Source organism: Leptinotarsa decemlineata, unplaced genomic scaffold (assembly GCF_025532065.1).
Source record: "Leptinotarsa decemlineata unplaced genomic scaffold, Ldec_3_MD MMD2_tig00000218_RagTag_RagTag, whole genome shotgun sequence".
Lineage (NCBI taxonomy): Eukaryota > Metazoa > Arthropoda > Insecta > Coleoptera > Chrysomelidae > Leptinotarsa > Leptinotarsa decemlineata.
Window position 1 is genome coordinate 2,455,010 of NW_027412545.1, and position 113,904 is coordinate 2,568,913.

General features: G+C 32.4%; 3 protein-coding genes across 6 annotated transcripts; 2 read left to right on the top strand and 1 right to left on the bottom strand.

Moving 5' to 3' along the window:
* Positions 1-1,322: 1,322 nt before the first annotated feature.
* fliI (FLII actin remodeling protein) lies at positions 1,323-15,917 on the top strand. Of its 2 annotated transcripts, none has more exons than XM_074173254.1 (17): positions 1,323-1,493; positions 1,553-1,902; positions 3,769-4,145; positions 4,261-4,483; positions 4,539-4,780; positions 7,001-7,095; positions 7,153-7,220; positions 7,382-7,632; positions 7,690-7,871; positions 7,945-8,259; positions 12,904-13,076; positions 13,133-13,259; positions 13,312-13,588; positions 14,594-15,008; positions 15,062-15,371; positions 15,434-15,547; positions 15,606-15,917. In XM_074173254.1, the coding sequence occupies exons 1-17, from the start codon at positions 1,431-1,433 to the stop codon at positions 15,738-15,740; spliced, it is 3,717 nt and encodes a 1,238-aa protein (XP_074029355.1). In that variant the 5' UTR covers positions 1,323-1,430; the 3' UTR covers positions 15,741-15,917. The 2 variants fall into 2 exon arrangements, with proteins under 2 accessions (XP_074029355.1, XP_023016782.2); XM_023161014.2 differs by having other exon boundaries at positions 7,382-7,628; positions 7,686-7,871.
* Positions 15,918-21,557: 5,640 nt separating this feature from the next.
* Positions 21,558-63,507, top strand: Ttd14 (TRPL translocation defect 14). The gene is made up of 10 exons (XM_074173258.1): positions 21,558-21,809; positions 21,865-21,932; positions 22,635-22,672; positions 25,640-25,677; positions 45,254-45,382; positions 47,932-48,068; positions 49,075-49,408; positions 55,351-55,561; positions 61,826-62,007; positions 62,613-63,507. Exons 1-10 carry the CDS (start codon positions 21,758-21,760, stop codon positions 62,729-62,731), a joined length of 1,308 nt encoding a protein of 435 aa, XP_074029359.1. The 5' UTR covers positions 21,558-21,757; the 3' UTR covers positions 62,732-63,507.
* On the bottom strand, positions 55,599-111,987 carry dom (domino helicase). 3 transcript variants are annotated; one of them, XM_074173256.1, is made up of 22 exons: positions 111,747-111,987; positions 110,813-111,000; positions 103,362-105,149; positions 100,599-101,089; positions 100,357-100,543; positions 98,652-98,788; positions 98,413-98,599; positions 98,046-98,352; positions 95,224-95,415; positions 89,640-89,776; positions 86,870-87,016; positions 86,537-86,811; positions 86,110-86,482; positions 83,380-83,691; positions 82,512-82,850; positions 82,237-82,458; positions 77,506-77,541; positions 74,003-75,119; positions 70,928-71,497; positions 68,696-69,060; positions 67,625-67,903; positions 55,599-56,081 (listed from the first exon to the last, which is right to left on the bottom strand). In XM_074173256.1, exons 2-22 carry the CDS (start codon positions 110,987-110,989, stop codon positions 56,070-56,072), a joined length of 7,650 nt encoding a protein of 2,549 aa, XP_074029357.1. In that variant the 5' UTR covers positions 110,990-111,000; positions 111,747-111,987; the 3' UTR covers positions 55,599-56,069. The 3 variants fall into 3 exon arrangements, with proteins under 3 accessions (XP_074029357.1, XP_074029358.1, XP_074029356.1); XM_074173257.1 differs by lacking the exon at positions 55,599-56,081 and adding an exon at positions 66,923-67,001; XM_074173255.1 differs by lacking the exon at positions 55,599-56,081 and having other exon boundaries at positions 67,208-67,903; positions 111,747-111,986.
* Positions 111,988-113,904: the final 1,917 nt, after the last annotated feature.

Here is a 113,904-nt window from a genome sequence, read left to right on the forward strand (position 1 = left end):
TTCCGTTGGAGCCATGAAATTATCAACAATGGATATTCCAGATGTTTTTCGTTTTAGTGGGGAGCAGAATGAGAGTTTTCCGGTTTCCCGACCAAATTATGCCGTCTAGATAGGTAGCCTAGTGAGTTGACGTATTTGTTTTGCCCCACTCACTCAATCGACCGCTGTGTGAAACGGTGGTTTAAACCATAAAGCCATACGATCGATTTTTACTTCCTATCGTCCAACCTGTATTAGGAATCACACGTTAAAAGGTGAAATTTCTTTAGTATTCAGCTCGCACAAGTTACGACTTTTGAGAGTTGTCGTTAGTAGGGAGACGTCAGATGGTTAGCTGAAAAACAGATTTTAACAGATATTTGTAGAGAGAATGTTGTAGATTTTTTTTATTTATTTTTTTATTATTTTCTATAATTTTGTTATTATCATTATGAGTACTCTGTGTTGAATAAAATTTAAATTTGTCTTCGTTATTATGTCACTTTTGTGAAAATAAAAAGTCATTTGGAAAAGTTGATAAAAGTAAATGAAAATATCAGAAATGTCAGTTTCTACTAGAAAGCGATTAAGCTAATTCACGCCGGAAGTTCTAGAGTCATTGAACATTAAAAGTATTACTAGATTACGGAGGACTAACAATTGTAAACTAGTATTATTACTGTTTCAGAAGTTTTGACATTGAAGTTGAAATGCTTCAAGTTTGGCCATTGACAAAAATGTTTTGTATGTCATCATTGGGAATTTGTGCAGTGGTTTTTTTTTGATTCTGTTTCAAGTTCTGATTTGGGTCATTATTATAATTTGGTTTGGGACTGAGTGTCTGGTATTTACGAGAGCGAAAAATAAAAATGTGATAGGTTAGCTCCGAGATCAACGTTAGGATCTTGCAGATGTTTCAGTTGTCATATTAAAAAAAAAGGTTAAATTAAAAGTATTTTTGTATTTGTTGGAAAATTGTTATCGCTTAGTGAAATGTTCAACTCCTGTTTGTCGGCATACCTTCAGAAAATAATTCATGAGTCTTATAAACGTAATTTCGACTTCTTTAACGCTTGTCATTCTCTAGTAGTTGTAAAAAATTTTGTAAAAAATAGAAAACTATAAATTTCAGTGTTGTCGAAAAAAACGTTACGCTCATATATTAGAAGTTTTATGAATACAAATAATACAACAAATGTCAACAAATCTCCATTCGCTCGCTCGACTCTAGATTATCAAAACCGAACGTTTGCTGAGCGAAGCGAGCTACTCGTGCGCTCAAATTTGTTTTAAAGAAACATACGTATTGTTGATTTTATTGACTGATGACATATGAAATATATGACAGATTTATTTGTTTTCAGTTTCATTTATAAGTTCTCTAATAAATTAGTGGATATTTAATCATGTGTGATTTTTAGATGTGAACTAACTAAATATACAATTAAATAATGGCCAACACTGGAGTTTTACCCTTCGTCAGGGGGGTTGATTTTACTAGAAATGATTTTAGTGTAAGTTGGAATGAATGTGTAACCAAATATATGTATTGCTAATCATGAAAACTTTAAAGGGGGACAAATTTCCTGATGCAGTAGGTTCGATGACAGGCGTTCAGTGGCTGAAACTAGATCGAACAAACTTAGAAGAAATACCTAAAGAAATGGGAAATTTACTGAAGTTGGAACATCTATCTTTAACAAGAAACAATCTTGAAAAACTGTTTGGAGAGCTTACAGAACTGAATTGTCTTAGGACCTTGAATTTAAAACATAACAAAGTTAAAAGTTCAGGAATACCACCCCAACTGTTCCATTTAGAGGAATTGACTACTCTAGACTTGAGCCATAATAATTTGAAAGAAGTCCCAGAAGATTTGGATAAAGCAAAAACTTTATTAGTGTTGAATTTGAGCCATAACCAGTAAGGAAATCCATTTCAATTGAGTTGTACCATTTTTACAGCCTTTGATTTACATTTGAAAATAGATCATAAATTGACATGAGTGATGAAAAACAAGTAACTCTTAGGCAGCTTACACACTGATGCAACACAACTGACACGACAGACAATACGACTGGGACAAGGTCTCACCGCGATCAGTTGCATCGGTTTGTGTATGTATCATTGCTTTTTTATTTTGAAGCAAAATGAACGATGTATGGCAGGAATAATTAGGCCAAGTAGTTCTACGAAGGTTGTTGGTTTCATCCTACAAATAGATTTAAATTTAAGCGGGTCATAGAGTTCCCTTGCAGCTACAAACATTCTTCTTTTAGAATTTTCTAAAGAATACTGGTGCACCCAGAAACATCTTTTGTTTCTTTTACGAGAATACCAAGAAATGATAACATCCTTGTCTTCTGACTACTCCATTTCGATTCAAATGTACAACAATGTGAAAACATCGGTTTTATGTAATTAATTACAGGAGTCGGTCTTGTGAGTTGCTTTGCATCACTGTGTAAGCTGCCTTATGAATTGAAAAGGGAACATTTTTTGGAGAGATAAGTAAATAGAAAGTTGTTACAATATAAATCAATAGATTGTTCATACACTCAAAATTAAATTGTGGTGTATGACTGTTCCCATTGATATACAATGTAACAACTTTTTTTAAATAAGAGATAAAGTAATGGTTTGGTATATAACCAGTCACAAGTCAATGTTAATCAAAGTGGTTAGGTGGTTATAGGCAGTAATTTTTTTATTTCTCTTATTTTTCATCAAATTCAATGAAGACAAAAAACTTGTAATGATATAAATGTAACATAAATTGAATTTCATAAAAAGTGCTGGTAAATTTTTATGGTGATATTAATTTCACTCTAGTCATTCATAATGTAAAAGATTGTAGTATGACGTATCTGTCAATCGGAAACAGTGATGATTGACATATAATATTAAGAAGAATACCTATAATTACTTTGGTTTTAATTGAAAAAACTTCGAATTTTACCTCATGGAAATCTGTATAATGTCAATTCACTATTATTTGTGTTGTTACAACATTGCCAGCTACCTATGCATTTCTTGTTTTTAGTTGAAGTACTCATTGTCAGAGGATGGATAATATAACTTCCTGGGCACTAGATATAGGTCAATACCACCAAAAAATCATTGAAATTTAAAGTTTTTTTTTTTCAATTACAAATCAAGTAATTACCTGTTGCCAATCATGAAACTCCTGAAACAACAATTTTTAGATGAATATAGTCAATTCACATAAAACATGATGAGCCATCTCTGTTCCTTTGTTATATTGCCTGCAGTTTGTAAAGGGACAGGTGGTCCCTTTACAAAAGTTTTCTCATATGTGTTTTCATGTATGTCTTCTTAGTACCCTTTAGGTTTTTATTGACCCATTTTCTAATCTGGTCCTTTAAAACAGATTTGGGTGAAAAGAATTGGCTACTTTATCTTATAAGAATCTTGAATTAGCACAAAATTCATAATTTCTTGTTTATTTAAGAACATTACTAATATATATTTTTGTACTTCGTTCTCGAATGAGTGACTCTTATCAAAGTATTGCATTATTGACATGTTATTTTTGTACATTATTTCACTGGAAAGAAATTTGTTTTCATTAGAGCAGAACTGGTATTTTTTGTTGTGGATACACTACTATCGATAATTGTATTTCCATGTTTGGTTAAGGAATCAAGTATTTTGATAACAACTTATCCTTGCAGGTTTTGTGTGACAAAAACCTTTTTGGAAATTGATTTAAGTTTTTCACACTTTCTCAAGGTATATTTCTAAATTCAATGCTTTTTTTCATTTCAGCATAGAAGCCATTCCCAATTCTCTCTTCATCAACTTAACTGACCTTCTGTTTCTTGACTTGAGCCATAATAAACTTGAAACGCTGCCTCCTCAAACCAGACGACTAGCGAATTTACAAACATTAATTTTAAACGATAATCCATTAGGTCACTTTCAGTTGAGGCAACTGCCATCACTTTTGAATATTGAAACGTTACAAATGAGAAACACTCAGAGGAATCTAAATAATTTTCCAACCAATTTAGACAGTCTAATCAATCTTTGTGAAGTTGATTTGGCACAAAATGCCCTTCCAAAGGTACCAGAGGCATTGTATTGTTTGATTAATCTGAGAAGGCTGAATTTGAGTGAAAATGAAATCAGTGAACTATCATCAGGTAAGATAACTATGAAGATTCTTGAATTCAGTATTGCCTTGTTTATAGCTTATTTGAAAAGTAGACAGCAAGAGTATAATAGAATCATAATAGTTTCAATAAAAGTAATTTTCAGCTATGGAAGTGTGGCAGAAACTAGAAACTCTGAATTTATCTCATAATAACATTGCAAGTTTACCAGCAACCCTTTGCAAATTGGTTTCATTAAGGCGATTTTATGTTAATGATAATCAACTTGACTTTGAAGGGATTCCTTCTGGCATAGGAAAATTAGGAAACTTAGAAGTATTTTCTGCCGCCAACAATCACTTGGAAATGATTCCTGAAGGTCTTTGCAGGTATTCAAAACAACTTCTATGCATGTCTTATGATTTCATAAAAACCATTTTGTAGATGTGGATCTTTGAAAAAATTGAATTTAAGCTCTAACCGTCTGATAACTTTACCTGATGCAATACATCTTTTGACTGACTTAGTGACACTAGATTTGAGAAACAATCCAGAACTTGTTATGCCCCCAAAACCTGTTGAAACTACTAAAGGTTCTGGTGTAGAATTTTACAACATTGACTTTTCTTTGCAAAATCAACTGAGGCTTGCTGGTGCTAGTGTACCTACTCCTGCACCTGTACAAAGTGAGTACTTAGTGAATCTAATAAGTATCGATAACTTTTGAATGAATCATGCGCTCAATATAATTGCAAAAAATACAACTAAATGAATGTCGCTATACAACAATACAAAAAATACGCATTGAATACAATATCTAACATAACAAGTCAGCTTTCGAAAGTACAATGACAACAATCAGAAATATGTATGCATATGAAAATATATCACAGAATTCAATGCTCTTTTGAAACTTCTGTATAAATATAATATAGAAATCTTTTTTTTTGTTTGCTGCTCTTATTAACAGTGGTACAAAGAAATGAAGATAGTGATTAGTTTTGCAGTGTAGTTGAGAAAATGTATCTCTGATTAAGTCCAAACAATCATTTGTCGTTTGAACTGACCCGAACAATTTCATATCATCAATAAAAAAAGTTTAAATAAATTAAATCAACGGTACTAGATGACTTTCTTGATAATACATTGATTTTGAGACATAAATTAACTTTCAAGTATTGGGATCTATTATCAATATAAATTTTTAATCATTCTTACAGTTTTTTTCAAAATACAATCGCCTTGTAATTCACTGTATTAAATGCTTGTGAGAAATCATCTACTTGAGAACACATAGTGTGAGAGTAGTAGTAAATTGAAAGTTGTTGATATATCTCTAGCAAAGCAACGGTTTTAGGTGTGGAACTAATAATACCAATCAGGCAATAATTCTGAATGTTCTATTTATTGCCAGATTTGTGAATTGGTGCTTTGAAACTTGATTTCTAAATTGAGAAAATATTCATAATTCCAGAAAAGAGGAGAAAAGTGTTAATAATGGCTTTAGAAGTGTGAATCGACGGTTTTCCAGCAAAAAATTGTAATGTTTCATATAAACCAGGACTTTTATTAATGTCTAGCTTGGTTAGTATAGGGAAGAATTTCTAGCAATGAAGGCGCTATCAATCAATAAGCAGCTGATCGAAATAACTGAATGTGAAACATAGGTTATATTTATAGTTTTGGGATTTGCTGTGGTTTGAGTAGTTTAATTGTAAATTTGTGGGAGTAATGTTTTTTGGTGCGATTATTATTGGCATGAAAAACTGATGAATAATTGAAATGATGTACCTTCGCTAATATAATGCGCAATAAATCGCAACGATTTGTGAAAACAACTGACAGAACTTTGTTGATGTTTTATTATCTGATTTAGTGCCAATATTTCTGGTAGATGTCATATCTGGACGAAGAAATTCTCTAATATATCCAGACTGCAGTTGCTTATGTTTATGAGTTTAATAAATCTGGATCTATTTTAATTCAATTCTTGTTGCATATGAGATCTTTGTCTAGTTATCGTCTAACAACATGTAAAACATTTTTATTTGAGTTAGTCTGCATTTGTTATCTGTACTATACTTTCGTTGTTTTACTTCAATTACCACTTTAGTTATAACAACAATACACAAAACAGACAATTGATCCATATCGCTAGTCAAGATGAATTTGTTGACCAGCTGCCGGAATTAATACTGCTATGATGTTATTTTTGTCATCCCTAAGAGGACTGTTGAATGTGCTCATACTGAACATTTCATCTAACCGTGGATACACTTTGTGAACCTTGGTAAATTCGAAATTTATCTGAAGAAATTGCCAAAATTATTGTTATGATAATAATATTTCTTGGTGTATTATTTATTCCATATGAAATTGAATTGAATTATATATCTAGAGTAAGTGTTCTTAAATTGTTTTAAACTGATATATTTTACCAGTATTGCTTCATAGTGAATAATTTCTATAAGGTTTTAACCAATGTTTGGAAAAGAAACAACACAATTTTTATTCAACCAAGTGAATTTTTTACAGATTTGAGATACCACATTCTTGATTGACTATTCTTATAATTCATTATTTTTAGTTACTTGAGCAATGTAATTGCCTATGGGGCGGCCAAAACTTGTCAAGAGAAATGGACCAAAATCATTGCTTCTATTTTTTTTCAACATCATTTTGATTGTCGTCCGATTAGAGCAAATGTTATCTAATTGACCCTCATTCCAATCATCCTTATTCTCAATTAAACATTGGGTCACATTCATTGAATATTTTTGTAATGGAATCTTGAGATTTCTATTTCAACTTCTCATTTGGGTATTGTATTTCTTGTAAGATATTGAAAGTTATGTTATTTGTTATATAATATTTCATTTACCAAAAATGTATGCTTTTAATTTTAGATCCTAGCAAAGATCCAATAGCAAGAAAAATGCGATTAAGGAAGGGACGAAGAGATCATGAGGAAGCTGATCAAGATCAAGCAAAAATTTTGAAGGTTTTCAAAGTTTCTTCCCATTATTTAGGTTCATTCACAATATTTTTGATTTTTTAGGGGATGAAAGATATAGCAAAAGAAAAAAATAGAAGTATTCAAGAGGATGAAAAGGTAGAATCACTCAAGTAAGTTTTAATGTATTATAATTATTCAAAATCATTTGCATAATTTTTTACTTTTCATTGAGTTGATATTAAAGTGTTTTCTAATTTCTCATCCTTACGTGAGAAGGGTTCTTCGATTTTTTTCAGAAATTACCAATTTTAAAAAAGTTACTTATTTCTAGGCCTAAAAGGTGGGACGAAACTTTGGAAAAACCTCCTTTGGATTATTCAGAATTTTTTGAAGATGATGCAGGACAGGTTCCTGGTCTTACCATTTGGGAGATAGAAAACTTTTTGCCAAACCGTATAGACGAAGTTGCTCATGGAAAATTCTATGAGGGTGATTGTTATATAGTTCTCAAAACATTTTTGGATGAAAATCAGTCTCTCTCCTGGGAAATATTTTTTTGGATTGGTGAAAAAGCCTCAGTAGGTTCTGTATTCGTCTCTTAAGCATGGAGGTTATTCTAATTTTCATTATTTCAGTTAGATAAGAAAGCTTGCTCAGCAATACATGCTGTGAACTTGAGGAACTATTTAGGTGCACAATCCCGCACAACGAGAGAGGAACAAGGGGAAGAATCTGATGAATTTCTCGGCCTTTTCGATTCACACATTACATATATTGAAGGTGGAAGGACATGTAGTGGCTTCTTCACTGTTGAGGACATGGTATGTTTAATAAAATTAGTTTGAATATAAATATTTTGTACTGCCGAAAACATTGCACTAACATTTTTTGCAGAATTTTGAAACACGACTTTATAGAATCCACCTATCTGGTCCTTCAATTCACTTGGAACCTGTACCCGTTTCATCTGATTCATTGGATCCATGTTATGTGTTTCTCTTAGATGCTGGAATGAAAATTTTCTTATGGAATGGTAAGAAGGCCAAGAATACCCTAAAATCTAAATCTAGGTTGATGTGTGAAAAAATGAATAAAAATGAAAGAAAAAACAAGGCTGAAATTTTATCAGAAAATGCAGGTAATGAGAGTAAGGAGTTTTGGCAGCAATTAGGTCAACCAGATGGAATACCTCCTGAAGAACCACCACAGGTACTATAGTTCATTTTTGATAGCAGTGTAGTAATAAAAGCTCATTTTGTATGCGAAATCCTTACAGGATGATTCACGTAAATTCTCTTTATTTCTACTTATTTCCTATTGATAAGGAGTAATTCTGTCTCACACGATTTCATGGGTATGTCTATTGTTCCTATCGAGTAATTACCGCAAATGTTCTGTTACACACATGAATTTGGGAAATGGTGAAAAATATTGAGTATATTTGTGTCAAATTATAATATTTCTCAATATAAAGCAATCAAAAAGTAGCTTTTATATTTTAAAAATGAAAAATATACAAAAAATGCATTAAATATTATTGTATATTTGATTGACTATTCTTCTTGCTGCTGACAGTAGTTGCATGTTGCCAACATTTTGATATTGTTTGTCCTTCATTTAACCAATTCATTCAAATACTGTAGCTTTTCTTTGCTACACTTTTGGATACTCCGTAAATATGTTCTCCACACCACAAAATCATAGCATTCTAATAAAATAGATTTTCTGCTGTATTGTTTACATTGAAAATCCACTTTTAAAATTTTCCAAAATGTGCTCTCACTCATTTTGGTTGGATCTTGCTGTCCATCTGCACAAATTTTGTCCACTGTTGGTATTTTTCAGTATTCAATGACATAAATATATTATTTATGACATTTGCTTGCATTCTTTTATATTTTGAAATACTTCTTTTTCAAATGCCTAGCAAAGTTTCACAAAATCATCTACAATCCATTTGTTGTTTTCAGAACTTCACGTTTTGTTAATAAGGTGTAGATCTCAACCACTCACAAGTCAATAAATTTCCCATATTTATCAATCAAAATTGTCAGGTGTTATTGCAATTAGATTAGGGCGTTGTTAGGTACTTTTAAGGAAAGCCTTCTATTGTGATCATAAAAGGTCCATTATCCAACCCTTTCAGTTTGGTTGGTTCACAAAAGTTATTGTAAATTTAGTGTTGTCAGAGAAATAATATGTAGTGAGGGATGATCTCTTATATTTCACATATAGTCAGTGGGACTGGCTGAAGGAACAATTTGTTCAGGCCAGTCTCAACATCCTACTCTGTAGGTTAATAGACTGACACCTATCAGAAAACAACTACTCCCCTGGCTAATACCGGAAGGGCGTTGGATTATATCCGACAGGTGTCAGTGCAGGATTCTTTGCTGAAGTTATTCCTGCATATGCTGTTGGCGATACAACTGCCGCAATAGATTTTCAATTATTGAAACACACAGACCGGTTACGTGCTGTTTGGCCACTCGTCAGTGCAAGGTAGTGTCTATCAACATAAAGTCGATGATTTCCGATAATTGAAAATCGAATTCCCTAAGAGTATCATTCCTCGAACTAGGCTGAAGCGGACAACAAACAACAGGCTTGTCATCGCCCCATGTGTCCGTGAACGAGGTAACCAACCGCATATCCGAAATTTGCCGAATTCCTCGTATGAGGGAAAAACTGCTTGGAACAAAATTTTGAATATCATTAGTGGTTTGATAGATTTCTGTTTTCCTATTTAAAAAATACCCATTAATAAAAGAGCTGAAAAGCGAATTTGGTTTAACGAGGAACTTCTGCATTTAAAGCAACAATTAACTCTTATATCAGATTTAGCAACTTCTTACCCAATATATCATCAACCAAGAACAGAGTTACAGAAACGCTACTGCAATGCATTGTCAGATTCTAAGAAAAGATATAATGATGATTTGATAATAAAAGCAAATAATAAATCAAAAACTGTATGGAAAATTATTAATAATTTGAAAGGACGTTGTAAAAACAATATACCCATAAACATTCACGATGATAATGGTAAACAGATGACTTCCCCCTGAAATGGCTGAGCAGTTTAATCACTAGAGATCCATGTCAAAAAAATCGTTTTTCTTAAAGCAAGTTACACCTGTAGATGTTAAAATATTGATTGGTAATTTGAAATCTTCCAACTCAAGTGGATTTGATAAAATATCAAATAACCTACTAAAAAAATCGTATGCAGGCTTATGTGAACCATTGGCTTTTCTCATCGTTCTTTGTTATTCTGAAGGAATTTTCCCAGAATACTTGAAGTTAGCTGTGGTTCTGCCATTATACAAAAAAGGTGATTCTGATGACTTCTTCAATTATAGAGCCATCAGTTTAATGTCAAGTCTCTCTAAACTCATTGAAATGGACATCACTAATCAACTCTCATCATTCCTGTGGAGTCAGAGACTGTTATCCAGAAATCAACATGGATTCTGTAAAAGTATGAGCACAGAATCTGCTCTGTGTGATTTTCAAAAATGTCTTGTAGACAATCTTGATAAGGGAAAATATGCTCCGGGTCTTTTCATTGACTTTTCAAGAGCTTTCGACTTAGTCAATCATATGCTTTTATGTAGTAATTTAGAATCGTATGGAGTTAGGGGGATACCGCTAAAATTATTTGAATCATATTTAAATGGCAGAAGTCGGGTTGTTAGACTAAATATGGAGTTCTGAGTAGTTACCCTGAAATAAATCGGTAAGGATCTGTATTGGGACCTTTATTGTTCAATTTATTTGTAAATGATATAATCTGTCTAATGGAAATAAACCACGATATAAAAATAGTGTGTTATGCAGACGATACCAATTTACTAATTTTTGAAAAAAACATAGACATGCTACTGAGTAAAACTGAGAAGATTTATGAAGATATCATTCGTTGGTCTGAAAAGAATTGTCTGTTACTGAATCATAACAAAACAGTCACAGGATTTTTTGGGCGCTGCAAACAAAGATCACTTGTGTTATTCAAAAATACAGAAAAACAAATAACTTGTAGTGATGAGGTGAAACTTTTGGGAGTAATTTTCGACAAGTAGTTGCTACAGCATAAAATATGAAAGACCACTGCAGCAAAAATGTCTTGCTTACGCTGTACTTTGCACATTTTCACTCCCACATGAAGTATGGTATACTGAATTGGGGAAACAGTGCCGGTATGAATCGGATCTTCATTCTTCAAAAATACGCAATTTGAATTATGTAAAGTATTGATATGAGAACCAGTTGTAAGTAAGTACTTTATTTAACCACTTTATATACAGTTGCATATTTGTAGCAAGTCACAAAAGCTTGTTCATTGGATAAAAACTTTAAGTAGATATAAAACTGGACATATACCACAATAGAATATAAACAGAATATACATATAAGAGTAAATAATTTAAAGATAATGTCTCAGTGAGCATAAATCAAATTATTCCACCTTGTTTCACCTTTTCTTCATATTCGTCTAGTGTATAAAAGGAATTTTCAATTAAGAAAAGTTTGATAATTTTTTTGAAACAGAACATGTTGGCCTTTTTTAGATCATCTGGAAGGATATTATATAAGCTAAAATTTAAAGAATTATTTGCTGATTTGGTAAGTCTATATCTGGGTATTCTGATATTGTCTGCTCCTCTAGTATTATGTTGATGAATATCAGACTGTGTAACTAAGTTTGGTAGATTCTTATGGATCTCCACAAGAGTACTTAAAATTAATAGGCAAGGAAGAGTCATGATCTTCAACTTTTTGAACAGTGGTCGGACAGTCTATACTTGGCATTAGCCAAGATCCTTATAGCTTTTTTTGCTGTCGAAATACACTACATGCAGCAGATGAGCTACCCCAAAGCAATATTCCATAATTAAGGTAGGTTTCAAATAGAGAGAAGTAAGCGATTCTAAGAGTATTAGTGTTGGTAATAAGGCGAACTTGTCGTAAGTTGAAAAGTGAGCTGGACAGTTTCAAGTTCAACTGCTTAATATGATTTGACCAACTGAGTCTTTCATCCAAAATAAATCCTAGCAGTTTTACATTATTTTCCACTAGTAGAGATGTATTAGTGGTAACTATTAAGTTCTGTGATTTATCACCTTTAGGCTTTCCCCTTGGCACCTGCAGCTAAAGAGACCATGGAGCTGTAATCTTTATGTGAATATATCAGTGTTGTGTCATCAGCAAATAGAACACTTGCATATGGAGATAAGAATGGACTCAGGTCATTTATATATATGATGAACAACAGTGGGCCCAATACGGAACCCTGTGGAACACCAAATTTCACATCCCTAAAACTGGACAAACTGTTGTTATAAAATACTGCTTGAGATCGATTAGATAAATATGACGTCAAGAAGTGAGATAGCTACCCCTCTGATTCCATAATAATTTAGTTTCTCTACAAGTATATCATAGGAAACACAATCAAGGGCCCTAGACAAGTCACAGAGAGTAATACTCATATGGTGACCTTGTTCAAAACCCTCAATCAGCCTCGCGACAACCCTTGTAGCTGCACTAGTAGTTGAGCGATTTAAGCGAAAGCCAAATTGTGATTCATTAATGTACTTATTGTCCTCAAAGTATTTGGTCAATCTTTTTTTCATTATTATTTCAATTATTTTTGAAAAAATACACATAATTGAGATGGGTCGATAATTACCAGTTTGTGTTCTATATATATATATATATATATATATATATATATATATATATATATATATATATATATATATATATATTGGAAAAAAAATAACAAAAAAGTATTCAATTTATAAACCAACTTTTCTGCTGAAGATGTGGCAATCAATTGTATATTTTTAGGAGCATGTTGACCCAGATTTTGTACCTGTTCCTCCTAGACTTTATCAAATACAGTTAGGAATGGGGTATTTGGAACTTCCCCAAGTGGAAGTACCTCAAGGAAAACTAGTGAATACCCTATTAAATAGTAAAAATGTATATATACTAGACTGTTATTTGGATGTTTTTGTATGGTAAGCCTTCAACATAAACTTCAAACAATATGTTCTATTCAACAATTCCCTGACAGGATCGGTAAAAAGTCAACAAGATTAGTCAACGCTGCTGCTGTAAAATTATCTGAAGAATTATTCAATATGATCGATAGACCTGATTGTGCTAGGGTGTCACGTGTTCGAGAAGGAACAGAATCACAGGTTAGATATTTTCCCACGAAAATTTTCTCATTTCTGTAAGTTTCAATTTCAGATATTCAAATCCAAGTTCATTGGTTGGGATGAAGTGATAGCAGTTGATTTTACTAGAACAGCAGAATCGGTTCAGAAAACAGGAGCTGATTTAACTAAATGGGCAAAAGAACAAGAAACTAAGACAGATTTGACAGCCTTGTTCACACCAAGACAACCATCAATGTCTCTTAGTGAAGCTCAACAACTCATGGAAGAGTGGAACGAGGATTTAGAAGCCATGGAAGCTTTGGTATTGGAAGGAAAGAAGTTTGTTAGGTTACCTGAAGAAGAATTAGGCATGTACATCTCTTGCACATACTTTTTAAAATGTATACAATTTACTTGTCTCATTGTCATCAATGGTTGTATTTTTGTTGGTAAAGACACACCAGAACTCTTCTTGAGGCGCGATTTACTTACCAAGTTGGCATCAGAGGATGGACTATCTAAGTTGGAATTAGGAATTTAAGTCGCCTTCTTTATGTAGTGGAATGACTATTACCATTTTTTAACTCTAAGAAAACCATCCTGTTTCCAAACTTATATTTATTGCTTCTGCTAGAACATATGTGGCTTGACCTGTTAGGTTTTATAAAATGCTAAAGGGGATGTCATCAACCCCAACTCATTTCTTATTTCTTGAAAAATTTGCCTTGAATCTGACGAGTCTGTATTTTCTATAATGAAATTCTTATGAATATAATATTTTTTTAGGCATGTCTACATAGACACGTTTGAAGAAGCTATTGTATAGCGAAACGTGTATTGCGTTTTTGTAAAACTGTTCAGTGAAAATCTCACAATGGAGTTTTTCTTGAATTTGTAAATCTTGGTGAATTCGGAAATTTCACAAAAAAATTATCGAAATATCTTTCCAGTGTATTGATATTTCTTGCTGAAGAATTTATTCCACATAAAATCGAATTGATTCTTTAGAGTCGCTGTCTTTAAACTATGATATAATGTCAAACTGATATATTTTACCAGTATTGCTTCATAATGAATAATTTCTATTAAGTTTCAAACGTATCTTAGGTAAATGGTTAGGTTTATAATAATAGTTTTCACCAAAAAAAAATACAATTTTTATTTAACCATGTGGAAATACCAGTACAAATACTATTTTGAATATTTTTCCTAATGTGTATTTCCAAAAAAAAATTGATGGAATAAGAACTTCTGTCTTTGTTTTTGAGATCATATAAATTCTGATTTTGATGAAACCAGGCAAAAAACGCATTAGGAGTATATCTATGTATCACGTGGTGGTAATTTCAAATCCATTTTTTTATGTATTTCAGGTATTTTTCATTCAAAGGACTGTTATGTTTTCCTTTGTCGATATTGGGTTCCACAAGATGATGCAAGCAGTACTCCTCCTGAAGACGAAATGGATGATCTTCAATGGGTGTGTTATTTTTGGCAGGGCCGAGATGCATCCAACATGGGTTGGCTGACTTTCACTTTTACACTACAAAAAAAATTTAAGGCACTTTTCCAAGACAAATTAGAGGTTGTGAGAACTTATCAGCAACAAGAAAATATGAAATTCATGGCACATTTCAAGAGGAAATTTGTCATAAAACAGGGAAAACGAAATAAAAAAGCAGATAAAAATGCAGTAGAATTTTATCATTTGAGGTCAAATGGGAGTGCATTATATACAAGACTTGTTCAGATAAAACCGGATGCCACGTTTTTGAATTCTGCTTTCTGGTACTTTTGCAAGCTTCTGATGGAAAATAAGTTTTTAATGCTTTATGTTTTAGCTATATACTCAACGTTCCTTTTGAACAAGAAGATGATTCTGGAATTGTTTATGTTTGGATTGGTTCAAAGTCTGATCCAGAAGAGGCTAGAATTATTCAAGAAATAGCAGAAGAACTTTTCAACAGTCCTTGGGTAACTCTGCAAGTTTTATCAGAAGGCGAAGAACCGGATAACTTTTTCTGGTTGGGTTTGGGTGGCAAAAAGCCTTACGACAATGATGCCACTTACATGGAATATACCAGACTTTTCAGATGTTCAAATGAAAAAGGATATTTCATTGTTTCAGAGAAGTGTTCAGATTTTTGTCAGGTAATATAACTGATAATTATAAAGATGTGATTGTACTCATTCAAATAGTTTTTCTTTTGCAGGATGATTTAGCTGATGATGATATCATGATTCTGGATAATGGAGATCAGGTATTTTTATGGCTGGGTGCCAACTGTAGTGAAGTTGAAATCAAATTAGCCTATAAATCAGCTCAGGTATATTGAATAGTTCTTGAGAAAAATGGATTATAATTTTCTGATTTTTGTTTATAAGGTGTACATTCAACATATGAGAGCTAAACAACCAGACAGGCCTCGAAAACTGTTTTTAACTTTGAAAAACAAGGAATCAAGAAGATTTACGAAATGTTTTCATGGTTGGGGAGAACATAAAAAGCCACCTGAATGAGGTCCAACAAAATTTCAATGAAAATGTTATTTATTTAAAGAGGAATTTGAACTAGGTTTGCCAATAATGCAGATTCATGCCGAGTTCAAAGTTTTTTTACAGTATTTATACCTCCTAGTTCATTTTCTTTTTGTACTTAGGTTTTATAAAAATAAAATTTTGGAAAGTTCTAAAGAATTATTTTTCTTAGTCTCTGAAAAAAAATACATAATTAGAAAAAGAGGAAAAAATTCTGTATGGAGTTTATTCATTAGGCAAATACACAGGCATTAGGCAAATATAAAAATAGCATACACCGTTAGTTTTTGTGTGCAACAAACTAAGTCCTGCAAGAATCATGTCGCCTGATCTCACAGAGATTTCCTGTCGTTTTCTGAAGAACAAACATAGACTGAAAACGGATTTTGGCACAGACACCTCAGAGAAGGATACCATATCTCAGATGACATTCTACACAGTTTTAGCAGCAATCATTCCTAGTTCGTTAGATGAGAGTTTTTTATTGAGATCTAGTATGTGATCCTCAACTCATCGATTAATATCCCAAGTAATTTGTTGCTCTCAATTACACTAACATTTGAAGTGAAGAGAATGTTATGAATGATACAATCGAAAGATGAAATTTTGGTCTTTGATTTATTAAATTAAATGCAAATCTATTATTTGCTTTTCACCAGTCTGTGATTTTGATGATATCTGAACAGATGGTTTAGTTGTATCACTTTAATGACAAAATGTAGTAGTAGCATCAGTGTACAAAGTAAATTTATCCTCTATGTCAACAAGTATCAAGTCGTTTTCATATGGGAGAAATAGGGTGGGGCCAAGTATGGAGCACATCTCAAAATTATGTGCATTGTCTACATTGTACCTACTTTATTTATCTGTAGGTCAACTTTGTTTCGTCAAGTAAATCCCATATTTGTTATTTTCATTTAATACATAAAATGCCAATGGATACAAACCCAGTGACATCCACGAAATAGTACATACAGATTCCAGCATACCTTTACAAATCAACAGTAGTTATAATTCTTATACTACAAGAATGATAAAAAATTCACAACTTCACAGCATACAATTAAGTTACCTTCAGTGTACACTTTAAATCACACTCATCACGTTCCATAGTACAATTACATAACGGTAGGCACTAGATTCTCAGACAGGTTAAGGCAAAACGTCAGTCATTTCTAAGAACTTAGTGCCTACTATTTTGGAATTATAGTATAGTTAAATGCATATTGAATATTTAAAATTATAAGAAGTAATAATTTTCTTGATTGAAAAATTCCTGGTGTTACTTTTGTCAAATGAGATTTCAAAGATGGATTGTTTCTTGAAAATCGAGTAGGTACATATATATTTGATAACCTAAGCAAATCCGTGAAACCGTTCAGTAATTTATACAAGAAAATAACATCAGACTGGCTCTCTACACATTTCAAAATATCTTGAAGTTTCCATATTTGCCATATGATGCTATATGCTTTTTTTGAGGTCTAAAAATCTTAAAAACGGCTTTAAATCACTTATTCTTTATATGATTCATATTGTGGACACAATTGACGCATATGTCACTCTGCTGTAGAAGGCAAAGTATGTTTTGCGAGCTTTGATAGAAGTTCATAGATGTTCTTAAGACAAAACCCAACGTATGGTTACTACAGATTCAATGTGGCGAGCAAAAATAATTTTTCTATCAAATACAATCTCAGGATCTTAGTTATTATCACATTTTTGAAAACTAATACAGTCAAATGTATAGTCACAAGTGAAGGTACTGACATTACAAGTCAAGGATATATAAAAACATTTTTCCAAATTGAGAAATATTTTGTTTTGTCTACAATACTCATTATAACCACTTGAATATATATGCAGTTCCTGAAATAATTTACTCGGAAAAATATTTTAAGTTAAAAAATTGCAAAATTTGAAACATTAACCATTATTATTCAAAAATATAATAAAAATAAGAAGTCCCGTGTAGGAACATTCAGGTACTCTTTAAATTACTAGATAAAGTTAAGATTTATAACTATTGACAGCAACTATTTGGGATCTATTGTGAAGGTATAAGCATTGTATAAGCATTACCCAAAAAGTAGATCACCGTGTGTACCGATGCCAGACAATTTTGCGATATAACTATCATGTGGACAGATAGTTTGTGTAGTTTACTGAATATGTTCAATTTCATATCAGTCTAATATTTTTTTACTGTATGTATTATGGAGGAGTATGTATTGTATTATTCCAATCATTTTGGAAAACTTTAAACCACACTAAACAGCCAGACATATTTGAGATGCAAATAATGATGTTTGGAGCTACCTGTTCTCTTTTTATTCCCACTGTTATGTTACAATTGCATGTTTTTTGTGATTCAAGTGAAAATGCATTTTCTTCGGTAGCATACCTGAGGATTGCATCATTAGACAAAATTGATGTTGCATTTATGATGGCAAAAATCAGGGTCGCACCACCAGTGACTAAAGTCTCTCCATCTCAAAGTTGGAACTGTTGGCTGTTGGCATATAAAAATCTGTTTTTCCGTTAATCAGATGTTGCACCCCTACGAACGACAACCCTTAGAAGTCGAAACTTGTGCGAGCTAAGGATTAATGAGGTCTTACCTTTTAACGTGTGATTCCTAACACGTTAATAGGTGGATGAAACGCTAAAATCATAGCAAGACAGTGGCATCAACTTTAGTTTCATTCTACCTGGAGCTCCTCATATGGAGGAAGCCTGGGAAAGATTGGTGGAAAGTGTGAAAAAATCTTTGGGAGTCATCGTCTATGGACAATCACTGGAGATCCTGACTACTACAAATCATTTTCTTAAGAGTGTGCATACACAGAAGATTTACCAGGAGATTTCGAATCAGGAGAATATTTGCGAACAGAGTGAAAAAAGTCACAAATGCATTTTGAAAAAGATGACTTGAAGAATATTTGCCTATATGTTGAACTTAAAATGGACAGGTGATCAAGAACCTATCAAATGTGGGAATTTTGTAATTATTGTAGATGAAACATCACTGAGAAATACATGGAAGATGGGAAGACTCAAAAGAGATATTTGGGCACAGGACATTTATAGGTGTCCAAGCTGTATAAACTTTCAATGGAACCCGAGGTGAAAGGATGAAAATGAAGAAATGCGTTGAAGAAAGGAATTCTTCAATGGTGGGAAAATGTGTCTTATAGTTTAAGTATCTTAAAATTCCTTTGTATATAAGTTTAATTGGTTTGTCATATATTTTTTAGTCAGTTGTTACCAAGGTATTTTTTATATTATAATATAGCTATAATAATATATGACAATTGATAATTGTCATCGATTCGAAATAGAAAAATTCATTGAATAAAAAACGTGCCTAATTAGGGTTTGTAAAAGCCTCCATAAGTGACAGTATGAATATAAAATAACTTTGACCCATGCTAAGAATTGCACATTGATTTTTACTTTGCGGATTTTGACTTCAGAGGGTTATTGTTTTTTTGACAGCTGATTACTGGGAAAATAACTTTTTTAACTCTGCCCTTAGATAGGCTCATGGCTGGGTTGTACTTTGAATTATTTGAGAGCTGTATGTATAATATTTCCTTTTATTGTTTGATAGGGCTTTTTTAACATTAGATTATAATACTATATGGACTATAAAAAAAATTGAGAAATGAAATTTATAACTCACTTTATATTTAGGCTTATAACTTTCTCAATGTATATGTTCTTCTTTTCCACTCAAAAATGATATTAACACTGAATAAAAACGCCCCAAAAATATTGCATATTAAATTTTCAAAAATTTCAATATGAACTGTGTTAAAAGTGCTTTAAATGATAACAGTCCACACAACTTGTCTAAGTCCATATGTAGACAAAAATTTGCGAATATTCTAAAAAATTGATTTAAAGATTGCATAGTTTATATGGGGTTAGACTGGAATATCCATAACGTAAAGTTAAAACTCAAACAAGATTTTATTCAATAAAAGCCACTAAAGAAAAATAAATAGAAATTATATACATATAAAGCACAAAATAATTTAGGAAGATCACATTCTTTCACTTAGATATTTTTTATTTTAGTCATCATCGTCATCATCATCTGAAGGTACAAACAAGTCGTTTTCCTCCAAGAAATTGGCAATATTTTTACTTATTGTCGCTCCAATGAGTAACCCAGGAACCACAGTTAAAATCAATTTTAAGATTCCAAAGGATGTTCGATGGGGCTCTTGCAGTATAGTTCCACGTTTAGTAGTTGTTTTATTTCTTATCATATTCTGATTAACGGTGGTTTTCATATTTTTTATTCTGTATATAAATCTAAGACTGTACATTTTAGAAATATACCATTTACTTTACAACTCCCTAAAAATAGGTCAGTGTAACAGAATATTACTAGTACTCGGTGTCAGTGTCTTCTTCTTTTCAATTCAATGGCCTCAACAAGAGAACTGACAAAAGTCATTTTGAAATGTTAAATGAGCCTTTTTCCTGAGAATAGTACAGAGTACAGCGAACGTGTCACGAGAGGCAGCACTAGTAGTAGGGACAAACATAAACTATTCACATGTAAAACAGTGTTATTTACGTAATATTAATTTATTATTCAAAAATATAAATCTGATGGAGAAAATTATTTTGTGCTAGTATAATGCCAACAAAGCATTGCTGTTTTGCGAATTGTACGTCGGATAATCGATATCAGATTTATAAAACCTCATATTAATGAGGTTAGATGTAAGAAATGGATACATGCTTCGAGGAGAGTGGATTGAACAGTGCAATAAATATTCATATGTATGCTCTAAACAGGAAATGAATAGTAAATTTTTCATGGTTGATTACCATTGATTAGAATAAGATATAACCTCAATCGTTCATTAAATCATGTTCATTTATTATATTTAATTGAATTTATTTTATTACCATCTATATTTGATTCATATTTCACTGGGAAATAAATCTGAAATTCATATTTTTTTAAATTTCTTTCACTACAGTTTGAATCTACCGCTACTCTTTTACTAGAGTCTGTATACTAACCTGTCTATTGATCTTTTATTTTCAGTTACTTTTAAATTACGGCATGCAACCCAACGTTTTAATGTTACAACATTGTTATCCTTCACATTTACAAATTTTAGTTTTGCTCCAGGAACATTTTCTTTTGTTAAAAACATTCTTTTTTAATTATACTTTACCATATGTTTATGTTTATGAGGATTAGGCAGTGTTTGTCCCTACCGAACTACTTGCGCTGCTAGTGAGTGATTTTCGTACTTTAGGAAAAGGTTCATTCCAGAGCTGACGCCAAAATATGTGACAAAAAAATAAAGCAGACGTGAGAAATGAGAATATGAGTGTCAAAAAGATACTCCCTTGAAAAATATGGTATGATTGATTTTATTATTGAAAAATTTTGTAAAATTTTTGATATAAAATATTTCTCTTTGTTATCCATTAGTTTTGCAGCTCTACCTGGCGGTAATGATGTCTTCGGATATTAGTATGCAAGAAAAGGGTTACTGAAAAACTTTCTTGTGCGAAGTAAAATTTTCGCAGACTTATAGAAAAAAAATATACATTCGAAAATAAAATTTGAGGTGATTCGAAAAGATATTTTGAATTATAATAATGAAACGAGAATTTGTACCAAAGAAAAGGAAATGTTTCATGAACAAAACATGCTATTTTACCGTATCAGGGATGCAACTATGTGGTTCTGTAGTTCTGTTCCGTGTTGGTTTTGTGTTCTGAAGTTGGTAATCTGTATGTGTGTGATTTAGAATTTAGGAATTTCGCATTTGGCATTCCGTCGGCAGCCGCGTGCGGTTGATAAATGTCACGAAATGTTTGAAATGGAGTATTTCGAAAATAAACCTTTATAATGTGCTACGGTAATTTCTGCCAGTGCAATCTGTTTTAATTTTGGTTCCTTTGTATTAATCTTGTGTTCATTCATCATTCGCTTAAGGAAAAAGTCTAAAACAATTAAAATGGAAAAAAATAATGATGACTATATAGTCTACAAAGTGGTACTCACTGGAGGTGAGTGTTTACATTGTGTTCCTATGTATTTAATCCTACAGTTCACTCTTTTCAGGACCCTGCGGTGGAAAGACTACCGGTCAAACAAGATTGTGCACATTTTTTGAGAATTTGGGGTGGAAAGTAAGTCTCTAAAGGAATAGTCTTTACATAGCTCTTGAAATTATCATTAACACTGGATTGGTGATTCTTCTACAATGATTTCTTTCTAAATCATTTTTGCAAACACCTCAAAGAGGTTCTTATATATAGCACTAAGTCCTATAAAAGATAATTATAATCTAAATAAACTTGCAATTGCCTAAAATTGATAATTCAATTATCAGCTAGAATGTACAATTTAGCTCTCCAAAACAATTTATTTATGTAAAAAAACTTCAACTACATCTAAACTTTACCTGAACAAATGACACTCGATTGTTTTTTTGCTTTATGGAAAAGAGAGTTCAGATGTATTCTCAAGTTATCATTTGAAGTGAAAATACAAGTCATTAAATCACAGTGTCTGTTATGATATAAAAGGTAAATAAAATGTCTAGTTGGTGTCTCCTATCAATTAACCTTTGTATGTTTGAAAGACTAGTATTTGATATCTAGTATTTTCACAAACATTTTTATTCCTCTATTGAGGAGGCTATGGTGTTAGCAAAACGCCTTTAGAAATAAAAACTTTTGTGAAAATTGTGTAAATTTAAGGTAATTGTTCGTTTCAATGTAGTCTGAGACATAGTGAAGACTTTGAATATCCCTTAAATATTTTTTAAAGTAATACATTCCCATTTAACTTAAGTTCATACAATTTTTTCAACAGAGTTCTTGTTGCAGGTGTTTCGTGTACCAGAAGCTGCTTCGGTTCTTCTTGGGTATGTATTCATTCATTTGTACGAGTAGTTATAAAAAAATTTTGTTCATAATAATTTTTGGCAAAAAAACTTCAATATTCGCCTGTTCCATGCAACTCAGTTAAATAAATATAAGTATTCATCAAAATAACTATCATCCGTTCATAAATGAAAGAACAATTATATGTCAGAACATTAAAATAACAATATGTAAATGAGAAAACAACATGATGTCATATAAAATGAATATACATATCTGAAGAGTAAAACATTTTCTTCCAAGTATTTATGAAAAGTATTCCTGAAGCACTTCAATAACATTGAAGCTCCTTGTTTTTTCATATTTACAGAGATGTGTATTGTGTAAAGAAGACAGTTTTACTGGAAAAATAACTGGTTTACATGAAGTCCTCGGATGAGTTCCTGTGGTTTTTTTGCCTAACAATTATTTTATGAATATAACCTGAATATTCTAAAAATATCATGCCATATGTTGATAAGGACTGAACAAATCCATTCAGTCCAATTTCAATATTTCCAAAGTACTGTTCTCTGTAGCTGTATAATCTGAAGCATACAATTCTTTGTATATGTACAAGAACAACAATGTATTTCCACGTGTCATCTTATTGTCTGTGTAATGCCAAGAAATTTATTAGAATTTACTTGTTCAATGCTTTTGTTGAAGATTTTGATCGAATAACTGATATCATTGTTCGTATTCTGCTTTATAAAAAAGTTTCTGATGCGTTTTAACAATAGTCTATTATAAAGACACCATATCTATCAAGTATGAAGCAATTCAATTGTTTGCCACACCTTCGATTCCAATTTAACAGAATTTGTCTAGTAAGAGTTTTATCAATCCCAGCAAATCTTACTTTAATGGCATTGTATAAGCGATTCCATGTTTGCTGACAATGAACTTTTTGCTGGCATGCCTTTAATGGCTATTATATCCATCATGGTATCAGCTGGTAAAGTAGTTTTCCAGCATTCAATCACTATAATAGGCTTATTCTCTAAACTTGTAGAAATTATCCTGAAAAATGAAACAGGGAAATATTTTGAAGAAAACTGTGTTCTTTGGATTTTGTAAGGGTAAATCTGCATCACTAGCTGTAATGAATGTTGTGAGAGAGATAGTGGAAGATTTTAAGTAAGCAAGCACACTGCTGTTACACTGTGCAACCTCAGCAAGACCTTTGATTGTGTCTATCACATTCTTTTTGAAAAACCATTATTGGTGAATCATCAAGTAAAACTATTTTTCTTTGTTTCATTCTAAAATAAACTCTGGAGGGGAAACTCTGTTTACTTTATAAGCATTTTAGGCAGCTGAAGAAAGCTTTTAAAATGTTGATTGATACATCTTCTAGAGAACATTGCAAAACTCTATTAATGTACCTGCCAACGTTCATTTTTGGATTTAAAAAATCCACAGATCTAAAAAATTAGGTATTTTAATTCAAAAATTGCAGGCAAGCCTGCTATTTTTAGATTGTGGAGAAGTCATATTTAATTGAACAATCTTGTAATAGAACGTTTTCAGAAATAGAATGAATATAAAATTAATAATTTTCAAATGGGACTTATTTTATAAAAATGAATAAATAACATCACACAAATAGGTTCTCAAATAGCTAAATAAATATATTTTTTATGGAACAAAACGAAAATATCACATAAATAATAGTGAAAAATGTAAATTAACATTTTTATAGATAATATAACAAAAAAACATGTGAAATTAGACTAAAATTAATTTCGAAAATGGATGTACTTGTAATGATGAAATCATGTTTGAAAGTTTTTTCCTTCTTCTCTGTTTCTGGCATATATGTTAATACAGTGTTTTCAATTATATATCTGAGTTGCATCCTGGGGTGCACTTTCTTTCGAACACCAGCTCAAATAAAATATCACAATCAAATAATATGATATTTAATTTAGGTAGGACGGTAGCCGGTCGGGTTGACGTGGGTGCTTTGCTCCACTCACTCTATTGACCGCTGTGTGAATCAGTGGTTCGAGCCGCGAGGCCGGACGATTGATTTTCACCTGCTATCGTCCAACCCGTGTTAGGAATCACACGTTAAAAGGTAAGACCTCGTTATTCCTTAGCTCGCACATGTTTCAACTTTTAAGAGTCGTCGTTCCTAGGGGGCGACAGCTGGTTAACGGAAAAACATATTTTTTTTTTTAAAGAATTGCAACTGATAATGATAGGTACTCCTCATATATGATAGAACAACAATTAGAAGGTCGTACAAAAGCCTAGTGTTTTTCTACATTTTGAAAAATAGTAATTTTTTGTCAGTTATTCAATTGAAGTTTTTTTCTTGCCCTGAAGACGCCACTTGGAAGCTTATAAAACCGAAAAAAAAAATTCACTTTACACGTGAAACATGGAGCTAAGTAAGTTTACAAATTAAAACACATTCATTCTATTTCCAATTAAAGCAAATACACAGACTTAGGAAAATGACACAGACTTCTTCAGACTTACTACTACGCACATCCCAATCGAATAATTTTTGGGTAAGATGAACCTATTAAAAACGTGTTCATTTCACTATTTCCAATTAAATACAATACTTCACAGATTCTTACAATTTGCCTCAATTAAATTTTGGACTTTTGTTTAAACTCTAATGTAGAACTGTAAAGACACCATTCGTAAGGCTCGCTTGAACAACCAAGTTGCAACAGATGATCTTACAATCACCAGCTAAATAGCAGAATCCTGAATATCTGTTTAAAAATCTGTTTAAAATCTGTTTTTCCGTTAATCAGCTGTCCGTTAATCAGAGTTGTCGTTCGTGTTGTCACACGAACGACAACTCTGAGAAGTTGAGAAACTTGTGCGAGCTAACAACTAACGAGGTCTTACCTTTTAACGTGTTATTTCTAATATAAACAATAACTTAAAAAAACAAACAAACTAATTTTTTTTGACAAACTAATTATTGCCGTAATTTTTTTCAGTGGTGGAGTCAAGTTTGCTGATTTGGGAGAAGATGAAGGTAATATTTTTTTAACATCTATATAAGTAATCAATAGGATTTTACAGTTATTATATTTATATTTAAGTGTATCTGATGTCGAAAATCATTTTTTCAAGAACAAAATTTATTCTTTCAGGGACTACATTATATTTTGGTTAAATAAAATATTTGTTTCCATGTATTCAGGTTCAATCCATATTTTTATAAAAAATATCTTTTACTTCATAAACAAATTATTTGTACACATTATATATCATGCTCCATTGTTTTTTTATCATAGCTTCCTTAAAATTAAGTGTAATATAAAAATGTATGTTACTTAATAACAACAATTACTTTAATAACAACACTTCCCAAATACAAATCATGAAATTATAAAACAACAACAAAAATTACTTTTAAATTAATTATATAATTTTCCATGGAATCTAAAACTATTATTTGAGTTTATTGTGATTTCTTTAGTAGAACAATATTCATGATAGGTACTTCATTCACCTCAACTTTATCAATTATTATTTAATTAATATATGCATATTATCTCTCTCGTAGTTTCCTGATTTTTTAAATATAATTTGTATGGATTGCCGTAATATATACAGTGAACCCGAATATAGATTTAGAGAAAGAGAGGTGGAAAATTATGAAAGATACATAGAAAATCTACTTTTGTCTACATTATATTTTACTCTTTGAATTCTGCTAACTTGGTCAATATCTGTTTTTTTTATCTGAGAACATGAAATTTCGAACACCACTGATTTATGCCTCCAAAGAAAAGGATCTCTATAGATTCTCAAGAATGGTGAAAGAGTACATGCATGCATGAACTCGCACCAGTATTTTGTAGACTCTTCAACCTGTCTTATAAGGAAGGGGTCTTTCCTCCTTGTTGGAAGATTGCTTGCGTTCAGCCTATTCCCAAAAAGGGCAAGAAAAATCTTCCAAATAAGTATAAACCAGTCACTTTGCTGTCAGTGATTTCAAAAATCATGGAGAAAGCCGTAAACCACCATATCCTTGAATATTTGGAAGGCTTTGACATCTTGGGCGATCATCAATATGGCTTTTTGGAACAAAGATCAACAGGCGACCTTCTGTCTTATGTCACCCATATTTGGCATAACGCTGTTGCGCTTGACATTTGCAAGGCCTTTGACCATATGTGGCATAAGGGTAGCTGGCCAAATTTCGATGCTATGGCTTGTCGGATCATTTTTGTGCATGTCTCTCCAGCTTCCTGAAAGAATGTTTCCTGCAAGTGGCAGTCAATGAATATATTTCGAATACTTTTACCATCAACGCTGGTGTTCCCCAGGGATCCATATTGCCTCCCACCCTCTTTTTATTGTACATCAACGACTTATTGTAAAAAAAACAAGAATCCAATATATTGCTTTGCTGACGACAGCACACTTGTTTCGTCATTCCATTTGGATTCCAGAACATCGGCTGCGGATGCAAATCTTCACCGGCAGCAAGATGTTGCATATCTTAATGAGGATCTAGAAGTGATTTCGAATTGGGGTGAGAGTAACCAGGTTCAATTCAATGCCACAAAAACCCAGGCATCGGTTTTCTCCAAAAAGATAAATGTCTTCGAACTGGATATAATAATGTGAGGACAGACAATTCCGCTTTCTGCTTCGATGGGCTTGTTGGTAGTTGAAATGGCACAATGATGTCGCTGGAATTGCGAAGGCTGCTTCTCAAAAGCTTGGAACACTGTTCTGAATCAGAAAACTGTACACACTTCAGCAACTTTGGATGCTTTATAAAGCTCAGATCAGACCTTTGGAGTATTGTTCTCATGTATGGAGCTCCGCCCCTAAGCATACCCTGAAGCTGCTGGATTCTATCCAGAAAATAGCCATTCGCCTGATTTGAGACGCAAACATCACTTGCTACCTTAATAGTCTGGAACTTCGAAGAAACGTTAGAAATTTGTTCCATAGATACTCTCACGGGAAGTGTTCGAGTGACTTGGCACATTTGAATCCACCAAGAGAAATACATATCAGAAATACCACTCACAAGAAGTCACCTCACTGAAGAACTCTTTGCTGCTAGTACCAGCACAATCTCCAGATCCAGTCATCAGATTTGTCTGGGAAAAACAAAGTTACTACTACAAATATCCTTGTCATCCCAAAGGTACTCTACTTCTTTGGAGTAGTGGCAGGGACACGGGAGGAGTTGTATCTGCTCAACGTAAAACGATGCATCCCAAATTCCCCGTTCCAAGGTTATAGTTCTCCTTGACAACAGGGAGTGTCTGAATAATAAAATGGAGCCTGTGAAGTGGGTGAAGTCGGAGACTGTGAGGTTTATCATGGCTTGACAGTAAGTTGTTTTCAACTTGTTAGACTAATGCATCTGCGTGATGGTATAGAAGATGTTCCTGACACCAAGTGAAGGACCTGAGCCTTACACATTTGCTGTCGGTATGTTCAGCATATGCGGTCATAGCCTATATCTATCGACATTTGCTTCATTACCACCTTTGGCACTCTTACGGTATTGACCAGATACCGGTGTTGTCTATTGTGAAGAATGAGAAATGCCGAATTCATTGGTAATATTTATTCGTGTAATTTTTTTTGACCATCAAAGTATAGTTTTCAACTCTGGTTAAGATGAATATCGCCCGAAACCAGTAGGAAAAACGGATAAAAAATTGAGATTTTACTCTTCAAACCTAATTATTATTGGAAGTTTTGGTGGAATGATGATTGATGAGGCAGAAATATGGACCGGAAAAATTCAGAAGGCTGCACAAGACACATGACATTAGTACCCAATGACCATTTACCTCGCAGTATGGGTTAGTTGTCATTGATTCTGGCGAGCCTACCGAAGTATAGGGGCTTCGGGAAAAGGGACTAACCGGCGCAATCTTTTCAGTAAAAAAAGGTAACGTAACCGGTTATTGAATATTTAGTATCCACGGCTTCTGCAAAATCCGCATGCGAATACGCTTTTAACCATTTGTCGCTCCCATTGTATAGAATCCCGCAACTTTTGGTTTCCTTAGGTATCTGAAGATACTTTTGATATCTGCGAACTCTGCTTACCGAGAATAATATACGCATCTGGACGAGGACATCCTATAGCTTCTCTATACGGAATATTTTTCTTATATTCTTTTTATTTCTCATTATGGAGATTCAGATGAAGCCATTTTTAAACTCAAATTGTTGAAGTTCCATGTCCAGTGTAGCTGATATAGGCCAGAAGTATTCTTAGGTCAATTCACACAGAACGGACGTGGCGAATGCGTGGCGGATACAATGCACACATAGGGGCGGGACAGTGGCGAAAATGGACGTCAGTAACTTGTTGGTTTTGTGGAGTACAACATGGCTTTTTCAAACAGTGATGAAGATTATGAAAATATGTTGGATTTGGTGTATTTAATCAGCAATTTTCTGCCAGGTCTGGTCTTGGGCACTCCTATTACAACTTCTTCGCAAAATTGTGTGTTGGAGTCAACATCATTCCGCATTTTCAAGGATGAACAGGGAGAAACACGTGACGAGGAACGGGCGTGCCTCTTCTTGTACGCCACGAGAGAGCGACCGCCCGCGCCACGTCATTTCTGTGAACGTTGCGTTGGACCAATTGTTTACATAGGAGAGACGCGAAAAGGACAAAGATCCGCACCACGTCTCCGCCAGACATCCGTTCTGTGTGAATTGGGCTTTATGAAAATATCTACATCGAACGACTGGTGAAAAAGTTTCAAATAAATCAATGCCAGCTACTTGAGAGTCTCCTTTAGCACACATTCTCGTCATTTATATAGGTAATGATCAGTTACCTAGAATCTCGAATGAGTGCATCAATTCTGTACCTATCAGAATGTTTTCCCCTTCATTGGCTTTGGTAATTCCCCAGTGACGTCATACGTACTTCAGTTCGGTCAATAGACTGTAAAAATAGGCGATGCTGTGATTTGGGGTTTTGGTGTTCAGCTAAGAATTTTTAGTATTCCTCATTTGGGAATTTGCATTTGCATATCATCCGGCGATGTCACTGCTGCTTAGTTTGATAACGTTCCGTTGGAATTCCCGTTTTAAATGTGCTTTCAACAAAATCATGTCGTGATTGTATCTAATTTCATTAGTTTTATTGATTTTCCAATTATTATTTACGGCGTAGTAGTGCTCGTAAGAAATAATAGGATTGTATTTCAAGACGTTAATCATGTTAGTGGATCCAGTATACGTAGCTCTTGAAAAATTAAATTGATATTCCGTGTTTAGATTTAACAATTTTTGTTGTTCGATAAAACTCGTGATATTCCCATTATTTGATCATCTCTGTTCTTTCTCAAGATATCAGTCTATTTTGTAGATCAATGTCAATTAAGATAATTTGAATGGTGATTTAAATAATGTAACTGTAATGTGTACATCGTTACGTTTTATCGCCAAAGAATATATTTTTATACACGAAGTATATCTCGATTGATCGCTATTAAAAATTTGCTACAAACCTTGGGCGAGATGTTATGTATTCGGAGCTACTTTTTTAATGTTAAAAAGTATGTTGGTCAAACTTGCAGAACTGTTTTAAGGAAGACACGAACATATATTCGATTCGATAGACCAGCCTATTATCTACTATTCAAGAATGGTTAGACCTTAAAATAAATTTAAATATCTACATAATTTCCCGAACTCAATCGACGAAAAAAAAATTCAAGTAGAAGAAAACTGTTGTTTTCGACTTATGAACTTTTGAGTGTTTCTATGAAAATTTTTAACCTAACGGTCTTAATAAAATTTCACCTTTGTTGAGAGGTAACTTCTTCGGTAAGTTTTTATTGCATACTCCTTATGAATTGTTCTTTCATTCAGATATTGAAAAAATTTACGTATTAAAATTTTCAGTTGAAAATGATTAAAAAAATGACAATAGTTCGTAGCTTATTTGAAAACTTTGCGGAACCTTAAACTTTGATAATAATATAAAACCTGTGGGGTGTACTGTCATCGGCGCAGCGTTTGAAGCCACGGTGGTTGACATTTTCGAAGATAGTTATTTGACTGTAAAATATTATTATTTCTCCTTACTGTTTTTTGTGGTATATTACCTTCCACAATCTGAAAAATTAACAAAGCTAGATCAATAGAGAATCTGCTGAAGTGTAATGAAGGGCAAATTCAAAAGTTTACCACGAAAAAGTATACTTAGCTTTCTTTAGGGGTCGACGTTTCGTAAAACAATTTTCATTCGTTCTCAGAACCTGAAATTCACTTTAAAACATCCGCCTCAAATTGTGAATTAATTCTTTTGACATACGTCAAATATTGTTGTGGATTATTGCTGTTTAGATTTCCTCCAGTGGTTAGTTGTGTTTTTTTATATTTATTTTTATCAAAAATAATTAACTATACGTGATTATTCGTATTAATTACTGCCAAGATACAAAAGATACAGTTCAATTATTTGTTTTGACATTTTTTGTGGTTGTTTTCCCAATTGATTTTGATCTTTGGTATACAAAATATCGTTATTTTGATTTTTTCCTAATTTTTCATAATTCAGTTTTTCATACAACAAGAAAACTTTGAAAACCTTATGGATATAAAATTAAGTATGACGGTTGTCTGTGACAAAATATCTGAACTCGTACCTATTGATTTCAGGCTTCATTTGATTCTACACGTTTTATTCAATTCTTGAGCATTAAATAAAAATTTCTCCACGAATAATCAACTGACAAAATAATTATAATTGAAAATTTTACAGGGTCATACTTCACTTTGAGGAGGATGGAAATAACGGAATTCATTTTCATTTCATAAAAAGAATTGACGTACTTAGTATTATAATTCGAAATTGGCACTAAACTCAGAAAATTTCGGTTCCATTTGATCCCAGTTTTCTCAGTCTCGAAACGTCTGTATCTCGTCTATTTTACTGATTCTCAAAACAATGCGATGACCGCAGCAGCTAACAAAATTAATTTTTGTGGTGTTATAACTTTGCACACGTGACGGTTAAAATTATCCTTGATGCAAGCGAATACATATGCAATGGCAGATTGTTCAAATCGTTGGTCAGCGAAAATGCTGATTACTGAATAACACAAAGGTAAATAAAAGTCGTACGAGGATAAAGTTGCAACTTGGAACGAATTATATTCCGTTACCTTTACCTTATTACAGAAATATAAGTCAACACTTTGATAAATCTGTCGTTATGCGGTAACATGATAATATGAAAATAGCCCACCTCATGAACGTATCACTTATGTTTGCAAATTTTGCCATAACATTTGTTTAAACATTTGTGAAATTAAGTATGTAATTGATGTAGATAAACAAATTATAAAATTTAAAGTTTGAATTTGTCATCTTTGTTTGAAAAATAGCTTTTTGACCGTATGTGCAATCTTGATGAAAACACCAAATTCAGTACATTTTTAGTTTCGAAAACTACTAAAGCACGCTACTAGTGTGAAAAATGTTTGTTTTTAATAAATTATGAGTATTCTAGCTAAAAAAATTCGTACAATAATGAACCTGCATTTATTCCAATCAGAAATAGAGAGAATATTTCATATTTTTCATTAGTTATTTGTTATAAACCGATCAACAAAATCGTTGTTTATGTTCTGTAAGTTTTCTTCAAAACATTCAAAAAACAATACCAAAATTCAACGAGTTTAACAATTTTCAAACATGTGTGTTATATGTCTATATGTGATATTGTTAACAAAATTTTTATTTACGAAATTATAAAACAACGATAAAAATAAAAACAAACAATAAAAATTAATTGGCGCTCCGTAGCGACTTGATTCCAGTGGCACATTTGCTTTTTCAGCTGCAAGAAAACCCGGAAAAACGGCAGTTGAAAACATTGACTTTTTATCCAAATATTTCATGGATTTTTCGGTAACACCCTTGTAGTGACATACTATGGCTATTCTAAATGAGAGGATGAAACGCTCAGAAGAAAACATATTCAAACTCATTCATACAATTAATTATATAATTTTCACTATAGAGGGTTTTATAAAAACCGCGACACGTGTTTCGCTATACAATAGCTTTCTCAAGCGTAAAGGGGAGGTCTGAGCAATGAAGCGTCGTCGCCGAGAATGCGGGCAGACGCGTGAGGGCAGACGTCGTTGATGGTTGTGTTAGTTTTGCCAATTCTTTATAGCTAACAATTCGATTCTCGAGGCTATTCATTACTTAGTGTAGTTGGCATATTTTTATAGTTATTGTATTTTTAAAGTAAAAATATAATTTACTAGCTGTTGCCCGCTCTTATAGCCGAAGCTACGGAACCTACAATCTTGAAATATGCAGGTAGGTTCTTTGTATAGCGTAAATAGGCACCAAGAAAGGGAATCAGGAATTTCCACCCCCAATGGGAAAAAATAGGTGTTCAAAGATTGTATTGGATTTCGTCAGTTTTGAAGTTGGAAACCTGAAGTTTTGGGTTGATAAAAAATATTGTAACTATTTCTTCAAAATGGTCTGTCACCAAACTTAATGTGACAAACCAAATTCTACTCGGGCGAAGCCGCGGGTAACAAGTAGTGAAGTATAATTTATAATATTGCATGCTTTCATGGAACATGATGAGAAGCAGTAGCATTGCAAAACTTTCAATTTCTGTGTTGTATCATTGTGCAACAGCAAATATTTTACTTTCTTTATCGGATTATGGATGTTTGTTAAGTGTCTCTCTGCTTTAAAATTGTGGGGAAACGTTTATTTTGGTGTGATTCAGATTGATAAAATGTTTTTTTTGTGAATGTTACAAGTTAGAACTTTCATTGTCTACAAAAATGTTATACTATAATTCCCAAATCCATTCCTAAATTCTCAGAAATTACTGAAGTTTTTGCCGTAATCTGTCTCTTGCAGTAGCCTACGGAAATGATACTAAAAAGATGGGGGAAAATGATAAAATATATAGAATCACCTTGACAATAATGTTTTCTTTTTGATGCAATAATGTTTCTGAAAATTTAGTGCCTACTATATGGAATTGTACTATAACAGATCAAAAACCTGTAGTAGAAAAAATAAAATGAAAACAGTAATCGAAATAAGTTTTGTGACCTTATCGAGGAGAGATTACATACTTGATGGAACATAATTATTTCGAAATAAAATTTCGAAACATTCGTCTCTTCCAACCTTCCTGCATAGTAGGATCTGTTATACGCTCGCCAGAAAAATACTATTTCCCCGGCTAATACCACTATGGACAAAATGTCTCGACCTAAGGTACTCTTGTTAAAGAAATAATAAAATCAAAATTTAGTTCACAGAGGTGCTGAGTAGATACAACTAAAGTGGCGCAGGTAAACAATATCAATTTGGCACTTGAATTTTCAATGTTGTTTACATTTGGGAATAAATTGATATTAGTGTGAATAATGTGAACATTTTTTTTACATTATTGTCCATAAATTAAATGTCTGAGGAGAGTATGAGCGACATATTTCGATTCTGGCACCATCTATCAACATGTGTACAGAGTTGGGTCAGTCTCATTTGTCGCGTCGATATTTTTTGACAGAACAAAAGCGAATCGGTTAAAACACCTGGGTTTCTATGCATCTTTCGAAAGACTTTATTCAAGTTGCTTCTCCTTAACCAGCAACAGAACCAAGTTGAAATCAATCGAGTAGATCACCTAGCATCGGTTTCGAAGTATTACCTCTCATTACCTAACCAAACATCAGTGTGTCTGGGACTGAACTGACCTCAAACCTAGCTTGACTGCATGTATGAAACCTTCGCCTGAGGAAAATGTTTATTAACTATTAACAGCGCCATATCATTCTATCAGACGAAAGTTTCATACAAGCAGTCCCAAAACACTCCTGTTTCAATCGGATCTATTCGCTTGATTTCAGCGTGGTCCTGCTGCTGGATGAACGAGAAAATTGCATAAATATCTGTCGGATAGAATTCAATTTCTTTCGTGTTATTAGCTTGTACATTAGTTGTTTTTCGCCAGGCATTTATCAGATCCTACTGTGTACGAACGTTGGCAGAAATAAATGTTTCAAGATTTCATTTCGAAATATTTATTTTTTATCCGTACCTATCTCTTTGATACAGTCATCAGACTAATTTTGATTTCGTTTAGGATCTTGACGATTTTTCTCTTGGTAGATTGATGCTGATTGGATTCGTCATTCAGATACTGTCTGTGTGAGTTAGCTTTCGGTATACAGATTCCCACTTGTCGGCCCTATTTACCATCACGTCTAGAAAAGGCAATTCATTGTGGCCTTCTATCTTCATTGTTAATATTATCGAATATTTCACTTGTTAAGGTGTTATGAAAAGTTTATCAGTTCTGTGTCTCCATGGTTCCATACCACGAAGGTGTTGTCAACGAGAATCTAAAACCTCTCTATGTATATGTTGGCTATACCTGGTGAAAGTGGCGATCTCATTGGCAGTGCCCTCTTTTGCACTAAACTATCGTTTCTCAGATTGCAGTTCCGGATACAGCTTCCTAAACTATATTCACCCAACAAACAAAGTAACCCATAGCATAATCACCACGCACATTTGCATCTATTGGATCAATTATAGAAGCCTCCTTACGCTGGCCAATCAGATTTAACTGCAATCGGCTGGCGGAATTCATTGTTACAGTGTCGGAGTTACGTTTTAACGCCTGTGTTGTGTACATATACGGTATTTCAAAGTTTAAAATTTTCAAAATGTTAAGTATTGATACGGCTGAAGAAACTGCTATTTGTGTTCCTACACTCCACCTTAAAAATGTTCCTATACCCAGCCGTATATTATTAAAAAATAATCGGTCGTTCCTTAGTGCTATGCATGATAAAGTTTTGTATCACTGTGTTACTTATAGATGGACAGAGTATAGTCATTCCATGAGTACTCCTATCAGTACCTACCTAGTTCTATCCTTCAGGTTTCTGTCTCTTTGGGTAGTTTTCTCTGTATGATTTGAAGTACTTTGTCAGGAACATTAGTACGCAAGTTTTTTACGGCAAAACTGATTCTTTGATCTCCTTTGTAACTTCATTACTTCTTCGAGGTACTGTATACAATTGTATTGTTTATCTACTCATTGTTATAAAATCTCCAAAAATGTTGGATTTTTTTGTACTGTTGTAATAATGGTATGATTTATCACATTGATGGAACTATCAGGGTTATTTGAAGGCGATTGACAATGTTTCTTGATGAATTTCATTAGTTCGGACTTTCATTGTCTGATATTAATAAAATGATTTGAAATCCCTGAAATAACTAATAATAATAAAAAAAGAAGAATTGAAAATGAAGAGCTGAAAATAACAATTATATTAAGCAAAAAACTAAAAAAAATGAAATAATAGTGACATAAAATACAAGTAAAAATAGAACAATTGAACAAAATAGAATTACCTAGTGGCATCGCTCAAGGCTCTGCTCTAGGTCCATTTTTCGGTTAATATACCTAATCCTTCTGGAGGAGCAAAATATAAAAAATCAATTTTATGCAGACGATACATAAGTATATCTTGATTCATTTTCCCCATTAGTATCTTATTCCATTTGTACCATTGCATACACTACCTAAACGTTAAGTTATCATTTAATCACAACTTTTTCTTAATACAACACCTTTTATACCATTAATTTTTTGATTGCTCCGAGTGCCTGATCCCAATATGTCACAAATGATATTTTTTTAATATTCTCACCCTTCGATCTAATCATGATCTTTCCAACAAACACTACCCAGAAAGACTAATAAAAACCAGTTGATGTCCTCCTAAGAAAAAACAACCCTCAGAAGTAAAACTTGTGCCAGCGCAGGATTAACGAGCTCCTACATTTTAATGTGCGATTCATAACAATACTGTAAAATAAATACAGGCAACAATTCTTTGACAATTTCATTAGTTCGTACTTCCATTGTCTTATATTATACAGGGCTATTCAAATTCGTTTCTGTACATGGGGATCTCGTAAACGATAAGAGATTTAATTGCGTATTTTTGAGACCTATTCGATGATGTAAAAAAATCGAATATAGCTCTTCTGGTTTTGGAGATATACAGGAAAAACCAAAAAATCCCAAATTATTTTTTGTCTATACCTTCTTTATTCGCAGACATATTGAAAATCTGTCCACATTTTGCCATTGGCACTTGATGTGTGCTATCAGAATATGTTCATGAATCTTTTATACAGGGTGTCATCTGACTTGGGCCACCCCCCATCTTTGAATTTTTAAATACGGACCTGTATTTTTTGTTGTAGTTTTTGAATCGTCGACGTTCCCTTCATACTGAGAAATTAAATTAAATTTTATATTTCGGGATGTTTCGGTAATATAATTGTAATGAAAATTGAAATGAATGGCGCATTAAATGTTCGAATTGGAGTCCCTCCATTTCGAGACAAATAATGGGCCAATAAGATGGCCTGCAGGATCACCAGATCTTGGACTATTTTCTATGGGGGACATTGAAAAATAGGATTTACGCTGGCAGAGAGATAGAAAATGTGGAAGACTCCAGATTGAGGATTTTGAATGATTTCGCAACAATACAGCATATAAGTGTATTAAGTTCAGAAATGTGTTGATTTCGGATGTTATTATTGCTATCATTTCTCTTTCTGCTTATAAAAACACATAATATATTTTTGATATAGATATATTACAAATAATCACAAAAGGTTTTCTTATTCGAAGTTCATTGTAGAGACCGCTCAGAGCAATGGAAAAAATATGAATAGGTACCTCAAAATGAAAAAAAAATCTCTAAAAACTTTACGGTACATAGGGAGACGTGAAAGCTGCTATTGTGTTTTTATTCAACTCTAGTCAACCAATTTCCAGGGTCGTAATTTAAAAGGGAATAATTCACCCAATTAGAATCAAATATAACCGAAACATCCGGAAATATAAAATAAAGTTTAATTTCTCAGTATAAAGTGAATGTCTACGATCCAAAAACTACAACAAAAAATACAGGTCCGTATTTAAAAATTCTAAGATGGGGGTGGCCCAAGTCAAATGACACCCTATATAAAAGATTCATGAACATATTCTGAGAGCACACATCAAGTGCCAATAGCAAAATGTGGACATATTTTCAATATGTCTGCGAGTAAAGAAGATATAGGCAAAAAAATAATTTGGAATTTTTTTGTTTTTCCTGTATATCTCCAGAACCAAAAGACCTATAATCGATTTCTTCACATCATTGAATAGGTCTCAAAAATACGCAACTTTGCCACAATTTAACCGAAACTCTATCTCTTATCGTTTACGAGATCCCCATGTACAGAAACGAATTTGAATAGCCCTGTATAAAATGATTTGAAATCCCTGAAAGAACTAATAATAATAAAAAAAAATTAAAATGAATAGCTGAAAATATCAAATATATCAAGCAAAAATCCTGAAACAGTTCACAACAATATAATGGAATTTCAACGAAATATAGCATTTTAGTAATCAAGTTTTCTAAAGTAATTTTTTCTAACCCAGAATTGAACTGGTTCATTTGAACATTCTAAAATTTTGTCTGTTTCGAATAAACATAAATCTTTTGTCAAAGAAAATAATTTCAACTATTATTACAGTGAACTTTAGCGTTATCATCTAAAAATAACGTGACTTTGACGCTTTGCCAGTGTATGCACGTAATGGTGATCCCTAGGTTTCGCGATCACGTTGCAGATGATTTTAGAACTGTTTATTCGTACAGGGTGAATTTCATATATTCGGTTATATCCGCATTGAAGTCAGAAAGTGAACATCGACTTGAATGGAACAAGATTAGAATGATTCATCCTGGGTGAACTAAAAAGATTACTTTTCCTACACGTGTATAAAGTTCTTCATTACGGTGACAATCACCAGAAAGGTCGATAAACAAATTAATATTATAAAAAAATAATGAAGGTATTGAACAGCTTTTGAATATCTTATTTTATGAATTCAAATCTCTTTTGCTAATCTCAAACGTATAACTGTTGAACCTTAACGAATGAAATAGTCGATATTGTGATATTCAGAGATCCATATTTTTAAGTCTCTGGTAATTGGATTCTAATGTGTATATCAGGTTGTCGCCTGTTGGGGTACAAATCAGCATACTTAAAGAAGCCCTAGAATTTCTCTGACACATACCATATACCTACAGAATGCATGTCAGCAAGGTTAAATACAGTATAATTTTGCATGGAAAATCATTATTTCAAACCTAAATCAAACCACCGCTATGTTAAATATAATTATGTCAAAGCTATTTTCCATGGTCTGCATATTTTTATGCCGACACTTCGACTGCGGTTAACATTATCAAAAGCGATAAGAATAAGAGTAGTATAGTCGAAGTAAACGATATTGTGCACATTTAAAGTTGGTGGCACTCTCAAAGACCAAAAAACCAATACATAGAAATGAACCGGCAGCGAACTAGTCCACGTGGACTGTAAAATTGGCGATTCGTATTGGTTAATTTTCACCAACCGAATTTTATGATTGGCTGAAGAATCATAAAATTAAATTTGAAGTCATGTCACGATGACTAATAGAAATCGGGGAATGCGGGAGTGGCTATCGCCGTCGTGTCATCAATGTTCAGTTCAGGAACTGATCGCGATTTGAGTGTTGAAATTCTATATTGGTGTAGTTATAATTACTTAAAATTTTTGTTATCTGTTTAAAATGTGGCGTCCTTGAACAAGTACTTACTAATAGTAATAACGAGTGTGATAACAACGCACACTTTTTCCAGTGTAGTGATTCCTATAGCGATAGTGAACAATGCGAAAAAGAGATTCGAGTGCATTTGAATATTGAAACATAGAGAGTATGTTTCAATGTATATAAGAATCTACATATCAAGTTTGGTTTCGAGGGAAAAAAACTATTACAAGCAACATCAGATTTGATCGAAATTCCTTTCTCAAGTGTACGTAGAATAGTCAAAAACAAACCTCATGAACGCAAGACGCGATGTGATACAGCTTTACCAAAACCTTTAGTGGTGCATCTAATAAAATCATTGAAAAACACAATATACGACTGTTACAAAAGCAATGAGATTCCTACAAATGAAATCATAAGGAAGAAATTGAATACTTCCGACCATAACGTGAGCTGCTCTAGGATTTATATTTAAAATAATAAACAAACGTCAAGCAGTTATGGAAAGCAGAAGAATAGTGGAATTGCGTAACAATTACTCAAAACAAATAACTAAATATAGACAAGAACAACGGCAAATTTTCTATTTGGACGAATCTTAGTGGTATTACACTAACGACACAGTTACGAAAGGTTGGACTGATGGTTCGAGAATGTGTACGCCCAACATGCCTGCTAACAAAGGATCGCGACTAATCTTTGTGCATTACGGAGGAAATAAAGGATGAGTTCCGAATTCTTTGAAATTATGTGGAAAAAACTTGAGGAGTGCAATGTTGACTATCATAAGAACATGTAAGCTAATATTTTCGAGTAATGGTTTGAAAACACATTGATCCCAAATTTGGGCGCGAATGGTGTAATAGTTCTTGACAACGCTTCCTATAATTCGCGACAGCTCATCAAAGAACTGAATAAAAATTCGAGTAAAGATGAAATACAAAGTTTTTTATGGATAACAGTTTGTATTTTGAAGATTACCATTCCAAAAACCAACTACTTGAAGTTTTACAGACAAAAACATTTGAAAAAGTGTATGCCCTTGAGAGTATCCACCAAACTGAGACTTCCCCCCTATTTTTGTGTTTTCAATCCCATCAAGTTGATTTGGGGAAAATCGAAACAAAGCAGCAGACGTCAAAATAATTTTCCAAAAGTAATTTTAGTTGACTATATGGAGATTGGACACTTCCATATTAATGGTGGAAATAAATTCATTATTGAATTAAATGACAGTGATAGATAATATGGAAGAGGAAGTATCAGAAGCTTTCGAAGAAAGTTAGTGAAGTGTTTTTGAAGCGAGTTAGCACGACTGGCTAAGTTAAGAAACAGAACGGGGATTGGAACGGGTGTGCAGTCGGAGACAAGAAAAATGAGAACTCTTTTTTTCTGTTCAAGCTTTCGAGACTTTATTGACTCTTTTTCAGGAACTCTAGATGATAAGATGAAAATTTAACAATTGTCAAAAATTTGTTGTACATTACCTATACTGAATTTAGGCCCCAGAGCTAAAAAGTTACTGACGTCTTGTGGGATATCCGTACTGCTAAGATTTTTTATCCAAGATGTTTGAGATTGAAGTTTAGTTGAACTACTTTGAATTAATCTGTTAAATTTGGAAATGTTACCATTCTTAACTTTGTGGAAACATCTGTTGTACTGTACAGAAAGTCTTCTATAGAAATCAGAAATTATATATATATATATATATATATATATATATATATATATATATATATATATATATATATATATATATATATATATATATATATATATAATAACGAAATTAATTAGCTCCCTTACTATATTATTAAAGGGGAGCTGTTGATGACAACCGTCCGTTGCCTTCGATAATGTCTAACGCAGTCGTCGACGAAATTTTAGGCATAAAAATCTGTAGACCACAGCCAGCAAACCTGGCGAATAACTTTGACATAGTTATGAAAAATATCGAAATTTCACCAATTTCACCAGTAGCATCGAAACAGGGCGGTAAAATATCCAATTTCCGCCTCGGGAAATGCGGAGAAAATTCAATTCGATCTCAAAAAGAATGGATTGGTAACGTAGAGACGTTATTCTCAAATATTCTGAAAGAATCACGAATTCAAATAATTTCTATCAAAAATCTTTTTTTTTCGAGTTCAATACCCTATAATTTTGATCTCTCGGAAAAATGTGATTCAAAAGTATAGTTCATTTATGGAGAGGAATCATTCAATTTGGCGACGTATATACGGAACACCCTGTATCTTTCCCTAGCGCCCTTTGCAAGATAAAATAATAATTTTCTCTACTCCGAACAAATTAGAAGGTGTGATTTTAGGATACGCTCTGATAATCTCTCCTTGCTGTATTCATTGAGGTCAAGTAATACTGCGTCTCAAAACTTAACAATGAAAAATTCGTCCAATATCCGTTAATCAACTGCGTTTCAAGTTTAAATTAAACCGATTGTTCGCTTTTATTGGTATATTCCCTTCTAGATATTTGCAGTATTGTCAGGTTCAACCAGATATTTCCAATTTGTCCGACGAACGGGTAGGTATATCAAAAATAAAAGAGCGAGTTTATTCAAATTGATTTCAAATGTCATTGAAAGATAACGAATGCAATTATATCATGCGACTATGTTGTGATTTTTGCCAACGATACAAATTTCACCATTATTTACTTTTTTTCAAAGATGACAAATTCAAATACGTGCGTTCTAATTTTTTTTTATCTCACATTGATAACATCAATGACTCTCACAATATTGAAAATCAAATATTTTTTCTGCACCTACAGTGTAGATAACGAAGACCCCGATGCTATCGATTGAATAGATATTCCCCATTACACTTACGATTGAGCGAATTTTTGGAAAATCAATTCCACATTCAAATATATCTAATTATTTTTTAATGACGGTATTTAAAATAAAAAGTAAGTACCTATAAAGGTTATTCGTTTAATCGAATTTATAAAGTATATTGTTGTAAAGCAGATCCTAATCTGAAAATAGAATTGAAGAGAAATCGGTTATTCCAAAATATAATAATTTTATCTTGAAATTATTAAGGAAACCCTATCTAAACTAACTAACCTTCTTTACAAGTATATTGATTAAACCAAAACTGTAAAAAACGAACATATTTTCGTTCATTCTGATCCAGACGATTGCTGATGCAAATTTGCATTTGAAATTTTAATGAAGATGCATTGAATGGAACAGATTTTCACAAAACAGAATTGAGCACTTATCCATAGTTTGACAATTCGGATTTTAAAAACTGATCTGCAATTACAAATGCATCGTCCAGTATTGTTAACGGCGTTGAACATGTAGAATTTGAAAAATACATCTACAGTTTGACTTATCCACAAACTTCGGTGTGGTATATTGAAGATGAAGAGGGAGAACATTTGGATAACATGACGACATACAAGAACTATTCAATTAATGGTTTCTGAAGATGGATGATGCCGTTCCCACCAGTAATGAGTCTCAACGGCTGAATAGGAAATTTGGTGTAAGGTTTTTTCAAAAGTTTTGTCCGATTTTAGGAGTTTTTTTTTGTACCTTGGGAGCTGTCTGACTTGTCCATTTAGTCCAAGTCTCCAGAAAACACTGCAGCCTTTTGGGCTTATTGCATTTATTCTCCCATCTTCTCATGACACCCATTCCATCAATCTCGTTCCCTGTACTAGTTTGTACAGGTTCCTTGTTGGATGTTCGTCATATTTTTCTGGGGGTAATTTTGTACGTCCATATATTGCCTGTCTCCTGTGATACAGTGCCTCACATTCGCATAAGATGTGTAGAGCTGTTTCTATTCCTTCGTTGCATAATCTGCAGCTGAGGTCTCCGTTGTACAGCCCCATTTTATTCAGGTGTCCTCTAAGCGGACAATGACCGGTTAGTAACCCTGTAATTATTCTGAGCCGATCCCTACTATATTGAAGTAGTTCTTCGGTTCTTTTCTCGGACGGTTCCCTAATGAAGGTTCTACTGTGTTTGTTGCCAGCTACTTTTGTCCAGTACTCTGTGTACTTCTTATTGGTCCATGTCCTAATCTGGTTTTGTACCAATGATTTGATGTCACCTTCGGATTTGCCAGAGCCCCTAGTGCGCTTTTGCTGTCTGTAAAAATATTGATCCCCTCATTTCTTTGAGGTCTCAATCTAATAAGTCTTGCACACTGCAAGATAGCATACACTTCCGACTGAAAGACGGATGTGTATAGTCCTAGCGGATAGCTGTAGTTTAGATTTCTATCCGCTCGTATATTCCAGCTCCCGTTCCATGTTTGGTCTTCGATCCATCTGTACTGGTAAGACATTCCTGATGTCATTAATTTCAGCCACTGTTCGTGCGAGATCCAACATTGCGCTTGCAGTTGCTTCTTCTGGAATAGCAGCCACATTGTTAGAAAGATGCCATACGGCTCATTCAGCATTAAACTTGCCGTTAAATCTTCAAACTATCGAAGAACCAACATGTAATATTTCAAAAAACTCCGCAATGGCTAAAGTTTTATCAGCATCGAAAATCGTCATATGGAACGAATGCACAATGGCGCACAAACTTGCATTAGAAGCACTTAAGCGAACATTGAAAGATCTACGCAATGACTCGAGATGTTTTGGAGGTGCAGTGATTTTACTGTCTGGCGATTTCCGCCAAACACTGCCAGTAATTCCAAGATCTACAGCTGCCGATGAAATAAACGCTTGCCTCAAATCATCAAATCTATGGCGCTATGTGAAGAAACTTCAGCTGACAACAAACATGAGAGTTGCATTGCTTCTCTGAATAATTGCTGACTATCGGTAATGGTCGAGTACCGGTCGACGAATCGAGCGGATTGATTTCATTTCCTCAGAATGTCTGTAACTTTGTCTCATCGAAAGACGAACTTATCAGCAAAGTATTCCCAAACATAATTACTAGCTACAAAAGTAATGAATGGTTGAGTGAGCGAGCAATTTTAGCGGCTAAGAATAAAGATGTAGATGACCTAAACTACATAATTCAGAATAACATCATTGGAACAATGCATCCATTCAAATCAATTGACTGTGTAACAAATGAAGATGAAGCCATCAACTATCCAATTGAATTTTTAAACTCCTTGGATGTGCCTGGCTTACCACCGCGCAATTTACGCCTGAAGGTTGGCTCCGTAGTAATCAAGCTTCGAAACATAAACCCACCAAAACTTGGCAACGGTGGTAAGTAAATTGATGAACAATGTGATTTACGCGACGATACTCAAAGGAAAATTCGAAGGTAAGGAAGTTCTCATTCCGAAGATTTCGATGATCCCAACCGATATACCGTTTGAGTTTAAAATACTTCATTTTCCAATTCGTCTTGCATTCGCCATGAACATTAACAAATCACAAGTCCAATACTTGAAAGTTTATGGTCTGAATCTGGAAAATCAATGTTTTTCACATGGTCAATTATATGTGGCATGTTCACGGGTCGGAAGACCATCTGCGATGTTTATACTTGCGCCTGATAATAAAACAAAAAATGTCGTGTATCACAAGGTGCTTAACTGAAAAGTGTAACCTAATAAAGAATAATTGAAATCATTGATTGATAAAAAATTAAATTAATACAATCAAAAATGTTCTTTTTTATTGACTCTAAGGCGAAACGAAGTTCGCAGGGTCAGCTAGTATTAAATAAAAGTTCAGTCTGATGTTTTTATTTGGTATTTAACTTTCCAAAATTACTAGTTATTAGTTTTGAGATTCTTGCGAGATTTGACTGGTAAACGCGAACAAATTCTAATAGTTATTTGTAACATTAATGAATAATTATCGTACAAATTGAATATTTGAGAAATGCATTAATCATACTAATTATCTTTTTAAGAAAATTTCAGATCTGCTCACGTCGTATACTTTGTTTCAGCTTCCGTGTTTCAAGAAAATTTGTTGAAAACGATGCTACAGATAGAAGAAACGTTTTTTCAATTGGGAAAGACGTGCAAAAGGAACTGTTTGATCATTTGTGATAGAGGAGCAATGGACGCTTCAGCATGTAAGTTGAAATTGCTAATATACCAAACACTATTTTTCACATACCAACAAAAAGTAATGTTATACCATTATCGTTCGTTGTTATATTTTACAATTGATGGTTGATTAAACATGATTTGTAGAGACAGCCGGTTTTGTCGTAAATCACTGAGTAGTAAATATATATTTAGAAGCCACAACAATTTAAAGACTTTTCAACTTATTTTTTGTACGGGAAATTGAAATCACGTGAATGTTATATTCTGATGTAACAGTTGCCTATCACATGGAATATTGGACACGTTCCATATTATTTATTGCGTTTTTTAATTAACTGCTATTATTTTAAATAAACTTCTCGGCTTTTGTGACTAGTAAAATGCATAATTATTCAGGATTTTTATTCGAATCACATTAAATTTGTTTCATAAGAAATCTACATAAACTAAATGACTATATATGTCAGCAAAATTTCTGGGATTACAAATTGATAAAAATTTGGATTTTGAAGGTCACATAAATAACTTATGTAAAAAAATTTCATCAGGATGCTTTGCAGTCAGAGTATCAGCAAATGAATTGGGCAATGATATGGCAAAAAATGTGTACTTTGCTCTCATTGATTCCCATCTGGGATACGGTATCTGTTTTTGGGGAACTTGTTGCCAATACATGTTTGATAGGATATTTGTACTACAAAAAAGAGGAGGTAGATATATGTGTAGAGTTGGATTAAGGATTCCTGTCGACCTTTATTCAGAAGGCATAAAATCTTGACCTTGCCTTCCATATTTATATTGGAAATGGCATGTCTGATGCAAATAAAATATAGGACGGAAATGTTCGCTGCACCACGACGAAATACCAGAAATCATTATTATTATTTATTTCAATATGTAGCATATATATTATTACTTCCTGACTACTTTTTCACCCAAAAATTCTGAAATCACCAAATGTTCAAATTTCAAATATTACTTTTAATATGTATAACTTATATTCTTTTAAATAATAAAACTTTGGCTATGATATTTTATCTTCGACAATATCTATTAAGTTGTGTATCTTATATTTCTTAGAATAGTAACGCTTTGTCAATGAGATTTCATCTTCAACAATAAAGTATATTTTGATTTGATTTGATTATAAAATAATTATAAAACACTTCTGAAAAAAAATCTGAATTATTTTGTGGAGAAGAGTATGAATTGTCTTTTTCAAAAACTGGACTTGTGAGAACTAGTGTTAAAATTCAGACTGGAATATATCTTTCTATTTTTTAAACTATGAACAACAACTTATTTGGTAATATAATTTACTCAAAAGAATCATTCTGGTTTTCAGAGATTTTTTGTTCCTTTTCAATAATACAGGAGAAAAATACATTTTATCGATTTATTTGCAAAATTTGTACGACTAGGCTCTTTTCCCATACACAAATTATATTAGCCCTATTGTCAAAAACCAAGTGAATGTTATTCATTTATTTATTTATTGCACGACTAGGGATACAAACAGAATAAATACAAAAAATATTCACATATAAAAATACTGAGTAAACAATATATAAACACTACAATAAGTCAGCAAAATTTCTATTTCTGGTAAAAGTTATTTTGAGGTATTTATTGTGATTTAGGTATAGACTACTATTGCCACAGATTTCTGCAAATGGATCAAGATCATTTAGCAATCTCCCACAGTCCTGGAATTTTTGATGGTTCGATAAATCTTGAGGACGACCGCATATAGTAAAAAGTTCGAGTGTTCAACAATATTGTTAATATTAATTATAAAAAATTATGTTTCCAAGTAACTCCACTGTGGTACACCTGATGTAACCACAAAAGGTTCTGGTTGGTAACCGTTGATATCCACAACTTGATGCCTTTCTTTAGTATGTGGCAATATCCACACCGGGAGATGCAAATCTATGACGAACTCCGCAAGTCTTTCAATGATCAAGTTATAACTTATTTCATCAAAAGGCTGGCTGAAATCCGTATAAATCACATCCACTTGCATCTGATCATCCATACTCTCTATCACATAATCTGCAAACTCTATTAAATTAGTATCAATGGATCTACAGGGAAAAACCATATGGTTGTTTTATTATCTTATTTTGACAAATGCGTAATAATGACCAGATTCAACGCCAGAACCACAGTGAACAATGACTGCATGAAGATTGTAATAGCAGTTTGCTAGATTGAAGTGTTCTTCTATTTCTAACTTTCGTAAGAGTGTGGTGCATCTGTCAGAGGGGTTGAGTCATCTTTTTTAAAACATATTTCCTGGAATACATAGTTTGCTAATAGGTCTATAATTTTCAATATTACGCTTAACGCCACCCGTGAGGAGTGGCATGATGATAGAAGATTTCCACCTACTAGGAAGTATTCCTGTGCGAAAAACAGGTGGTATCAAGAAATTGCTCTGATTATGAAATGAAATGAGAAATGTTTACATTATGGTTCATAAAACTACAACATATGTTTTACTCTACACTGTATACATATGTAAAACATGATCATAAAATGGAGATTTTAATCTTGTCTTTTTTTGCAGTTATAGCTAAAGACAAATGGGAAAATATAATGAAAGAAAATTCATGGAATAATGTAGAGTTAAGAGATAACCGATATAATCAAATCATTCATATGGTATCTGCTGCCAAAGGAGCTGAGGAATTCTACTCTATTGAGGTGGGTAGTATCATAGTAGTAGTAGTTTCAGAAAATAATTTGTTATCTTAGTTAAGTAGTAAAACCTAGTTTCCGTCGACTTTTGAGCACAGAAAAAGGTAATCAGAATTCTGGCTGGTGCATCTTCAAGTGCACACTGCAGGCCATTATTCATTCGTTATAGTTTATTAACAATGCCTAGTTTGTATATATTCCAAACTCTGATATAACAATATTTCAATTATTCCTAGAAATGAGCAAATCCATGAACATATCACTAGAAATAACTCTCAACGTCAGCTCATTGAGGACATTAAATCCTCAAATATCAATGTCTTTAAAAGGCGACTCAAGATTTTTCTATTGCAAAAAGCATACTTCTCTGTGGATGATTTTCTCCTTGAATCCCAATTTGATGGTAGCTTATTAACTTTTTTTAATGTACCTATGTTTTATATTGACTTTTTTCATGTTTGACTTGTTGAATCAGCCAGTATTTTATGATGAAGTTATTTTTTTTTGTCCAATGTGATTGTAAAGGAAAACTGATTCAATAAATGTTTGATTGATTGTTTTGAAACTATTTTTTTAAACAATATTGCAACATTGTTATAACTTTAAAAAATAGTACATGGATATTTTATGTTTTAAACATTTTCTTTGTAATTAATTTCACCCGGACCATATTCTCTATATCAAGGCTTACCTTATGGCCGTCAAAATATCACATTTAATTTATTCATTGATTTATTTTTTTTTAATTGGATATATATATATATATATATATACATATATATATATATATATATATATATATATATATATATATATATATATATATATTTCATTAGTTACATATTATTCATTATAACATTAAAATCAACAGTTCAAAAATAACTTTTCAAAACGCTCAAAGATGCGAACTCGTTTCCTTCTTTTCATAAAAGAGGAAGTATGCATCTCCACTCACAAGCAATTTTGGTGATTATGTTTGGACTGAAAAGAATATAGCAAAAATATTTTCCAGGATCATGCATGTCGATCTGAGGGTGTTGAATTGGCAAGAATACTGGATACAAAAGCAGCAGCATCTTGGGTGGGACATCCATATTTTGACGTAATAGATAATTCAACCGACTTTGAAGGAAAGATGAGGAGAATGATTGAAGTTATTTGTCATAAAATAGGAATCGACACTGCCGACAGGTTGCTGAAGAATTCCCGCAAACACAAATTTCTCGTTGAAGGTCCTTTACCACCTGATTCGATATTTCCTCCTTTTCAAGATTTCGAGGTTGTTCACAATTACCTGCAGTCTAACTCTCCCAATCAAGTCAGATTGCGCAAGCGTGGCCAGAAAGGTGAGAAAAGAAAGTTATTCAAAGTGAGATATTTATAACATGAAATCATTTTTATGAAATGTTTCTACAAAGTGTGAAAAAATGTGATTTTTAAACGAAGATCTGATCAGATATCTATTCACATAGTTATTGAAATGTTTATATACAAAAATTTTCCAGAATATATTGGTAACTGAAGGTATATGTTTTTTTTTATTTTATTTTAAAAGACTGAGAACTGGTAGAAGATGGAAAAGTGGTAACGTTTGAATAAGTATATTTCTTAAGTTGGGACAATACGAAAAAAACACAAAAATGTTTGAAAATAGATCATTATTTATACAGCGAAATGCATAAGGAAAAATCATTTAAATTGGTAGCCCTTCAAAAATAAAATCATAAGTCATATTCTGTAATCTCGCTGGAAATAGTAAATCTTGAACAAAATTATATGAAAAAAATAGCTCTCTATAATTTTACAAGATAATGATGACAGTTTATTCTTGTCACCTTACTAACATTATATTTAGACATCTCTTAAGGGTTTATATTATTATACAAAGTAAATTCAATAAAAGAAAAACTTGATTGACACTTAAACTAAGACCAATAGAAGATGACAGAAACGTATGTTTTTGTCATTTAAATTCAAGACTCATAAAAAAAATGTAATAATTATGAAAGATAAAGCAATATTGATTTATTTTTGAATAAAAATAGTACTCTTATAAGTCCATACATTCAGTCCAGTAAGTAGTATCAATACACAAATAAGTTCATATAAAATAACATGTTAAATCTATAAACAAAATATCTTACTGAAAAAACAACTACTTTGAAATAAAAAAATAGAGAACATCACTGACAATTATTATTGTATTGTCTGTTGAAATTAAAACTAATTGTGCAGCTTTTTGGGTTCCTCAGTTTAGAATGAACTCTTCCAAATGAGAAGAATAGTCGGAAGAAGCAGCTGCACCGAATAACTGGGTAAATATGGGAAACACTTTTTATGGGTTTCACTTTTTCAAGCAGATCGTCGCAAAATACAATATCAGTTTAAGTTTGTCATCTAAAACCGAATTTTAGTTTGTCATCTCCTGATGATGCTAACTTGGTCGGCGAAATGCGCGTTGAAATAAAGTATTCTATACTTTTGCTACATGGGAAATTTGTTTCATTAGATTCAGCACCAATCACTCTTAGTGAGACCAAGAAAAACATTGAGTAGCCTGCCGCATTTGCACACAGAATCAAGGCACGCTCGCAAATTTGACCGTTTGTACTACAGAACTGACTTATCTGACTGAATTTGATTTTGATTTTTCAAGAGGAATTTTCGCTTGAGAAAGCTCTTGTATAGAAAATCAAGTGTTGCGATTCTGTAAAACTGTTATAATGAAAATCAAAATTAATCTCATTGAGTAAGTTATTACAAATGCTCTGTTGAGTAATAAATGGACTATATACTGTTTGAAAATAAAGTATAATGAACTTTGTACAAGATTGTTGAATAAATCCATCTAATGAACAAGAAGGTTTTGTTATGACTTTCAGTGTTCTTTACATCACATTCTTACATCACTCTACTCTTGTTTTAGCACTGGTATGTCTAGCCTTTAGGGCGAAGGAATACATTTTTACTTCCATCATGCTTTAAGTGCCATGAGCTTACAGACATTAGAGTTTTTAGGTGTTAACAGGCTCAAGAAGAGATATTGGAAGTATACGTTTCAGAGCCAAATTAGCGAACTATTTGAAATGAGCTATAATGTAAAGGAAGTAAATTTCTTGAAAACATAATATAATGTCATCCAAGCAGCACAGTTTCTGTAAGAATAAGTTAACCACATCTGCTTGAAGTGAGTTAACCAAATTCGCTGAAAAATATGTCATATATTTTTTATTTCAATAGGGTGTTCAATGCTATCAATTATACTCATTAGATCGAAAAATTAAATAGGTTAGGAATTCGTAGTGATGTCAAGAAATGGATTGAATCATATCTGAGTGAGAGGAAACAAGTAGTCGTCATTAAAAACGTCATGTTTCACAAGCTCATGAAAAAGTTGAAGTACCAGAGGGATCCTTACTGTGACATTGTCTCTTCATACTCTCGTGAATGATATAAATGATATTTGCACAACTCTAGATTTGAAAATGGTATATGCGGATGACACTAATTCTTTAATAAATAGTAAATCTAATAATTCTATACCTATAACTAATTCCTGTGCATAGAGTAGAGATATTGTTATTATATATTTAGTCATGATATTGCCATTCCTTCATATTCATTTTCTGATTCTCAATTTAATATCTGATAACTTGATCAGGGTAAAGAGAAAAGACATTCATAACTACTACACTCGAAGTGGTAGTAAGCTTCAACAGTTATTTTCTAGACTTGCATTAGGACAGAATTCACACACTAATCAATAGGTGAAGTTTGATAACATACTCTTTGATCTGTTTAGTAATACGATAATACAGTAAAGTTTAAGAAAGGTGAATATTTACTGCATAATACTTTTTACTGTACAGAGTAGCATTTCAACACAACATGTGAATGTCAAACTTGTGTAAATGTATGTGTTTTGCTGTTGTTTGTGTTTCAATTTGTAACTTCATATATGTATATATTGGTGTATAATATGAGAATTTTTAATCTGAACACATATTTTTTCACTAGAACAATTACCTGTTAAACATTAAATTTTTGTGATATGAAGAATAGTTACAGCTTATAAATAATTTTTTTCACTACTAACCTGAGAAATTGCTATTAGTCACTCCATTCCCCTAACAAGAATCAATATTTCTCACCCTTGGTAAATAATGATAATAAAAAAACACCTAGGTAAATAATTTTAAAGATATTCACAGAAACTTTTGTTAACTTGATTATCAACTAGAAATAGGAAATTGAACATTGGAAATAAGCTTGAAAATTATTTGAAATTATAATTAATTGTACAATTGTGATAAATCAGGCGGAGTACACATCATCTCTAAATCATTGTCACTTGAATTTTCACCCATTTTCCAATTAATTATATTGACGTTTTACTTATATAGATCTTTCAACTTCTTCAAAATGACATCTAAATTTGAATTAAAACCGCATTTGGCAAACTGACAGCAATAATAATCATTGTACAGTGTTTGGTTGTCATGGAAACGCCGGCAAACGTTTTCATGGCCTAAGTAGATGTTGCGCGCTTATCATCGACATCTCATATTCAACATGGAAACTGTACCGTTTCAATTTGACATGCAACAATTCATAGCTGCCTTGGGTGATCATATAACCAAGGAAATTTTTTTCTCACTATAATGCAGAATTGAGAAATTCTAAGTTCTGAACATACAGAAGCGATGAGAGAAGTGGAACATTGAAATATATCAAAAATGCAATGAGATATTTCCTAGATTCATATCAAAATTTGACACATGCCAAATTTTTACATAAATAAAGCCAGTTTGATTAAAAACACGCTTCACTCTACTTGATATTCTGATATGTTCAACAAATTGTTAGAAAATTACTAATGCCAAAATTAAAATTGTTAATATATCAATGTTAGTAGTGAAAAAAATTCTATATATAACTCGGCTGAGAAAGCTATTATTTACCTCGCACATTATATCCCTTGGCGCTACGCGCCTCAGGATATAAAAATGCTGGGTAAATAATACCTCACTTCTCACCCTAGGTATATAATATACTATTTGATTGACTGATTGATATTGGTCAAACAATTGATCCACTGATAATACAGTTGAACAGTCATTCTTCCAAATCTGATTTTCATTACTTAGAACGTTTTACCTATTATTGTTACATGGTTTACTATTATATGTTATGTATTTCTTTTATATTATACTTTCATGTTTTTTATTTTCGAAAATGAAAGATTTGTTTGTATATTTTATCTTTTATATTTCAAAACATGAAGGTTGCTTTTTCATTCAACAAGTCAACATAAATTCCTTGAAGACTCAGCAATGCCTCTGTCAGTAAGTCGTTGCTGAGACTTCAACATTCATCCTCGCAGTCAACGCACATGATTCGTTGATAATGTCTGCTACAGTAGCAGGCGAAACGTTAGTACTTCAGGTTCCATTCTACCACACTCTATCGCCCGGATTGTGTTCTCTTCAAGCATAAATGTGCCTCCCATATTAAATCAGGGACTACTTCTATTCATCCACCATCTGTATGAAGATTTCAGTAAGATTGAGCGGGAGTATTTTCCATCTTCTACCGGTATAAGATTCATTTTCCTAAGAGATATTTTTTTGATGAATAGTAAAAGTTTACTGGTTTCATTTTTAATGTGAACTCAGGTAACGTGTATACATTTTTACTAACCAACTAAAATACCTCTAACATGGGTTTTATTTTCTATACATCTGAAGTAGAAAACAAGGAAAATGGAAAATTTTATTATGATGAAACTTGTTACATAATTGTGTTCGCATAAAATGAATTTTTTACAAGGAGCTGAAAATTTTTTTTTTAGAATAATGTTGATTACGTACTTCAGAATTGTATATGTATTTTTAGAGACAGATTCAAAGACATCATACAAAAACTACACAATTGGTACTAAACAATTATGCACATAATATCAACCCTTCTACACGGCATGGCTTGAAAAAATCCATTCATATTTCGATGGAAATAACTAATACATGGCTAATATATTGAATCAATGAAAAATATTATATCATACTCATTGTGAATTTCATCAGTTCGGACTTCCATTGTCTAATATGATATAAATTGATTTGAAATACCTGAAAGAATCTGTAAAAAAATTAAAAAAGATTAGCTGAAAAATAACAATTATATTAAGTAAAAAACTGAAATTACAATGAAATAAAATACAAGCAACAACAAAAAATAAACAAAAAAATTGAACTATTAACACGATATGAAAATAAAAAAATTATTAACAAGAAATGAAAATTAAAAAAATAAAATTAAAAGATTCCAAACCAAGTTACTTCACGACGCGACGTTTCGATTGTTAGTATTCACAATCGTCTTCGGGTGATAACTGGACTTATTCCTCCGAGATCTGACTATTTATAGGTCATTCGAGTGCTTTCACTTATCCCCTCCTCCCTCTCTCCGCTTCATTGGTTTTAGCGAAAGCTGACCGTATGGCGGGAGTTGGTCGTGTTCCGCTTGATTAGAAGTTTCTATACGTTGCGTATCTCTACACTAGCTTGGCTGAATGTGTTGTTGGACAACATATATGCGGCTTCTTTGAATTTTCTCCCAAACCAGTGTTCTTCCTTGTGGATGATTTCAGCTTGAGCCCACTTGACGTTCCTCTAATCAAGCGGAACACGACCCACCGCGCCAAACGGTCAGCTTCCGCTAAAACCAATGAAGCGGAGAGAGGGAAGAGGGGATAGGTGAAATCACTCGAATGACCTATAAATAGTCTAGGAGGAATAAGTCCAGTTATCACCCGAAGACGATTGTGGACACTAACAATCGAAACGTCGTGAAGTAACTTGGTTTGGAATCTTTTAATTTTCATTGCTTGTTGATATATTTTTTTTAATTTTCATCTCGTGTTAATAGTTCAATTTTTTTATTTTTTGTTGTTGCTTGTATTTTATTTCATTGTAATTTCAGTTTTTTGCCTTATATAATTTTTATTTTTCAGCTAATCTGTTTTAATTTTTTTACAGATTCTTTCAGGTATTTCAAATCAATTTATATCATATTAGACAATGGAAGTCTGAACTGATGAAATGCACCACGAAACATTGTCAACTACCTTTAAACATACTCATTGTGGTTGCATTTGATATTTGTATTTATAATAACAATACTTTTTTGATGATTCAGGTAAATATGATGTGCATAATTGTTCTAAAGAATAATGCACCACGACGCATTAGTGTTAACTAATTCATTCATATTTAATCAAATGTTTCAGGTCACTACAGTTATATTCAAACTGTGAGAAGGCAGAATCAACCGGGAGGACAGGTTGTTGAGGTTAAAACTCAAATAACACATCGTGATTATATAAATCTGTTGACTCAAAAAGATAATTTGCATTTTACGATCTACAAGAGACGAAGGTGCTTCATTCATAACAACCAGTATTTTCAACTTGATCTCTATGAGCAACCAAGCCATCCTAGGTAAGTTTGTTGAATATTTAATGGATAAGAGTAGACAAAAATTCTGAAACACTTTATTCATATCAACATTACTTATAAATCCTAAAAAATTTAAAAAGATATGTTTCAATTTTGTCTTAAGATTATAATGTATTGAATGAGAATCAATAGTGATTAAAATTTAGCGCACATTGCTGGATCTACATTCACTTGAAATCTAAACAATTCCGTTTGCGTATATTCCAAATGAGGAACGCAGTATCCTGATGACCCTGTGAGCAAGCAATAACATAGGGATCAGGAGTCGTTTTCATAGACGCATTTTTTAACAGTAACCACTTGGCAAGTGGTGTATGTCCAAATGTAGCAGCCATTTGCAGAGGTGTCAGTCCTTTGTTATTGGGCTCATCTATATTTGCACCAGCGTAATAGAGTTCTCTGATGCAAGTTGCATTTTTATATTGAGGGTGTCGTATGTAGTAAAATGCAGCTAAGTAGAAGGGAGATTCATTCTTCCGGGACTTCAATTTCACATCAGCGCCTAAAAAAATAAAACTCTTGATAACAACAGTCAAATTTTGATGATTGGGTATATGGTTGGTACAGGAGAAATTCAAAACATCAAAAGAACAGACAGAGAAGTGTATATTACACCAAAATTGTATTATAGGTTTCACAAATGTTTCTCTTACAAACTTCTGAAACTTATCTCTCATAATCGATTGCAGTTCATTAAATTCTTTTACTGAAATAAATATATCTGGAACTGAACGAGGAAAATGCAGTATTCTCACCAAAGCAATTAACTGCATGAATCATGAAATTCTATTGCATACATTGAAAATATATGGTTTTAGTAATGTTTCTTGGAAATGGTTTCAATCATATTTGTCAGATTGTACTCGAATAGTTTTGTCAACAATAAGATTTACAAACCCTTCTATTGCCTTGAGGAGTTCCTCAGGGTTCAGTCTATCGTTCCTGATATACATAAATGATATATTCTGTTCAAAATCTGTTTTTTTCGTTAACCAGCAGTCGCACCCCTACGAACGACAACCCTCAGAAGCCGAAACTTGTGCGAGCTAAGGATTAACGAGGGCTTACCTTTTAAAGTGTGATTCCTAACACGCTCATTAAAATTAATGATGACACCACAATATTATGGCGCTCCAGTAACGATAATGAAATCAGTGAGATGAACTTAATTTCGAACTTACACAAGAAACTGTCATCTGAATGTTTTGTAATAAGTATTATTTTGGGAGAATTAAGTTTGTCTGCACCGAGAGCTATCTACTTCATATTTGTTTTTGGAGAAATATCACGCAAGTTGTGATGAATACGGTATTTGTGTTACAAAAGAGTGCCCTTGGATATATTTGTAAGGCAAAACCCAGAAAATATTGCAAACTCCTATTTTTACAAAAATTTATAACATTAACTTACATTTCTATTTTATAAAATGTGTGTATAGTACACAGTAAATGTATTTTTGCCACCCAATTCATTAGCAGGCATAAATTCATTTATTTCATTATTACTCAGTTTTCAAAAAAATACTTCTTTGGAGGATGTTTGAAAACGAAGTGAACCAAACAAAAAACTGCAAGTGTTATTAGATTTTTTTCCTATTCTAAAGACAGGCAGATTTTATTCTCCAAAACGTTAAGATAAGTATCTGTATGATTTCTTAGCTCTTTTTTTAAAAGGCCAAATTATTAAATATGACACATTACTGATATTAAAATCATTTTTCTTTTGTGAAAAATACTTTGAATCCACACACTAACTTATCTGGGTGAACTGAAATGTTTGCCCATTCTACAGCTAATAATAATAATAATATCGTCTTTATTATCTTCTAATACATTTAAAGCAAATTAATCAGGAACAGTTCATTTATTATATGAAGATAAAAGGCGAAGTTCAATTTACATGATGACAAGTCATCATTCAATTGCTCTTCCACTTAACCTCAATCTGGTTCCACAATCTGAAAATGGGCTGTAGCCCATTTACAATCTGGAAATGGGCTACAGCCCATTTCCAAATTGTAAATGTTGAAAAACACCAAAAAAAAGGTCGATATAAAACTCTGAAATCTTTTACAAAAAAACTGGATATCATTCAATAAATTTCTGATTGATCTTTTTTGTTGATTGATTTCCCTTGTCCTGTTACGTTTCCTAAGTTGATAACCAAGTGAGTTCTCTAAAATGAAGGAGCAGAAGACAGATAACATACATACATAAAGAGTTAGTTTCACATGATTAGCACCTATATTAAAAAATGTAATAAATAATACCTGATACTATTGTTTGTTGTAAGACCGGTAGATTAATATTTATTTTGTTCGATTGATGAACTATTTATTTTGTAGAAATTCTTATTAAATATAGGATAAAGAAAATACTTATGTCTGATTTCTCCTAAGTTCATTTGTTACAACCGATTACGGTTTGTTAGGCCATTTTCAAGTATCTGATAATGGTCTAACAAACAAAAACCGGCATAACAAATAATAAACTTAGTAGAAATTAAACAAAAGTATTTTCTTTATCCTATATTTAATTTTTTTTTTGTTCATTGTCACCAAGTGAAATTTACTCCATAATGTTTTGAATCTATTAACATACCCCCTTTCTAATAATAACAAGGCTACTTTTCATCCATACCTTGCTATACTTTACATTTCCATTATTGACTTGTTACTTAATGAGTAGATGTCCAGATTTTGATGAACAGAAAACAAATTCTCATTCTTTCTGTGTTCTCCAATTTTGAAATAGATATGTGACAAGTATATTTCCCTATTGTGAAATACTATTGTAATATATATGTAGTAAATATGCAATATCTTTCAGTTTCTGTCTGTCTGTCTGTTTAAAATATGTTTTTCCATTAATCAGCTGTCGCCCCCATATGAACGACAACTCTCAAAAGTTGAGAACTTGTGTGAGCTAAGGACTAACGAGGTCTTACCTTTTAACGTGTGATTCCTAACAAGGTTTCAGAATCGTCCCAGCTTCAACCAGATAAATTCTCTCGAGAAAAATATCTGGTCAAGGCGGGAATCGAACCCACGGCCTTCTGATCGTGAGTCGGGCGCTCTACCACCGTGGCCAATTCCACAAAATGAGGTACCTCATATAACTGTATTTTTACTATGGATTGCTATTGTGCAAATATTATATTTCATTGAATATTATTTCATTATATGCAAAATTGCAAATGTTTAGATGAACAAAATTTAAGATTAATTTTAGGATCAACTTGGGCATCGTGGTCCTTGTCTCCGTCTCACTTTTACAAACTGTTGAATGTATATGTTTCCCCAAAAGCATTTATACGTTTTACGTCCTCGTCTCAGTCTTTGTATTCAAATCGCGACTTTGAAAGTTCCCAAATTTCAACTTTCATTGTAATAAAGACTGTGTCAATGATGCGCATGTAAACTGCCATGTCATAGCATACCTAACAATCAGCACGGACACTCCACGATGCCGCCTTTGATCTCAAAAAGTATGAAACGCCATCTTGAAAAGCGGATTACTTAGGGCCCGACTTGCGACATGGTGTCTATAACAGAGGCGTACTGGAAATTTTATCTTGTCATAATTCATGAAATTGAACTTGTTTTCAAATGACTTCATCTAATAAAATAAGGTTCGTCATTTGATTGTTGCTATTTTATTCACCATAATGAATGATATATTGATACGATACTATTTGTAATTCTTTCAAATAATATAAGAAGTAGTTGGTAGCTAAGGGTTTTCAGAATTAGATTTGACTGGCACAAAATGTGAGAATCACTTACGGAAAACACCATCTCGTTTGGTTTGTTGCAACCCACGCAGAAATTTTCCTCTATTCATACATTAAGAGCCGTAGCTGTGACTGGAACCTTTGATGTTGAAGAAGAAACATTCAAATGAAGCCCAATTTCTTAAACTCTAAACATTTTTGTACTTGTTGCACGTTTTCACTATCCAAGTTAGCATCTTCAGAAGTGAAATTGTTGTTAAACATCAATTAATAAGATGCTAATTTGGTAACTGAAACATGCATCGAGTACAAGTATGGTGTATGGGAAGTTGAGCTCTAATTAAAAGGTTTCATTAAGGGGCGATTATAGACTGGTACGATCCTCAACTAGGGATTATCTTATTTTTGTCAGCATATCTCATTTGTTGAATATCACCATCCAATTGTTACAAAATTCTGCACCACTTCTATCAATAATAACAGCTTTGTTCCATAATACTTCACAATGTAGAACAGGGTAGAAATTGAAAAAAAAGTCAATCATAAAAATCAGAAACTCAATAAAATGTTTTCGCTATCAAATATTGTTTGAATTTGTTCTTGAACTTGTATTTGGAGTCGTCTAAATTCCAAATATGATCAAAAATCAGTTTGAAATTATGTATGAACTCGCTTGAATAGAAAAATTGATCAGATTTAAAAAAAAAACATGCTCTACAAGCGACTCACAAACGTTAGTAACTGAAACTCTCAAATAAAAATGCAGTTGATTGTAAAAAATGTATTAGTGGTACCTACACCCAAACATACATACATGAATGCATGTATGTATGGTAGCAGAATAGACGATTAGAAACATCTCCTTAGGGACAAAATTCAATAACATAATATATGACAACGATAATGGATTGCGTTACTAATTTTCATCAAGTAACGGGTCAGAGTATTCATAATTTTCCTATATATTTTTTACAAGCTGGCAACGTTGCTTTCTCAATCAAATGTACTGTGACTTGACATATGACACGGCAACTAATATTTCATTGTTTTATCATGTTCTGTTAGTGTTTTGAATTTTACGGAAATATATCCCCCTCCTCACTGTTTTACTGCCGTTATTAAAGGCTCATGGCTACAAATCAGGATTATTTCAGAATTTTTATTAGAAGTTTGAGACTTACATTGGAAGTCAAATATGTCCTGCATGCGTACCTTTTTTCAACATCAGTTTGACTAATTGAGTATTTCCATTGGCACAAGCGATCAAAAACGGAGTATAACCGTCAGCGTTAAATTTGTTAATGCATTTGTCATGTTCATGTAATAACTTCACAAAACCAACAGTATTATTTTCTTCAATGGCCTTACACATCTCATACACCACATCACTGTGAGCTTTGTAACTTCCAAACACAATTTTCAACAAAATAAAAACTATCATATAAATTATCAAACTGAATGTTATCCACATTGTTGCACTCATTTGATGATAAGAACTGCACCAATCCAACATTTTGGACATAAAGAAATAATTAATTTTGTCGACAAATTTCATTACTACATACATTTTGAAGAATGCTTTGCTACCATCATTTGCTCTGTCAAAACAAAAAACAATTGCAATACCTACTGCAGAAGTTCATAACCTACTTGATATGAAAAGCTATATACAGTAAGGCAAGTAAGTTATGACTAAGTGATTTTTTGTGGAGGATTTCAGTGTTTTTCATCAAGCTTTCATAATCTTAAAAAAAAATGAAAATAGGAGAACCTATTTTAGGTGTAGAGACTCAACTTCTAGTTCACCCTGATGAATTACTAGTCAAGTATGTGTAATGCCTGTTTAGTGAAATTCTGTTTTGTTTCGATCTAGGTATGAAAATTAATGGATAATTAAGCATGCTAAACATGGAGAGAAATTTTCAAATGAAAGTTCTTTCCCTTCACAATTTTTTTTTGTAAATCATAGGTACCCACTTTTTTAGTTGAGAAGTGTTGATTACATATTTATTTAATTTCTTGAAAAAAATAAGGATAGGAAAATGATCAGTTGTTTGATTTTTGATGAAAAATTAGGCCCATTCCAGTTTTCAATATATTAAGTTTGATTGAATAGAACTGGCTGATACTTGATGAAAATCCATATTAAAAAACTAATTACAGTTTATTGTATGACTTTCACTATAAAGGTTTTACAAAAACCGCAACAATAAACCACACAATAAACTGTATTGATTAGTTTTTTTTTTTATATTAAGTTTGATAATAATCTGGGGTATATTGATTCGGTTGCCTCTCATCTAGGTATGAACCTATTAATCTTGATTTTCATTCTGGGTGAAGCATGTATTTGAATGCCTCTAAAAATTGACCCAAGTATAAGGTTCCTATTTTTCAATAAGATGCATTCTATCTGTTTTATCATCTTTTTTATAATGAAATATCCTTGATACCAATTTGGAACTATTTAAAATGAATCTGTGTTTCAACAAATATAAATGACTTAACTTTCAGGTGCAAAGGTTTAATTCTTTTGGAGACATACTCTGCTTTAGACAAGGAACAACTTTTGAAAACGCTTCCTTCGTTTTTGAACATAAAGAAGGAAGTAACTGGAAATCCTGATTACTCTATGTATAACCTATCATTGAGAGAGGACTGGAAGACGTCAAAAAAATTCTGTGCGTCCTTAATAGGTAGGCCAATGAATTCTTCACAATTTAGTCTGATAAAACTTTGCATAATTTTGTAACACACCTATTGAAAAATATCAAATCATTGTTTAGGAATTGTTTCTTTCAAAAATAAAAATTTTAATAATGCTAGGAATTGCAAATTGAATGTTTTTGAGAATTCTAAAGTGATCTCTTGTCGCGCATTTTGCTAACCAAGTTGGCATCATCAGGAGATGGTGTTTACTTGGTTACTGAAACATACAGAAACAGTGCTTTAATACTGGTCTGTGAAATATGTTTTTAGTAGATTCAGCAGTAGTTTTGAAATGAACATTATTGTTATTTAGAAATTTTAATTCTGTATTAGCAAAACTTGTTTGTTTTCATATTACTTACAAATAATCAATTATAGTAATTTCATTAAAAGTAAATCAATTGTGGATTGAAAGTCGTTTGTTGAATATCTTGTTTTTCAACATATTAGTCAAAATATTTTGTGTAAATCAGCTCAATTGGCAGCAACAGCACTTTAAATTTGGTTCAGGGACACTTGTAGTAATAACATATGATATTTTTCGATTTATGAAATGCTTATATAATAACTCCTACGTACAATTTTTTTTTAGAACCTGAAATTGCAACCGATCAGCTCAAGAATTTCCACGATTCAACAGAGGTATTAGTGAAGTCCTACATTTATAATAATGGCGACTTGAATGGGAAACCAATGAATGGAAAAGCTTGAGTGTATTATAATTACTCGTTATTAGTATTCTCTTAATTGATTAGAAGATATATTTTTCCGTAAATACATCATTATATTTATTTGATTACATATAAACTAAGGAAGCAGTATTTTTAACTTATGAACTTCAATTTTAACAAACATCAAGTACCTGGCAAAGATGATTAACGTACATATTTTAATATGTAATAGCAATCGGCATTGTATTCTTAACTGTAGACATTAATGTATCATTCACCATAAACTGTACTTATCTACCCTGATAGGAATTTAAAAAGTATTATGTTTTCCTACATGTGAAGAACTTTAAAATAGTTTCATACAATCGGCATTGTTTTCTTAACTGAATAGACATTAATGTATTACTCATCATAAACTGTACTTATCTACCCTGATAGGAATTTGAAAAGTATTACGTTTTCCTACATGTGAAGAACTTGAAATCATTTTGATATATTATAGTATGTTAAAAGTAGGAATGTCTCCAAGATATCACCTTTTATCTTTCTGATGCTATTTTTTCCAATTCAATATTATGAGATTCGTTCCTATTTTTAATAACATACTGAAATTCAAGTATTGATCAACCTTAATTAACACCAGGTAATTTTAGGAAACATTGAAATTGTATTTACATTTACCATAGAACCCTTATCTCAGTGATCAAAAAAAGACTAGAAGAAATGTCCACAAAATTACATAGCACTAGGAACCTTTAAAACGATCCTGTTCCTATGATTGTAAATGTATCTGAATAAAACCAATTGAACCCACAACTGAATTGATTTTTATGTATTTTTTTATGCTTGGCAACAACATAGTTGTCAAGCATAAAAGATTAAAGATTATGCATGAGCTATCAATAAAACGAGCGATAAGATACATGCAAAAAAGTAAAACAAAGAAGTTTTTTGATTGATGGCTTGCACTTCGATGTACACCGAAGAGAGATATCTTTACATATACGAGTCGTAGGTAATTTTGTAAATTTTTAGACAAATTGAGGACATATACTATCTTTTCAGTTTTCATGCTTATCAGAAAGTTTCTACAGTTTGAATTTTTTGCACTGTTTTTTGCAGATCATGCCCACAGTATGGGTATAAGTTAAGAAATGCTCACCGCTACTAACCGCAAATTTTGACAGTGGTTACCTGACAAAATATGTTAGTGAATATTTTTGAAACAATTGTCACGTTCAAAAATAAGTATTCATTTATAGATCAGATTGATTTATTATTTCTGCTCATTGAGGTGGTTTATGAATGAATAGAGATTTTGCTAGAATTTCCAAAAAGTATTTTTAAATTCCATAAATTAAATACAAAACTTTGCCTTTGAAGTTGCCGATTTCCTTACTGAAGAAGTCTTAGTCACACTACTCTACATTTGATTATTTACTCTTATTATTGATATTTGGCGACCATACAATATATTTATGTCTTTGACTTGGTTGGATTTGTTTCATTGTTTCACCAATTTTCAGGAAACCATGTTCCGAATGTCGTGTTCTTCATAAATATGACTACAGTTAGTTTTGGTTAGTTTCAGACCATATCCTATGCAAATTTTTATACCATAATCATAGATTTTAAACTGAGATGAATCCTGTACTCTGCATATTCAAACTGGAAAATATCGGAGCTGAATAATGGAATATGAATTCTTTTTACATAATTATTGATAGAATTCTCATGGATTTTATGAAAATGACCCTAAATAATAACATATAGTTTTAACTGTTAGTGAATGTCCAAAGTAAAAAGGCAATTCTTCATTGAAATATTAAGGTGTTCAAAGCATAAAAAATATGCTACTAGGTTTGTTGATATTTATAAATTTCTTTTTTTTTTTTAATTGAAAAAAAATTATTTTTCTTATGAAAAGTAAAAATTACGAACCAATACAAAAGAGCAATTAGATTCATTTATTCTATATTTTCTTTATTCTAAACTTAAACGATTATTATCGTTTCATATTCACAAAAAATAATGAGTTCTTAATTAAATTACTCACCGAAAAGTAGTTTTTTCGTGTTGATAATATTACTTTTTTATAAACCATCAAACATATTAGATACATATTTAAAAAAAACATATTGCAAACAACCAAATTTTCCGAGACAACAACACAAAACGACAAGAAACAAACGAATGGCTTTCTTTATCTGTGATTCTGATAAGGTGGTGTCTGTTTTTTAATCAATGACAGAAAGAAAAAGAACGAAAAAAAGGTAAATTATTTCGGTATTTAACTTATCAAGTTGAAATATGCATGTAAGGCAATCGACATCTCTTCTGGTATTAACACTATCGCATTTTAGGATATGTATCATTTCGCTCGAAAGTCTTTTGGATAAATATGTGTCCATATTCCTTTTTAATGTTTAACGAGAGCTGTGGGATTTTTTTATATTGTTTCTTGAGTCTCTTAAAACACGAGTTTCAGAACACATAAGTAACTCTAAGAAACTGAATATAAAAAACCCCACAGCTCTCGTTGAACACGAAAAAGAATATAGACACATTTTTAATTTTGATCATCCAACTATTCTAGATGTTCAACCATATTTTTCCAAAAGACTTTTGAGCGAAATGATACGTATCCTAAAATGCGATAGTGTCAACACCAGAAGAGATGTCGATTGCCTTAATACTGCACATTTCAATTTGATAAGTAAAATACCGGAATAATTGAACCTTTTTTCATTTTTTTTCTTTGTCATTGATTAAAAAACAGACACCACCTTATCAGAATCACAGATAGAGCCATTCGTTTGTTTCATAACGTTTTGTGTTGTCTCGGAAATTTTGGTTGTTTGCAATGTTTATTTTTTTTAAATATGTATCTCCTAGGGTTCTAAGAAACCCTAGAATATGACTTTGGTTTTCATCCCAATCTGATGAAATTTTTCAGTTCATATCTATCTAATCGAAAACAAAGTCTGATAATGAAAGGGCATAAGTCCAGTCCATTTATTGCATCGTTTGGAGTTCCCCAGGGTTCCAACTTGTGTTCTTTGTTATTTATTTCATTTATCAACAGTCTTGTAAAAAATATCACCATCATCTTGCTATTTGTTGTTTGCAGATGACTTGAAAGAAGAATTTCAACAGTTGAAGATTGTGTACATCTACAAAACTATATAAATAACATCATTGAATGGTCAAAAAAAGAACAAATTGTTATTCAGAATTCAAAAGTGTAATACTACGACCTTCTCCCGAAAAAATGTCAGTAGGTATAACATACAGCTACAAGATGGATGGTATGAAACTCAAAAGAACTCAAGAAATAACAAAGCTTGGTGTTACTTTTGATTATGAATTATCATTTAGACAAGGCCTCAAGCATGTATGGGTTTGTAGTTGGCAACTCTAGGCAATTCAACAATATTTATTACCTGCATCAAACATTTGTATATCTCTTATTAGAAGCATTTTGGAATATGCTTCCGTTATCTGGTGTCCTCAATATAACTGTCACAAATGTAGCATTGAAAGAGTTCAAAACAAGTTCCCGAGATATCTCCACTTCAAAGAAACAGGTAACTATGACCTTGATATTTCCAAAGTAGTGCTACTTTGAAAAGTACAGCATACAAACTCTCCAGAAAAAAGAGTATTTGCATTCTTAATATACTTGTACAAGGTGATACATAGTGAAGTGGATGATCCCTGTTTTCTATCAAAAATCGATTTCAATGTACCTGCTTATGAAACTAGATATCTTTTCGAACATTTTATATTGAATAGGCAATAACAAATTATTATCAAAATGCCCCATTAAATGCTATGTGCAATGCCTATAATAATGTACAAAGTGACTGTGATATCTTCTTCCAAAATCTTACTAGTTTAAGAAATAGGTTGTATGAAATTGTGATTTTTTTTATCTTTTTTGTCACTTCGTTGGACCTATGTACAAATCTATTTGTGATATTTACCTTTCCTACTCCGTAACTGGGCCATGGTCTATGGAGTTTGTAAATGAATAAATGAAAAAAATAAAATAAAATGTGTAGATGACACTATTATCCTGGGAAACCTTTATGTACTTAATCTTTGGTGACATCTTTTCAACTACAATTTAACATCAAATTCAAGTCACAAGTACCTCCAACAAATGCCAATAACTTGATGGTAGACAAAAAAAGGTCAATAATATGTTTCTTTCTTGGTAACAATTGAATTAAAACCAGAAAACTTCCATATTTATTTACAAATACATTTTTTAACAAATAACAATCTTCTCAGAAGACAATTCAATCCTGAAAAATATTAGTGAATTATTCAACAGTTTAAATTTTCAATATTAGAAACGTTCGTGCCAATCTTCTTCGAGTTCACTTCTTCAGATTTGAGAAATTTCAATTTTTCAAATTATTTTTTCAGCAGGAGAAATTGTCACGAACATTACTGACTACGAAGTTCCAACACAAGTAAAACTCAAAAACATGCAAAATAAAACACAAAGTTATCAAAATAATAATTTATTAGTATTTTTAACTGCAGTTTTTCATAGGACTCATTATGTACAATTTTTTTTTACAGGGTGGTGAAAAATATATATACTTAACAAATAAAAATGAAAATAAAAGAAATAATCACTTTCTGTGAAAATCTACATAAAAATGATTTTAGTATCACAGTTTAAGTACTCCATAAAATATTAACATGCTATTCATAATTCCCTAGCAAAGCGATACAGTTACATTGTACTGAATACTGAATGAAATAAATAGTTCTTATAGCAATGTGTAGAAGTTCTTCAAGAAATAATTTCATGAAACAAAGCTTCATTCACTGTGTAAATCGTTATCAAAATAAAAAGTTGGATTAGACACTGAAATGGGGCAACACAAATTTGTCATTTCTTCAAAATCCTACTTACTTGTTCTGCATTCGTCGTTTGAGAAGCGGAACCTTGTTGAACATTTTGAACACTGACTGCTACAAAAGGTGCTCCTCCAGTTGATGTTTGTATCCGCACTGGACTGCCTTGTCTCATTCCAACATTTTGATTAAGTGCTGCTGATACCTGAGATAGTAAAGTCTGTTGTGCAGAACTAGAAGCACCTTGAACTTTAATTCCAGCCAGAGCACCCGCCAAGGTGGAAGTAACTTGAGGTCGTAGAGCAGTATTTAAGGTTTGAGACGTAGCAGCAACAACCTTAATAATAATAATTATGTGTAAAACAATTATATTACCAAAATAAAAAAGTTTTTTCTGTTTCACAGTCAAATCAATCTTCAAAAGTATTTTAGAACCATATTTTTCTACAAAATGTTGTGTACTATAACAGTTATCGGAAAAAATGATTTGATTTTTTTGTAAAACTCATACAAGTGAAAAAAATGTGTTCTACATTTTTTGATAATTCTAGTTTACTCTTGAAATACCCTGTTCATTCAAGAAACGTGATGAAGAGAAACTTTGTTAGATATAGTTCTTTCAGATATTTTCAGGTGTTTAAACAATGTCCACAATTGTTTCTTTTCTCATTTTAATAATTCCCAAACTATACAAAATGTGAGAAAATAACTTTTTACGTAACAAAACTGGTCGCATGAGTTTGTTTTATATTTTCTATCGTTTAGTTTAGAAGAAAATGGGTAGTATTGGACTTTCTAATTTTTTTAATATTTCCTAAACTATACAGTACAAAATTTCAAATTGTTTGCCCTTGAAAGATAAAACATGTTTCCAGAGTCGCTGGACATACAGATGAAACACCACAATATTTTTGTGAAAAATACTTTTTTGATATTTCATTCAAAAACAATTGGTCACTTTGAGGGTGGGTGATAGTACATATAGAAAGAAATCATAGAATTAACAAGTAGAGATAATATTTCAAAGAAAGTTCAAAATGTTATATGAAGTAGTTTAGTCCACTATCCTACCCCCACAAAATTTTGAAAACGATCAACGCGGATTAACTTTATTGATATATATATCTACCTGTATTGTTTGCTTGGTCCCTTGAGGAGTATTCACAGGAATAACTCTTGGTGAACCTTTGGTCAACACAACTGGACCCTGAGAAACATTCAGTGGTGATCTGATAACCTGCTGGAACTGTTGAACCGTCATTGCTGTTGATATCGGTTTAGGCCCAACAATGAGTTGGGTCTGTACATTGTTTTTATTACCAACTTGGGCGATGCTGAGTTTTTGACCACTGAGTTTTTTCTGGGCAAGGAGTTGTTGCTGTATTTGTAAATGACGAAGCTGGTTTGCATTTGTAGTTTTCAAAGTAGGTGTCAGCGTTTTTCCCTGAGGTGTAAGAGCAACTCCTGTGACTGGGATTGTAACTGTTTGAGAAACTGAAAACAAAATAGAACTAAAACATTTTGAAAGTATCGTAATTTATGAATTATGAATGTTATCAGATCGAAATAGAGTTGTCTGGTAATAATTTGTAATGAATGCAACCAACCAACCAACAATTTACTAATCGTGATTTCCCTTACCAATGTTATTGTAAATGAACTCAAATTTACTAGCAATAGTTGTCTGATCTATCTTTTCCAAAGCAATATTGTGGATCAGATAGGATTTTGTATTCTTCAAGAAATAAGATCCTTTTTTCCAGTAGTTTTGATGTAACACTCAGAAATATTTGTCGATAGTTGTAAATATATACTTGGGGTCTTTTTTATTTGTTCAATATATATTTTCAGCTATTTGAATCAATTTTTTAACGATAACAAAGCAAAACAGCAGGAGTTTCATCATTTATGATTTAGGTAGGTGATTTAATTATCTGCGACTGATATCAGCTCAAAGTGATATCAGCCGTAAAGTGAATCTAATGAAAACGCTTTTCCCTCACACCGGAACTGACAGGAAAATGTTTTCAGTCGTTATTTTTTTGGGAGTTTTTAACCTTTCATAATGAATTTATTTATTGAATTAGGATTCCCTAATATACAGGTTAGCTAACTTAAAATATAATATGATCAACAAAATTTATATAAATAATACAACTTTATATACATACATAATTTGAACTGAACAAAAAGGAATTTTTCAATATCCATCATGAATATATTTTAACAGTTGGCTCTTGAAAATCTTCAATGATAGAGTAGATTTAATTGTATCAGGTAAATTATTGAATCAGACAAAACCTTTGAAAAATAAACTGCCCATACTATTTCTTGTATTTGTTCTATTTATATGAATGTGACTGTTATACCTAGTAGAATGGTAATAAATGTCCTTATTGAAAGTTATTAATGATAGCAAGTATGGTGGGGTCATTTTATTTAATATTTTATAAATGAAAACCATGGAACAATAGAATAATCTTTTGGATACTTAGAGCCGTTGTAGAGCAGATATCATGGTAGAAATTGGTGTATACCTATTACATTTTAAAATTATTCTCATTTCCCGATTTTGTAGTTTTTGTATTTGTTGCACTTTGTTCAAATTAAAAGATAATAAAATATGTGAAAAATGAACCAACCTAAATCAATAAAGAATCTGCTAAAGTGTAAAATGAAGAGCAAATGGAAAATTTCACCATGAGAACTTCTGCACAATACAAACTGCTGAAGAGTCCCACTTGTATTCATAGGAATTTTTCAATAGTGAATTCGGGTTTTGAGAACAGAAAGGAATCACTTTTTGAAATATAAATCCCATTTGAAGAAAGCTAAATATATAAAGTATTTTTTTTCGTTGAATATTTCTTGACAAAGTTTATGAATAGGACTTTACTGTGGTACATATCTTGCTGTTACTTTTCAGGGGAACTTTTCAGTTTGCCCTATGATTTATCTTTGTCTATTTTTCAAATTGTGGAAGGTTGAAAACCCCAGAAAAAAGAAGAAACACTGAATTCTATGTAAAGTGTTTCAAAGAATCTTTTCATTAGATACCGCTCTCAACTTGTGTGGTTATTTTAGAGTTTTGTGTTGAGACGAATCATAAATATCTATCAGAAAACTTGTAACTTAGAGAGATAAAGAAGAAAATAGTTGAAGTTATGAAAATATTTCAAAAATGGTATTTATATGGAATTATAAGCTTATTTTAAGCAAATATCAATGTGACATTAAATAGTCAGGTAAATTAAATATTTAAAATCTCGATGCATTTGTGAAGTATTTCGTTTTACTTGAAAAATTGAAAAAAGTGAAAATATCCATCCAAAAAATCAAAACAAATATGTCCCACACTCACCTCCAGGAGCTGAGCTTGCTTTGACTAAAGTTGCAACTGGAGTTCCAGACGTTCCAGCTTGTATAGCCTGTGCAAACACCTGAGGAGAAAGATTTTGAATCGTGGCAGTGCCACCCACTGTACTCAATTTTTGGAGTTGATGTTGCTTTTTCAACAGTTGAGCAACTTCCCCTTCGCTAACAGTTCTAGTAATTCCAGTCTTTCCTCCGACTGTCACAGTACCTTGCCTCACAAATTGAGCTCTGGGCTGCGCTTGGGTGAATTGCACCACTGCCTGCTGTCCACCAATGGTAACAGTAGATGTTTTAATGTTCTGGGAAATATTACTTGTGTGTAGCCTCAACTGCTGTTTCATACTAGCTTGCCTTATCATTGCTAGCTGCGCTTGACCAATTGTTTTCCCTTGCATACCAGTAGTAGCAACAACTCCTTTGCCCTGTACGTTTGAGCCAGTAGATACTATGAGTCTCTGTGTCGCTGCTTGTAACTGAGCAGGGCTCAATCCTGAGACCGATACCACTGTTGGTGTTTGGAGAGGTGAGGCTATTATTCGCTGGGTACGCATAGTATCTGAAAAGTATAAATTCAAATTAGAATATAAATATCATATTTAAAAAGTTGGTAAAAAATGTATGCATATGCATAGAAACATTATTTCTGAAATTCCAGTGCTCTCGCAGAAAAGCATTCAATAATAATTTAAAAAAATGTATGATGTACAATGTTGTGTCTTTCAAATTGTAACACCCTATTTATTTTCACTCAATTGTTTCCCTTTGAAAAAGTTTTTCTCAAAATTATAAGGTTGTTTGGGTTTATACCGGGTGGTTTTGAAGTTATTGTGAAATTTATCTTACTCGTACAAATGAAATGAGAAATTGTTTTAACCAAATATCCTTGAGAATATTGTATTCTCATTTCCTACTCGTAATTTTACTGTATGGAGATCTTTCTATACATGAGTAATTGAATCTCAGAACAACTTCCTCCTCGGTTTTTAAAATGAAACATGCAGTAAACAAGGCCATATCAGGGTTTGACTAACTCAATGTTTCAAATTTTTGAAGGAAGTCTTTAAATAAAAAGATCTTTTTCATTCAATTCTAGAAAAAATAACAGGATGAATCAAAACAATTTCATAAGACAAATATTTTCAAACAATCTTCCATTTTGAACTATGCATAATCAAGTCTAAAATTACATCTCAAAGAAATAGGCTCATTTGCAAAATGGCTTAACATTCCAAAATAAAAAAATCAGTCGATTACCACAATTAAATGAATATGTAAACTGCTACACATTAACCCATTGATACCTAATGGCACCATATGGATCCTAGAAACAGAGGTGTGTTTAAGTTGGAGGAGTGAGAGTATGTTTTGATTTCTGGGCAGAGTATTGTATTATTAGCGCTCAGAAAGATTGAAGACACAGTTCAATATGTTCAAAATGTTGAACCAGAGTTTCAGAAGTTTAGTTTGTTACTGAAAAGGCTTAATGGGCTGATTTGACAATACACTACTGTGTAGACCTTGATCGAATGGAAACGTTTCGTCTGCTACTGCGGCAGACATCATCAGTGGTATGTGTTTACTGTGAGTATGAAAGATATATCTTGAAGTCTCGGCAATGAACTATGTGTAATATTCAGACTGTGAACGTGGAATTTGTGGACATTTATTAAAATTCACAAATTATTTTGCACTCAGACGCGATATTTTTCAACTTACCTTTAAAATATGAATTAGTGAAATAAAAATCATTTTATTGTGAGATTCTAACATTAACTATATAGTAGCTTCATCAGGCAAGTTTATTACTGAACCAATACATCTGAAAAACTCATCATATTTTCTGATTGATTCGGCAGTTACTTGATGAAGATCCATAGTAATTTCATAAACTATACCTTACGATTTGACCTCCACAAAATTTATTTGAGAAATATATCAGTGATATTGTTAAATACAAGTTACCAATAAATAGAACGTTTTTCTTTATGAAAAATACTTTGATTTTACGCAGTAACTTAGCGGGGTAAACTAAAAATTTTGCCCTTTCTAAACCTATAAAAAGTTCTCTATTATAATTTTCATATTTCTCAGATTGTGGAAGGTGAAAATAATCAAAAAAAAGGTCGATGAAAAACTGATTTTCCTCCACAAAAAAAGACTTTCGTTTAATATTCCTATCCTAATTGTATAAAAATGAAATAATAAATAGAAATTAATCCTGAATACAGTCACATCATACAATTTTATTTTTTTGTTCATTTTTTCATTAGTTTTATATAGTTACAATTGTACGTTTTTACAATTACCACAAGTACACCTATTTTTGCCTTCAATTCAGTCTTTATCACTCTAAATCATTTTTTATTTTTATCTAAAAAACTTTCCCAACTTTGATCAATTGTCTTTTTCCTTCATGACTGAGAAAGTTGAGAATTTGATTATGTTGTTGGATTATTTTTTGGTAATGGGACATTCCATTATTTTGAAATTGGCATATTGTTTTTCATTCATTCAGTCAACATGAATTTTATAGGTTAGTTCAGTGTTTCTCAAACTTTTCGAATTCACGGCTCCCTTATGTTTTTTTAAGGTTATCGCGGCGCCCAGAACGTAAAGACTACACTGTTAAAAAAAATCTGTTTTAAATATGTTTTTCCGTTATCAGCTGTCGCCCCCATACGAACGACAACTCTCAGAAGTTGAGAAACTTGTGCGAGCTAAGGACTAACGAGGTCTTACCTTTTAACTTCCTAACACTAGATATTTAATTAATTAAAGTAGGTAGGTGGCTGTCTGAACGTATTGCATTTTGCAATTACCGATATTATCATACTATCGGAGGATTTTCATTAATAGGTACCGACGTATTATCTTTACTCTCAGTTATCTATATTGTAAAACGTTGTAGCTTGAGACTCACCCGTGGCCCACGGCGCCCCAGTAAAGGTTCCACGGCGCCCCAGGGCGCCGCGGCGCACACTTTGAGAAACACTGGGTTAGTTTATAAAATTACTAATACAGTTTTTCTGTACTATTCTATATTGAGAATTGTTATACTCACTAGGTGGAGTTGCCGGAGCATTCGATAAAGCGTTGGCACTTGTTGCTGTAGACGTTTGGGATACAATAATTTGAGACGACGATGATGATGCCACAGCTGGATTAGAAGATACTAGGCTTGTAGAGGATGCAGAGGCATTTTGTTGCTGTGTTCCGATGATACCTTTCATAAGTTGTAATCGAGCAGCATGATGTTGCTCAGGAGTCATAGTTTTCTTTTCCTTTGCTATTCTTTCGGCTCTACGTGCTGCTACTTCTACCGGTAAAACTGGATGTTCTAAATCTATGCCACACTCATTCAACACCGGAGCTTTAGTTTTGTTCATGAGTGGATTGTTCAAGACTGTCCTGATAGTTGACATTCTTTTATTGGAAATGTTTTTAAGAGCTTCAAATCGATCACACATTATCTGAGAAAAGGCGGAATTGTTATCTTGGGTATATAGTTGAGATGTACGCATTGAACGGTTAGATTTGGTTGTCATAGGATATTTCTGTAAGGCATTAGCTTTATTCTTCTTTTTTCTTAGAAAACTGTCCAGACCACCTTGCTTCCCTTCTTCCCTCTGCATAAGATAAGTTTCATATCTCTGTCTACACTGTTTCGGAGACCTGTATGTTATTGAAACAGTATTTACATAATCAGATACGAAATCCCAATTCGCTGTATGGCCCGGATTGGAAACAAGCAAATTCAAAGGAAGGCCTTGGAATCCCTGGATTACTTTCAAAATAGCCATATCCTCGTGTATTGTCCAATCATGAAAAAGTGGTTGCTCGACTGTCGGTTTCTGAGAACTTGATTTTCCCGGCAATGGAATTGATGAACGTACAATTCCTCGATATTTTTGGAGTTTCAAATCTCGCCGCATTTTCAAAATAGTTGCCGAATGGAACAACGATTTGGGAGCGTGTGTAGACTCTTCTTTTCTTGGCAATTTCAGAGCACGTCTACTTTCTACAAGTCCGGTATCTAATCTGTTTCTCTTGGCCTCCCTTTTCACGTATATTGGAGGTAACTGTGATTCCATCATTACATTTGCATCATACAAGAAAGTCATAGTATGATCAACATAAATGTCATTTTCTTGTTGGGGTGGAGTAGGGGGGCACCACATCTAAATGAAACAAATTTGTACTCAACAGTTGTTTCCACTACAATACTACAGATCAACAATATTAAAATGTTTTTCATAATACAAACACTTAGATTCTGACAAAAATATTTCTGGTTTCAATTTGTTTTACAGTGCATTTCTTCAATGTCTCAGCCCCCCTTTTATTTTTTGAACGGGTCAACTCAAAAAATTGAACTTTGGGGTAATGAAATTATTGCATGAATACTTTATTTTGAAGTGAAATTGACAGATGAAACTTTTAAGATGGCGACTGGGCACCATCTGGGAAAAAAAATTAAATGGAAAGGGGGGGTCTTGTGACATATTAAAAAAAATCTGTTTTTCCGTTAATCAGCTGTCGCTCCCATATGAACGACAACTCTCAGAAGTTGAGAAACTTGTGCGAGCTAAGGACTAACAAGGTCTTACCTTTTAACGTGTGATTCCTCTTCAACTACTAGAAGATGGCGGAACTTTTAATAATTACCTGAATACATCGAAATTTAACTACATAATATGAGGTGAAGAGCTTGAGGTGAGTTCAGAAGATGCTCGAAATTATTGCCTTGAACTTCTTGACATATGAATAGCCTATCCAATATTTCACGCCGAACATTTTCGAACACAGCAACGTCAATTTCTCTACAAATATTGAGTATTCTCTGCCGTATATCCAATATTGAAGCAGGTTCAGTTTCGTACACCTTCTGCTTCAAATGGCCCCATAAAAAAAGTCCAACGGTGTTAAACCTGGCGAAGGGGCTGGCCATTCTGTAGGACCTCGACGGCCAATCCAACGAACGGGAAAAGTAGTATCCAAATAGTTTCTTTCTTGTCCGGAGTAATGTGATGGTGCTCCATCTTGTTGGAATACAATATCCATATCCAATTCATTAGCATTCGCTTCGACGATTTCACATGAGTCAAGTATATTCAAATATAGCATATTCAAATACAGTTCCCCTGTTGAATTTTGAGTAATAAATAGAGGTACTACAAAATGGCTTCCAATATTCCTGCCCAAACGTTCATTTTTTCTGGATATTGGGTATGTGTTTCCCGGAAAACGTGAGGGTTGGTGTCACTACAATAACGGCAATTTTGTCTGTGAACATTGCCGTTTAAAAAAAATGTACATTCGTCACTAAAACAAATATAGTGGAGATGGTAGGATGCCTTGCAATAGTTTCTGTCATGATTTCGCAGAATACTTTCTTCGATCAGTGTCATCTTCAGTTAATTGGTGTACCATTTTAATTTTGTATGGATGATACCTATTCCTCTTCAAAAGTCTTCACACAGTAGAAGGAGACACCTCACAAACAAACGCGATGGAATAAGTAGACTGTTCAGGATTTACTACCATCTCACCAATTATTTGTACTTGCTGTTCTTCCTGAAAGGACGGATGACCTGGGGGCTTTTTATTATCTACACTACCGGTAGTTGTAAATTTAGATACAAGTTCCCTCAAATATTTTCTACAGATAGGACGATTCGGAAAACGTCCATTGAAAATCCTTTCGGTCTCGTGAAAGTTACGCGTCGCACCGTAAATAAAAATCGGTACAAATGTATCCTCCAATAGACGAGAATTTACCATTTTAGAGATTGTTGACGTGGTACCTTCTACTAGTAAAACCGAAAAGTAAATGAGAATATTCTAACTGAACAATGGTGTTCATTGTCGCACTGAAATTTTTTGTCGTTTTTATAAACAAAAAATAACTTAAGGAACCTCGGAACCTTATCGGGTTGTTGGAATTGCCGGTAGATAAAAAGGAATAATTATAGAAATATCGATATCAATGTGTTTGTCTTCAGGCAATTATTAAAAGTTCCGCCATTTTGTAGTAGTTGAAGATATTGACATTATATTTTAGGGTTGTGAAGCATTTTTCAGGAGCTTCAAAAAGATGTGTCACAAGACCCCCCCTTTCTATTTAATTTTTTTTTTCCAGATGGCGCCCAGTAGCCATGTTGAAAATTTCATCTGTCAATTTCACTTCAAAATAAAGTATTCATGCATCAATTTAATTATCCCAAATTTCAATTTTTTGAGTTGACCCGTTCAAAAAATAAAAGGAGGGGGACATTAAAGAAATGCACTGTAAAATAAAGCGGCAATTCGAAAACTTTCCATACCTAAATTTACACCCATGCTACACAATATGTAAAAATATTCATAGGTATCCAATTAGTCATATTCATGTCTGAGTACTAATATCAACCTAGATAATAAGTATCAAACAATAATATTGGCTCAAAAACTGATATGCTATAATTAAATAAAGTTGAATTACATTATTCATTGTGTTGAGATCTCAAGGATGGGATGTTTTCAAATCGATCAATGTAGATTATATTGAAAAAAATTAGTACTTACAGGCATTTTTTCCATTGTATTATCCGATACCCAAATCTGTAATGATCAAATTTCATGTAAACAAAATTTTTAAAAGTACCTAAAACCTCCCCATAGTTACCTCCTTTGAGTTTATTTTATTTCCATGCAGGAAAAACACCTCTGAATGACACTATTTTTTATTCTAATACAAACAAGAACTATAACACTCTTCTCGACATGTGTCTCTCCAATCATGTTGGTATAGTTCATTTCCTGATGAAGCCAACTTGATGGCAAAACACGCGTCAAAAGTCTGTTATTGGGAGTGAATTATTTTTGTTGGACTTGTTCTACTCCTGAGAGTCCATCTCTAAATTTTACCTATCAGTTTTATTCACACAAAACTATAACTGAAACAATGTTCACTTTGTTCTGAATAGAATGATATTTTTAGATGAATAGTATTTCATAAACTTTTCAACATATTCCATCCTTTTACACCAGGGAGTGAAAAAAAAAAATTGGATATCTCTGGCCCACCCAAGTGTACATATCACGAATCTAAAATCAACTTTTCAATCTTCTAGATTGAGCAAATTGAAACATATCCGCAGATAGATCAGTATTTTCCAGACCAGGTTTATTTAAAGTAGGAGTAAAAAAATAAAATAAAAATAATCAAAATAAAACGCTAGCGATTTTAATACAGGAAAAATATAGTGCCAATTTGTAAAACATTGTTTCATTTAGAAAGTGAAATAAAACTCTTTCAAGTTGTTTCATTGAGTGTCACTCATTTGCAAGCCCATGATATAAAACAGAAAGATAACTTTGGGGTGGTTCGTAGGTTTGAAAGAAGCCCCCTTGCTCATGTCCAGCGGGGCAGTGTTTTGGTGCCCGCTAAGGACGATAGAGCAAAAAAGGCACCAAAACCTACGCCCACCCCGCAAAACAAACAACATTTGCAAGAGAACTTCTTTATTTATTTTTTCTTCATATATATATATAACTATGTACATTTCTGATGTAATGACAGAACCATAAAATCTTTTTCATACCATCCATATTAAAAGAGTACAAGAAAAACTGAAAATGATTGTGAATTGTGTCCCTAAATGATCCAGTAAAAATTTAGACGTGCTTCATAAACAATTATCTGGAATATCAAAATACTGATATATTCAAAAATTCCTATGACAATATTCAGGTCACTTAATATGGTTCGAACTAGGAGTTCGACATGAAAGTAATGTTAGTTAATAGCCAATGAAAATTTCAGGAAACCAGCTCAGAAATATAGAAAACAAAACAATAAAAAAATAAGGAGCGCTTTTATATCATATTTTCCATACATACTTGCAGCAACGGATTCACTTAGGAACACCCAACACCCAAATATTATTTCTCATGTCTTGGTTTGAACTCAATCAAGAATAAAAAAAAATCTTGATTGTTGAAAATGTCAAAAAAAATCAGCCAAGTAACACAAAAACCAAATCTAACTGGGCTTAACTTCTTTTTTTTTAATCCGAATTTAATTCTTCAACTTTCCGCTTTTGGAAAATCTCAAGATTTCTAACTATACCATTGCCAGAATTTGTTAAAGTTCTTACCATTGAAAATTTTTACAGCAACACTCAATCTATGAATACTTTTGAAGAATTTCTCAAATTATGTAGTGATATCTAACATGTAAACTACCAACGAAAATTGAATGTATGATATCAAAGAACATATTTTAATATATGGGACATATTTATATTTTCATCAAGAATTGATGTTTAGAAAAGACTTTTCGGCTTTTTATTGCTACGATTTTTTGAAATTGATTTCATTTCATATCATTTTTTGAGATGTTACAATATGTAGATAGTTACTTATATTACCTAATTATAAGTATAGTTTTTTTTTTATAAACTCTTCTGGAGCTTATCGAAAAAAAAAAGATCTGTTTGGAATAGGTTTTAAACATAAGTTTTAATATTCTACTGAATAATTTAAAATTAAGTTCAACTCTGGAAATGTTTAAAATGAAATTGAAACTTTTTTTTGAAGGGAACATTGTTTTTATTCCATTGAGAATTTTCTGAATATGTGAATTTTATATGTGATTTGAACTATAATTCGTGATAATGATAATTTTCCAGACTATTACTATACAATTAATGATTGTTGTATCATTATTATGTAGTCTCCATAAGTTTACTTGAAAAAAGGCTGAAAGTTATATGAAAGTTATACTAGAGTATTATTCCATTAGAAAAAGGGTAGCTAAAATTCAAAATGTATATTTGATATTTCTTTGTTCAAGAGCTTATTCACAAAAATTGTTTGTCACCTTTTTAAACGTATTAAAGAAAAGTAAAAAGCCGAAAAATCATATCTTCTAGAGATCAATATTTTCACTACTTTGGACCAATTTTGAAAAACTGTTCTACACTTTCAACAGACCCATCCACAAGCATTTAATTAGAGATATACCAAAAGTGGAATAAAATTAAAATCGGATTTCAAAAATGAATGAATTGGTATTCAACAGATTTTAAACTAAATTTGGCAGAAATTTAAAAATCTGGAAGGCAACAAACGTACACATTCACACTATAATTTACAAATATGCGCATTAAAAGATGTTTGTAAAAAAATTAACCCTAAGAGTCTGTACAAGATAACAACTAACTAATAGATCACATATTCACATATCAGAAATAAATTTTTTTCAAGTCCAAGATTAACATCTAACACTGCCAATTAAATAAAGTTCATCAAAGTTTATGAGCTCATTCACTTAATTGCAAATATTGGAAGGTGATATAAGGTTTAATGTGGATTTTCGAAAGATTCTGAACTGGTGAAACTCAACTCCTCTCTATTATTGTGTGTACTTCCATCATTCATATTAGTTCTTGGAGACACTGGAGAACGTTTTACCCAACCATCCAAAGTTCTATTGTTGGAATATTTGTGTCGGAATTTTCTATAGCTTTTTCTAGACTCTCGAAACCTAAAATTATCATTTCTGTTATTTACCAAAGAATTTTTTTTGTTTTCAAGACCATTATCCAATTGACTAGATTTGTTTTCGATTTGTATAGTTGTATTTATTTCTATATTTTCTTTAGGAGTTTCTTTGGCTACCTCACATGAATCAATTGAACTCAAGCCAAGAGTACTGTTAGAAACTTCTGGCAGATTGTTGGAGGATGTTTCTCCATCATTCTTCAATTTTGAATCACTATCTATCACATTCACAGAATCATTTTTACTTGTTTCACAACCTGGAAACACACTGGGTTCATTTCCTAAATCTAAGTCGTCTTTAACATCATTATCTACTTTGGAATCTTCAAAATCATCAGTTTGTGATTTTTTTCCATCCAGACCCCCAAACTCATCAGTGGATATCTCCAAAATATTAGCATCAATAATGTCGGTACATTTTGACTCGTTAGGTAATGGTGCTGTTTCAATATCTGTCACTTTCTGTTCAGAATCAATCTGAGATTTATCAGTATGAGCCACTTCATTCCCTGAATTGCTTTTCTTTTCCTCAATTTTAGTATAATTGGATTCACAACTTCCTGTTTCACTCTCTTTCATTTCCTCTGCAGAATTATTTGAAGAACTGCTATTCTCTGGAACTGATATTTTATTTTCAGTCAAGAAGTTATTTTCAGAATCAGAAGGTTGCGATTCATCTTTTTCTTCTTTCTCAGTACTGTGCTGGTAATCATTTTCATGGTTCAATATTTGTATTTCATTCTCCTTGTGATCAACAATAATCGATATATTATCTCTTGTTTCATCCTCCTTCAAGCCCTGTTCTATATTGTTTTCAGCACTAAATATTTCAACTGAAGAATCAACATGTATGTTGTTGAAATTAACTGATTCAGCAGGCAGAATTTCATGATTTTTCTCAAAAATTTCATGTTCTTCATGTAGTAAAACTCTTTTTTCACTGTGAATCGTTTTGACTGTGAGATCTTCAGTTTCAAGCTCTACTGATATTTCCATTTCTTCTCTGAAATCTTTGGGAATCCTATACTGTCCTTCAGCTACGATATCATTCAACACCACTTTACAAATTCTACCCTTGCCAAATATGCTCAACTGCTCTTCAGTACTGATTGCTGATAAATCTTTTCCCTTTCTTCTTATTTCAATATCAGACTCTTCATTACTACTAGCAGATTTCTTTTTCTTGACATATTTCCTTCTTTTCTTTGGTCGTGTATTGGCATCGCTATCTGATGGATCTTCACTTTCAGATACAGCTCTAAACTCACTTTTACTTTTCTCATCAATTGAATCGTCAATATCACTATCAATACTACTGCTTTTTTTATGTTTCCTTGCTGGTTTTTCACCTGGTAAAATTGGACTTACATCTAAGGTCCACAAGTTGATAGCTACAGTTCCTCTTGAACGTGTTCTGGGAGAGTTGTGATCCACATGATTAGATATATTTTTGAAATTTGTAGAGTTGAATTCTTCAGTTTCTATACTGTGCATGCTGTTATCTGTATCTCCATTAAGTTGGGATTCTTCCAAATCTTCACACCTTTGAGAGTTATCGAAATCAGACTGGTTTGTTGATTCGTTTGAATCAATATTATCCTTCATTAGAATTCTAACCTTCCTCTTCTTAACTTTTCCTTTACTCTCGCTGGTAGACCTCGACCGTCTCACTATTTTGTTGGCCTTTCTTTTTTTATTCACTTTCAAAAATTTCCTACGTCTATTGAACACTTTACTTTTAGAGCTAACCTGATTAGTAGCATCCTCTCTAGAGAAGGTGATAATATCTCCATCCTCTTCTAATTCACGAGCTCGACGTTCCTCTTCCTCTCTCATTGCTGCCAACCGATTCTGTTCCCATTCTCGTTTCTGCTCTTCAATCTCTCTCTCGGCTGCTGCCAGCTGCTCGGCAGACCAAGCAGATTCAGTAGTTTCAATAAATTTCATGGCATACCTCTCAATGGCTGAAAGCTATAAAAACACATTAAATCTTCAACACAATGTATTTTTTGTAGTACAATTACCTTTTCAATTACACTATTTATTTCCTGTTCAGCTTTGCTAATCTCAGGTTCTTTTTCTTTCTCTTTTTCTTGCTCCTCGAGCGGTATATTTTCGTCAAACTCAGCCAAATCTGCAACAGCCTCGGCTTTGGCAGTTTTGGCTGCCTGGACATCTTGATCATCCTCACAGGCAGCTAATGCATTCTCAAGAGCCCCCATTGCCACTTTATCATCACCTGAAGTGGACGTTTCACCCGACAATGCCTTCTCTCTATCTCTCTTGATTTCAATCACTTCCGACATTCTATTAGCAGCACTCTCTTCATTTTGATCAACATTAAACAGATCTTGAATAGTTGACTGAAACAAATTATTTTCATTATTACTTAACAGGGTACCTAGCACTTCCACTGAATTAAATTCCTGTACATTTACATGATTCCCTGACAAATTTGTTGCTATTTTTAAATACCTGTATGTAATTGTTTGATAATTTAAAAAGTTGAAGTATGAAAACAAAATTAGTTGGTTCAAACTTTTTTCAAAATTTCCAAATAATATGTACACTAGTGAAAATCTGAATATGTGAAAATGAAATCTGAAAATGTGAAAATGAAATCTGAATATGAATTGAATATGACAGCTTTGAAATAATTTCCAAAAAACCTTCAAGTCTCACTGGAAATATAAAGGGTAGAATGAAACTAAAAGTTGGGTATATTGAAGACTACAAATATAAGAAATGAACTTTTGTTCAAAGAAACTAATAACCAGTATCATATGGTAATTAACGTGAATTTCAGTTAATCTTTTCATATTCTTTTTCATGTGATATACCCTGTGATATATTATATCATATTATTATTCTTCATATTTTACTACAACTTACACTCTTGAAATATGCTGTTGTAAAATTGCCACCTTCGATAGCTAAATCTCCGAGTAGTCTCTTTTGGTTTGCCTTCTTCAAAATGTTTTCTTCTATAGTTCTCTCGCTCACCAATCGATAGATGTGTACATCTCTTGTTTGTCCAATTCGGTGACAACGATCTTGTGCTTGAGCGTCCATGGTTGGATTCCAATCAGAATCATAAAATATCACAGTATCGGCTCCGGTTAGGTTAACACCTACACCACCAGAACGTGTGGACAAAATGAAAGCGAAAATTCGTGTGTCACCATTGAAGCGTTCCATCAAAACCTGAAATTGAAAATTGTATTTTGTAAAATGTTGAATATTACAATGTTATATAATGTTGGGAAGGTAAAATAATGCACATGCGCCATCAACACAGTAAGTGTTAAAATATATTTTTATGTAGAAGCATTTTCTTCTGTAAGTATAAAACGAAGACTAAATTTAAATTCGAATTCTTTATTGACCAGTTGGGTACAAATTGTACATACGGCAAAAGTCATACTTTTTACAAGTAAACAATACACCCGCAATATATCATATACATCATATTCTTTACAGTTAACAATAAAATAATTATGTATCAGACATACATATAACCCCTTCAATGCAATAAGTTTGTATTAGGCATTTGAACTTTATGGAAATTATTCACATTTTTTGTGGGATAAGTGGAAACATGATTATAATTAATAAATGAGGTATATAATTAGGAACCATTTTATATATATTTCACAAATGAGGACCATTGTTATGATGTAAAGGTGTTTAGCCACATTATGCCAAATCAAAGTTCTCAACAATACATCAACTGGCATATCAATTGTATTCCAGAATGATTATCATGTCACTATTCTGGTGATTCGAGCAGCCTCATCAAAAGACTATAACCACCACTACGATTGTAATCTTGCCAGGATCACCTTGGGCGACCCTGGGAAGCTGGCGCCGAAGAAATATCTGGCGATGACCAGGAAAAATCTACACCTTACAGTAGGATTTCTGACTGGCCACTGTCAGCTAAGGAAACACCTACATAATATGGGGCTAGTGGACACACCTCTATGCAGGATGTGTGAACAGGAAGATGAGACTGTCAGGCATGTCCTGTGCGAGTGCCCGGAGTTATCGTCAATAAGAGAGTGTGTGTTCGGCGAGTCTTGGCCTACACCTGCCGATATAAAGGAGATGTCTCCCAGCGACCTGTCCACCTTCCTGGAAAGGACAGGATGGACGACGACCTAGGAGGACAACTCCTCGGGAGGATGTACAATGGGTCACATGTGGCCTAAGTGCGTGGGCTTACAGTCACCCTCCCTACTCTACAGATACAGAAGCCTCTCAAAAAACCCTTATTCGCTCTGTACCCACGTCTCTTTATAAAAAAAAAAAAAAGTAAAAATAAGGTTCCGAATTCCTCATTTTGAGTAGAGTAAAACTTTTAAGAATTTGAGCATTATGAGGTTTCAAGATCTTCCCAACTTCTCATAAGAAATTAACCTCCTTTCATTCAAGTAACCCATTTTGTGGTAGAAAATGCTTAAAGCTGTTTTTAAGAAAGTAACATTATTGCACCTAATATAAAGTAAAACCAGATGTTTCCATTTCGTTTTTTGAATCGAAAGTTTCATTGTCTTGTATGTTGGTGAGATAATTTTGAATTACAAATTCTGTCTAATTTAATAATATTTCAAATCATTATACTTTTAAAAAAAGTAATGAAAAGAGAAATGAAAATTTCTATGTTTTTTACCACTTTTATTTGTAACTAACGTTGCTGCAGTTTCGTCCTATATGCAGTAACGTAAGTTACAAATAAAAGTGGTAAAAAACATAGAAATTTTCATTCCTCTTTGCATTATGATCTCCCACAACATAGTAACGGCTACATCCATCAATTTATTAAAAAAAGTAATATATGTATGGATTTCTTGATCCCCTAGTCCCTCCTCTATTGATGACATAGTTAAATGTTGTAACTGAAGAAACTATTGCTGTAGCGGCCAAAAATATTAATCACTGAAAAGCGACAAAACAGCTAGCGCAAATTCCCTTTTTCATAAATTAATACTTCAAATTTGGTTGTTTTACTGCAATTTCTTGGTTAGTTATTATCTGCTCTAATTAGGTGTTCATACACTATAATGAGATACTCAAGCAAGACTTTAGAAGTTACTTAATTTGTGAAAAAACTATCGCCAGAGAAACACACCTTTTATATTAATGAGAGCAACTCTATAGGAAGACAATGTATTTTTCTCAGTGAATTACGTTGCTTCATCAGACTGTGGACAGGCTTTGGGACATCATAAATAAAAAAAACACCCTTGTTAACGTTTGTTTTAATATTATTGGGCGTGATAGGGTGGTGGGAAATCAAACAGCAGGTTTTTGATTCAAGAAAAAAATAGCTCTACTTTAAAAATTTTTAGTAGCCAAAATTATACTGAGGATAATGACATGAAATGCCGTCAACTTTTTTTTTTTAAATGGTGAGATATTGCATAATTCATTAGACAAATTTCTCAATACTCTATCTTGGAAAGTGTGTCGCAAGGTTCTAGATAGTTTCCAACAGCAAAATTTGAAAACATGCTGGCCATTGCCTCTATCTAGCACAGTTGCAAAAGTTCAACACTCATAGAAATGAAAACTGATCGACTGTGCACATTGAAGTTCAACAAATAGTGTTATATTTTTTACCTGACGTTGATCAACTTTGGTTGTTCCATCCAGCCGGAGATAAATGTGACCGTGAAAATTGAGGAAGGCTTCAAGGACGTCCAGCATTTTTGTCATTTGAGTGAAAATCAATGCCCTATGACCCTCGACTTTCAATTTCCTGAGGAGCCTGTCTAACGTTTGCAATTTTCCACAGTCATATTGAATTAATCTAGGGTCAGGAAACTGCGTAACCATTGCTGAAGCTATGTGATGTAAGGGAGTTGCTGGTTTCGAGAACAGTTTCTGAATCAGAAGCTTATCCTCTTTCATTTTCCAATATTTACTAGGAGGTGGATGCCACACTCTAAGTTCAGGCTCCTGACACTTCACAGCAGGAACATAAAATATAAATCTGCAAAAAAAAGCATTGAAATAATGAAGCTTTTCAGAGTAGTGAATTTCTTACCTATCACAAATATCTTGGAGTTGTTCAATTCTTTCTTCAGGATTGCACAAAAGAGCCCTGAGGTAATTGGGAGTTTCCTCCACTTTTGTATCGTATAATGCATTCAGACAGTGAACTGTTCCTCCATGCCAACAATTAATTTTGTTGGGAGAAAATATTTTAACTGCTTCCTGAAAATCTCTCCCATACAATGGAAGAGCAGAACATCTACTTTCATTGATGCTATTCATCAAGCACAATCTCCTTCTACGTTCGCCTTTCAGGTCTTCTTCATCCTGTTATATATACATATGTGTTAGTAAAAAAAATAATAGTATTGGGTTATATACTAACTGATAGTCCAACTACTTTTTCTTCACTAGCCCACCGAACATCCAAACTATTTTGCTTGGAATAAAGTCTACCTATATAATCATTTCCTACTTGTGTTCGTCCACTCTTAGTTTTGTTTTCTTCGCTTTTCACTACAGAAATAGAGTTCTGAAAAGAACTGAATAAGTTAGATATTATAAAATAGAATCACACCATCACCACATTTCAGCAATCACAAAGTAGTATTTCAATAAAATTCTAACTGGAGTTTCAAAATTAACGGCTTTTTATTAAGAATACTCTGTACCGTTACCTGATGGAAATTAATAACATGATAATTATAGATTTTTCACAATAAATTTATTCAAGACGCCTTTCGCCACACAGTAGCTTCATCATTCAGACTAGTATATCAATCTATTCTATAATGAATTTTATATAACATTTCATATTATCTGGAAAAGCAATCAGATAAAGCAGCAGGCATTTTATGTCAAAACTTGATTTAATTCTGGCAAAACAGGTGGATTTCAAAGAACAATTAGTACAATATTACTTCTACTTCGTTTTGTGAATATGGTAATTATCGAGATTTTATGAAAACAAGTATAATAATAGTTAATAAATAACTTCTGGTTCGTCATTTGAAAGAAAATTTGAATATTTGTGTTTATTGAATCTCTGGAAATCAACTGTTTTCTCAGGAGTAATATTGTATCAATTGTTATTTCTAAATCTACCTGTTTTGCCAGAAATAGTAATTTATCTAATTAAATTTTGACATAAAATGCCAATATTTTACCTGTTTTTCTATGAGTAATACCCTATTGTGACTGTTTTTGTCAAAATATGCCTATTTTACCAGATTTAATTACTTATCTAATAAGTTTTGTTTTAACCTACTGTTATATAAAATGTACCAATCTAAATGATGAAGCTACCATATAGCAAAACGTGTCTTGAATAAATTTATTGTGTTCATTTGTTCGTTCTCCTGAACAAATATATCAAGTAACGGTTTTATGCAATAAAACAAAAAAAATCCTTAGAACCACCAAATCTAGGGATTGTATCTTTAGGTCAATATTAAGAGTTATTCGATGTTGAAACATCACAAAATTACATGAAAAATATCCCAATACTTTCATGTGATGAATTTCAATAAACCAGAAGCACCAATTAGCCAGGAAAAATCCTGAACTCTAGATTTTCTTTTAGTGTTTCAGATTTTCAAATAATTTTTGGATCACTTTTACTGATTGTCAATCTCATCATTCTTCAATTTATAATGTGATAGGTTAAGTGGATATCACTATGCAGATATTTTAAATTGAAATTTCACTTCAACAAAATCATTTTTGCACATACCTTCTTCATTATATATTATTATTATGGTAGAAATACATATTATGGAATAAAAAATGGTCTTTCCAAGTAAATAATCATACACATATGAGACGCATATTGTTTTATTTATGTACTTACTGTTCATTTTAATACTGATAATTGAAATATTCTAAAGAGAGAAAATAACATAAATGGACGATTGGTAGAATAGTTGGAATAATCTTAACGTGGGCTCTATTCGATTCAAGACATATTTTTTTGCATACTAAAAAGTGTATGCTCTGTAAGAACAACTGGACCACTGAAACTCGTTATCAACCGCAATTGTACATGAAACGTCAGACATAAAAACCATACTACATTTGACAAGTCCGGAAAATAGCTCCGACACACAATTACATCAGCAATATTATTTAGGAATGAAAAGTGTCAAGATGAAATTAATGTGGATCTCCGATTTGAGAAAAAAAAATCATATATAAAAATTACAACCATTTTCTCACAAGACAAGATAGAATGCTGGTAATAAACTTTTTCATCTTTCGAAACTTTATGGAAATATTTTTGTAGTCAAAACTAAAGAAACAAAATTGGTGTTCAATGTGTATTGTAGAAGACAATAATCTATTCACTATTCGTGCTATATTGATATATGCTTTTAATATGTGCCAAAATATTTTACACATTTAAATTTTAAATTGTTTCAGCTTATTATTTATTAAGAAATTCCGTTTTGTCACTTGTAAATATTCAAGAAACGATGTTGATATTGTATTAATGCAATATTAGAAAAGCCATATGATTCAGAAAAAAAGTTGAAACACATTTCCTCAATTCATTCTTTACGATGATCGAGGACAAGCAAGGAGCCTCTTTTGTTATTGAATGATTTTCACTAATTTGAAGCATTTTTCATTTTTCTCAAATAATTTTCTTCTTTTGAAAACACCCGATTCCTCAAAGTGAGGAATGTTTGCTCAGCAATGGCTTGTATTGCTGTTTTCAAGTGTTCCTGACTATCATTTATTTGAGCAACTGTTTGATTAAGTTAGTCTTTTACACGTTCGGTAGGGCCAGAACATCTGAAGGAGTCAACCGGAAAGGGTTGAAGAAAATTCAATTAGACAACTATCAATAATATTGATGTTTTGCTTTCAACAAATCTTATGGGATAATGCCTACTGAATGAGAAACAGAACTTTCTGACATATTCCAAATTTTGCACTGTTTTTCTCGAAAAAATCCATACCTATAATTGATCCAAAAGAAAGAAAATATCATTTTGGGATCATTTGGGAGGGGTAATCTTATCAACTAAGTAGTTTTGAATTCATAAAAATGCATAAGTTATCTCAATTAAACTATATTTATTATCACCAACAAAATGTATATAGAATTTCTGTAGTGTATGTAATATGTAAATCATAATGAGAATCATACATACTGTCGTAGTCACAGATGAAGTATTAGCAACAGTTGTTACTGACGTCAACTGGAATTTGACAAAAGCTTGCGTAACTGCATGTCCAGCATTTCCTATAGTAGATACAGGTTGAGATAAAAACGTCAATTTCTGTCCGCCTGTAATAAAATAATTCATTAAATTAATTTTGATAAATCATATCAATAAGCATATAATAAGATAATTAGTATGTATGTGTTGCAAGGTTCTAGATAGTTTTCAACAGTGAAATTCAAAAACATGCTGGCCATTGCGTTTATCTAGCACAGTTGCAAAAGTTACACACTTACAGAAATGGTAACTGATCGACTGTGCAGCGTGAAGAAATGATCAAATTTATAAATAAGATTTGTTTCGACAAGATATTCCATGTTTGAGAAAGAATTCTAGAAATGTGATAACTGGTATATGAGATAGGTCAGAGGGATCTAAAGCATAATAATTAATATTCAGAATTACGGGTACATTGAACTTGATGAATTATATGACTCATTATTTTCACTCAGATGCTGAAGGTAATTTAGCCAAAATAATTTGAAATGTGGAGCACCCCAGTTAAACCGAAAGTAGATTTGAACTTTGTTTTAATATCAATCTCCTGGTGAATATTGTATTCATTTAGTTCCTGAATTTCATCGATTTTATCGTCAACAGAGTTTTCAATGGTTCATTGACAAAAAATAAACATGTTCATGATATGCATGTACAGACCCCCACTGGCACATAAATATATTTCTCACCCGACGACCACTTATTTGAAGATTTAGCTACAAACATCTCACGAATCTGAAAACACCAAAAAATTATTAAATCTTATGATATTCTCAAACATCCGCGCGCTCCCCCAACCAAGTTGGCGTCTTCAATTTCTTTCATCTCCTGAACTTGGTTGGCGATACGCGAGCCGAGTTGAATTCCAAATATTGTCTTTCAAATGTAGTAAATGGAGTGTGATCTCTTAAATGTGCGAAAACAGCACATAATAGTTGTGCCAATAGACTGAAAAATGGAATGTCTGATGGTGGAATGATCTGCTGTGGGGTAAAGAATGAAGTGACTTCTAACCCCAACAATAATGAAAACGCTGTAAAAATATAATATGATGATTTCACAAAATCATCAATAGGAGATCAAATACTATAATAGCTCATTAAAACTGTTATACAAGAATTTACGGAAAAAGTGCAAGCATTGCAAGAAAAAACTTTTCTCCTAATGAGCTTTTAAAAAATGGACTATATACCAGCACCAAAGGTGAATAAAATTGAAAATAATAGCCAATACTACTCAATTAGCAAAAATGAAGCAGCAATGTCTGATAGTTTGCCAAAAGGGCGATAATGTCCTAATACTTCGCTAGAGCAGACAACTTTGTTGAATTCAGGCGAAGGAACGAATGCTGATACTAATAAATTCACAGTCAAACAAGTGAATGCAATGGAAGCGAAATCCAATAACACTATACTTTGTAAACATCAATAGAACCACATCATTGATTATAACCACTCAATGTAAGTACAATGCAATTGATAAAGTTCTGATAATTGAAATATATGGTAAAACAATTGAATTGGTAGAAGACTTGGATTTAGGATAATTAATGATTTGAAAGCTCAATTAGTCACTTTAATGCTATTTGTTTAAGTGCACTTCAAAAATTGTAGAATAGAGGCATAAATGTACTGCTAAAATGGAACAGATATACCTCCATAAGGGAAATGATTGGCTATTCAAGAAAAATAAGTTGTTCCATTTTTCTATGATTTTTATATTAAATATCCCACACGAGGAAAAATGAAATTATATGCAAGTCGAACACATTATGCAAGTAAAATAATTTTTTATTCCACGGAGGGGTCTTGGAATATAATCAACTTTCCAGTGAAATTAAATGTAACAGATGAATTAATCTCTTCAAAGAAATATTAGTTGAAGTCGAATCACACTTTTATCATTTGCTTTATTATTTATTTGTAATAACGAAACTCTACAGGACATAGCCCAATTACAGAGCAGGAAATAACAGAGTATAATAAATAGATCACAAACAATTGACTGTAAAGTCTACAAACATTACAAACAAGTGACTATAAACACTACAGATTTTATATTTATTATATTTAGGAAGTAGGATTTTATATTTGACAATTTGCAACTAAATATATCTAAATTATCGCTAATAGAATTTATCACTTTACACATGGTAGGGATCGGAGAATTCTCCAGAACATTTGTGCGAGATGTTTTTATATAGAAAGTACTCAGGTGTCTGGAACAGATTCTAGGAATGCAAATATTAAACTTTTCCGGTAATGTTGGGCAGTCAACTATGATTTTGATAATTTTATAGGTTAGTGCAATACTATAATATTCACGCCTTTTTTCGAGTCTGCAAAAGTTAAAGTTATGCTTTTGTAGCAATTCAGAGTGGGTTGTTCCTATTGGAGGATAAATGCCATCAGTTTTTAGGCTTAGCAGTTTTAAAAATCGTCGTTGAATTGCTTCTATTCTATCAATGTGATATTGATAAATGGAGATCCACACAACTGTTGCGTATTCTAACTTTGATCTTATGGAAGCATAGAATAAAGTTTTTAAGGTTGAAGTTTCTTTGAAATCACTACTGTTACGTGCAATTAATCCGTGCAAAAGACAGGAGGTGGTTACAACATTATCGATATGCCTATTACATGATAGTGCAGTGTCAAATGTGACGCCAAGATCAGTAAATGTTTCTGGTCTCACCAGGGAAACATTTTCTATTGAATAATCAAAGATCAAGATATTCGTTTTCAAACCTTACATTTATCCGGGTTCAGTGACAAGTTATATCAATAACACCATTCTAAAACCCGTCCTACGTTTGCTGAGAGGTTCACACAATCATCTATGTTCTCAACGAGGCAGTATAGTTTTAGATCATCGGCATATAAAAGGAAATACACATCTATAACATCTGCAATATTATTAATGAATATATTGGAGAGCAACGGTCCCAGATTTGAACCTTGTGGAACACCGGAAGAAGCACTATATTGGGTATATTTGAAACCATTGAGCTGAACATATTGTTTTCGATCCCGTAGATAGGACTGAAAGAGTGCGATTAAGGATGAAGATAATCCAAAGGCTACTAATTTGTTCAGTAGAAGGCCTTGGTCAAGCCTGTCGAAGGCCTTAGAAAAGTCTGTGTAAATAACATCAGTTTGGGCCCTATTGTCAATAGATTCAGTAATATGTTGGGTTACAGTCAGAAGATTGGTAACCGTTGAACGATTTTTCATAAAACCGTGTTGGTTTATAGTTATATTGCAACTAACATGCAGATATATAACTCGCTACAGCAGAATCTCAAAAACCTTTGCAAAGTTGCAAATAATAGAGATAGGCCGATAATTTGAAATATCTCGTCTATCTCCTTTTTTGAAAATGGGACAGACTTTTGATGATTTCCAGATCCTTGGTATTGTAGCCGATCTTAAGCAGATATTAATTAGTATAGATAGAGGACAAGCAAGCACAAGTGCACAATCTTTTAGGATGAAAGCTGGAATGTCATCTGGACCAGTGGTCTTTTTAGGCTTGAGCGACCTTAGTGCCTCGTATACTTCGTTTTCACTGAAGCCTGATATATCAAGAAAGTTATTATTTTCAATATTAGAGTTTGGTTGAAAAGGGGAAGAAGCGGTATACGATTGTTTGAAAAGATTGGCAAAACCGTTTACGATATTAGAGGGCCCCTCCAGCAATTGACCTTCAAAATTCAGTATTTGTGATATTTTGGAGCTACCTCGTTTATTATATATAAATGACCAAAATCTGTTGGGATTGATATGTATTTTTTCCTCAGTTTCACCAAAGAATTTTTTATATGCCACATCAACATCATGATTTATTTTTGCTAAAAGATGTTTGGAATCTTCAAGGGCCTGCAGATTACACTCACGCTTGTATTTGCGACAGATTCTGCTTTTAGCGTGCAAATCTCTTATAATGCTTCTATTATACCAAGGAGGATATTTATTTTTGGATTCAACTGTATACTTGGGGCAGCAGCGATCAAAAACATTATAAAGTTTTCCATAGAAATATGTGGATGCATCTTCTTCCAAGAAGGTCCAGTCAATAAGAGATATTTGATTATACAGTTGTGGATAGTTGGCTCTTTTGAAATTATAATTATACATGCTTCAGTATGAATTGTCCATGCGAACATCAGGTTGGGGCATTACTTTCAATTCCTTTTTTTTATACTTCACTAGCGACCCACCCCGGTTCCGCACGGGTGCATTGCTGATACTAAATATACATATAAATGCTTGCGATCGCTGCTAATCATAAAGTGCTTTGGGCGAAGCGCGGCCTGTGTCCTTGCTTGCATTAATTTTAATTGCATGCTGTGAAGGGCCATATTGATCCTTGAGTATTCAGGGGTCCTTAAACTTTTTTTGTAGAAAATGTAGAATAATTCAGTATATGTATAAACTATGTTAGATACCACAGTTTTCGAGTTATTTACAAAAATTGTAAAAAAGGGCCTTCCCCACGAAGCTCCACCTGTACCTCACATAGTTTCAATATGTTGCTTTCCCTTACGCGTCTACCAATTTTGGCTCCTACATTATTCATTCCACTGATTTGGCATTTATTAATGAGTCTTTTTCCTGAGAATAGTACAGCGAACGTGTCACGAGAGGCAGCACTAGTAGTAGGGACAAACAAACTATTCACATGTAAAACAGTGTTATTTACGTAATATTAATTTATTATTTAAAAATATTAATCTGATATAAAAAATTATTTTGTGCTAGTATAATGCCAACAAAGTAATGCCGTTTCGCGAATTGTACGTCGGATAATCGATATTTGGAAGAAAACTTTTTTTTAATTCCATTCATAAAACGTCATATTAATGAGGTTAGATGTAATAAGAAATGGATACATGCTTCGAGGAGAGTGGATTTAACAATGCAAAAAATAAATAAATATTCATTTGTATGCTCTAAACATGAAATAGTTAATGACCATTGATTAGAATGAGACATAAACTCAATCGTTTATTAAATCATAATCATTTATTATATTTAATTAAATTTATTTCATTACCATCAATAGGTATTTGATTCATATTTCACTGGGAAATAAATCTGAAATTCATAATTATTTTTAATTTCATTTATTATTATTTCATTTATATATTAATTCACTTTTATTCCAGTTATTTTTAAATTACGGCATGCAAGCCAACGTTTTAATGTTACAACATTGTTGTTATCCTTTACAGTTGCAAATTTTAGTTCTGCTCCAGAAATATCGTCTGTCAAAAACATTCTTTTTAATTGTACTTTACCATATGTTCATATGAGGATTAGGCATGTTTGTCCCTACCGAACTACTAGCGCTGCTAGTGAGTGATTTTTCGTACTTCTGGAAAAAGGTTCATTGAACTTAAAAGGACATAAAAATTTTTGTCTGATAAGAAAATGTTTACAAAGAGTGAAATATAATACTTTTTTCATTATAATTATTTCCCTAATGATAAAATATTCAAATCAAATGAGTTTACCTGCAGATGTCACTGGGATATTTGCGGTTATGTTCGGATTTGTTCTCAACAGTAAATGTTTTCCGGTGGAAGTTTGCACCAACTGAGCGAAACCAGCAGATATTTTGTCAGCAGGTTTGAGAAGTGATGTGACATTAACAGGCGCTCCTATTTGACCGGTAGTCCCTTGTGAGATGTTTACAACTGGAATAGCTGAAAAAGATTTTTCGTTGAATGCAATTCTAATTAAAATAATCGAAATGAAAAAGACTTTTCAAATTTCAGACAAATGCCTCGATAGTCCTCAGATATAGAATGTGAGTTGAATGGATCTCAATTCTTCAGACTTGTGAATCATCATAAAAATATAAATGTATTCATCTTATAAAAGATACTGAATAGATCAAAACGTGTTATCGTTATCTTGAACACACTTCCTTAGCGTAAACACTTCATCAATATTTGATTCATAACATCAGTTGAAAATTTCTACTTAATTACATGATAATGTAATTATGAAGAATTTCTGGTTGAAGTTTCTGATCGTCTCGAGTTATTTCTTAGTAGACATATAGAAGATATTCATTCAACAAAAGGACTCATAATATATATGCAGGAGTGAAAAATAAAAAAATAACTGATAAATGCATTCACCATTCGGAAATGTTATATTAGGATGGTTTAAACACAAATATTAAGAAATAAGGTTAACCAACACAAGTTAAAAGAAGCAGTCACATATTGGAGGATGGAATAATGGCATTCCACCTTCCTCGAACTAATTTGACTAGTACGATGTAGTCTTTATTTTATAAAGGTTTGAATGAGTATAATAAACTTCCACTTTCGTTGAAAGAATCAATAAATGTTTTCCAATTAAAAAAAAAACTCGTGACTATATAAAACATCATACTTGATTTTCTTTTTTCTGTTTGGTAATATATTTATTATGTATATCCTCATGTTGAAACCATTCTGGAATCATTGTAAAATGGTTTTTATTTTTTTTCTCCTATCATATCATCATTTTTGTTGTTCATGTCATTTATTTATATATTTTTAAAATAATGTATGTATATTTAGGATGTCCTTAAGAAATCAATAAATATTATTATTATTTATGTGTGATTTTGAAAATGTTTGAGAATTATCAAGCAAATTGTGTTGTTTATATGTTATGGACGAATTATCGTAATATTTTGTTTAATATTTCCAATTTTTCTTCATACAGTTCAACATAGATTTGAATACACTTCTTTAAAAATTCAGATAGTTTTGAAATTGGTCTATAATTCTTGGATATTTCCAGATTTGTCTCGTTTCCATAAATTCGAAAAAAGAAAAAAAGAGAAATGAAACTTTCTATGTTTTTTGCCACTTTTATTTGTAACTAACGTTACTGCAGTTTCGTCCTATACGGACATTTTCAAACTTATACAATAAACTAACAATGGTTCATTACATTAGCCCTTATATACCACCCCTGTAGGTGCTAATAGAGGTACATGGCTTGATTGAGTAACTGAATTTACAGTTTACAATGCGAATGTGCCAATTTAAAAACCGGTGAGTAAATTAAATCAATTTGATCATTTAACAAGTTGCACCCGCAATGTTAATGCTTGTGAATTTCCAAGGATTCTGAATAATTGAGTTTGTAACCCTTTCTTGCATAGTGCAAAATCTCCGTATTGTTCAGATTCGGAAACTTGTGGTTGCATGCCAAGGAATGGTTTGAAAACGTTGAATCATTTTTTCCTAGTCTGAAGGACCTTTATGTTCAGCATACAGTTTTTGGAAATTTCGGCCACATTGTCCCACATAAACACTATTATTACACTCCGGACACTTAAGCTTATAAACTCCAGATTTCTCCAAATTGTCCACCTTATCTTTGGCATTGAAAAGGAAATGAGATAACCTGGCATGTGGTCTGAACGCCACTTCCACATTGTTTTTTCTGTAGAGAATAATCTTGAGATAAAAATTAGAGGTATGATGCTTATACCAATTTGTATCTGTGAACTTATAGGAAATATGATGGCGCAATAAATCTCGGACAAGAATTCTGAATTTTTTCCGATTACTGATTATCAAATCTACATAATTGAATAATACAATCGACTGGTCACACAATGTTGGTACAATAAAGTATATAATAGTGAATTGAATAGGATTTATTAATTCAGAATTCATATGATGTAATAAAGCATATTGACATCACACGAATATATCAAACTAGTCACAAAGTGTTAATAGTTCAGGTAGGATAAACTTGTACTATACATATAATATAATATACATTAAGAATAAGTTTCAAAATTTTAAAACTCGTCTATAAAATAAAAGGCATGATATGCTAAAAATGTATTCAAACTTTATTTGAAATATTCAATATGTTTCAACTGTGGATTTCTGTTTCACCAAACTCACATTTCACAACTACGTATCTCAGAGAATGTTGAGAACTTTCTAGGCATGAAAATAGATGATGTATATCAAGTTTTTCTATGTGAATGATTGTTGACATATGATTGTGGATACAAACAATCGAAACGTGGTATGAAGACTTTTCTTGTTTTCGTTGTACATTTTTGCATTTTTCATTATTTATCTTGAATATTTTATTTTCATTTTTGTATATATTTGGTCCAGTACATATTGTATATATTTTATTTGTTTTTACCTAAATTTCAGATCTGTCAACACCTTTTTTTTTAGAGAATGGAAGTCTGAATTTGTAACATATTTGTACATAACCATGAATTGCTTTTACAAAACATTCCACTAAATCAAATTTTTTATTATAGAAAACAATGGTTTGAGAGATATGCTTCACTTACTTTTCAAGATGCCTTGTTGGTTTACTAGTTGCATCACATTATGTGGTGTCAACGTTTTCAACTGTAAAGGGGGAGGTTGACTAATTGTCACCAACTCTTTCTTCTCAACTTTGACTTCTACGGATTTCTCAGGTAGGACGCGCATTGCTAATTTGCAAGGTGGACAGGGTGGTGGAGGTTTTGCGCTCTGGTCTAACTCAGTAATTTTCCAAGAATGTCTCGATTGCCTCATTCGATAGCACTGATAAGACCCAAAGTGGATTTCTTGCATAATTAGTAATAAATTCAGGGCATTTAAATCCACATGCTGAAATAACAAAAGTAGTTGAAACAGAAATTATTTTCAACAATGATTAATATTGAATACCTTTGAAGGATCATAGTCTAAAGCAGAAAACACAATAGATGGAATGTGTAGGCTAATGTTATCACACTGAAACGGAGATATTGTTGGTCTAACTTCAAACAAATTAGGATGGTTGCAAACTTTTCTCAACTGCATCAACACATTTATTACACTAAGTAAATTTCCAGTGGCTAATGTCTCCCGAGTACTAAAAAGATTGTTTTGTGAATGAATTCATCGTAAAATTAATAAGTACTTACTTTGCTCGCGACATGTAATCATCGTATAAAAACCTTTGCCTCTTAGATAATCTACACACAACCACATGCTCATATTTTTTTGGCATCTGTTTTTCTACTTCAGATTTCAACCTCCTCAGCAAAAATGGCCTTAGAACCTTAAATAAAAAAAAATACATAGCAACCGCCAAAAAGTTTGTTACTAAAATAAAGTTACACCAAAAGTCAGACAAATGCCTCGATAATATCATTAAAGGGTGTTGGTTGAATGGATCCTACACCCTCAAAATTGGTATTGTTTTCATCATATTTGAGAAAAATACTCAACTTCAAAAGCAAAACTACATAATGAAATAATCTGATGGTCCCCAAAAAGTAGATTTGCAAGAACTATAGTGGCTTGTAACTCTCAAAAAGTTTAAACCTGTCAAAAAATCACAACTCATATTTATAAATGTAATTGCTCAATTATCTAGAATGATTTTGAGAACTGAATGTGACAAATTTAACATCTTAAATATAAATAATAATTTACTGACAAGCACTTTGAATTCAAACTGGAAGAAGCACATTTTACTGTTAGTTGAATACCATTTTCCATATCTTCCTCAACTTATTTCAATGCTGAAACTATTCCAGGCAATAGTTGTGTATCATCAATGAATTATATAAAACTACATGATTAATATATGTCAAATCATTAACAAAAATTAAGAAAAAACCAAATCCAGAAAGAAGTCCAGCAGAATCCCACATTCAATTTTTTCAATTCTCCTTTTTTTTATTACTTTTCACTATCTGAGAGTGATTCAATAGATATGATTATATTCATTGTACTGGTAGAAAAGTCCCCTAAAACTGTAGTATTAGTTTCAGCATCACTGCAGCAGAACACATGATTCCACATAGTCAAATGCTCCGTATAAATATAAAACAACAACAGCACAAAGGAAAGCCATTGATACATCATTTATTTTTTATATCCATCATTTTATTACATGGCCTCTTTATAAGGGATGTCGTCATCACCACGTTTTAATCAAATTCTTCTATTTAGGACAGAAGATCAAAACCGCACCGTCTTTATTTATCATCATCATCATCATCTGATAATTACAGGATGAAAATACTGCTTCAATTCAAGATTAACTCTGTGTTGTCCTTATGCCATGTGTATCTTGTGTTTTTTACTTTTATTTGCTGTAATTTTTATTCTAGTTTATGTGAACATTAACATCTTTGTTACTGTATGAAAATGTTATCAAACAATTTTATACTTACAAACAAGAGATTTTTGTAATTCACTGGTCAATTTTGTATCTTTAGTATAATAACAATTACTTTGTTCGGAAAAACATGTTTAGCTTCAAGTAAAAACAAAATTATAAGCAATAAAAATTCAATGATATATCTAAAAAAGGAAATATTTTCAAAGAGATAGTAACGTCAAATAATCATATCATCCTATAGAATCTACATAAAACAGAAATGTTAATTTATTATAAAATGCCGTTCAACTTGATGCAAATGGACCTTTCAATATAATAGGCGTTTTTTGAGGATTTTTTGCATTCCACTAACTGAAGAAAATGTAGAGGCCTGTTATTTCAAGTATGATTTGAAATGTTATTATTTTTTTTTTCAATATTTCAATAAGATTACATGCAATTCAAATATTATTTTAATCCCACCAATATGATGCCCAAATAATACTCTCTTCACTCACTTTGTGTAACCTCTTGATGATGCTTTCATTGTATTCAGAATTTCCCTCAATCATTCCTGTTACGGGATTCGAAAACCACTCTTTAAATTCTCGATGCGATTGAAAAACATTTGGCATCAAGAAATGCATGAGAGACCATAATTCCATTAAGTTATTTTGTAATGGTGTACCGGTCAACAACAATCGCCTATAACGAGACTGCAATTACAAACAATTCGTAGAGTAAAGGTGAAGAAACTTACTGTTGTGTCTGAAAATTCAAGAGCAACTGCCACCTTTGAGACTTGAAATTTTTTATATTTTGTGCTTCGTCAAGAATGAGGTACTTCCACTTTTTCCTCCTGAAACTCTGATGGTCTTGAATTACTAGTTTATATGACGTAATACAAATGTGAAATGCGTTAGGTTTCGTCCATCCGGTACGTTTCAATTTACGTTCTTTTTGACTTCCATAATATGTCAAGATTTTGAAAGCCGGACACCATTTTTTACACTCCATTTCCCAATTCAGCATGACCGACGTTGGCACAACTATCAAATGTGGGCCCCAGTTTTCTTTCTCACAAGCTAAATGAGCTAAAAGGGCTATTGTCTGAATTGTTTTTCCTAGACCCATTTCGTCAGCTAATATGCCATTTAGTTTTCTCTCATACATTGTAACTAACCAGTCTAATCCAATATGTTGATACTCTCTCAAAGAATATTTTAGTAAAAATGGTATGTTAGTTGAAACCTGAAAAATAAAATCTATTAACTTAAGAAAATAACAGAATTTTTGATGAAATTAAAAACAAAAATACTTTCAGACAAATGCCTCGATAGTCTTCAGTTAAAGAATATGAGTTGAATGGATCTCAATTCTTCAGACACTTGAATCATCATGTAAAAATATACCTTGTTCTTAATAAATTTGTTCGTCTGCAACTTTAACTTCAAAGTGTTTCAAATTATGAATAAAAAACAATGAATACAGTAAAAGTCTTACTATCTAACCTTCAACTATTACGATCATCAATAGACCATATCAGATAAGGATTTAATTTTGAATAGGTTACTCTGTTTGTGAAATTATTATAGATTTTCATGTTAGTTGTTCAAGATATTACTTTAACTATATAACTACAAAACCACATGGAAAATAGATTTTATGAAACATCAGCATTGACTTAATATGAAAACCAACACTAAAAAAAAAATGAGAGTAGCCAACTCTGAAAATATGCATGTGCTCCAAAACAAAACCCTGATCATATGAACAAAAAAATAAATACAATAGAAATTACTTTTAAACCTCAAAAACATACAACATATCCTTATCTGATATGGTACATTATCTAAATAATTTTTAGTAAAAAAAAATTAATTCAGGTTTTTTCTGGTGAAATGAAGTTTCGAGTAATGCATATTCAGAGTATGCAACAACATATTAATCCTACTTTTAAAGTTTGCAGAAAATACCATTATATGGATGATTGGAGTTCTACTTAAGTTGACAAAAACAACAATGATTGTGATGGAATCGGCCGATACTTGATGAAAATCCATAACTAACGTATTCCAAAAACACTTTATTGTGAGATTTTCACTAAATTGTTTTACAAAAACGCAACACGTGTTTCGCCATACAATGGCTTCATCTGGCGTGTCTTTCAACTAATTCTACACATTCAATACTAAATATATATATTCAGTATATATCATTCAGTAAATTACCCGAATTACTGAATCTATTGATTTCTAAACATTCTAGATGTTGGATGGAATTGGCATATTCCACCCGTCAATAAAATTCACCACTGAGAGGGAGGTAAATAATTCAATAAATTACCTGGACTTAACCATTACGAAAAATAACAATAAACATGAGTTTGCAATTTTCCACAAACCATCGTACACGGACATTATCATACATAATTCCTCCACACACCCGTACCAGCATAAAGTTGCTGCATTCAATAGTATGCTTCACAGATTATTGAATATTCCACTGTCTGATAGGGATTTCCAGAAAGACCTGAATTTGATCAAACAAATCGCGATTAATAACGGTTATAAGGTAGATATTGTAAGCTCCATTCTTTCCAAAAAACGACAAAAGCAAGCTATGGATCTGGTCTACCCATATTCAAGTGCGATAACGTGAGTTATAAGACATTGACATATGTGGGGGAACCAAACAGGAATATTGCCCGTTTTTTGAAGAAAGAAGGCGTAAACGTAGCTTATAGAACGAATAATAACCTAAGTAAATTTATTAAAAACAATAAGGACAAAACTTTGGTGTCGGATAGATCAGGAGTATATAAGCTGACTTGTGGCTCTTGTCCAAAACTGTATATTGGCCAAACAGGAAGAACATTTTTCCAACGAATTAAAGAACATAGGAGTAGTTTTGTAAATAGAAAGACCAATTCCACATTTGCAAACCATCTTTTAGCAGAAGGACATGAGTTCAATCATGAGTACGTGTTACATTTAGAAGAGGAGAGTTTGAAACTTAATCATCTAGAATGTTTAGAAATCAATAGATTCAGGAATTCGGGTAATTTACTGAATGATCAATTAGAACTCAATAACTCTCCGTTACTGAATATATTTTTTCAAATGTGGAAATGTAACATAAGTGCAGGTAATTTAATTCGTTAGAAACTCAGGTAAAATATCAGCTACTTAAAATTCAGGTACTTCGTTTACAGGTACTTTGATTTCAGGTACTCCATAAACTATATATATATTTAGTATTGAATGTGTAGAATTAGTTGAAAGACACGCCAGATGAAGCCATTGTATGGCGAAACACGTGTTGCGTTTTTGTAAAACAATTTAGTGAAAATCTCACAATAAAGTGTTTTTGGAATACGTTATCAATGATTGTGCCACATTTTCTAAATTTAGAAGCACCTTAAACATTTTATTTATTCACTGGAAGAGTTTTTTGAAATGTAGTGAACCTTACTGGAAGTTATTTGAAACTGTCCTTTTTATCTTATTCGCTTTCTACTTACATTTGTGGATGACAAGGTATTGCCTTTAGGCTGGATACTCTCTGCTATTGCTGCAGCATCATTGATAAGGTCATCATTTTTATCTTCAGTCTTTGTTACTTCTCCCTCTTTATGAGAATCCTCCACTAATAATTTAAGCTCAGTATGTTCACCTTGGGTAATTGATTCCGACATTGTCGTTTCATCTTCGCTTTCCTCTTCCGATTCCTCGTCTTCCTTTGAAGAATCTGAATCTTCAGATGGAACTTTATCTTCTATCTCCTGGATTTCAGCTTTTCCACTTTCTCTTTCTTGTTCAACTTCTGATTTTGTTGATGTTTCACCGGGGTCTTGGTCATTATCTGAATCATCAGATTCACTCAATCGTATATTGTCTCTATTCAATAAGTAGTTTTTAAGCAATTCATCTTCGAGTAAATCATCCAATTCCATCTGAGATTCTTTTTGCAAAGCTTCAATTTCCTCTTTATGTCCTTCATCATCCAATGCAGCTTCTTCTTGCTCTATTGTCTCTTCATCGTCTTCGTCACTCTGGAGGTCTGGGTCAAACTCTGTATCAGATTGGGCTCGAGAGACAGAACGAGATGAGATTGCACTAGCTGGTGGGTCAGCAGTTTTGTTCATTCCTTCAGCTAATAACTGTGAATACTTTTCGGTTTGATCAACTATGAAGCTCAGTTGTTGATCAAGAGCCTTCTTTCGTTTCTCCTCTAAAATAGCATTTTGCTTGTACTCCACAAGTTTCTCTACATTGCTCCAAAAAATTTTAATTTCTTTTGCGCAAAAAGATGCTATCCTTCGAAGGTTCTGCTCGTGGGCTTTCTCTGCCTTTTGAGCAGCAAGTGCCTTATCTTGAAAATACTTCTGTACCATTCTAGCGCATTTCTTTGCGGCAGCTTTCTTCCATTTCCGTTCCTGTGCAAAATCAGCTGCCAACCAAACCATTTCTTCCAATAAGAAATCCCAATGTGCTTTGGTCCGATGCATATCCTGTACCTTCGGTAACCTTTTCTCAGACCACAGACCTTCCTTTTGCAAGTCAGCTATTCGTTGAACTACATATGCCTCTTGTTTCGCTTTCTCAACGATAAGCTCTTGACTGGAAAGGGATGGTTGAAGAGAAGATTTGTTTTTGGTAGAAACTGATTTTGGAGTGGACATATTACTATTACTTTCTGGCACAGAAACGGAAGGAGTACTGGTTGGGACTGTATGTGTGTTGGAAATGCCTGGCAAAGAGCTGGCAGACGTGGCAGATGGAGTACTTGGAGTAGTTTGAGGAATGACTATACTATTAAGTTCTTGATAGTCCCGAGGATCAATAGCATGTTCTTTCAAGTATGCAATGTAAGCTTGAGTTTTTGGTCTTTTAGCAAACTGGTACAAATCCAAGATGTTATTGCCCCCCTCCAGATAAAATGACTCCAAAAGATGTTCATTGTATTTTTCTTTAACCAGCTTAGAACGTACAATTCTGTGGTTTAAAACATGCTGTAATTTAGAAGAATAACCATCTTTCTTCTCCACAGCAGCTGAAAGCTGCCTCTTAAGGGGTCTTGAATGTGTAGTTTGCTGAGCAGCAGACCCTGAGCTTTCTCCAGATGGAAACAATTGTAAACGTACATTCGGGTTCGACCTAGACTTAGTGAGAACATTAACTATGGACTGATTTGCTAAACTTGGTCTCAAAGGCGAGGACTGGCCTACCCTTTGAGGACTTATGCTTATAATGCGTGTTACACCTCCTTGTGTTAAACCAGGATTTCCTGATAGGGATCCAGGTGCAATCTGAAAGAAAAAAAAAACATGAGGAGTCTAGAAAAAATATTCAAAATAGGTATCGAAAAACTGTCTTTTTTCAGACAAATGCCTCGATAGTCCTCAGGACAAAAATTGAGTTGAATGGATCTCAATTTTTCAGAAAGTTGATTCATCATAAATAAAACAATTTCCAGAATGAAGTCTAAAATTTGACTACGCTGCTAATAAAAATGACAATCTTACCTAAATATTTACAGTAACAAAAGATATTTCTTGAATATACATAAAAAATATTTCTATATGCAGACATAATATATTCGTTCAAGTTATAGAAACAATTTTCAACAAAAATTGCAGCTCACCACCAATTTATATCTTGGCTTGTTCAATAGATGCTTCCAGGAAAAAATCAAGTGCATAAATATGTTCTTCTAAATTATAATTTGAATTCAAGTTTGATATTGATGCTACCTAATAAACAAAACTAGCGAGAGTTCGAAAAATATTCAATCGACAAAACTATCAGTCTGAGAGACTGAAACCCTTTGAATTCCCATGTCGACTACTTATGCAAAAGACTGCAGGATACCATGCAGTGAAAGTTGTTGCAAAAGAGATACTACTATTACGAGATCAGTTTATTTTGCACAAATTGAGTCATGGAGTTTCTGGAGAAATTGTATATGGTATTCTCTCTACAAAAAAGATCCATCACATATTTATGCAAGGCTAGCTACAGGGATTCATGCCGCCAATTATTTGTGAAGCAAAAAATTCTGACCTTAGTATATCTTTTTATTATGGAAACAGTGCTTCTTATCCACAAAATATAAAAATCAATTTAATACCAACTCAACTTATAGTACACGTCAGTCTTACTTCATTTCCATTCCAACACCCACTCTAGTCCTTACATAAAATTCTATTATTTTCCATAGGAAAAAGTTATTTTATCACCTTCCCATTAATTTAAGGCGAATATATAATGAAAAAAATTCAGAAAGAAAGTAAAAGAATTCCTTGTTGGGAGGCCCTATTATAGTGTGGACGAATTCTACCAAGGCTATATTGAGTAATTGACATGTAGCTTTGTGTAAGCAAGTTATTGAAATCAACATGAAATGGCTATCCATGTTCTTTATATAGCATTATATATTTACATTTACTCAATACATTTGTATCTGTTCGGGTGGGCTTAATATTGTTCTGTCCATATACGCTGATCTTGTCTCTAAGCATTATTTTATAGCTTACATTTGTTAATTTATTGTCCCATATACACGTTTTCCTTTACTAGACTTTTCCAATAAGATGTTCAGAATCGGGTAATAAAGCCTATTTTTATTTGATTTGAATTCAGAAGTAGCCAAACAAGTGAATTAAGATAAAATTTTCACAGTTGCTGGAAGTAGACGAAAAAAAAATGAGCACGCTTAAACCCAGTGCTAATGACCAAGAACAAATGCATTATATACATTAAAATAAATATTAGGTATATAACATCATACTCAAATGTGTCATTCAAACAATAAAATAAAATGTATAAATACAATTAGGATAGAATAAAAATAGAAACATCTTTTCTGAATTGTGCCCCCAGGTAGGATTGTACAACTTACCCGCACCTGCATTATAAATTAAAGAATCCTTGATTAGAGTGGAGGAAAGTATAGGTAAAACCAAATTGTTTTGTCAGAGTTAAAAATGACTGATTAATTAATCCTGACTCATTTTTATTGATGAGACACATTATTCCTAGTAAGAATATAAACACAACTGTGAGTATCTTGTGTTTTTTAAAATACAATTTACACAAGTCCATAAATTTATATTGCATAGGTTCCTCAAAGCCTGTTTTTGTTTCACAAATACAATTTGTAACACTGAATGACACTGGTGTTGAGTACCCTAAATCATTTGAGACTACTCTAATAGCATAACAGCCAGAAATGTACTCATGAAATTTCAAATCATAATCAAAATGAGGACTTAGAAAGTTGATTTCATTATTATTGTGAATGATTTCGTTGAATGAAACGTTTTCAAAATGAAATGTAAAATTTATTTTATTTGTTTTTGAAATATTAAATGAAAGAAGATCTGAGTCAAACAAATTTTCGTGTGTGTATATATATATATATATATATATATATATATATATATATATATATATATATATATATATATATATATATATATATGTTGAAATTATTCTTCGGGTTTATTCCGTGTGGTGTATTGTCATCCCCGATGGGAATGAATTTCGCAACGTTTCGACAAAATCACATTTGTCATCATCTGGCGATTATTGTTAAGTGTTCGGAAGTCCTCTGACCCTACTCGGATGACTTCTTACTGTGCAGGTACAATGTTGTCGTTCCATAAATACCGTTCTTGATTACCTAAGTTTGGTACCTGTATGTTTTGGTACCTGAGTTCTTCTTCTTCTCGATATGACCTCATCTCCCCGTAAAGGTTTTGAAATGTTAATCGAAGGTTTTTCACGGACAGGAATATGTTGAAATTATTCTTCGGGTTTATTCCGTGTGGTGTATTGTCATCCCCGATGGGAATGAATTTCGCAACGTTTCGACAAAATCACATTTGTCATCATATATATATATATATATATATATATATATATATATATCTTTCACATATAGTAAAAAAAAGAAAAGCGCCAAGGGAAAAACCACCATAAAGGTTTGCAACATTCGAAATGCCTTAGTTTTTACTATCTGTGTCCGATTTAATGAGTATGTTTCGAACCATTTGTACATATTCCAACCAATTTCATAGCATCAGTATTTCATGCTTCACACAGTCAATGGCCTTAGACAAATCACAAAAAACTGCTGCAGCCACGTCACCACAATTGATTTTGCCATGTAACTCATACAGAAGTTAAGGTTTGCTTCATTTATGATTTCCCTATTCAAGAATCCACGTGAATGATATATAATATCATTCACGTAGATATCAAAAAATTATAATTTCAGAAAAGCCAATTTTCCTATGATGTATCAACTTGTTGCCAATGAAGATTGTTCTCGTGTTTTAGAACAAACAGACGTAAACACTGCATGTCATAATTTGAACATTTTCGACGTCACTGTTCCCCTGAAATCTAATCGAACCCGTAGATATCCGCACTAGTTCACATCAACTATTATAAAAAAATTTCTAAAGAAAGAGCGGACCCACAAAAACTTAAAAAAGTATAATACATCTTTTTATCGAGAACAATTTATTTCGCTAAGAGCTGAAGTCAAGCTACGAATTAATGAAGCTTATAAAAACTTCATTGTCGAGAGTGAAAACAATATACAAGGAAATCCAAGTACTTTTTGGAATTTTATTAAGAGTAAAAAATGCAATTCTAGAATTCCCGGCATTATGAAGGATGACAATAACTCTTATTCCAAACCTCAGGGAATCGTCGACGCTTTTGCGAATTATTTTAAAAGTGTATACATCATATCGGATATCTCCCTGTGTGGTATGCCAAATAACTTTCCAAACAATTTTCCAGATATAAATATCGAACATATTAATGAGATAGATATTATTAAGGCCACTAAGAAATTGAAAAACAAACTAGTTGTTGGACCGGATCACATACTGAGTTTTCTAGTAAAAGATTTTATCCACCCTTCATTAAGCCCTTTGCTTCACATCTTCAACCTTTCACTGAAAACATCTTCACTTCCAGAGATTTGGAAAACAGCACAAGTATGTCCTATCTTGAAGAAAGGGGACGCAACTGTTTTGAAACTTTTTGAAATAATTCTATACGGTTTTATCTACAACTCGATCAGAAATATAATATCGGACAATCAACATGGGTTCGTGGAACAAAAGTCATGTGTGACCAATCAATCTTGCATGCCTTTCACATGTTTCAAATGCTTTAGACCAAAAGCAATGAGTTGGCGTAGTTTATACGGACATGCAAAAGGCGTTTGACCAAATTGATTTTTACATCCTCATTCAGCGACTATCATCGTTTGGCCTTTCTGGAAGTTTAATTGATCTTTTCACAAGCTATCTCTTTGACAGAAAGCAATACGTAGAACATGAAGGTTTTCAGTCCTCTTTGTACACAACTAGCTCAGGGGTACCACAAGGCTCGAACTTGGGGCCTCTTTTATTTCTGCTTTTCATTGATGACCTGGCGAAAATGATGAACTGCCCAAAACTTCTTTACGCTGATGATGTAAAGTTATACAAATTATACAAAGTAATTGACAATTATGAAGACTGCTTAATTTTACAAAATGAAATCGATTTAGTATTCGACTGGTGTTCCAAGAACCATTTACGTTTGAACATTTCGAAATGTTACATTTTATCATTTTCTAGAAAAAAGAATAAAATAGAATTTTCTTATATTATTGACAGCATTCCAGTTACTCAAGTAAATGAGATGACAGATCTTGGAATCACTTTTGATTATAAATTCACTTTCACTTCCCACATAGACCAGGCTATTTCATCAGCGAATCGAATGTTGGGCTTTATTATATGGAGTACCAGAGAATTCAAGAATATTAATATAGTATCCAATTTACAATTGCCACTTACATCATATTGATGGTGTTCAAAAAAATGTTTTAAAATAGCTGTCTTTCAATGTCACAGGAATATATATCCTCGGAGGGGAACCGACTATTCTATCCTTCTGAATCAATTTAATGTAATATCTCTGAATACACGACGACTTTTTGTCACAATCTCCTTTCTTCACAAACTGGTAAACAATAAGATCTCGCGTGCCCCTCTTTTACAAATGATCAACTTCCGCACCCCACGCCTTAATTTCAGATACCCAGATACCAAACGACATTTTACTGTGATCTTGTCAGAACAAATAACAGTTTGAAAGCACCAGTATCAATACTTTGTAACTATCATTAAATATGTGATATGTGCGATATTAATCACAGTTCTCAAAGTTTTATTTTAAAATGTATTCTCACTAGAACCTTTCAACTGTGATCACTTTTTCTTTTCGCTTCTTGTGATATATTTCTATTTCTACTTATTTTTCTTTTAGTTGTAGCAATCTTTTTTTTCTAACTAATTATACTGTTTTGCATATATTTTCATCAACACCTTTGTACATTTCCTGTAATTGGGTGAATGCTTGTTGGAAATAAAGTGCTATCAATCAATCAATCAATATAACGTGCAAATAAGAAAGTGTTCAATCTTATTTCAACAAATTTGTCTATGATTTTTGTCAAGGTTGGGATAATTACTATAGGTCTAAAAGTTTTCGAAAAACGATGGACCTTTTTTCAACGGCTATATGCAGATATAGAAATAATGAGAAGCCAATGCGTTATTTTCAAACACCTAGGCCTAGAACAACTCAATATGAAAGGGGTGCTGAATATAGATCAATAAAAGTATTCAACACACTTCCAAATAGAATGTAATAAAAACCAATCTACTGAACTACAAAAATAAGCTCAAGTATTTCCTAAATGATCATTGTTTTTACTCTCTTGATGAATACTTTATCAGAACCCCTCAATTTTCCATTGTTAACTTTCAATAATTGATATATTTATTTGTTCATATTGTTATTTAAGTGTGTATATGTGCCTTCTGTGAGGCTCTTATAAAAAATGATATTGTCATTATCTATTATAAAATTTTATGACAAAATAAATATCATTATTTACCTGTGCTAATGATGGTATTCCATGAGGTTGAGTGGTTAAGACATACTGTCCTCCCACAACTTGTGTCAATCTCATAGTGGGACCAGTCGCAGCAGGGCGCTCTACCAAGGGTCGAAGGCTTTGGCCTTCTCTCGGAGGCAGAGCACCCTGCCCTGCCCCCGGTGTTTCGTCACTCATCTCTGGAAAATCTGAAAAAAATGAGCGATCAAATTACCATCTCTATAATTATTTTAATGGTTATTCCATTCAAATAAATTCATAAAGCTAAAGCTAACTCAAACTTCAGATTTAATACAACCATCACCAAGATTCTTATGCCAATTCGTTCTAATCTATAAATTATTTTCAAATATCTCTTTGCACCATCAAAATTTCAATTTCCAACTCCTCATATGTAACATAGTTTACAATGATAATGATTTTTACAACATATGATGATGATTCATTTCCATTAATGGAATTTTCAGCACAGAATGTACAACACAGTGTCCAAAAAACTTTTAAACTTTCATGACGTATGAATTCAAAACTCAAAACCTTCTGAGGAAAGGTTCAGTCAAATTGGCGGTAAAGTTGAAGTTGAAATAAAGAAAATAAAACTCAGAAAATCACAAGAAAAATAATTCAAATGTATTCCAAAAATATTTTAAACTACTTTAGTATGAACGCATTATTCACTAAAACACGTTTTTCATTTAAATGGTAAAGTAAATACATTTTTCAATAAATGATATAAAATTATGAAACTTTTATTCCAAGAGTCCAAAGTATCAAAGGTGAAATTTTTAATGTCCAAAAATATTAGATATAGATTTTGAAGCCTTTTTATTTATATCTCAATTATAAAACGTAATATAAAAATTTCAATATATTTCCACTAACAAAGAAATTTGAACAGCCGCCATGTTCTCTCCGAATTCGACCCAGAACTTACCATCATGTAATCACAAATTATTCACGAAAAATTCGGTCATCCGGAATCAAAAATACAATTAACGGTTCAATTATAAATAGTAGTACAATTGGGTACTCCACGTAACTTGAAAACTGTAAAGTCTACTTGTTATTTTGAACATTTTACGCGTTCACATCAAGCGCATTGCCTTTCCAACATGGCGACTCAAAATTTAAGCCGCATCCAGCAACCAGGCTTCGCCCTACGCCTAGATGTGAAGGAGAAAAACGCGCATGTTCTGACGCGAATGCGCACTGCGCAGTTGCACTCGAGTAGCCGGAAAGAACGGGAAATACCTAGTGAAACAGATATTGATAGAAAATAGGAGTGATCTATTTATTATATATAATTTATATACCTACTATTATTATTAATTAACTGTCACTGTGCAATATTATTTTGCTTGATTGAAATAATTATTTTCTGTATCTAATGATATTCCGATGAAATACAGTAATAATATCAGTTGAGTGTTATATAATTTATTTGACTAAAATATATCTACAAGGTGTTGGTCTCGCCAGCAACTAATGAATCGAAAATGATAATATACAAAAGTGTTTGGTTAAATTTTGAACCACAAATGCGAGATATTAGGTACTCAATAAAATTTCCCAGGAATATTTTCTTTTTCGGTGCTGAACTCATATGTTGTTTATTGTGACATGCTTGTCGAAATGGCTAAACAATATCACATTCTATTCTATTTGACCTAACATATTTGAACGATTGTTCTCAATATTAGAGAGTAGACCTCTATACTTATATTTTTTACACTACAGTTTTGAACTTAACGCTTTCAACCTATTACATTTTTTCATTAAACGAATACCTTTTTTATTATAATCATTTATATTCCAATAATTCCGAAACACCTTCACGAATATTATTTTCTCAATATTTTTTCTGAAGGACCCAATCTTTTCAATGTTTTTTTTTGGTGATGGGCATAATCGAATTATTTTGATAATCGAATCATTGTTTGAATAATGAAGTATCATTCGAATTGAAGAGTTCAGGAGAAAAAAGATGAGTGTCCAAGACGCTTCATTTTGAGAAAACGTAAATTTAATTTTTCAAGACACATAGTAAATTGCACAATAAAACAACAATATTTTTGTTCACATTATGTTGCAATGCACTTATAACTTAACTTGTACAACCATCGAAAACATTTTTTTTTAAATATATTAATTTGAAATAATAAAAAGTATTTGAGTTTAAAAAACATCTAAAAATACAATTAGGCCCTAAAAAAAGTATTATGGATATTAATATCGTCTTTATTCTACATAAACTATCTATACATAAAACTAAAGAAATGTTCTGATATAATGTGTTATACCTAACAAAGATAGTGATCTATCTGCTATATCAGTTGCCTGAATAATAATTATTCAGGCAAAATTCATTATTAATTTTGAAACATAACCAATAAGCCTATCCAAAAATAAGAAAAGACTATACAAAAAGAGCCGAAACAGTGAACCATGGCCGCCAACTTACTTGGACACTCATCTTTTTTCCTCCCATTCGCTGGTATCTTCATCTTTCTTCCACAAACCAACAACAATAACTTTGTACCCTCATTTTTCTTGCTCACAACGACTACGCTATAAGATTCCATGTGTAATAATATAAAAAAACGGTTCCGTTTGTGAATTTACCTCATTAGATTGAGCTGTGATTTTTACTTTAAACTATTTTTATAAATTGAGTTTATTTTGAGTTTGTGAATTTATTGTTAGTTTTTTTGTCATTTGGCTTTGGTATTAGGTATATTTTGTTGGCATTGATTTTTTTCCAGATTGTGTCATTCCCGCCGAAAGTTATTCGCTGTCCTGCTCGATCAAATAACATCGAGCATAGAATGATTTTTGTCGGAAATAGCCAATAGTCCAAAACAGTTGTGATTCAGGTTCAAGCAAAAGTGAATAGTTATAAGTATAAGTTCTGCGATGCAAACAATGTCAAATCATGGTCAAATAAGCCTGAATAATGAAGCAAAGACCATAGGTGTTTTCTGGTGTTTATTCGTATTCGAGCGTGTATTCAAAAACGATTCGTAGTGATGTCATGATAAGATTCGCCATAATGGAATGATTCAATTTGTGTCACATGTCAAATCCAATAATAA

Coding starts and splice junctions, on each gene's coding strand:
- dom (XM_074173255.1), bottom strand. CDS start 110,989: ATGAGTGACGAAACACCGGGGGCAGGGCAGGGTGCTCTGCCTCCGAGA. Junction 105,150..110,812: donor GAATACCATCATTAGCACAG/GTAAATAATGAT, acceptor TTTTTCTTTCAG/ATTGCACCTGGATCCCTATC. Junction 75,120..77,505: donor ATACAATGGAAAAAATGCCT/GTAAGTACTAAT, acceptor TGTTTCATTTAG/ATGTGGTGCCCCCCTACTCC.
- Ttd14 (XM_074173258.1), top strand. CDS start 21,758: ATGGAAAAAAATAATGATGACTATATAGTCTACAAAGTGGTACTCACT. Junction 21,933..22,634: donor TTGAGAATTTGGGGTGGAAA/GTAAGTCTCTAA, acceptor TTCTTGTTGCAG/GTGTTTCGTGTACCAGAAGC. Junction 48,069..49,074: donor AGGAATTCTACTCTATTGAG/GTGGGTAGTATC, acceptor AATATTTTCCAG/GATCATGCATGTCGATCTGA.
- fliI (XM_074173254.1), top strand. CDS start 1,431: ATGGCCAACACTGGAGTTTTACCCTTCGTCAGGGGGGTTGATTTTACT. Junction 4,484..4,538: donor ATTCCTGAAGGTCTTTGCAG/GTATTCAAAACA, acceptor ACCATTTTGTAG/ATGTGGATCTTTGAAAAAAT. Junction 13,589..14,593: donor GTTACCTGAAGAAGAATTAG/GCATGTACATCT, acceptor TATGTATTTCAG/GTATTTTTCATTCAAAGGAC.